The sequence below is a fragment of the Mus caroli genome, unplaced genomic scaffold (genome assembly GCF_978045245.1).
Source record: "Mus caroli unplaced genomic scaffold, Mus_caroli_1 scaffold_11, whole genome shotgun sequence".
Taxonomy (NCBI): domain Eukaryota; kingdom Metazoa; phylum Chordata; class Mammalia; order Rodentia; family Muridae; genus Mus; species Mus caroli.
The window spans coordinates 10,894,721-11,038,899 of NW_028227266.1; the positions used below are offsets into that span (position 1 = coordinate 10,894,721).

A 144,179-nucleotide genomic window follows, 5' to 3' on the forward strand; every position below is an offset into this window, starting at 1 on the left:
GTCGAAAGTCTATCCTGTAATACTGATCTCAGACAAGAAATAACCACATGGCAGAGCACTGAGCACAACTGTATAGAATGAGGCAGCCAGAAAAAGAAAAAAAAAAAAAAAAAAAAAAGGAAAAACAAGACAGGATATGGATGGTTCAAATAGGTATAGATCTCTCAGGTTGCTGGCAGGCACACAGTTCATTCATCCTGGCAGGTAATCCTACTAATTGTAATAGCTGTGGGCTTGCCTTGATGGATATGTGAGAACAGCATTGTCACCTCTCCCTCGTTTCTGTCATCTTATGTTCATCTCTGCATCTCCATGTCTAGTCATGTGTACATTAGCCACCAAAACACTCAAACATTTGGAATTTTAACCTAACATACAAAAAGTATTTTTTTTTTATCCAGAGACTATCTAGTTGCTCTAGTTTAGAGCAACATACCAGTGGGCAAAAACATCTGTCACCAACCATGACTACGTGGATTGATTCCCAGAAGCCGCACGGAAGAAGGTGAGAACCAACTCCTACAAGTTGTCCTCCACAGGTGTGCTGTGGCATGTATGTGCCATAAACATTCACAATAAATAAATAAATAAATAAATAAATAAATAAATAAATAAATGAAATGTTAAATATTTTAAATTAATTTTAAGTTATTAGAATTAGGAATGATGAGTATGTCTTTCAATAGATGTCACAGAAGCAACCAAATACATCTGATGAATGTATGACAGATCTAAGCCAATCCACCTGGCAGGCTAACACAAAGAATTCATTCAAGTAATAGTGACAATAATGACTAACTGAACACAATAATCCAAGGTTAGAATCATATAAGACTTTAAATACAAGTTCAAATCACAGTTCTTCCTTAAAACAACTATGTGACACTCAGTAGACCTTTATCGCTATCTATCATATGCAAAATGATTATAATACAACCAGTTCATTGAGTGTTTACAAATAGTCAAGAGGAGATAGTGTATGCAAATTACTGCATAATGACTGACATGTGGTAAGTTTCCAGCATATGATATTAGTTGCTTTTATTACTATATAGATAATGATTATCAAAACTGTGGTTTTATAAGATTTGCAAAATACAGAGCAGAGGTAGGATTATATCTTCAAGTACATAATAGCCTTAAGGCATATGGGCAGAATAGAAGTGGTGCGTACGTATAACTTGCACATATGGATGGACCATGGCACTGTAATGGAGCAAATGTGAAATAATAAAGTTAAATAAGAGCCTTCCATCAGGACAGGAGGAAAGACGCTGTTGAATGTTTAAGAGGCAGTGCTCTTAGGGAATAACTGGGGAATTCACACCATGTGGCAGTCTGGCTTCTGCAAAGCCATGCCTCGTAGAAGTTTTGTAAATGGAGCTTGAACTCTATGGAGAGAGGAAATGGGAACATTAAGGTGAGAGCTGCATGTGGAAAGGGCTTCCAGATGGGGTACCTAAACACCACTCTTGGAGATGGGAGGAGGCAGTCTGCTACTTACATTTCATTTTACCTAGGAGGCTTAGATCAGGTGACCAAACCCTACTGTCTATTCCCTGCCTGTGTTCTTTCCAGGACCACAGTCAGTACACACTGGTGTTACTTGTTTAAGGTTCAATAGTGTGGGCTCTGTTTTAAATTGTGACTTTTGTGTTCTTCATATTAGGTCTATAATAAAGCAAGTGCCTGCACATGGGAAGCACTGTGCATAAATGCAAGGAAACATTAAGTAACGAACACGGAAGCAGGAAGCAAGCCCATTGCAATACTATGCCGCATCATTCTCTAGTCCTTGGAGGAAATCAATCCTGTCTTCTGGTTGATGTTGTAATTGCATGATTATACAAGAATTTGTGCTCACATGTCCCCAAAGCTTCTGCTGAAGGGTATCTAGTTAGAGGCACAAACGTCTTATAGTTCTCTCTGAGCTCTTTGCGAGTAATCTTTTCCCTGCTACCCTCCATTTTCCACTTCTCCTCTCTAGCAATGCAGGGATGATGCTCAGCCGCATTGTTAGATCATCAACCTGTCCTCTGTCGGTTTATCAGCAGGCCTTACTCTTTGGAAAGGGTTGAGAAAACACGAGTGTGAATAGAGGGATATTTAGACCACATATACTCTGCAACCCGCGCTTCCAGACTTGCAAGCTTCTAGCATTCCGTAAGTTGCTATTGTGGCTTCTAGTTTGCAATTCCTGTTTGTATGCATCACCTTAAAGCCGTGTTATACCTCTGAAGTACTGTGTGGTTGTATCTTTTATTAAAATGTAGAGTATCTCTTTTTTAACAAGGCCAACTTGTAAACTTTATGCTTGCATGAAAAGATATTTACAATTTTAAGTTTTTTTGGGAACTTTTATTAGTAAAATAGTATGTCCACTAGATTTCAGTTAGCAAACTCTGGTGTGTTTCATTGTTTCCATTTGAAGAGCTTTTGAATAGCTCTTATATTTTTAAGTGCTATAAATATGCAGCTGTGTAAGACATTCCTAGGAGATGGATGTCTAGAGTCTAGGTGTGTTGAAGCTACATTCAGAAGCTCTGAAAACTGCAAGTGTAGATCATCATACCCTTCTGGGGTCCCTTTGATTTTTTTTCTCGGATGTGCCAATTCCTGAAAAATCCTTAAACATACAACACTACTCTAAGCTCTCTAAGTCTTCGATGATAGCTGATTTGTTTTTCTATTAACAAGCCCTACTTATAAACTGCCAGTTTTATCCCAGTTACCCACCCATCTTCCTTTTCTAACACTTAGCCAACCAGTGCACTTCATGGTTACCTTTACATAAAAATATAAAAGATTTTTTTGCTGTAGATGGGCATTATGGATGCAATTTGTCACCTATATTGTATTTATTCCTCAAAAGACTTTGGGGCAGTGAATTTGGAGTGACAGGGAGATGAGGAGGATAACAGGAAATGTCCCCAGGATACAAAACAAAACAAAAACCTAACACAATCTCAAAGTATGTTGAGAGGCTAATGAAATCCAGACTTCAGGATTTATCACCAACTCTTATGCTCTCTATGGCCTCCAGAATTTTAAGCCATGTATTAACATAGTTCTATTTTAATTAAATTTGAAAAGTAAGTATTTTATCCACTATTGACAGAGACTAAGGTCTTTCTTGGTTCGAATTAGGCCCTTTCCACTTTCCATGTGCTAGAGGAGTAAGGAGTAAGTAGCTTTGTCTGGCTGGCTAAGAGGGCTGAGATGACAATAATTCTCTAATCTGGACAAGGTGGGCAATCTTCATGGAGATCACAGTCATTTCTGCATATGGTGGTGATGTCTATAATAATTCAATATTATTATTATTTGCAGCATTATGCTTTTCTTAAAGATAGTCCCTTATAGTACATGCTTTAAGTCCTTACAAAACTGGAGTAATCACTGACAGCTCACCCCTGTCAGACTGGAAAGCTGAGGCTTAAATCATATAGCTCATGGTGGTACTGTACTAAGCCCTGTATTTCCTCATTTTTTGTACATTGCTATCTTCTCGACCTCCACATTATCTTACTCTAAAGATGTCAAATGTCATAAAACTCAAAGATCTTCAATGAAAAGCAACTTTAAAAGTATTGTAAAGATGGACTATCACAGTATTTATTATAAGCTAGTGATAACTCTCAAGTGTTTACATAGAACGAGACCATGGTCACACAGTATGTACAAAGCATAACACCCGTCATATGGCTTCAGTAGCTATCCCTGCTATACTGCTCAGATCACTCAGGTGAGTACTACAGGTACAAAAATAACTCCTGAATAATAAATGTTTAAAGCTAAATTAATTTTTTAGAAACATGAAGTCAGCTAGCATTGGGCAGTGAAAGAAACTAGACACGATTTTTGTAGACTTCCACTTGCAATCAGCCTTTAAACAGGGTGTGGGGTCCAAAACCAGTTTGTGGGTTAGAAGAAGGCTAGCAGGACCTGCATCTTAGCGGATAAAGCAGATATTCCTGTTGGTAGATTATTGAGGAGACAAAATGGAACTAAGCCCTGGCCTTTTCAGAGATGATTTTATTTCTCCTTGGAAGTAGTATTGGTCTTGAGTCACAGAGGAAAAAATAGCAGGAATCTAACAGCTGCGGGGGTGGGGGTGGGGGGGGGAGTAATCAATCTACAACCCTGTGAAGTGCAGATTCCTCTGCAAGAAACAAATTACAGAATTTACAAATGTGTAAATACTGCTTGGTATTACAAAGGTGTAAAAATGTTTGGGATAGTAGTAAGAAAGAGAAAAGAAAGAGGAGAGGGAGATAGATAGATAGATAGATAGATAGCCAGGAACGTAATTCTAAAGATGATTTTTGATACTGAATCCTTACTTAGCAACCACATAGGAGATGGTAGCTAGGTCGATGGCATGAGAGTCTCTAGAGAAGTCCAAAATTCACTTCATGTCATTAAGTAGGTGCCTCCTTTCAAAAGAGCTCAACGTATTTCCCTCAGCACACCCTACATGCTTAATTTGTGTCAAGAGCATTAATTTTATAAAAGTAGCCCCAAGCAATAATCATGTTTAGAGCCAAATAAGAGATCATCACAGAAAGATCATCCCAATCTTTCTGCTCCACAGAATTAGTTTTTATGGGCATTCTTTACACAAATATTTACTGGAATCCTTTTGTAAGATCTCATCACTGTTATTAAAGATTAGGAAGACCGTCCCTGAAAGAATGTTTGAAAGTACGGATGCAAACTCATTGGTCTCCAGGATGTTCTGAGCACTTAGCTGGAGCACAGGTAAGACTTAGGGAAGTGTAGAGCTCTACTTATGTCCTCCAGGGGTTCAGTGTAGGAGAGGGAGGGTACTCAGGTGGGTTGAATGTTAATGGGCTGACACTAGAGATGACAGAGCATATCTTTGTATTCAGATACTGCTTCACTGTGGGCTCTTTCAAACCTTTCCACAGAATATGCTCAGCAAGTGTTTAAGTGTCTTCAACTAGGCCTATTCCCCTGTACTCTAAAATTCTCTCCTACCAATGAGAGCTTCGAAGCAAAAACTTATATATGAGGAAGTTTATTACAACATTGGAACACCCAGAAACAATGTGAAAGTTCAGCCATAGAGAAATGGAAAGTAGTTATGGTGTCTCTGAGCCCTAAAACTTCATGCACACCTTGTTAAAAAAAAGAAGTCACATTTGAAGAAAATTTCTAAATCAGCAAATGGTTATGATATGAGTTTCAAATCATGCAAAATATTTAATAAAGTATCACCCTAAGTTTTTAATGGAAATATTCAGTAGAGTGCAGAAAGATGGCCCAGCAGGAGGCTGTATCTGTGGGAACCTCATGGCATAAGTGATTCCTGGAGGGAGGGTAGGAGGAGGGAAGAACCAGCTCTCTCACTGTTCCTCTCACCTTCATGCCTTTGTTCCTGAGTACACACATGTGCACCCAATAGATAAACAAAGCAAAGTAACAAGAAAGGAACTCTTCACCTTGGTAGCAAGTTTCGCCCATATCCTATTTTTTAAGCATCTTCCCTATTTTAGACAGCAGAGGATTGGCGTTTCTTCTCATTTTGAGTAAAGTCAAACAGCTGGCTTTCATCTTTCCCTCCAAGTGATCACTAGAATCTTAAGTTGGTAAGTCACTCTGTAGGTCTCATTCTCTCCAGCCAAGCTGGCTGGTGCAGGAAGGAAGGCCTCAACAGGCAAAGAACTGAAGAGAAAGGCAAGAGAAAACTGGATTCTACCAGGAGAGAGAACACATAATGAAGAAAGCCTGGGTATGAGGACCCAAAATGCCGAGACCAAAAGATGACTCAATGGCCCTGAGCACTTCAGGGAGGACCACACAATCACACATCACAGGTCAATCTAAGAAATGTTACCAAACCCCAAACAACAACAACAACAACAACAACAAAAAACACAAGCCTGGTGTCACACATCTTTATTCCAAAGCAGAGGCAGACACATCTCTGAGTTTGAGGCTAGCCTGGTCTATAGGGCAAATTCTAGGACAACCAGGACTATGAAAAGAAACCCTGTCTCAAAAACAAAACTAAAACCAAAACCAAACAACAAAAAGGAAACGTTACCATGAAGTAGATGATTCATAGCTGAATAAATGGCTCTAAAGACAAGGCTGATCAAAATGGAAGGTGGTAGACAAAAGAAACCTCTCTTTAGTAATCTTAGGTAGAGGATATCAGTTGTGCCAGCATGGACCCTGTGGCCATCATTTCTTGGGATTTATTTATTAAAGAATGTAAAAGACCTCTTTGTAAAAGAGACATTTGCTCTTAGATGGGAAAAAGAGGAAAAGTTATAAAAATATTAGAAAACAATTTGAAATAAAACACTATTTGAGGGAAATTCAATCTTTGGACTAAGTTCACTTCATCCTTCAGCTTCTCCATTGTTTTAATATGGATTCACAGAAAGTCAGCTTTAGAACACAAACCCACCAGGCATGGCAGTAAGACACTTTAATCCCAGTACTTGGGAGACAGAGGTAGTTGAATCTTTATAAGAGTGAGGCCAGCCATAGTGAGCTCCAGGACAGCAAGAGCTACTTAGTAAAACCCCATCTCAGAGAGAGAGGGGGGTGGGGTGGGTGGAAGGAGGAAGAGGCCCAGCCAAGAATATAGATTAAGAAACTCAGCAAAGAAAGGACCTGATATAGTTGTCTCTTGTGAGACTATGCCGGGGCCTAGCAAACACAGAAGTGGATGCTCACAGTCAGCTATTGGTTGGATCACAGGGACCCCAATGGAGGAGCTAGAGAAAGTACCCAAGGAGCTAAAGGGGTCTTCAACCCTATTGGTGGAACAACAATATGAACTAATCAATACCCCCCGGAGCTCGTGTCTCTAGCTGCATATACATCAGAAGATGGCCTAGTCGGCCATCACTGGAAAGAGAGGCCCATTGGACATGCAAACTTTATGTGCCCGAGTACAGGGGAACGTCAGGGACAAGAAGTGGGAGTGGGTGGGTAGGGAGGGGGGGAGAGTATGGGGGACTTTTGGGGTAGCATTGGGAATGTAAATGAAGAAAATACCTAATTAAAATAATAAAAAAAAAGAAACTCAGCAAAAATGGGAACACATATGTGTTTCAATTTTCAGGAAAAAAAAAAACCCAACAAAACTGTCTTGCTGACTTTCTGCCTAGGTTTTTTGGTTCTCTGCAATGAAAGGCACGCAGTATTTTCTTCCTTCATTGAGTTTTCTTACTTTTACCGTTTCTTTTCTTTTCTTTCTTTCTTTTCTTTTTTTGGTTTGTTTTTTTCGAGACAGGGTTTCTCTGTATAGCCCTGGCTGTCCTGGAACTCATTTTGTAGACCAGGCTGGCCTTGAACTCACAAATCTGCCTGCCTCTGCCTCCTGAGTGCTGGGATTAAAAGCGTGTGCCACCGTGCCCGGAAACTTTTACGTTTTCTTTTAACTGAATGTTTAGCAACCTACCCAAATCACTGCTGTTCTAGGCTATGGAGGTCTACCCAGCATCAGACCACACTTTGCTAACTATCACTAGCTAAATGGACCTTCACCTAACCATATCACCTAGATAGACAGACCATTGGGGTTTTTCAGTCTCTTTAAACCTGTGCGGGCAGATTTTCATCTCCTTTGTTCTTTGTGTAGGCTTGTTTAAGGTGTAGGTCTCTAAAGAGACGAAGTGGAGACAGATGTTGAGTATGGAAGAGATTGGTAGTTTGAACAACAGTTTGGTCTAATGGCTTTGTTATGCTAACCGTGCTGGCTTCTCCAACAGGCCTTCCCGATTTTACATCATAGTACACAGGATAGTGTGTTAAATTAAAAACAATACAAGAAATGTAAACCAGTGGGTCGGTTCTTTAAAACCATCTCCACAGATACATTCTGCAAATTGCAGGCCTTCACAATTCCTGACACACTCGAGACCTTTAGAAAACGAGAAGCCGAGAATACAGATTAGGTTCTCAAGAGCGAAAACAGGTGATGTCATAGCACGCAGTGCGGTGTGGTCACCGCCAAGGCCGGCTGGGGAACTGCAGTTCTTGGGAGCTTGGTGCTCTGCGCCAGTAGCAGAAGCACCCTGACATGGGCTCCATGATACCGGTGAGCACCCTGAGCCAATCAGGTGCGCGCTCTGCACCGCCTTTGTTCTCACTGGGGAGCAGGCAGCCAGAGTCTGGTTTGCAGACCGGGGTTGGTGTTTGGCCCCTCGGAGTACCTGGCTTTCTCACTCGCCTGGGTTGGGCATTTGGCCAGCCAGAGATTTCTTCAGTGACTTATGTCTTCTGTCTCCAGAACATAGAAGCTAAACCCTGACTCACCGTTATCAGTTTTGAGAGAGGAAGGTCCAGTCCAATTGTTTTAAATGGCAATTCGTACTCAAAACCTTCCATCCCAGGCAGGGATTGTGCTCTGTAAGTTTTTAACCAGAGGCCTCCCACAGGATTTTAGTGTGTGTGTGTGTGTGTGTGTGTGTGTGTGTATCAATCTCTGACTTGTTCATGATAAACGAACTTTCTTTGCTGTGAGAACGATCGTCAGAGAGAGGGAAAAACCCCTAAACCAAAGATGTGTCGCCGGGTCTCCAACTTCAATAGCTGTGTAGACTTCTAACTCTACAGCCGTAGGTAGTTGGTCTTTCCGCACCAGACTTACAGAGCGCATAAAGAACAAAGTTCTTTGAGATGTGTGGGAGCAAAGTGCTGCAAGACCGCAGTCTTCCTCACAGCTATTAGATTTAGATCGACGGAGAGAAAGCCGAATCTCTGCCCCGGAGGAAGGAACGTTCTAGCGTCCACCCGGCCCACTCCCGAGAGATCAGGAAATGTTTAGCTAGGTCTCAGATCCTCTAGCGAGCTCTAGCTTCCAGCTATTTAATCTCACTCTCCATTCTGCACGGTTTTGCAGAGAGGCGTGGCTTGTCCTGAGGGTGGCGCTAGAGCTCCTGATAATTTGCATACACCACACCTCCATTTCTCATTGGTAGATTGGAGTCCCTCCCACCCCACTACCTAACTAACCCAGGGTCACTCTTCAGCATCGAGCCTCGGAGATAAACTTAACTTGCCCGGAGATTCGTGGTGCTCTCGCCTCCCGCGATTGGCCGGAGCCACTCATTGGATGCGGGCGCAGAAGGGGGCGTTGCCGGTGCCGTCTGGTTGGCGGGAGGGGGCGGTGCCCAACGCGGCTCCCCTGAAGGCGGCGGGCCTCGGGGGCGGGGCCGCACTGAGAAGCTGAGACGGCCGCGGCTGCTCGTCCTGGCTGGCGGGGCGGGGGTCTGGCGATGGGGGCGGGAGGAACAACGGGTCGGTGAGCGCCACGGCCGCCGTCCCCGCCGAGCTCGCGCGGGCAGCCGCTGCGCCGTCGCTGCCGCCCGACCCCCTGAGAAGAGAACGTTGAAGCAGCCCTTCGCTAGCGGCCGCGGTGACAGCCCGGCTCTGGCGCGATGAACCGCGGTGGCAGCAGCGCGTCGGCCTCGGCCAACTACCTGCTCTGCACCAACTGCCGGAAAGTGCTGCGGAAGGTACGGCGCGGCCGCGTCCGGCAGCGAGGCGCTCCCCACGGTCGGGGTCCGGGCGGCGCTTGCGGGGGCGGGGAGGGGACGAAACGCAAAGTGTCCCCCCCGCGGGTCCCTGCGCCCGGCCCCTGGGCTGCCGCCGGGTCTGCCCCGAGGCTGAAGGGATGCTGGGATGCTGGGAGGAACCGGCTCGGCTGGGGATGGAGGCTGGCCTGAAATCACAGCAACCAGTTTGGTCTGCAGGAGGCTGGCTGCCTCTCCCCGGTGGCTGACTCTGGGGGGGTGTTTTCTTTGACTGGGTCGCTTCTGCCAGGCCTACGGTGCCTTGACACCGCCTCTTGACATTCTCTTGATGGGTCCCGAAAGGCACCATGGAGGCATCTTGAACTTTATACCCATAGGGAATGCTGTTCGATCTTCCAGCGCTTTCAGCTTGGGTTGGTGGAGGTGGAGGCTGAAGACGACTTGGGTTCGCCCTCCTTATCATCCCCCACCGCGATGTCGATCGAGAAAATCCGACCCAAGATTGACTTATTGCTTTCCAGAGTGACTGATAGAAAGTTTACTCCAGTATTGTTTAGCTTACTTGGCTTAATCGCCCCGTGGGGGATGGGGATTCAGGGAGAGAAAGGATGACAAAATGTCCCTGTAGACGCAGAAGAGGCTTTAATAAGATCTGAATAGCCTCCTTGACTAATATAATCTGTTTCTTTTTTACACTCTTATTTTTACATTGCATGAAATGAAATCATTAGGTGAGGTGTTTCTGTTTGTCCAGCACCAATGAATTAAAATTGCTGAGCTGTGCATATCTGAGAGCTAAGATGAATATGGTGCCGTTTTTGTCAATTTTCCTATCTACAGTCAATTTAGGATTGCTCTTTATGTCTTAGGAAAAACAAGCAAGCACATAAATAAGCAAGCTCAAATATTTGCGCTCTTTGTCCAAAAACTGTTTTTCTTCCTCTGTGGGTCAGGCCAAGTGCCAATCAAAGTTGTTTTTCAAGCCTCTTTTCCCTGCCGTGGAGCTGGTTCTTCCCCCTCCTTTCTCCTATTTTATTTGAGAGCGTCAGGAAAGCAAAGGAATTGCAGGTTTGAAGTTAATCAAACAATTAAATACGCCTTAAATTGTGTTTATTGGATATGTTTCTCTTAAAAAAGATTTTTATTAAATGTGCATGTTGAGTATGTGCAGTTATTTTTTTCCCCATAAACTCCTGGATCAAATTACAGTTGATACTTGCTCAGCTCATTGTAGGGCAGCTTGTGAGAAATGGAATGGATCAGAAGCTTGCTTGGTTCAGCGATGGTGAATGTTAACTCTTTCACTGCTGGACCACATGGCATCTGAATAGAGGCTTTAAAACTTATTGTTTCTTCATTTTTAAGCTGAAACTGTCTTTGTCAGGAGAAACAGTGCCAGTGAAACCTGTTTAATTCAACTTTCTCCCTGTTAAAATGGAAGGAAGTTTTTGTCCTAATGTGGAGAACGGTGCTGCTATAACTGATTTATTTAAGGGATATGATTCTATTTCAATCGGAGCACATTGATTTGTTTGTTTGTTTGTTTGTTTTTGGTTTTTCGAGACAGGGTTTCTCTGAATAGCCCTGGCTGCCCTGGCACTCACTTTGTAGACCAGGCTGGCCTCGAACTCAGAAACCGGCCTGCCTCTGCCTCCCAAGTGCTGGGATTAAAGGCGTGCACCACCACCGTCTGGCCACATTAAAATTTTTAATAAAAAATTAAAATGAATGGCATTTGTTTGGCTTGAGATAGAGATTCAGCTTTGCACCTTTTTGTTTTTCTTTTGAAAGAGCTTTGATTAGTGTCATGAATGCACTAGAACTACTGACATATTTATGTTTTTCTTCCAGATTTTTAAGAAACTAGTATCTCTGTTTACCTGGGTAGACCATCTTACTTCCAACCATAACTATAAGGAGAAGTATGTGCAAAGTGGGCATTCACAGTTTTCTATTCTATAATTGTGCACACCTCTGCCAGTATCCAGTTTTCAGTAACTACAAGATGTTTAATTTTGACTCATGTAGTGGCATGAAATGAGTTTAGATGAGAAAAGAGTTGTTTGTGCCAGTTTAGACATGATCTGGCAACATTTGAAGCTTTATAAATTGCCATTCTTAAACACTCTAGTAAGAAATCAGTAGCATTAAAGGCTTCATCATTCTAAAAATGCCACATAAAGATTTACTTGTAACTCTAATGTTTTTCTTTTTGATAGAATATGACTAAGGTTAGGTCTACAGCCCTCACGGCTCGATTCTTTACGTTTTCTTGTTTCCGTATACTAGTGTACAGTAATAAGCAAGCACATTGGTTTTGGTGGAGTGAGGATCACAGTGAAGAATGATGACTGTCTCCTGCATCCATATCAATGACCCTTGGCTATCAGAACTGTCATCAATAAGGAGCAAAGGCCTTTACCTTTATATAAGGCAGAAGGCCTTTTCCTGGCTGTGAGCAGTATAGGCACTAGATGATGGCTTCTGGAGAAACTTTAAAAGGAACTCAGTTAATCTTCAAAGGAAATAATTTGTTTTAACTCCGTGTCTGAACAGTGAATTGTGTGTTGTGTGAGAGTCTTGTTTATCCTTAGAAGTGTCTTCACAGTTTTGGTCCAGGTCTTACAAAATAAAGAGAACTGTTAAAGTATTGAAACTATCTGATTTGGTATCTGATTTGGGTCATAGAAGAACAAAGAAGAAAGCAAGGGCATCCAATCTGTAGCACTAGGTCTGTCTGCTCTGTCACGCACTATACAGTTTAATGCACTTTCTAACAAGAGGAAATACTGTTTACTTTTGAGAGCATAACAAGACTTGAAATGTAAAGCTTTTTACTTGAATAAATTCCAGTAACAACCACAGGGATCTAATCTTTAATTTCAAACATGAAATGGCAAAGCATATTAAGGAAATAAGGTTAACTGTCAGCCCATTCACCTGCCATTTCAAAAGTAAGGTGGCGTACTACACATACATGAGTGCTGAACTATTACTACTATAGGAACATAGAATGAAGTATAAATGAAAGGATTTAACATTTTAATCTCTCTCTCTCCCTCCCTCCTTCCCTCTTTCTTTCTTTCTTTCTTTCTTTCTTTCTTTCTTTCTTTCTTTCTTTCTTCCTTCCTTCCTTCCTTCCTTCCTTTCTTCCTTTCTTCCTTTCTTCCTAAACAGGCTCTCATTGTGTAGCCTGGGCTATCTTCAGTATAGTTCAGGCTAGCCTTGAACTCTTGACTCTCCTGCTTTGGCCCTTCAAGTGCAGAGATTACAAGTGTGCAGCATCATGGTGTGAAGTTTCAAATTTTTAGTATAATTCTAAGTAGTTTTAGTGATGCATCTTGCTGTGGCTATAGTATTTTTTGGCTTATGTAATTTGGTATTTTTATAACTTTTTGATGTTTATATAATTAAAGAGACTATCAAATAAAAGGGAAAATGTTAGTTTGACTCTTATGAGCCTTGCTTAATATAATCAAAATGGTCAGTATTAAAAATTTAATATAGTTCACCCAGTGGAATACATTTACTTACATGGTAACCATCTTCTGCCTTTGGCTAGTGAGCTGTCTTGTGTTTTATATTTTTGATTGTGAGATGGTTTTAAAATTAATATTAAATATCCTATGCAGATATTAAGCAGTGAATTTGTAATAGCAAAGTTAGATGCAGTGCTCTTCAAACTGCTCTCTGTGGATCCCTAGGATGGTTCAGGCTATTAAAATGCTTTCTTTGGATTAAATATTTAAGTATATGTTCAAATATTTTAATCTAAAATATAGATATTTGAAAAATATACTCATAATTTCAGTATACCGGAATCTATCATAACTCTTGTTACAAGATGGTGATGATGATGATGTGGGTAAAGATGGCAGTGTGGTTATATAAGTTAGAGCTTTTTATTACCTTATTGGTTAGGAAGATTGTCATTGTTTGGGAAGGCACTGGCCATTATAGAAACAGTCTTCCCTGTACATAGCTATTCATATCATGTATTGGTTTTTGGGACCACAAGCTTGGTAATATAAATAGCTGTTACTTTGTAACAAAATACTTATTAAAATTGTTGCTTTTTGTATTTAATGCTTCATATTCAATGTAAGGTTTAATTTGTGAAGTGGCTTCTGCTACTTCTCATAATTTAGTAGCTGTTTACAGTTCAATCTTTGGCACTGGTCTTTCAGTTTAGCTAACTTCCTTGAGACTTGGGCTCTACCTGTCTTGTGGTGGCTTTTGTGGCTTAGAGAGAGTGTATGCAAGCACTATACAAACCCTCAAATGTCACTATACAAGAATGGAAAGCTCAGTCTATGTGTTTTCCTTTGTGTGTTAGAGGATTATAGCCAATAATACACACTGAGTAATTTGGGTAGTTGTCATTTCTCATAGGAATTTTAATGATGCTAGTAAGAGAGAGGTCATGATGGTATTTTGATTGAGAGTAACCATTATGCAATTTTTGGTTTTCACATGTTCATTTGTATCCTCCTGTCTTAACATACACTCTCCTTTAAAGAGTAATGTGATACAGTGCTTTTGGATTTTCAGATAATTTAATTAAATTGCCTTGACAAGGAAAATTGGTATTTGGTTTGAAAAGACCATGTGGTAAGAGTGACGTGCCGAGTAACAGAAGCTCTAGGATAAAGCAGGTCATCTAGTTACTTCGTTTAGGAGGAGAGTAGTGAAGTCTCCTAATCTTTCCACCCGACTGTCCCCGTTTTCCCTTTGAAGACCTTGCTAGTTTAAAGAGTGCCTTTACATCACCCCAGGTCTCTCTGAAAGCTGGTTTAGGTGACAGTCTAGGCCATCCGACTAATAAGCACCACTCTTAAGCTGGCACTCTGTCTCTGTGATGGGCTTGTCTCCTGCAGTGCTGAGGCTGCCAGGGACTCTCTCTATTCCACACAGCCTCTGTGGAGTACCCCAAGGACACCTAGAACTGGGATTAAGAAAGTCAGCCTATGAATGGGTTGCAAAACTAAAGGAAAAAGAGTGCCAGAGAGCCAGCTGCCCCCCTCAACTCTTGGATGCTGGTAGGCCCATCACCCTTTACTCTGGGCTTTGAACTCTGGGACTATGTCTAGGACTCAGAGGTGCTAGTGTCTGAAAACTGTTATTTTTCCCTTTTGCTGTGTATAGAAGTAGTGTGGGCATAATTGTGCTGACCTGTGCATCAAGCACCGAGGGTGTGGCACCACTCAGCAGGTGGGGGGGGGGGAATGATGCCTTTCATTTAAGAATGCTGTTGAAGAAGCAGTAAGCTTTATGCTTTGTTGAGTCTTTACCTGTGAAGATCCATTTTCATGTGTGAAGCAGTGGGAAGGGCATCAGCACCTCTGTAGGAAGGTGTCTAACTCTATATGCAATAGTTTTAGTACTGAGCTGAACCAGCCAGTTTTTCATGCAACCCACTTTACTCAGAAGAAAATGGACAAACTTTGCTTCCAAACTTTGCTTCCTCAGATCCGAGTATTTAAGTAAACATATATTAAAATTACAAACAAATTTTTGTACAGTTATGTCTGCTTCCATAATATTAGAAAGTTACTCCTATCTCTGCTTTGTTTTTGAGATAGAGGCTCATTATATAATTCTGGCTGGCCTGGAACTTAATATATAGACCAGGTTGGCCTCAAGCCCCATTGAGATTTGCCTGCCTCTGCTTCCTTAGTGCTAGGATTAAAGACATGTTCCACCATTTCTGGTGTAAATTTTTCATTTTTAAAAGTCTCTCCTCTTAAGGTAAAGGATTAATGGGTGTGATTTTTTTTTTTGATAACACAACAGATCGATCCCAGTGAACTAATGTTTTCCTATCGACTAGTATGTGAAAGCTACTACCCCAACCCCTTCTTTCAGCCAAGAACCAAACCATTACATCACAGTGGATATAAGCTTTGGGTTTGACCATTGATTGTTGTAACATTGACAATGAATAGTGGGAGTTCTTTTCTTTGAACTTTCAGGATCATGTTATTAATTTTTAAGGTATTTATTAAGATTACATAAAGATAAAATATCTATGCAAAATGCAAGGATGGTTTTTAATATAGTACAAAATGTTAAGTTGTGGTTTCAAAAGGGGTATTTAGAAGTTTTGATGTGATATCAAACTATTCATAATCATCTCCTTTTTTTCAACCACATATCTGATTTTTTTAAACTATTCTGCAGTCAAAACATCACAGTCAATGAATGCAGAAAACCCAGCTGTCTTATGATAAACAGACATTGAAGAGATTTGCAAAAATGTAAATATGAATCTCACTGTTTTGTTGTGGAAAATAAAGTTCTATAAAGATGAATGATTTATGTTAACATGTAGTAGACTTTTATTTTAGGTGAATTAAATATTTCAACTTTCCCTAACTTTTAATTCCTACTACAACAATTATTATAACCTACATATACACATAAACAAAAGTTCTCTGGCATTTGCAATACTTTTTGATTATGAAAGGCTTCCATGAGTGGGATGTCTGAAAACTGTAGGCTGGAGTTACATAGAGTATAAGTATAAGGAATTCAATGGAGAAAATAAAAGGGAAGCCTGATAGCATTGGCTGGAAACATGGATAAGGCCAACCAGTTCCCTCTGTTCTGTGTGGGGATGCTTGTAGATACTTCCTGGTATCCTTTTCTTGATGCTCTAGAAACCTTTCTCTTACCATGGGAAGACCTTAGTCGATCACAGATGATCTTTCTCTGGTTCTCATGAACATCCCTTTATGAGATAGAAATTATGTGGCAGAACAAAGCTTTGGTTCTGAAGGACTATGCTCTGTTATGTGAAGAAACTAAAGAAATATCTGGTCCAAGGCTATGTGCATGATACTCTAATTGATTGGTATTTGGCTGAAAAGGAAAAGATGGCCCTGAGTAGCAGGGTTAGCTTCAAGACCTGAAAACAGAGGTATGTAGAAGCAGGAGAGGGACCAGGGAGACTCAGACCACAGAGAAGTGCGGTCCCAAGGCACTGATATCATCATTGTGTGACAAAGGGAATAAAGCAAGAGCACTGGTGTAGGTGAGAAATAGCACAGTTCAACAATCCAGGCTCCTGGTGACTTTCCTCACAGGTACAGGGCAGCTTGCTCTCTCTCTCTCTCTCTCTCTCTCTCTCTCTCTCTCTGTGTGTGTGTGTGTGTGTGTGTGTGTGTGTGTGTGTAGGGAGGAAGAGCTGAGGATGTAGATGTGGTGTGTGAGTGCATGGAACTTCAGCAGCCATCAGCGGGCTGCCTGTCTTATGGTCATCAGGGTACAGGACAGGGATCTGTTTACTCTGAGATTAGCCAAGACTTGAGAGTAGCAGCAGCATCTGGCCTATCGTTAGGTATCATTATGATAGGCATGAAGAAGGAAGTATAATTTGCCACTGATCTTCCCAGCCTTTTCTTTCTGCTATTGCCTGGACACCATGCTATCCAGCTACTGCATCAGTTGTCCTTCACATACTTCATTAGAGATAACAAGTTACATGGATTTTTATCTTACCAGATGGTCTCTTATTTGGGCTCTGGCTCATGAAGGTTAAAAAACAAAAAACAAAAAACCAAAAACAAAAAACAAAAAAAACCAAACCTCTTAAACGATGAGACTTTAAACACATAGGTATTGGCAGTATATTCATATTGGATGCAATACAGTAGAGCTGATACAGTATAATTGCACCATTTCCAAAATATATCCTCTGTGTGTGTGTGTGTGTGTGTGTGTGTGCTTGTATGTATGTATATGTATGTGTGGTTGCACTTTATCTGTACATGTGTGTGTGGAGGACAGAGGTTGATATCCATTAAATATCTTCGTAATCGCTGTCCACCTTATTTTTTGAAGCCAGGTATCTCACTGACCCAGTTCACCCATTCAGCTAGAGTCTGGCCAGCAAGGCCTCTGGATCCTCCTTTCTCGCCCCCATCTCCTAGCACTGGGATGATGGTCAGGTGTCTCCATGTCTAGCCTTTTGCATGGGTGCTGGAGAACAGGTTCAGAACCTGAATAGCAAACACTACCTACTGAGCCCAGCCTGCAATTTTTTAATGATAAAGAACTGGAATTCAGAGGGTTTTGGAACTGGCGGTGGGTCATAGTACCAATAAGCAAACAGGATTAGAAACCAATTTGAGATTCAAAGTGTGACACAGTATACAAACATAAATACTATATATTCTACTTTTTCTTAAATGGAAAACTTATCAAGTCTTATAAAGTAAAATTGACTGTATTGAATAGGAACCTAGAGCCTTAAGATATTAACAGGTATGACCTCAAATTTAGATGTATTCTACTCTTTTCATTATTAATGATTTTAAATGAAGTTATTAACAATCTGGGCCATACTCTCTTAATATGAGTAATCATGAGATTGATTAAGACAGATATAGGTTGTTTTGTTTTGTTTTTTTCTCTTGTAGTAGCGGTAGAATCCAGGGCTGTGCACATGGGAGACAGAGTTGAAGTGTTTATAGCAGTTTTCATCTATTTACTTTTTATTCTTATCTTTTTAAATCTCCAATTATGAGACCAGTTTCTCCTGATCTCAGGATGTCTTTTTCTAACTGCCCAGTACACTTTACCTGTCTTCCAGCCAACCGCCAGTGATGACTTAATCACACTGAGTCACCCAGGACTGCTATAGCATGTTTGAAAAAAGATTGTCTAGAAATATTTCAAGTATTTCTTGACGAGGGCCCCCAGGAAATAGCTTGTGTTTTGGTAAATGCCTTTGCAGTGCTTTATGAAGCTAAGCAATAGCATGCCCATTTCTACATGACGCATCAGTTATCTGTAACAAGAAGCACTGCATCAGCAGTGTCCCTGCTTACTGTCCCCACCCCTGGTACCTATATTTGCTGCTGTGCCATGTTCTCAGCACAGTTCCATCCTTTAACTGGCTTTGTTTGGAGAGGCAGCTTCCTGGTGCAGGTCTTCTGTTGTAGATCAGGACTCCAAGAGTTCCCACAGAGATACCTAGGATGGGGCTTTGTGGTGCGCTGCAGATACCGCAGGTCTGCAGAGGTGCTAACTGACAGAGGAGCCTGCAAATCTGGCCACAGTTCAGTGAAAAGAGTCAGTCCTGAGAGTGAAGTTATAGCCTCTCTACAAACTGCCTTTCCTAACTGGCATCTCAGAGGGGTGCTGACTTGAGTACGCACTCAAGAAAAATTATTTTCTCATCAAAACTTTTCTGTATATTACTTGGAATTGGTAGATTCTCAGTTGGGCTGTAGGGTGCCTATTTGTGTTGTGTTTTTTTATTACTTAAATACATTATGTTTGATATATACTATGTTTATGCTAGTACTATATAATACCTTATGTGTATTAAATGTAGCTATAAGATGTAGGTTCTAGTATTATTTAGACTAAGTTGTTGATACTTGGAAGTGAGCATGGCTAGGGTGTGAGTCAGTAGCAGTTACTTGTCCAGCATGTTTGAGGCTCTGGATTCAATCTCCAATAATGCATAAAAGAAAGTATCATAAACTATTAATTTTATTTGATTATACTAGAAAACTATTTAGTAGTTGGACCTCTCTAAAATGAGGGAAGTGTATGTGTAGGTTAATAGAAACACTTTCTTGGTAAAACTGTAGATTTCCATTTTAATAACAGTATGTTTTGTGTCGTATACTATTTCTTTTAAATAGCGCTCACATTCTTAAGTTTGTTAATACCTACAAACTATTAAATATTATGTATCTTCCTTTTTTAAAATCCCTTTATATATTTTTTTAAATCCTTTCTGATAGGTACCAAAAGAACAGAAAATGAAAAGACCATGATTTCTACCTAAGCAATGATATTTTTGTAGTCTCCCTTTGGGTCTTGTGAAGCTCTTCAAGGTCATGGTTAGGCCTCTCATTTTAGAGTACAAAAGATTTGCATTCTTTCTGTGGTGAGCTGGGTAATATTTTAGGCTTCAACTCATACTCACAAACAAAGTATCTTTAGCCACAATAATTAGTACAAAGTGTATGTCTTTTTCTGTTCTTGGCTTAGTTCCTGCCTACCTTCCTTAACCAAACTTGACAAAAGCATCCATGAAGTGTATGTCATGTAAGTATACCACTTCCATGCACCATAGCTGACCCGGGTAGCACATGATACCGGCTGCGTGAGTGTTGGCTTCAGGGATGTTGTGAGGGGGATATCCACTAGAACATAATCCTTCTATGACGTGTCCTGAATACTTCTGATGAAGATGAGCTTTAAAAATGAGGCACTAAGCATTCTACCAGGGACTATAGTATGATACTGTTCATCTGTGTCATGTATATGTAAGAGCATTTGGATGTGAAACTTTTCATGGTAGAAATCTGCAGATGCTTGGAGCAGTGACAAAGGCAATTTTCAGTGTGCATGGATCAAGCCCCTTTGGTCAGAATTCTCACTGAATGCAGAATTGACAACCCTGCACTCAGATCTGGAGGGAGCGGTTTGACAAGCCCTTGCCATGATGCTCACCTGGAACTTAAGTGCACACAGCTCATGTGTTGACATGGGTGACATTTCTTAGCCTTTTTACTCTTGTGAAATATTTACCAATCAATGTGTTGGTTTAAAAAAAAAACTTGATTATATAAAAAAACATATGTAATGGAAAATATTTTAAGTCTAGCTAGCTTTGAACTTTTAAAGGCAAGCACACATATGAAATGTATGTATTTGTACCTTGCTCCCTTTACTGGTTAGTCACCAATATCTATGTGGTTTTATTTTCCTTTCTTTGCCTTTAGGAGAGGTATTGCAGAATACCTCTCTGTGATAGGTGTATGTTACACACTCAGCAGAGGCCTGGAGACCATTTCCTCTTTTTCTTCCTCATGGCCATTTAATGCATCTTAGTGTTGATGTATAATTAACTATTTGGCAAGAGCTGTAAAGACCTGAAAACAAAGGTATACTGTGCAGTCTATTAGAGATCAATCAATTCAAGGTGAAGGAGTTCTCAGATAAAGATGTAAGTGGATCAGGACTTGACAAAAACAGATATCCTTCGTAAACTATTATGATTGAATGCCCCCCAACTGAAACTTGTTTTTCCTTTTAAAAGTTTCTTTTGGAAAGCTTGAAGTATTAGCAGGTAGTAGCCATTCCCAAGGCTACAAATGCTTGTTTACTTTTGGGACAGTGGTTTGGAAGAGTTTCTGAGCAGCCACATGGGCATCACTCCAAAGTTTGAATCTGTTGTCACCACCCTTATAGGCTGACTTGGAACTTTTGAGGGTAAGACCACCTGTTTGTATTCTAACAAATCTTCCACATGATCCCTTTGTACTCTAAGGTGGGGAGCCAGTGGTCTGGATTAGATTTTTAATTTTTAGGCAAATATTCATACGCTAAAAGTTGCTAGACCCAAAGTCTATCTATCTTACTCAATTTCTATTCAGTTAGACTTAGCATTCAAAACAGAAACTATAAAGTTTCACATTAAAGTTTATACTACTTAATGCTTTATCCATCACCAAAACTCTACAGAATTAGCACTAGAAACACAATACCCTTATGTTGTCTTTCATGACTCATGTCTGCCACCTGCATTGAGGCCTTCCTTACCCCCTTATATGTAGCTTTTCTTGTTCTGGTTTCTGCATGTTATACTGTGTCCATATTTCTTCTCATATGTACATACATTAATTGGCTAGATTCTGCAGTTGAGAGAGATCACTTTCTTTGTTTCTGAGATTGCGTGACCTTTTCAAACACAGCACATTCTAAGTTCAATCCAGTTTCCTGCTGCTTTCCTAGCTTCAGTTTTCTTTAACGCTGAGAGTATTCCTTTTCTTAAGCATATTTTTCAAACAATATTTGTCAAATGTGAGGTGGATCTAAACTCATTCTATTCTGTTTGGAAAAGGACATGGTTAATAGTCTAGACCAGTGTGTGTTTTACCTGCGTGTGTATATGTACATATGTGCCAGTGCCCTGCTGGGGGGATCCAGAAGTGGGAGTCAGATCTCCTGGAAGTACAGTTGTAAGCCACTGTGTGCATGCTTGGAATCAGACCCTGGTTCCTCTGCAAGCACAGCAAGTGCTACTTACAATCAGAGTAAATTACAAAGGATGGCTGGCTAGATAAGCAAGCAACTGTTGAGTCAGAAGACTGATATTTAAACTATCACAAGGAGAATAATTTTTCCTGAAAGGAGAAATAGGATTTGTATCCTAAAGACAGACCAAAGATTGATGTTATTTATTTTAGGATTCTTATTGGTCATTCACTTGCCTTGTGTGCCTGTGTATCAGACAGTGACATCAGGAAGATACATACCTGTATCTGAGGTGTGCACGTGTGTGTACACATGCACACGCACACATATACACACAAATGTGTCACTAACTGGAAGCTAGCTCTTTGAAAAGCACAGAGTACTTTAGTCAGTTACAGTCATAGTTACAGAAGCAATCACAACTAATTTTATTCTGCTGGATTGATTCTAATTGAGTGATAATGGGTGTTTTTCTTATGTTATCTCTAGTGCTAAACTTGAGCCTGTTGTTGATCTTAGCAAGCTCATTACATGGTCCCTACCCCACCTGCAGATTCTCTCAGGTGTTGGCTGCTCAAGAAGAAATTTCAGTTACTTAATTCAAAATGATGAAGAGAGATGCTTTTCTATTGACCATGTTTCTGTCTTCTGTGAAGAAAAGACTAATAGAGTGCCTTAAATAGAACTGTCTCCATGGCAATGGACAGTCAGCTTTGGATTTGGAGTCTCATAAAAAAGGAAATTTAAAAGTGTATTTTCATGGTCTGAAATAGCAGTATGGCATCAGTAAGGCATGTGAGTGCTTCCCATCAGCCACTGCACCATTGACTCCACCAGAATAAGGTGCCTTTCGTTGCGGAGCATTTGATCGGAGCATTTTTCGTCTGGACAACTCCACCTATTAGTTAAGGAGTGCTAGTGCTGATTTCCAAATTGACAGTAGTCTTGAGAATCTCTTACAGGCTTAGGACTGGAGCCAGAGCCTGAAAACAAAGAGTTATTTATCTCTGGTTGTATTCTTGCAAAGAATGAAAATACTGACTAAATGATGGGTTAATCTTGATTATATTTAAACAGATTTATCTCTGAAATAGTGGAAGCAATAACAATATTTAAAGTTTAATAAAAAAAATGTATCTTCTAGTCCCTACAATTTGTATTCTTCAGATCACTTACCTTGTTTAAAGGAGAGTTGGCATCCTGCCCCACCCCTACCCTGTTCCTGCTTCTGCCCACACCCAGGTAAGAGAGAGAGCCCTTTAATTAGCTGCTGGGCTACCTCACCATCAGTGAAGGTCAGTAAATGTGCACCCACAGTAGACTCTGGGATGGGAAGGCTTTTAAGTATGTAAAGTTTCAGTGTTTAAGCAGACAGACGGAGAAGGAATTTCCAAACTGATGAGATTATTTGGAGTTGCTGGGATTACAGATTATTTTAACAATGTTTATTATTATTTTTTTATTTTTTGGTTTTTTTCGTGACAGGGTTTCTCTGTATAACCCTGGCTGTCCTGGAACTCACTCTGTAGACCAGGCTGGCCTCGAACTCAGAAATCCGCCTGCCTCTGCCTCCCGAGTGCTGGGATTAAAGGAATGCGCCACCACGCCCGGCTTTAACAATGTTTATTATTCTTGTTTTATAGTTGTTTTTATTGCTATGCATGTGTTCAAAAGCTGTTAGTGCACACATGCAGCAAGCACTCAGCTGAGCTCCAGCATCTCCATCGGGGTTTACAGGTGATTGCTTATTGCTCACAATGGTCATCACTCAAATATATGACTGCATGGAACAGAAGCGTGGCTAATTACGAAATTCTTGTGAACTTCCTACATGTAGTTACCAGAAAAAGCATAGCCTCTAGAGCAAAAGACATTATTATTTCTTACTGGAAATGGTTGCATTGAAATTTTAATGTAACATTTTGAGGTCATGATCTCTTGGGCAGCACTGGAGGTTTTGCACAGCGTATCTTGTTTGTTCTATGTAAGGACTTTATGAAATTGAGATACCATCCCCACTTCATGAAAGAATATCTTCCTGCTGGTCCAACACTGCATTGGAACTATGGTAACATACAACTTTCTTCCTCTAGGAAAATGTAGATCAGGGGGACAATTTCATTTTAAAATTATTATATAACAAAACACAGCTATCTTGTTTTCTAAATTAGAAAAAGCTCATATTTTCTAAGGACAGGACTTGTCCACTTTTGTGCAGAAGAGTCTCATTGCCATATGGCCTTGTGAATTGATAGTTCATGATATGTCCAGTAGAGGAAAAAAAATCTTTTAATTCTGGGCTGATGAAATTGAACTGACCTTCTTCCCATGGCATTCTCACGTGCCATTTGCATGTCTTTCCCTAGGGAATCCAATAGAAGAAGTCTGCCTTTACATACGCTCTTTGACATCCAGATGGCTTAGTGTGTTAAAAGTCTTTGAAAACATTTGCCAACTAAATTTTGCTTATTAAATATATGTGTCTGTCCAAACTATAACTTAAAGTGATTTCACTTACATTATGTGTGAGTGGTAAGTATAATTTGGTAATGGGACTTCTGCTCTCAATCACAAGGTAAGGCTACCATTGGAGTGGTCAGTAAATCCTGTATTGAATGATCTGGAAATGCACTTTGTCCTGTAGAACTGACACTTAAAGTCATTCCCACTGTGGTATATACATTATAGGAAAACGGTAGCCTGTGTTGCACCTTGGAACTCAACTGTTTTGCTTCAGAGAGTAGAATTAGTCTTTGAAGAGACAACAGGAACTGCTCAGGAGGCCCTGTAGCTTCAGCCTTTGCCCATTTGGATGTTTCTTTGGGGAATAAACCCGGTGGTTGTAGAATGTGGAAGCAGTCCTTGCCAGGGAAAAGCAGGACACTGAGCCAGCAGTCGTTCAGGGGACAGCCATTAGCTTGCCACATCCTGACCTATATCAGGCCACCCCTGTGCAATGGAAGGGATAAATGAGCTTGTCACACTTAGAGTCACGTAGTCCAACTTCTGTCAAAGAAAAATGAGCTTTGGGAAGATGTCACTCTTAGGCAAGAATGACTTTACTTTAAAGGTCTGTCGGGATTCTGGGCCCTTCTAAGGGAAGTTGTGAAAAGTTAGAACACAGGGCAGTGCTGGCAAGCTGGCTCAGTTGGAAAGGTTCTCGGTGAAAGCATGAGAACCGGAATTTAATCTGTATAAGCAGATCAAAACCCAAGCATGGGCGGCACACACTCTAATCCCAAGTGTGGAGGACAGCTTGGCCATTTGTTGGGCTCCAGTGCAGTGAGAGACTTTGTCTAAAACAGCAAAGTGGAGGGGCTGGAGAGATGGTGCAGTGGATAAGAACATTTGTTGCTTTTGCAAACGACCTGGGTTTGATTCCCAGCTCACAGCCACCTGTAACTCTAGCTCCAGGGAAATCAGTGCTCTCTTTGACCTCCATGGGCACCAGACACACAGGTATGCACTTATACACTTGCAGACAAACATTCATACACATAAAAACAAATAAATCTTCAAGTAGACGCTCCTGAGGAATGACAACCGAAGTTTACCTTTAGCCTCGTGCACACAAACATTCCACAAACCTACAGTCTATCTTTAATGCGGAAGCTAAAAGTTCATGCTCTATTTTTAATGGAAATATCTGGACAACAGATCCATACGTTGCTTTGTGAGAACTTTAAAAAATCATTCATGCTGGGGGAGGGTATAAGGAACTTTCGGGATAGCATTTGAAATTTGAAATGTATATAAAGAAAATATCTAATAAAAAAATCATTCATAACAATAGATTATTAAAAAGAAAAAACAGCATTTATGTATATTTTTCTTATTATCTCTTGATTTACAGAGAACAATAGAGAGGAAAATTATTAAACACTATAACAGCATATAGATTTAATTTTCTTAAGTACCGTTTGTTCTGTCTGTGTGTGTGTGTGTGTGTGTGCACATGAGAACAACTGGGTGTGCTGTGGCTCACATGTGACTGTCAAAAGAGCAACTCTGTCTAGAGTTGGGCTGGAACTCAGGATCTCAGGCCCTCACACACAAAAGCACCTTATCTGTTCAGCTATCTGAACCAAGAATGTAGAACACTGAAAAGAATCTTTATTATATTTAAAGGCATTCTATAGGGAAAGGGCAAATTATATAGAACATGATTTTGTTTATAGTCTTGGCCTTATAATGTTTTATCAAAAGAATCCAAAACCTAATAGTTTATGAGCTCATTACTTAAGGAAAGTCATCAGTGTTCCATTTCCTTGTATTACATTGTTCATGACAGGAGTCACCTGGGGATCAGAGGCCAGCTTTGAGGAGTCAATCCCTTCTACCAGGTTGACCCTGGAGAGCAAACTCAGGTGGTCAGCCCTAGGGGCAAGCACCTTTACCTTCTGAGCCATCTAGCTACCACAAAATATTCATTGTTAAAACACTAAAACTTATTTAAAATTAGCAACAATAATAGGGAAATTGTTTAGAGTGTTCTTTTGTTTCTGATTGCTGCTGCTGATCCTATACAGTTAGAAAGCAGGGACAAGATCGTGATTTACCTCATGTCTATGGGAAGGGAAACAGAGCGATTGTGACTCCTACAAATAGATCTGCATTCCTAGAAGAGCTTAAAGGTTTGAGCCCCACAGCCCTGGTGTTTCTGAAAACATTCTATCAGCACTCAGACAATATCATAGCTTAAGCATGCCATGTTAATGCAAACAGGCTCTTAGGATTGTTTTATCTCTCATTCCAGATAGGAAGACCCAGGCCTCCTCCAGTAACTAGCTCTCTTGCTGGTTAAAAGAAGCAAGAGCTCAGGTCTTGCAGCTTTTGCTGCAGTGTAGCCTTCACTGATGTCCAGTCACATAGTACTCTGTGATCCTTGTTTACTCTCTGTATCCCTGTCATCAAATAGTGACCTCCTTTCAGGAGAGTTTATACTTTGTATGCGTGTATACTTTCTATAGTCTAGTAGACAGATATGAGTCCAGGATGTCAGAACAATGCTTAAAATGGCTACTGCCCAGAGATGGCTACTCATATTGTAATGGTTAATCTTGACTGTCAGCCACATATTTCTGAGCCAGATTCTCTTTGTGATTTTCAGTCACTGTGACCTATAGCAGCAGATGAGTACCACAGTATACATGAAAATCCAGCTGTGTTTAATTAAGCTAAATATTTACACAGAAGACAAACTCTCCTCAAGTTTTTTTTCTAAATTGTAGTTTCCAAACAATCCCTTTTGTTAATATGTAATGGGTCTATTATTCTTATTTTCACTGTTCCTTTTTTTGGTGGGTGAGAACTGCTAGGGCTTGAATCCAGAGGCTGGCAGAGACTGACCACATCCTGTACCACAGAGCTGCACCACTAGCCTCTCTTCTTACTTTTCAGAGTATTAATAAATTAAGTGGCTTTCATGTTTTCTTTAATTTCTAATGTGGTTATTGATAATTATAATCCATAAGCAAAACCATTTGAGATTCATTCTTTTTAAGATAATAAAGAGGTACTGATATTTAAAAGGTTATGGAGCAGGCCGGGCGTGGTGGCGCACACCTTTAATCCCAGCACTTGGGAGGCAGAGGCAGGCGGATTTCTGACTTCGAGGCCAGCCTGGTCTACAAAGTGAGTTCCAGGACAGCCAGGGCTACACAGAGAAACCCTGTCTCGAAAAACAAAAAAACAAACAAACAAACAAAAAAACAAACCAAAAAACCACCAAAGGTTATGAGCAGTGTTTTAAAGGAGCTTATTTTAGTGTGTGCCCATGTGGAGGCCAGAGGACAACTTGCAGCAGTCAACTCTCTCATGGAATCAAACTTGAACTCAAGTTGTCATGTTGGTGTCAGGTAAGCACTTCATACTATGTCATCTCCTTGGGCTCGGTTCCAGGTTAAACTCAGATTACAACCCATTGTGAGTTTCCTCACATCAGATTAGGGCAGTCTTGTAGTCTGCTATCAGAGGAATTAACACACTTGAACAGAGATTAAGTCCAGGGGCATTTATTGTATGGGCTGTGTTCATTTCTGTTCCAGACAAAAATTAAGAGAGGTTTCCTTAAAGCTAGTAAAATAAATAAATAAATAAATAAATAAATAAATAAATAAAAAGCAAAGGTTAGGGCAGTGTGCTGTAAAGCCAAGCATCTTAGGAACGTGTGCAGCTGTGTTCCCAGGACACTGTAAAATGACTTTTCACTTTCAGTGAAGATGAGCTCTGGCTGCCTCTGACAACTCTGGGCATAAAGGACACTGGTTTTCATTAACTAAATGCTTACACATTTTGTGAATCAACGTGGATCAAATGTGCTTAGTTTGGTGCCCTGATTTCTTTAAGTTAAGTGGTCTGTGTTGTTAAAAACAAATAAATAAAAACCTGAAAATTGTGCTGTTCCCACTAGAGTAACAAAAGCTGTTTGGCTTTGTCTCCATGAGCTGCTCGTAGGTGCTTGGTTCAGAACTCAGAGCTCCCATGCCAAGACTACTTTTGTCTGTGTGTTCTTCAGAAGGCCCAGTTGGCACCTGAGCATTTACTGCATACTAGAATGCTCTGTAGCTATAATCATCGCTTATGGGAATTTTATTTTCTCAAACTCCCAATTTGAAGTTCTCTTAATCTAATTGGAATATGATTTTAATAGGGAAAGCGTTTTAAGATTTAAGGTAAGGTTTTCTTGTTATGGAAGCCTCGCTGTTTTTTTGTAGCAGTCAGGCCTTCCTAATATTCTGTGAAACCAGACTTATAATTAGCAGTAGGACAGTACATTGTCTATGTGTTAGTAGGGAAACAGGGAGTTAAGTGGCTGTCATCGGCTTGCATTATCACAGGTACAAAGACTTATATAAGTTCTCTCCATATTTTCTTGGACTTTAGCCAAGAACGTTAGTAGCATATTCAACAAGTATCTTTGCACCCTTCATCTCTGAATACTACAGGCTTAAGGAGACCTTCCTATCCAAGTCGGTGTCACAGCGGGCAGACTTTTACTGATCTCTATGAACTTAGGGCAGTTTATGGCACACTGCAGGCCCTGATTGTTTTAATGTAAGCAAGTAAGTGAACGAGGATCCAAATGGTACATGGAGACTAGTAAGTTGATGCACAGCCCTGCATTTAATTTATTAGCTTAAGTTACTGATGTTTCCAGAATGTCAGCGTCCTCAAGCTCTTACATTAATACAAGGAGGAGAAGGGGACCGGAAACTCCTCAGGCCGGCCAACTCCCACTGTAATTCAAACCCAGTAAATTAATGAGCAACGTGTTCTTGTGCTGTGATGCTGGGGTTGCTGCTGCTGATCCTAGACAGTTAGAAAGCAGGGACAAGATCGTGATTTACCTCATGTCTATGGGGAAGGGAAACAGCGAGATTGTGACTCCTACAAATAGATCTGCATTCCTAGAAGAGCTTGAAGGTTTGAGCCCCACAGCCCTGGTGTTTCGATGGATCTGGAAGGAAGAGTGGGGCAGACAGTACAGAATAGAGAGAGGAGACATGGAGGCTCAGGAAATACTGTCTCAAGTAGAGGTGAGCAGCACCCTCTGCAATCTGCCCACTGGCTCTCTCGTGTACAGATGAGGCTTCCTCATGAGTGGAACCTGCGGCTTCTCACGTACTGTGGGAAGGAAGTCACCTCCTGTGACTCTCAGCACCAGTGTGATTCTGGGCTTAGTTCTACTGTCAGTAACTAAATGCTGCAGTGCTCATTCTGAAGTTTAAAGGAGAGCTGGCCCAGTGTTGGACTTAATGTTTTTACCTTTGGATGTTTCTATCACTCCAAACGCACCATCAGGGAGTCAGTCTGTTCAGAAGCTTTGATCCAGAGTTGTGGCCAGGCATTTCCTGACCTTTGGGCTACCTTCCAGCAGGCCCATAGTAAGTTCAAAACACTCTAAACCAACAGTGTGATGACTATTCTACTACATAGCCTCACTCTAACTCAAGTTTGCACAGATCCTTAATGTTAGCCTCCAGTTGGGCAAAGTCATATAAAGTCTATATTTTTTAAAAGTGTTGACTGACTAGTGTCACTTAGTGAACAGTGTGTGGATAGCTAATGAGAGCAAAGCAGAGTGGTTTTTAATAAGAATAATGGATATTGGCCATTAGTTAAGATCAAGTACAGTGTCTACTAACTGCATTTCATTTTCAAGCAGAACCATTGTTAAGAATGACCCTATAACTAGAAATACTTACTGAATCTGGGCCTATGTAGCCTATGTTGGCCTTGAACTCAGAGCAGTCCTCCTGCTCAACCTCTGATAGATGGGATTACAGGTATGCATCACCATACCCCAGTTCTGCTCTATGTATGAGTGGGATATAAGGGCTGTAGTTGCTAGACTAGGGAGAGCACATTTAGCTACAGCTCACTTTAGTGTGCATGAAGTTTATTAGCCTCAGTTTAGTCTGTGGCTTTGTTTTGATTCTTCAAACAGCTCTATCCTTTCAGTCCTGGGATAAGGACTGCTAGGGATCTATGGATTGATTCACAACAAGGAGTTCCTCTAATTTTTGTCACATACCAGTGCTTAGAGATGAGCAGAGTACTATCCTGGTCTACAAGGGGACTGGTGGCATAGGGAGAGTGGAGGTAAAGAAATTGTGATATAGTTGATGAATGCAGTGTTCTTGAGTATATGTTTAAGATTTCCACTTAAGAATTGAAATCTGTATATACAGTTAAAGCAGGTTCAATTTTGTCCCTGTAACAGGATTCTTGTGATAAAGCTTTCATGGCCTCAGAGTTGGAACGTGGCCAGGAAATACATGATAGACTTGGCTTCTGTTTTAGTGTTCTGTTGCCGTGAAGACACACCATGACCACAGCAACTCTTATAAAGGAAAGCATTTCACTGGGGCTGGCTTACAGTTTCAGGGGATTGGTACATTGTCAGCATGGTGGAGAGCATGGTGGTGCCCAGGCAGACATGGTGCTAGAGAAGGACATGAGAGTTCTGGATCCAAATGTGCATCATCCTAAGTAGTGCCATTCCCTGATGACTAAGCATTCAAATGTATGAGCCTATGGGGGCCATTTCTTAGTCAACCATCACATTCCACTCCCCAGCCCCATAGGCCTGTAGCCATATGGTAGTGCAAAACAACATTCAATCCAGCTTCAGAAGACCCCATAGTCTATAACAATCTCAACACTGATTTAAAAGTTCAAAGTCTCTTCTGAGACTCATGGCAATCTGTTACTTGTAACCTCCGATAAAGTCAGAATCAAAAAGCAGATTACAAGTTTCCAACACACAATGGCTATATATATATATATATATATATATATATATATATATATAATCATTGTAAAAGGGATCATAATGAAGAAATACTGGACCAAGGCAACACAAAAAACCAGCTAGGCAAACTCTAAACTCAGCATCTCTATGTCTGATGTCAATCTTCAGATCTCCAAAAGCTTTCAGATTTGCTGACACTTTTCTCTCTCGGGCTGGTTCTACACCCTGTTAGCAGCTTTCCTCAGCACGTATCTATCCCATGATTCTGAAATCTCTAACATCCTGGGATCTCCAACAAAATCTAGGCTTCACCTTCACAGCTTCTTTCAGTGACCTCTCTCTGGGCCTCCATGCAGGACTTCCCTGACATATGTCTGCCCACAGCAGCTTTCCTTAGTTGTGGAGAGAAACTCCGAAACCCCTTTCTTACATCCTTGACTGTAAGGGCAGAACCATGTGGCCGAAGCTGCCAAGTTCTTCTTGCTGAGGTGGAACTTGGCCCCTTGCTCAAATACATTCTTGTCACTTTCTGTTTTTTGATGTTTTCTGTCACTGCTTAAGCTTCTCTTTAATTCCTTTTCACAAGTTGGAAGCCTAGCTGGGTGAGGTCTTGCCCTGAGGCCATTACTCCTTTTATTCTATTTAGTACCACCCTTTCCTTTAAACTTTTATCTCCTTGAACACTGCTGGACTTAACTCCAGCACATCCTGGTGCCCCCTTTCTCCTCCAGCTGTTTGCTTTGTATTTTTCTGTACTTGTTTTTATTGTAGATCTGCATGAGGATGGTCACTAATAACTGCATGACAGAATCCATACTAAGTGGCCTTGGAACCTCCTCTGCCAGTGTTATTAATCTAAAACTCTTCAACGTAGCCTCAGGCAGATTTTTCAGAAAGGGCAGAAAGCAGTCTCATTCTCCAAAATACCACTTGTCTGTAGGCCACATGAAACTTCATGAGCTGGGCCCCCACAGTTCAAATTGTCACCAGCACTGTCTTCCGTGCCCCTGGTTGCAGGGCCCATTAAGTCCCAATTTAAGACATTACACTGTTTTCCTAATACAAAGTCCTGAAGTCCACATTTTACCAATGAGCATCATGGTCAAGCCTGTCATAGCAATACCCTGATCCCTTGTACCGTAAAGAGACACCATGACCATGGCAACTCATCCAAATGATGAGCTTATGGGGTGCATTCATATTCAAATCACCACAGCATCTGTAGCTCAGTTGCAAGTGGTATGCTTCTGAGGTTTTCTAGAGCAAGATGTCATTCCTACAGGGAGGAGAGCTTGGATGCTCTTTAGCATATCTGTGAACTTCCAGCACAGTGCCCTGGCCAGCTCCAGATGCTTTGTACTTTCTGGGAACACAAGATCAGAGTTAAGAGGAGAGAGGTCATGTCTGATGCCATGCTCATTCCAGATCTTCCTTAGTAAGTGACTGAATCTCAACATTATAATATTACAAATACAAGTACACATCTGGGAGAGGGACACCTTGGCAAAAGTCTATTTTATTTTCTTCTCAAAATAGTAGGAAGAATTACACACTGAGAGTAGGTAATGAGTTACGCACTGAGAATAGGCAATGGCATTTGTGTGCCAAGTGCTTTAATCACTAAGTTGTCTCCCTAGCCCTGGGTTGAGATTTTAAAGCAGTTCCTATCTGTTTCTCTCTATTTGACCTTTCCTTTTGAAATATACAATGTCACTAGTATCTGCCAAAATCATATAGCTGAAATTACCTACCAAGGAACCAAACAGAGAGCATCTGCATTACTTCCAAGCATAGTGTCAGTGGTCCAGCCCTGATCTTTCTGCAGTGATTCTGCTGAGCTGGAGCATATATGGTCAGTGCAAGGACAGACAACAACTGAAATACAGACAACAACTGAAATAACACTGTTCACATCATCAGGTCCAGCCAGATTTCTTCTATTCACAACAGGACAGTTTGCCTAGGGCACATGTCTCAACATTCAGATGTTGTCTTGTTGTATGCTGAAACTGTTAAACTGTCATCTGAGGCTATCTTTAAATACTGTAGGGTTAGATTTCTCTTTGCTAGTATGGTTTTATACATTAAGCAGATGGTGCTTTAAAAAACACAGTGTGTTTATAAAATCAATCACACATGTTGCTATTCCTATTCTCAGTGGAAGGAGTGCTGGAACAACTCTACTGAGTGGGCAGAAGTGCACATTTTTGCTTTTGCATTTTCTAATGAATGACACAAACTGAAGAAAAAATAAGTAAAAAAATAATTTAATCATTTAAAGCTTTTAGTAACTTAGAATGTAGCAATGAATCCGTGTTAGCAGCTTTTTAGGGGCAAGTAGTTTTCTGATTAATTTTAAAGACACATGATTTTCAGAGTTTCTAACTTGCAAGTGTCTTTTGGGATTAATTTATATACAGTGATCTGGTAAAGTGCTTAGCTCTTAAGTGTCAAAATAACTAATTTTCTAAATTTATCTTAGCTTTAACCTTTTAGGGTTTTGCTTGCCAGCAGGTGATTGCTTACTGGGAACACTCTCAGCTGATTCCTGTCTAGGAGGTCCTGTCTGCAGCACTGTCCACAGGAGACCAGCAGCGTTGTTGTCATGACGTCTCATAAAGCTGGTGGACGTGAAGCAGAGCTCCTATTTTGTGGACAATTTTTTCTTGATTGAAATGACCAATCAATTGTCTTGAAAGAAATGATCTTTGTGAATGAAATGTGAATTAAGTCCATTTTGACTGTTGTCTAAAACATTTGAGAACAAGTCACAAGTTAGAGACCTGCTGTTTGGAGCATTTCACTCCTCCACTCCTTTTTGTTTGCAACAGTGGAATCAGCATTAGATAATTCCCCTTCATTTTCAGTGTTTTCAGAGTTATCAAATGAAGTCTAGGGAGTGGCGTCTTCCGTCTTTTCTACCTAGTTAATTTCTTGGTTGTATGAGTTTCCACAATTACATCTGATTTATTCATTTATTCATTTACTTGTTTCTCTACTTGAACATGTTGTGCTGGGTTCATCCCTGTAAAAACACACATTTCCCAAACTCTCCCTTGTCCCAGAATCAGGCCAGTGCTGTAAAGTACTGCCTTACTATACTTTGGAATCTTTGATGGTAATGGAATGGTCTGGAATCACATGACTTGGAAACTTGCCACATTGCTTTTGAATCCTGGGCATATAGTAGGCGGTTGAGTCTTTAAATCTGTTACTTAGTATTAGTAACTGTAAACTCCAGCAGCCAGTGTGACTGGTGACTGCTGTGCTGGGCTATCTAGCTAAGAAAACCTCCAGGCTGCTTCATTCCTGTGTCTTTTACAAAAGCTAAATCAGATTGATGTAAAGGCCATAGTAAAATTTACTGGAGTGCTAAAAGGCTTGAAATTCCAAGAATAAATCATTAGTTTTATCACATGTAGTTAAAAAAAAAAAGGACCTAGGACATTTCCTCCTCAGAATTAGTACATCTGGCTCGATGAGATGTCTCACACGGTAAAGTGCTTGCGACAAAGTCTGACAACCTAAGTTTGTCTTCAGGACTCAGGTGGTGGGTGAGAACTGATTCCCAAGTACCTCTACTCCATGGCATAGGTCCCTGTCACACATATAAATAATGAATATAATAAAAGCTTGAATTTAGTACAACTGCAGGTTATGTTTAATATATAGAATAACCTGGGTTTCCATGTCTGTGTAGCCCTTTTCCCTCATTGGAGAAAATGGGCAGAGGGAAGCATCAGTGTCTCATTTTGCACAAAGCTTAAACTTATTTAAATCTGGTCAAATATGACCAGTGTCTGTCATCTGGGGCAACTGAGGTTAGGCTCGTTAGAAAGGTTATCAGTAAGGAAATAAGAACCTGGTCCTAAGTTTCCAAGAAAAAGACGAAGAAAAGTGGAAGATAGTACAGCTTGTTTAGACCTCTACCTTATAGTTTAAAGCAAATCTCTTGGGACATTTTGGTTTCTTATTTCTCCTATGCTTGATTATACCTTATATCAGTGGTTCTCAACCTTCCTGATGCTGTGACGCTTTAATACAGTTCCTCATGTTGTGGTGACCCCAACCACAAAATTATTTTTGTTGCTACATCATTACTGTAAGATTGCTACTGTTGTAAATCATAATGTAAATGTCTGTGTTTTCCGATGGTCTCAGGAAGCCCCCATCAAAGGGTCTTTTGACCCCGAAGGGGTTGCAACCTACAGGTTAAGAACCAATGCCTTTAAACATACAGTGATTAAAAGGTGGCTGGTAAATTTTTTTCAGAGTGAAATGAGCTCATAGTAAAATTGAAGATCTGCCTTGACTGGTTTTAAATTGGTTTTCAGCTTTTTAGAAATGTATACAACAGCCATTTAATATCACAGAGAAACACCAGAACGAATGCCTCATGCAGAAGCAGGACAGGATGGTGATTTGAAAAGTAGTACCAGTTAGAGAGTGTAACTGAGGGAGGATGTGATGACGCACACTTGTAATCCAAGACAAGTAAGAGGCTGGAAAGTTGCTAAGATCCAGCTTGCTCTGCATGATTGAGTTCCAGGCTGGTCAGAGCTACATAGCATAAAAGGACCTGTCTCAAAACAAAACCATGCATAGATATATACAGTATATGTGTACGTATATGTTTTGGTTTTACTGCTGTGAACAGACATCATGACTAAAGCAACTCTTATAAGGGCAACATTTAATTAGGACTGGCTTACAGGTTCAGAGGTTCAGCCCATTATCATCTAGGTAGGAGCATGGCAGCATCCAGGCAGACAGGGAGCAGGAGATGCTGAGTGGTCTACATCTTGTTCTGAAGGCAAACAGGAGAAAACTGGCTTCCAGGCAGCTAGGATGAGGGTCTTAAAACCCACCCCCACAGTGACACACTTACTCCTACAAAGCCACACTTACTCCAACAAGGCCACACCTCTAAATAGTGCCACTCCCTGGGCCAAGCATATACAAACCATGACAGTATATTTGTATATATACACATTTTTATATACTACATATGTGTAATAGCAATATAGTGTATAATATGTACTCCTGAGTGTGTGTGTGTGTGAGAGAGAGAGAGAGAGAGAGAGAGAGAGAGAGAGAGAAGACAAAATAAGATGATGTTAGCTCTTGATTCAATTTACTGAAAAAATGGTGCTCTCAAGTCAGTCTGTTCCACCGTTCTCCTGGGCTCTCACCAGAGTTCTGCCATTTTCCTCTTGATGGCCCAGAAGCAGTGCTACTCCCAGAATAACGTGGCAAACACAGCTCTGGTCCTCATCTCTTTTCTCAAATAAACATAAAGTAAAAGAACCCAAGCACATTATCCTTTTGAAATCAGTGGGATGAAAATGAGCATTTCTGCTCTTCTGTAGCAGTTTGCAACTCTTTAAAGGCTAATTATAATTTAAACCCCAGGAAGTCATCTTGCTGCAGAAACTATTCTAAATCTCAGGAGCTATGGCACAGGCCTCTTGTCATACATTATGTTCCCACCAGTATCAGTCATAACCGAAATGCACATCCCTGTGGTTGGAACAGCTAGCTAGCTAGCTGATGGCTGGGAACTCTCTTGTCCTGGCCACAGAGTGTGTGTGCCCACCAGTGTGGGCAAATGATGTACTTAGCTGTGTGTATGTCTGCCTTCTTAGTAGCTGCTTAAAAACTAAAGGATCGATGCTAGATTTATCTGCAAGCAAGAACCTGCAGTTGTGTTACAATGAAAACGCATTTCATATTGAAATGTTGGCTGTTCCAGCATGTCATTTTCTAAGAAAAGTAACAGTTTCAAACTGTAAAGGTGAATTAAGTTGATTAATGTGTTAACTTGGGATTTTTATCAAGTGTAACAGTAGTACCTCAGCCTGTCCCCAGAAACTCCTTGTATGCTTCCACGTAAGAGGATGTGTATTTTAGTCCCCTACATTTTTTCTGCGTTTTGTGCATTTTCTTATTTTGCAGTATTCACTTGTCTGCATGGTTAGCTTTGTCTCTCTGCAGACTTGGTTTCCCCTTTGTAATCAGCCTCTCAGATGATTGTTCATTTGAAGTGATTAGTTTTCCAGCAAGTTGCTGTTCGCGGATAACTAGTTCATGAAGGTCTGCAGACACTAGGGTGCGTTTTGGGTTTTTTGTTTGTTTGTTTGGTTTTGGTTTTGGGTTTTTATCCTTACTTTTATGTTTTTAGAGACAAGATGGCCATGTAGCCCAGTCTAGTCTCAAACTCATGATCTCCCTGCCTGATCCTGCTAAGTGCTGGGATTGCACAATTGTCTTATCATTTCATTTGTTGTCATTGGCAGGTGGAACTAAGGGAATACAGATCTCCTATTCTGAATTCATTTTCTAGATAGACTACAGTTGATGTAGACAAGAAATACCAGTATGAGAAATTCTGAATGACTCCAGTTCACATGCCGCCCTCCAGTGTACTCAGGCAGTCTATTGAGGGTGATTTGTCATCCTTTTGTAATCTAGATGTGTTACTTGTTTGGAAACTTAAGCAGTTTAAAGTGTCATGTGATGCATACATGTTGCTAGAACACTGACAGTTGATGGAGAGTGTGTGCCAGACTCAGAAGGGTTGGGGCTGTGTCTGTTTTCTTACCCCTCTACATGGTCTATCACAATATTCAATTAGGCTCTCAAACAAATCATTGTTGAATACCCAACTGCCTACTTTTGGCAATTTGTTGTAAAACTGCTTCCTAATGAAGTACAGGACTTAAAGGATTTAAATAACTATTTTGTTTTTGGTAGGCTCTTTGATTTGTAAAGGACAAAAAAGACTAAAGTTACCCACTACCAAGGGGAGAGAGGAAGGAAAAGAATGAATTTCAATGACCATGCTTCAGCTCTCCTTTTTCCAGGAATCCATAGCAACGCCTCGGGCTTCTCTGTTGACACCCATCCTGGGCTTTCCTTTTGTTTCCTCTCGCCTCTGCATTTGAGCAGCATTTTGTTTCTCTTGGCTCTGTGATTGCATCATGTTCACATAACTACTGTATAGTCCTGAGAAATTATTAATGTGCGCTAATTAGTCTAACTTGGTTTGGACAGAACTTATATACCTAGGAATCCATGGGTATACCGGTGAGTAGCCAATCCTTTCCATGGGCTACCCAATCAGCTTCTGGTTTGATTGTTGGGGTCTTAGCATAGGCTGTAGCCAAGAGACTGGATCATAGAGAGAAGACTTTGTCACTTTCAGATAAGGAACCACCTGAGTTACTTTCTTACCTTAGAAGTTTCCTCAGAGCTAGAGAAAGGACCCAAAGAGCTGAAGGGGTGTGCAGCCCCATAGGAGGAACAATAATATGAACCAACCAGAACCCCCAGAGCTCCCAGGGACTAAAACACCAACCAAAGAATACACATGGAGGGACTCAAGGCTCCAGCTGCACATGTAGCAGAGGATGGCCTTGTGGGACATCAGTGAGAGGAGGAGCCCTTGGTCTTGTGAAGGCTCGATGCCCCAGTATAGGGGAATGCCAGGGCAGGGAAGCAGGAGTGAGTGGGTTAGTGGGCAGGGGGAGGAGGGATGGGATAGGGGGATTTTTGGAGGGAAAATGAGGAAAGGGGATAAAATATGAAATGTAAATAAAGAAAATATCTAATAATAATAAAGAAGTTTCCTCAGGAGATTTTGAGGCACCTGAAGCTTTTAAACCAAGCTTTTCTAGTAGCCACAAGGTCTCTAATATTTTTCTGATTATTTTATTATATAATATCCTTAATATTCCTATTGAGTCTGTAACCATGCTGCTGTCCATAGTGTTATCTTGTGGTATCAGAGGACTGATTCTTAACTCAGAGTGTTACTTTTATCTGAGAAAATCAAGTGGCCATTTTCCTGCATCTCTTTTCCTGGCTAAGGAGTTCAAGGGGCCTGTTTGGTCTATTTCTGACCTAACCTCACCCATGGAGAAGGAAGCAATCTCATTAACAATTTCATAATTTATATAGAGAGACAGTATGAACAAAAATATTAGTATTCCTCAACAATGTCCTACTGTAGCAGTGTACCAACAGCTATGAATTGATTGTGAAGGTTAAGGGCTTTTCCTCATGTAAAGTGTGAGCTAAGGCCCTGCGGTAAATGATAACTGAGTCTCCCCCGGCAATGAGGTAGAGGCCTGTCCCTTTAGCTCACATAAACACAACTGGTGCTGCTCTGGGTTTTCTTTGATCTGAACCCCAGACTTCTTTGAGTTTTACATAATTATATTGACTTATTTATTTTAGTACGTTGGCTGAAAATATCTACCAATTTAAATTTTCTTGGTAAGTCATCTTAATACATTGAACTTTTCTTTTACAAACAGGACAAAAGAATCCGAGTGTCTCAACCCCTGACAAGAGGACCAAGTGCCTTTATTCCAGAGAAGGAAGTATGTTCATTTGTTTTTAATACATTGTCTAGTCAAAAACTAACTCTAAAGCTGCATCTATTTTTCCATTTAAAAGTAGATGTGCTTTGCTCTTTAGTGTGTTGTTAGTCATGTCAGAAAAACACAGAGTTGTTTTTTCAGATTCATTAAGACAGTCTAAAGGTTTTTAAGGTTCAAAGAGACCAGCATTTCACAGTACTTAAATCACATAATTGGGATAAACAGTGTTTTGAAGTAAAACATGAGTTTGCAACTACACCTTTAAAGGACAGTAGACAGACAGTGCTTTCATTACTGGTAGTTACTCTTCTCATTTACACATTAGATTGACAGGATCCCACAAACGCTCCAACACAACAATTGTGCATCTTTGGTAAGGATTTGGTAACAAGATGTTAACTGTCAGGTATGAAGGTTGTCAGTGGCACAGTAAGGTTTTTGCTTGCTTTGTTGGTGTATATCTTGAGGTATGGGGTCTGTATGCATTCCTAGATGCCCCTTAGCTGTCACCAGGCTGAGGACTATTGTTAAGGACATACTTGTCTGCTTAAGGAGTGCCTGGGACACACGGATGCAGTTGTCTCATAGGTGTGCTCTCTGTGTGTGCACAAACATTTTTATCTTAAATAACTAGGAGCCTTGCTTCACTTTCCTGTCCCTGATTTAGTGGCCTTCGCATTGAACCAGAACTCAAGTGAAAGTGGTGTGTGTCCAGCGGTCAGATGTGGCAGTGTAGTGTACAAGAGGCACTATACTATATTGCACGTGCCTCTTTGCCTTGTGGCTCAGGGTTGCACTTGCAGGTTTATGGCCTAACATATGAGGGGCCTCCTGAGTCATTTTTGTAGCATTTATCTGAAGATAATCTAATTTTTTAGGATCTAATGCAGCATATGAATCTAGTAACGTTTTGTGAAAGTCTTGTGAGAACTAAGAAACATCTGGAAAAAAACAAATCAAACATAGGAAAGAACTCTAGCCCTAATTATATTTGGGCCTGGATCCTTGTTGTTTTTTACCTATCAGCTCAGTCCCCGTGGTTGACAGAACAGGGAGATGGACCAAATGAAAGTCCCCAGAGTCCGATAATGAACTGAGGTGAAGTTTCCTTTTGTGTTTATCCCAGGATAACTAGCATTTCTCACTTTCAGATACACTCCATTTAAGATTAAGTCTTTCTACATAAACAGTTCCTTTGTATAATTTGTACTTCCCTGGGGTAACAGGAACTAGGAAGCCAGCTCTGAGGAGTTTCCCAACGACAGTGTCAGTCTTTAAAGGACCAAACCTTTGGACTTCATGAGATCTGTCAAAACCAGTTTGCTATTAACTAGATGTACCAAGTTGAGCTAAATCCAGTATCTGCTTCCTTATCTCTGAGCTGAGGGGCATGTTCATCCTCCACCCCGAAGTAAACTCTAAAGTGCAAGGGAGACAGAAGCCAGCGATGGGGCCATGCTTCCTGTCCATCCATTCCCGCAGAGCTGGCTCTTGCTTCCCACAGGTGTTAACAGTGTCCTCACACCGACCCACCAACTGTGATGCCAAGCTGGCATGGTGTATAAGGCTACATGTTGTTTTTTCTATTTTGAGAACATTCTTTGGTCCCTAGATGAAGGATGTAAGTCCAGTTTTCATGCCTTATTTTTAGTAATTACTATGGTAGGCTTAAACTTGCAACAGTGGGATCTTGTGTCATTATTAATTTTCATCACAAGTCATCATATATTCCTGTATCTCTAAAGAGATTTCATAAAACTTTCTTAAAATGTTGACTAGCAAAAACAACAAAGAATCAGATATTTGTCAAAAATAATGCAATTAATGTTGTCATTTGATGAGAGTGGCCTGCTAATGCACGTGACCCAGTGCTGCCGGATTCTCCTCACTACACACTTGTGTGACAATGGCCAGGCAAGCCAGCTCTGAAGTCTGCATGCTCGCTACAAAGACAGATGGAGGCTTCTTTCCTCGGCTTCATAGCTGCGTGTTTAATGTTTGATAACTTAACATTTGTTGTTTAATAAATTGTGGTACCAAAGCCAAAACTGAATGGTACTTTCTCTTTTTAAATGTCTGCTTCTAGTATGAGCAACTGCATAATTGCAGTATCTGTTAGCATCAAATGAATATGTATTTCTTCAGTACAGGCAGAGTCCATGTAAACCAAAGCTGTCTTACATCACAGTGTTCACTGCATTCTTTGCTTCTTGGTTGTAAGGTTGTCCAAGCAAATACGGCGGATGAACGAACAAACTTTCTTGTGGAAGAGTACTCTACGTCCGGTCGCCTGGACAACATCACCCAGGTGATGAGCTTGCACGCTCAGTACCTGGAATCTTTCTTACGGAGCCAGTTCTACATGCTGCGTATGGATGGCCCCCTTCCCCTCCCAGACAGGCACTACATTGCCATCATGGTAGGTGCTTACTTCCCATTATTCCCTGCTGTCATGAGCTAGCTTCCACATATTCTGTGTCCCTTCTAAGGTGTGTCTTTAGGAGAGGGTCTGAGTAAGGATGTGAGTTAGAGATGTATGTGTTTTGTGGAGTGTGTGTGTGTGTATATATATATATATATATATATATATATATATATATATGAGAATGTATATATATATATATATATATATATATATATATATATGAGAATGTATAGGGTGTTTGTGTGGGTATGTGTGAGGTGAGTATGCATATACGCTTGTGTGTATGTGTGTGCATGTTTGTGCATATGTGTGTGAATGTGCATATGTATAGAGAGATGTTATGTGTGCATATATATACATATTAGTATATATACATATATATGTATAAGTGAGTGTGTGCATGTGTGTAAAGCTGAGTGTAGTTACAGGAGGCATGAGTAAAGAAACCTCTGGTATCCCATGGGTACATTCAGAGTGCTTTAAGCCACTTCATATGCTGAGTGTCTCTCCTTTAACCTCCAAAAGAATCAATTTTTCATACTAAGTTTTTTTGATTAAAGATGGCTATTGAGTCCAGAATAATCCCCAACCAGTTTTGCTGTTGTTCTTAGGATCTTCTTCTGCATAAGCTACTCGTGACATCTTCTTAGTCATCTTATCCATGAAGGCAGTCCCTGGTGTGGGGTAGAAGAAAAATACCAGTTGTCATTAGTGACAGATCTTCACGAGAGAAGAGCTACTGAGTAGATCACAGTACTGTGAGTGTAGCTCTTGTTACAGGGTGGCTAATTAGTCAGAGTTAGCTGCAAGTAGAGGGCTAGAGAGCAGGCTGTGATGGAGGTGCTAGAGCTGAGCTCTGCTCTACTTAGACAGCTACTGGGGAAGAGGATGAGGGCAGGAGCCCTTGGGGCTGAGTGTTTGGAGATGTAAAGATGGCAGCCTGGCTGCCCAAGCCAGTAGAGCTGCTCTGGACTCAGCCCAAGTTGTGATGTGCACTTGATGAATACAGTGTTTTTAGCAGGCATTTTCAATGACAGGCTGAAAGCAGATGGGGAGTGCTTGCTCACTGAGACAGAGCACTGAGAAAGAGATTTGAAAGAATAAAACTGGATTATTTTACAGAAAGTAGCTAGCCACAGAAGAGAGGGCAAACGTTCTTAACATGATGGTCCCATTGACAGCACCCAGATGACGTTGACTTCATAAGGAAGGATCAGTGATGTCCATGTCTGAGCAGGTCTCTGATGTCAGCTGTGGCTCCTTCATAAGCATGGGTTCTGAATTGTTAGGATACACATTACTAAGGAGCTCCTGTATTTTAAATAGAACATACTGTATCTTCTCCAGAGCGGACTAATGTGGTGCCTGTGTATTCCCTAAACATAGTGAGGCTAGTTCCAGATCTATGTAGACAAACTCAAGAGGAGTCATTGGGTAAGTATGGTAAGTATTTGTCTTTAAAACTGCAAGTCAGTCTCTTGTATCGACTGAGGTTTCCCTAACAATCTGGTAAACATTTTTGAAGAAGGAGAATCTTGTGAGAAAGGAAGTACTGATTACCCATTTGAGGAAAGACCTGCTCATGACTGTTCTCAGGAGTCTTGTTTCTGTGTTTCAGGCTGCAGCCAGACACCAGTGTTCCTACCTAATAAACATGCATGTGGATGAATTTTTAAAGACCGGAGGGATCGCTGAGTGGCTGAATGGCTTGGAATATGTACCACAAAGACTGAGAAATCTTAATGAAATTAACAAGCTGCTGGCACACCGGCCCTGGCTGATCACAAAAGAGCACATTCAGGTACCGGGGATGTCTACACAGGTTCTGAGGGGTAGCTTGAAGCTTGAGAGTTTGTGGGGTTCTGTTTTGTATAATATTTTTAATTTTTATTCTTGAGATTATAATTTCAACCTTCCTCCCTTCCCCCTATCCGTCTGAACCTTCCAATATACCTCCTTCCTTTCTTTCAAATTCATAACCTCTTTTTTCATTAATTGTTATATGCACATATATATGAATATGAGTATATATGTACATATATACTCAATTTTAAATACCTATGTATAGAAACTTGAAAAATAAGAGATGCTATATTACATTTACAAAAGATAATTAGAAAATTGGTGGGTCTCATTTAAGTGCAAATGAAACCTCACCCTCTACAAGGAGTCACTCATTGGCCTGAACTTGTGCTGTGAGGATACTTGGTATCAAGGAGTGGATAGATCAAGTCTACTAGCATCATGGATGCCTGGCTTCTGGCTACTATTGTCAGTAATATGTGCCCTTTAGTTTTAAATTCCATAATGTGTTCTAAGTCCTTTGCTAGTTTTAACATTTCATAATTTAAGATTCATAAAGAGATGGTTTTACAAATAAAAAATGATTTCCAGCTAGTATGGGAATTACTAGTCAGATTAAAAATAGAGCTGTGAATATGACCTTTGACCCTTTGACCCTTTGCCAGGTGTTCCTTTCAGAGGCCAGGGCTGTCCAGCCATGCTCAGTAGCCCCTCTATTCAGCAGGAGCTTTCGTCTCTATGTCAGACACGTAGTTACTTATAAATGCATATGTATTGTGTTAATACATAGAAATGCCCTTTAAAAATTACCTTAGTGCACCACATATTTTACCCAGTTTCTAACCAAGCAGCTTGTGTCTTTTTTGTTTGTTTGTTTGTTTGTTTGTTTAAACATTAGATATTGATGACTTTGAACTGTGAAGCACAGCACTGTTATAGGTCTGTGTTATGATTCCATGGTGTGTTAGTTGATAATTATTCTTATATCATATCATAATTATTTGTACCAGAATCTTTGGTGAGCTGGAAAGATTAAAACCTAGTCTTGAGTATGCTTGGATTTCAGGGGTAGAGAGACATAAGAGGATATAGTGTGGTCATGTGCTTGGGTTTCAGGGGCAGAGAGACATAAGAGGATACAGTGCGGCCACCCATGAGTTGTGGATAAGCAGCCTAGGATCACAGTGTTGGTTTGGAGGGCTCTTTTGTATGTTTGGTTTGGGCTTCTTTGTTTGTTTTTCAAGATAGTTTCTCTGTGTAGTCCTAGCTGGCCCAGAACTCACTATGTAGACTAGGCTGGCCTCGAAGTCAGAGAACCACCTGTGTGAACCAGCCTCCCTAGTGCTGAGATTAAAGGGATGTGCTACCACTGCCTTGGTGCACTGGGCATGCGATTGCAAGTGTTTGCAGGGGCCAGGGAGGCACAGTGGGTATATGAAGTTTTCTTTTAAAATTGCTGTTTGAGCTAGGACTAAGAATAAGGAGAAGTTTTCAAAATGAGATGAGCTGTTTCCTGTCACAGAGCAGTTTCATAGAGAAGAGCTGCAGTCATATGTGTTGAAACAGTAACTATCAACTACAGGAAACCAAAGTGTAGGGATATATGGATGGTGATTGGTGGGATCTGAAAAGAATCAGATTATCTGGTATAAGCCAGAAAAGGCTCCATTACAGAACCTGTATTTTACCTTTAGAAAGCCATGATCTACTAAGTTATGCTACCCCACAGAAGACATGAAATAAGCTCCAAAGCATTTGCATTCTTTTTAAGGTTCTGTATTTGTATATTTTATTAGCATTATACTACATCTGTATATTGTGTCTAAATTTTATTTAATAAGTGTCTTTATGAACACATGCTGTAGACTTGGGCCCAACTGTTACTGTTGGAAGTACATATGGTGTAAGATGGCTTGTGCCAAGTCTTACTATGAGTATATTTCATCACACAGGGTAGATTGATTACAAATGGTGCCGACCAGCAGGACAGTCAGAGCATGGAACTGAAAACTGATCTCTGTGTACACTTTAGGATTGGGAGACCAAGAAGGGAATAAGGATGGTGACAAATGGGTTTGTTCTTCTGGCATGAGTGTCTCGGAAAACAGGGTTATGACTTAAACATGATGGTGCCAGTTACCAAGGGGTAAGGTGTTTCACTCAGGATGAAAAGGAGAGTCAACATTCAACTGGGAAGGCAGGCACAATGGCACTCTTTCTTAATTCCAGCACTTGGAAATGGAGTTGGGAGGGCTAGCAGTTCAAAGTCCTTCTTGACTACATTACAAGGCAGGCCAGCCTGAGCCTAAGAAGAGATGGAGTGAGGGATAGGAGAGAGGAAGGAAATCAGGCAGTACAAATTAGCAAAAGTCAAGTTGAAAGAACAAATCATCCGCCCAGGTCTTCAGACTGTCTGAGGAAAGAGGACAGCGCAGGATAGGACCAGCCCGCATGTCAACGGCAATGGTGATGATGAAGACCCACTTAAGCATTTAAAGGAAGCTATAGCATGCAGAGGCTCCTTATTGTAACAGATACCTGCAGAGGGGTTGGGGTGGAGCCAGGGATGAACAATTCGACATCAGTTCAGAAATGAGGCAGAGTTCTTAGTACAGGGGACGCCAGGGCAAGAAGGGGGAGTGGGAGGGGGAGGGTATGGGGGACTTTCGGGATAGCATTGGAAATGTAAATGAGGAAAATACCTAAATAAAAAAAATAAATTAAAAAAAAAAAGAAATGAGGCAGTTAGGTGCAGTGTACACTATGCCTGTGTTTTACAGTTAGTATAACAGTATATATAACCTCATAAAATATGAAAATGCCAAAGTAACAGATTTGAGCAGAGGAAAAGTATATGTCCACAACTGTGGTGTATGAAGATGATGAGTATTTTTTAAATAGAGAAAAGAACAGCATTACCCATGTGAATGAACACTGAACTGATGGTAGGAGTCTCTGAGGAATGTGTTCATGGAATTTACCCTTGGAAGTGACCCTGCAAAGAAACAGCTATGGGAGAAAGAATTTATTGTAAGCAATTCTAAGTTGCAGTTCATTAGTGATTGCTAGGAAGTCAAGACAGGCGCTTGAATGATTGCCACATCTACACCTCAGGAGCAGAGAGAGGGAGGATACGATACATACATACACGTGAACTTCTCAGCTGGCTTTGTTCTATGCTCGGCCCAAGTTTAAGATGCGTCTTCAGGTAGTCCAAGTAAGAAACCCTCTCTGTGGGTGCACACTGACATGCTGTAGACTTGACTTTAGAGACAGGGAAGTTCACAGACAAGACTGGGCATCACAAAGCATTGTTGTTTTTAATGTGCTTAGTTCCGGCTCTGTCATTCAGCTATAGGACAAATAAAATAGCATAGGAAAAAGTACACTGACATGTCCCAAGTTCTTATTCTGGGATATTGTCATAGTTTGTCCTGTAGCATGGGGAGGCAGCAGTCTCTACCAGAAGCAATCACAAAGCTACCCAGTTAAACTAGATTTTCACGTGACTGTGGGACAGTTTCCAAAATGCCTGAAGATGAATTGCTTTACTAGGAATTATCTAAGTCCCTTTCAGCTTTAATGTTTCTTGATTCTCTTAACATCTTATTAAAATAGTGTTTTAGAAGTGCAAGAATCATTGCATAATACAGTATTTGTTATAGCCAGTGCCACAGCATAATTATGGTGTGAGGCTTTGGTAGCTTGAACACTACATTATGTGATCAAAGGTCTATCTTTAATGGGTGAAGCATTTTCAAAAAATTTTAGTTTGCTATGCTTACAAGTGAACATGTGATACTATGACTTCCATGTTGACTTTGGCTCCTGTTCTCATTTCAGAAACTTGTCAAAACTGGAGAAAATAATTGGTCCCTGCCTGAGCTAGTGCACGCCGTGGTCCTCTTGGCTCACTATCACGCTTTGGCCAGCTTTGTTTTTGGTAGTGGCATCAATCCAGAGAGAGACCCAGGAATCGCCAATGGGTTCAGACTAATCTCTGTGAGCAGCTTCTGTGTGTGTGACCTGGCCAATGACAACAGCATCGAGAACACCTCCCTGGCGGGCAGCAACTTTGGGGTTGGTTTTCCGAACTGTTTCCCTAGAGAGAGCTCACTTGACAAGATAGGATGTGTGCTTGCAAAGTTCCTTTAGAACTGTCAAAGTTTCATCAATACCTAAAGTGCTGACTTGGTTTTTGTTTTTTGGGTTTTTTTTAATTCTAGGATGTTATTGTACAAAACCTTTGCCATCCATCCCTAACTTTTAAGTTGTTACTATCCTGGGATTCCTGGCACCCCACTTGTAGTCTCCGTGTGAACTTTAAAGACATTATAACCAGGGAGATGAGTTTTCTTTTTTAAATAGAGACACCATATTTATAGAGTTCATGTTCCCACTGATGGTGAAAAAATCATGCTGAAATTTATCGGCTGGATTTCTTTGAATTTCTTTCATGTTTCTTGGCACCTTAAGCAAAATGATATTGCTAGAAATAATAAAAAGAGGGCTGTAATGCCAGAGCCTTGAGCAGCAGATCTCAAAGGGGTGCATCCATCTGTGGGCTGCTGTGCATGCAGCTAAGGAGGCAGAAAGGAGAACATTTGAAACTGCTTCAATTTTCAGTAAATTACAACTTGCTATGTACCAAACACTAGAATTCTATGTTTTTACACACATACATATGTATATATACACACTTTATATTTATAACTGAAGCAGTCTAATACATCTGAAAATATTTGAGTATGTCATCTAATTGCTATGGAGTTAATAAAAATTCAGATTTTTCTTTTTTTTTTTTCTTTTTTTTTTTTTTTTTTTTGGTTTTTCCAGACAGGGTTTCTCTGTGTAGCCCTGACTGTCCTGGAACTCACTTTGTAGACCAGGCTGGCCTTGAACTCAGAAATCCGCCTGCCTCTGCCTCCGGAGTGCTGGGATTAAAGGTGTGTGCCACCATGCCCGGCTTCAGAATATTTTTAAAATAGCTTCAATAAAATGTAAATAACCTATGACCCAATTTGCTCATCAAACAGGTATAACCAAATCGTTGTATGATACTGACAACAATAAATTTTAGGATGTTACCACAATATAAAAAGCAACTCCATAGCTTCCCATCCCAGGTCCTCTTCCCTGTGCCTAGCCCCTGAGTCACTCACCTACTTTCTATCTCTGTCTTGTCCACCATAGCCATGTTTAAGATATGCCTGCCAGTTACAGTTCTACCATTTGATCAAAGTCTCATGAACTGTCCTCTGTTCATGCTCAGCGGCATTGCAGAGGGAGGGCTCCTGGGAGTATTTGTAGTGTCAGGCACCAACACTGTCTGCTGTTCCTCCAGATTGTGGATTCCCTAGGTGAGCTGGAAGCCTTAATGGAAAGGATGAAAAGGCTTCAGGAAGACAGGGAAGATGACGAGACCACTCGGGAAGAAATGACCACGCGTTTTGAGAAGGAAAAGAAAGAAAGTCTCTTTGTGGTCCCTGGAGAAACTTTACATGCGTTTCCTCACTCAGGTGTGTTTGTCCTTTCTCTTGGTTAGTTGTTCAGAGACATGAGACACCGCTTTTAGCATTTTCCATATAGACACATAAAGAGGAGTGTGCTCTTGCTTCACCAACAGTGGGGTCCATTCTCAGAAACCTGCAGTTGTGCAAACGCCATGCAGTGCCCCACAGAGACTGGGTGCTGTGGCTTCTGAACAGGAACGGTGTGTGGCCGTGGCCACAGCATGTGGCATGCTAGTGTGCAGTTACTTGCTGGATAAGTGCTGTGCATAGGTAGCAAATACATGAACCTGTAGCTCTGACTTTGTGTTGCATTATAGTATGTGCTGTGTGTCTGGCAGTGCACACTGTCCATCAGCTGTTGATACAAAAGTGAAATGCCTGAGACTGCTATGTGTTGGCCGGAGTGTCATAGGATTTCCTAGACCCAGGATCATTGAGAGGAACCTTCTCCATACCTGCACTCAGTCTTTCCTGAAGTGTTGTTACATGGCACATGGCTACCTCTAGTCCTCTGAGACTGATCTGTAGGCTTGCCCTTGCTCTGTCTTGGACACATAGCTAAAGTGGTTAATTGCTGAGGTCAGCAAAATGTTACTTGCCACTGCACCAGTTTGAGTTTGGCCCTGAGATCCACACTGTAAAAGGCAAGAACTTCCTCCCACGAGTTTTCTGACCCTGGACATATACTTCATGGCATGGACATACCAATACACACACATACAAAAAAGTTATATAAATAAATGTGAAAATGCATTTTCTTATACTCTTAAGGAATTTTGGAGTAGTAAGGCGATATTCCAGTTCTTTCGTCTAAAGGCACCAAGCAGTACATAGTAAATCTTATTAAGCAACATGTAAGCACAGGTGAACCCCTCAGAGATGCCATCTAAGTCACATTGCTCTTGAAACTATACCAGTCAGTCTTACCTTCTGAGAGCTGTTCTCCTGTGTGCTGTGTGCTAATGTGCCAAGGAACGAACACAGAGCTACAGGAAGAGCATCCTGCCCTTTGTCATTCTCTTGAGCATTTGAAATAAAATTTTTAGATTTATTTTAATTCATATGTATGACTGTTTCCCCATGTGTATATATGTAGATGCCTGTGGTCTATGGAGATCAATTGAGGGCATTAATCCCCTGGAACTGTAGTAATAAGTGGTTGGGAGCCATGTGTAAGTGCTGAGAACCAAACCCCAGTCTTCTGCAAGAGCAGCCAGTGCTCTTAACTGTGAGCCATCTCTCCGCCCCTGATCTCTACCCACCCCAGCCGTGCCTGCAGACCAAACACCTTTACACAGTATCCAACAGCACCACAGTAGGAGGTGGTGCTAAGCTTGAGAACACTGTGGGACATTATCAGTGTCTCACTAGGAGCGATGTCAAAACTAAATGAATTGTGTGCATTACAGTTAAATAAAGCCCAGACTTAAACAAAAGCCTTTGGTTGGAAAATCCAGGGACAGCAAATGGAAGTAAAAGCAAGTCATGCAGCAGGTGAGCTCTGCAGGTGTGTGCTGACCCCTCAGCAGGGAGCCATGCAGGTAGGGTGCGGTTTGAAAAAGCCATGATGCCATTAGGATGAATAGCCAAGTACTCTAAACGTTAATTTTTCAGTTTCTTTAGATCACTGGAGCTTGAAAAATGTAAATATTTTATTCCTTTAGGTTGTTTTGAAATAATAGAAATATATTTAAATTCCAAGGAGATTTCCCCTCCCACCCACCTTTACAAGACAAGGTTTCTCTGTGTAGCCCTGGGCATCCTGGAGTTCACTCTGTAGACCAGGCTGGCATCAAACTCAGAGATCCTACATTTGCCTCTAATCCCAAATGTTGGAACTAAAGGTGTGTACCACCATGCCTGGCTCTAAGTAAGCTCCTTGAACCCTTACACAGACATTTGAAAAGAGTTTTTGAAAAGAATTTTTAACAAACCTTGAACTTTAAAAATTATATCCTGATTCAGGATATTTTTTAGATGTATTTTATGTGTATTAGTGTTTTGTCTGGATGTTTATATGTATAGTGTGTGTGCCTGATACTGGAGGAAGTCAGAGGACGACACTGGAACCCCTGGAACATACATAATAGAGAAACCCTGTCTCAAAAAAACAAAACAAAACAAAACTACAACAACAAAAGCCCAGGAAGTCTAAAATGGTGTTTCCTTTTAGTACAAACTTAAATATTTGTTTATTTGATGTTTGATGTTAAATATTAACATCGCCATTAGTTCTAGGTTGCTGATCACCTGAGTAGTAATTTTAACTCTTCAAGATAACTCTAGAAAGAATAGCACCAATCATTTCCCTGTGAGTCTTACAAATACTGAGCCATACAGCTAACACCATGTGATTGGGTGGCCTATTAGACATCAGCCTACGATTGGCTGCCCCATTGCTTTGTGCCTGTGGTAGCACGAATCCAGGAAGACACAGCAAGATCCTGTAGTAACTTTTGAGGGAAGCCTAACCACCTAAACATCTCACAGGAGGCCCCACCTCCTACAGGTCCTTCGGTCCAGCCTTTCCCATATGGACACTGGAGGGACCCAAGTGTAGTAAAATATAAGTGGCTGAGGGAGGCCCCCATATAGCCCTTTATGGGCAGATTACTTAGAAAACAGGCCTTATCTACTACTGCTTCTAAGTTATAAGGTTTTTTCTGGGATACACTTTTATATATTAGTTGCTATTTATTTTGAAATTAAAAGTTTAAAATTATATATGAGCAAAACAAAACTGTTATCAAAGGCAAAGGAAGTAATGTGACAGTCAAGTCCAATGTCAGCATTTGCAAATGAATCCAGGGACACAGGGGTACAGAGACAGGAAAACTTGACAGTTCAGTACCACAGACATCTTAGTTGGATTTTACTTTGCCACTCACAAAACTAGTAGGCTTGTCTGACTGTGATGAATTTTTACACGTTCGGTCATTTGGGTTGTGGTGGATGGAAGCAAGCATGACCTCTTTGAGGTGGGAGCTAAAGCTTCAAAACTACCACAGCTGTGCTCATGGTACCTCGAGTGGAGCCTGCACTGTGGCGATCCAGATAACCCCACAATTTCCCATAGAGGAAAACCACTTAAAAGCACTGCATGGCACTGGGGACTGTGCTCCTGGGTGGAGTACTTGCCTAGGATACACAGGGCCCTGGGATCGATGCCCAGCTCTTGAGAAAGAAAAAAAGAAGAAGAAGAAGGAGAAGGAAAGAAGAAGAAGAAGAAGACGAAGGAAGAAGGAAGGAAGGAGGGAAAGAAGGAAGGAAGGAAGGAAAGGAAAGGAAAGGAAAGGAAAGAAAGAAAGAAAGGAAGGAAGGAAGGAAGGAAGGAAGGAAGGAAGGAAGGAAGGAAGGAAGAAAGAAAGGAAGAAAGCAAGCAAGCAAGCTTCAGATCAAGGCTGACTGACAGGTCCCTATTTCTTAAGTGGATTCTTCTTGCTATAATGAAACAAGGAAACTGTGGATGGTGTGCGTACAGCATCCCTCCCACCTGGCATGCAGGAGTTACTCAGCAGATGTCAGTTTCTTCTCTGCCTGAGTAATGCAGGCTTGGAGTCCACTGCATGTACTTGCTGTGTCACATAGGAGCTTGCTCTCCCTAGCTCGTCCCACGCCGCCCCATCAGTCGATGGCTACAACTTAAAGATTAAACAGGAGACTTCGTCTTATTAGAGTATTCATATATATTCTTTCAGAAGAATTTAAATAATTGTTTGGCAAACCTCTAAAGGTTTTACTCAGATAAGAATTACAATTTTTTATTATACTATAGTATTTTTGCTCACTTTATCCAGTATTTATTACTGATTAAAGACTGAATTAATTTAGCATTAATTAAATTATTTACAAAGAACTTATTCCTTGCATAAGAACTACTTTTTTATTTTGAGAATGATAAGTTCATTTATGGACTAGAGACAAAGCTTGTTTAATCAGTGTTAATGCTTGAAATCAGGGAAGTAATTACAAAGACACATCATCTCTCTAAACACCAAGGAGTACGCTTCTATTTCAAAATTAGTAAATCTGACACGTTGGTCTTTTCCACTGTTGTTTAAATATTTCAATAGAGTCGGGGTTTTCACCTACATAACTATAATTAAATCTTAATACCTGATAAGGAAATTGTATGTAGGTATTCTGTGAGTAAGCCATGTGGTCAACACTGGGGTTCAGGCTCCTGGTCTTAGTGCTGTACATGTCCTGAGTGCCTTTATTGTCCATTAGATTTTGAAGATGATGTGATCGTAACAGCCGATGTATCTCGATACATTGAAGACCCAAGCTTCGGGTACGAAGACTTTGCCAGGCGAGGAGAAGAACATTTGCCAACATTCCGAGCCCAGGTACACAGCACTTTTAACTTAAAAAAACCTGAGAGTTCTTTTCTTCCAAGGGAGAACTGTTAAAACAGAAATAAAGTGTCCTCTAAAGTAGCCAGTAGGCATTTCTACAAAGCACTGTATCTAACTCTTCAATTCATTCTATTTGATATCCTGATAGAAGATGATTGTTTCAACATATTCCCCCTTAGAAGTCGCAAGGAAACTGGATGCTTGGCTTAGTTTGCCTGCATCATTCGGGAGAGTAACATATGCTTGTGCTGTTTTTGGAGGGGCAGGGAAAAAAAATCAAACAGTATGATGACATTTATACTAAGGCCTTTTGAGATAGGACTACGTCAGTCGTTTGTGCTTTCGGACCAGCCTCCCACAGTACAATAACTCTATGGGAAGGGGGTTAAATTTAGACTCCTTCATGCCCATGTAAGTTTGCTGTGTTTGGTGACATAGGAATAGTCAAGAACTTCTGGGTCCTTTCAGATAAAGTATAGTGTGCATAGTGCCTGTCCAGAGGAGGTGGTCAGAGTTTTCACAAACATGCCAAACCTGAGCCCTATAGGCAGCACCCTGGCTCTGCACTCCACAGCCTGACAAGGAGCATCCTTGGGAAAACTGCTGTCCTAGAGACAAGCTAGAAATACCTCCCAATAACTTTCTGTAATAGTTTTATTTTATTCTAAAAGTTAAAAACATTGGGTTTAACAGAGAATGCCCATTTTGTAAGTGCACACATTTTTCTACATCCAGGACTACACCTGGGAAAATCATGGGTTCTCACTGGTGAACAGGCTTTACTCTGACATTGGACATCTCCTGGATGAGAAGTTTCGAATGGTCTACAATCTCACCTACAACACAATGGCCACCCATGAGGATGTTGACACGACCACGCTGCGCAGAGCTTTGTTTAACTATGTTCACTGTATGTTTGGAATCAGGTATGTTCACTGTGCAGACAACTTTATACAGTTCTGAGTGGATATTCAGACATTTGTTTGATTTATAGCCTGTTTGGGGCTACACCTTTCTGCAGTAAATGCTACTTGGTTTATCTTAGATTTTTTTTTTAACTTAAAGTGTTATAAATCTGGGGCTTAGGAAGATGGCTCAGTTGGTAAACACTGGTCGTGTGAACAGTAGGGCCTGAGTTCAGTCCCCAGCACCTACGTAAGTACATACCTATAATCCTAGCTTTGGGAGGTAGGGACAGGATTCCTAGGGCTCACTAGGCAAGACTTACCTAATTGGTAAGCCCCAGGTCCCCTCAAGAGATATCATCTCAAAAATTCAGACAGACAGAATCTGAAGAACAGCGTCGATCTTTGACCTCTGACTTCCACACATGCACACACTACATGGTACATAGCCATGAAAGTGAATGATGATAGATAGATTGATAGATAAATAGATAGATAGATGATCGATAGATAGATGATAGATAGATAGATAGATAGATAGATAGATAGATAGATAGATAGATAGATAGATACATAGATACATAGATACATAGATAGATAGATACATAGATAGATACATAGATAGATAGATATATAGATAGATAGAGTGAGTGAGTGAGTGAGTGAGTGAGTGAGTGAGTGAGTGAGTGAGTGAGTTCCTGGCAGATCAGCTCATAATGCAGCATGGTATATAAAGAATACTACAGAGTTAGCTTCCTAACCTGAAAAGCATCTGGAAGCTGGAGCCGGAATGCTTGCCTTTATGTTCACAGCCTGCATTTGGTCTCCATCATTGCAAAAGAAAAATCAAAAAATGCCTCAAACCCTAAATATGATCACATGGCTCTGAATTTTGGAGTATTCTGAATTTTAATTTTTAAAGATTGTTTTTCTGCTACATCAGTCTGAAGTGTCACCTGACTCATATTGGGGTGTTAGACTCAGATTTTCACCTTCCGTCTGGAACACCCACCTGGAGCCTTTGCAGGCCGGCCTTACTCTTGCTCACTTGCTATCTTCTAGTATTTCCTAAAGTGCTTCTCCCAGAGAACGCCTGCCTGCTCTGTTTAAAAATCACAGACCTGTCCTCCCCAGCTGCAAATGCATTTTTCTTTAAGTAGTATCACCACCTACAAACTATGTTTGCTTTGTAGATCTTTTTTCTCTTTATACCTTAATAGAGTTTAAGCTCTATGAAACTAGGAGCAGATTTTTTCCCTCCTGTTCACTACAGACTTCCAGAGAAGGGTGTGTGAGATACCAGGCCCCCGGTAAATGCTTTCTTATGGCTCACGTAATGAGCTTTGCTTATGACATCATTGAATAGCAACGTCTGAGCAGTGAAGCTTGGGTTTCACCTTATGCTGTCACTCACAGGTATGATGACTATGACTATGGAGAAGTTAACCAGTTACTTGAACGGAGCCTGAAGGTTTACATCAAGACAGTGACCTGCTACCCTGAGAGAACCACGAAGCGCATGTATGACAGCTACTGGCGCCAGTTCACTCACTCAGAGAAGGTCAGTGTCATTACCAAGCAGACCCCAGAGACACACGCTTAACATGACAGCTGTAATCAAGAACCAGTGTGGGCCGTGGTAATAAGTTGGTACCATTGAACTAGCTATTGTTTTTCATGTTTATTAATCTAAGGGTATGGACTGTTCACTGAAGTTTAGATGTGTGCTCGATATAACATGATCTATGTCTTAGTCAACGTTTCAATTGCTGTAATAAAACACTACTACGTGTCTCAGGTCACACACACTTCATCACTGAGGGAGGCCATGGAAAAGGCTGCGTACTAGCTTGCTCAGCCTGCGTTCTTAGAGCACCCAACACCATATGCCCTAGGGTGGCTCACCTACAGTGATTTGGGCTTTCCCTCATCTGTTATCAACTAAGATGCCCTACAGATCTGCACACAGGCCAGTCCTATGGAGACATTTTCTCAGTTAAGATTCCTTCTTTGCAGATGACCCTACTTTATGTTAAGTTGTCATAAAAACTAGCCAGCATAGTGTGTATCATTTGTTTTTGCATCTGCCTTTAAAAGATTGGATCTAAATACCAGTAACTCTACCATCCTATTAGAACCCACTAAGAAAGTGCTGTGTAGAACTGTACCCAGCCTAGAAGGCACTGCCATTTAGAAACTCTTGTTAGCAACCAGGTTACTATTAAAACAAACGTTTCTCATTTAGTTTAGTATTTTGTCATTATAGTGAAGACCTGTGAGACAAATATATTGTTACATAAGATTATCTGTAGATTTCTGTAAAGCAAAGGACACTGTCGATAGGACAAAAGGGCAGCCAACAGCTTAGGAAAAGATCTTTACGAATCCTATACCTGATAGAGGGTTAATATCCAATATATACAAAGAACTCAAGAAGTTAGACTCCAGAGAATCAAATAACACTATTAAAAAATGGGGTACAGAGCTAAACAAAGAATTTTCAACCGAAGAATATCAAATGGCCAAGAAGCACCTAAAGAAATGTTCAACATCCTTAATCATCAGGGAAATGCAAATCAAAACAACCCTGAGATTCCACCTCACACCAGTCAGAATGGCTAAAATCAAAAATTCAGGTGACAGCAGATGCTAGTGAGGATGTGGCGAAAGAAGAACACTGCTCCATTGCTGGTGGGATTGTAAGCTTGTACAACCACTCTGGAAATCAGTCTGGTGGTTCCTCAGAAAATTGGACATAGTACTACCAGAGGATCCAGCTATACCGCTCCTGGGCATATACCCAGAAGATGCTCCAACATGTAATAAGGACACATGCTCCACTATGTTCATAGCAGCCTTATTTATAATATTCAGGAAAGAAACCAGATGTCCTTCAACAGAGGAATGGATACAGAAAATATGGTACATTTACACAATGGAGTACTACCCAGCTATTAAAAATAATGAATTCATGAAATTTGCAGGCAAATGGATAGAACTAGAAAATATCATCCTGAGTGAGATAACCCAATCGCAAAGGAGCACAAATAGGATGCACTCACTGATAAGTAGATATTAGCCCAAAAGCTCCAAATAACCAAGATACAATTCACAGATCACATGAAACTCAAGAAGAAGGAAGACCAAAGTGTGGGTGCTTTTGTGCTTCTTAGAAGAACAAAATACTCACAAGGAGCAAATATGGAGATAAAGTGTAGAGCAGAGTCTGAAGAAAAGGCCATCCAGAGACTGTCCCACCTGGGAATTCATCCCATATACAGTTACCAAACCTAGACACTATTGTGGATGCCAAGAAGTGTATGCTGAAAGGAACCTGATATGGCTGTCTCCTGAGAGGCCCTACCAGAGCCTTACAAATACAGCCAACCATTGGACTGAGCATGGGGTCCCCAATAAGGGAGTTAAAGGACTGAAGGAGTTGAAGGGGATTGCCACCCCATAGGAAGAACAACAATATCAACCAGCCAGACTCCCCAGAGCTCCCAGGAACTAAGCCATCAACAAAGGAGTACACATGGCTCCAGCTGCATATGCTGCAGAGGATGGCCTTTGTCAGGCATCAATGGGACGAGAGATCCTTGGTCTTATGAAGGCTCAATAGATGCCCCAGTGTAGGGGAACTGAGGACAGGGAGATGGGTGTGTGGGTGGAGGAACCCCATCATAGAGGCAGGGGGAGGGAGGATGGGATAGGGGTTTTCTGGGGCCTGGGGGGTGGCAGGGCCAGGAAAGGGGAAAACATATGAAATATAAATAAAGAAAATATCCAATCAAAAAGAAAAAAGACTATCTGTAGATGAACTACATGTAAATTAAATGTTAAAAACTTTTATCAGCTTATAGCATCAGATCTGGCTTAAGGTCCTAGGCCTTTTCAGTATAAACTTAAGAGTTTCCTTTATACTACACTGTCCAAGCTGAAAGTAAGAAACTCATTCTGGGGTTCTGACAGTCCCCAGTGATCTGTATGCCTTTGGTAAAGTATGCTGTGAATCCATTTCTAATAATTTTTACTCTTAAAGTCAGTCATACACCAGGCGGATTATCTACTCCATCTTTAGCCTTGGTGTATCTTTGGGCTGCTTTTATTCACAATAGATTTTCCTTTCTTTCTAGAGATTGTATAGCTCATCAGGAGAAGATGCCCAACAGTGTGTTCCAGTGATAGGAAGATACCAAGATAACTCAGCACTATAACATTTCCTTGAAGTTAGGCTAGAAAGTGTAAACATATTTACATCAGCCATCCAACTATAATGTGCAGTGGTGTGATTTTCCCAAGAGGTGCCCTGTGGTTTTCCCAGAGTCTGTGCACATGGTGGGTGTCTGGAGAGATCAGATAACTCACACAAACCAAATGGCACTTTAGGTTCACTGGAGAGCTTGTTAGAGCTAAGCTGTTTGCAGGTTTTGCATAGTAACTAAGCCAATGCTGTTTGGTTCCCAGGTCCACGTGAATCTGCTTCTGATGGAAGCACGGATGCAGGCCGAGCTGCTTTATGCTCTGAGAGCCATAACTAGGCATCTGACCTGAAGCACCTGCAGGAAGGCGTCCGCATGCATCAAGGCCTCTCGCCCGGGACTCCCATCAGAACTTGTTTGTGACGCACCTCAGCAGTTACTTGGTTCTCTAGTGTCAAAGTATAGCTGTCGGGGTTGTTTTTGTTTTTGATTTTATTTTTGTTTTGTTCTTGTTGTTAGGGTTGCTTTGTTTTGTTTTGTTTTGTTTTGATTTTTTTCTGGCTGTCATGTGCAATGGTGTGTTTTATATTTCTCAATGCTTAACGTTGCTAACAATTGCAAAAGTAACCCTGGCGAGTACTACTTTACGTTGTTAGAGTTGGATTTTCAGATCTGACCATAAATCATGAACTGGTTTGTTAATGCTTCACTTCAATACTTTGAAGTTCATATGTATGTGTATTATTTTTCTTTACTTAAAAAAAAATAAGGAAAATGCGTACAATCCGCTCAAGCAGTTGTTTTTCAGATAGCAACATTCAGCATAGAATGGTGTCCTCTCCCGCTCTAAAATCCCACGCGTGTCCTGAGCCTGGGGAAAGCACGTGTGGCTGAAGCAAGCCCCTCCTCCTCCGGCACTGCTGTGTCCCCAGGAGATCTCAGGCACTGCTCTGGTTTGGTTTATCTGACTTTCTTACACTGCTATTGGCAATAACGTGAAATGTGATAGACGTCATCCACAATTTAATGTGAAATTAATTATGATGAGTCCTATAGCATGCTACTGAAACGCCAAGTTCAGCTACTTTGTCTTCTAAAGCAGAGGTCCCATTTCCCACATGGTTATCTGTGTGGCAGTGGACTGAGGCACAGTCCTGAGTCCTGGGCTGTGGGTCTCCTTCCGCTCTAGTAGCTGGTGCCCACAGTACTGCTTAAAGCTCCCACACTTGGTACACACAAGCTCACACCCACAACTCCGACCAAATGTTTCTTTGCACATTCTCCTTTCCTTAGAGTTGAGGATGGTTAGTTAATAGACCCCTAATTCTTCCTGTTACACTTTGGAAATTATTTTACTTGATTTTCTCTTACAGTAGCTTAAGTAATTTGTTATTCAAAGGTAAAACTTGTGTTTGTGTGCATTAGTGTGATCGAGCAACAACAAAACAGTGCAATGCTGTTTAGAAATTGGCTCAGCTCCCCATCATGTCACTGCAGAAGTGTCCTTCTAAACAGAGCCATAAAGAAATGACCGTCACATTTCTTTACTGTGCTAGGTGTTTTTCAGGTTTACCTTGCTGGGGCTGAACAGTGGTTTCACCAAGCCAAAGCATTCTTTCCCCAGAAAAATCTGTTTGGGCAACTGGGTTAAAACAAAGCAAAATGAGACAAAAACACAGCATTGTCATAGAGGAGAAAAAAAGCAGCCAAAACCTCACATTTTTGCATCAATTTATGTTGTTTGACTAGACTATCTTAAGAGAGCACAACCTTATATGTTTATAGCTTTAATTTGCATTATGTTAATGAACCAGTGAAGTGCCTAGAGAGCTGCCCAGGCACCTGGAGGACTCGGCTGAACACCTTCGCTTGAGGGAAGGTGACTTGTATTCTTCACATCCATGCTAATCTAGACTGTCCCTGTCTGTCACAGTAAGTCATCCAGTAAGTAGAAGGAGCTTCTACAGAGAGCTCCTCTGGGGTTTCCTAGTTATGTGGGTGACTTCTCTTAGGAAAGGCCTGTGGGCCAGTGTTCTGTTAGGCTGTGCTCCCCTCTGTCTGCCACCTTTTTCTGGATGTTAGTTATCTCCTTTTCCTTGAGATTTTGTTCCAGAGAGGGAAACAAAGATGGCTGTAGACCTGTCAGCATAGGTAGTTTTAGACTCCAGGATCTTGCTTAAAATCCTCCATGTGAGGAAAAGGTTTTGAAGACAGGGTGGTTTCTTTAAAGAGACTATTGAGAGAACCTGTGCCAGGTTTCTTGCATTCGGTTGGGTGTGTGGACTGTGTGTTCACCTTCTTTAGATTGTCTGAACTACAAGGGAGTGTTTAGAAGGCTGGGGAAGCACAGGGGTAGTGCCCCATGCTAAGACTTTCATTTAGGATAGAGTTTATTATTGGTTTTTAAAAGTAAGTGTTAGAAACAGTTTCACTTCATAGCCCCATCCATCTCTTGTGCAGGTAAACTGAATGGCGGAGGGAAATAGTTTTTATGTGCTGACTGAGAGAGGAGGAATTCTCACGGGTCCCTGAATAAGCTTTAGACCAAAAGGGAAGACAAGGGTTAAATACAGTGACCACTTACTTTTTGGTTTTGGTTTTGTGTTGCCCCAGAAATGTCAGTAGAGATTGGGCTGTGGAAATCATTAGTGCCTTTAATAGATTTCTCTCCTAGAAAAGCTTCCTTTTAGTTCTTCAGGATCAGTCAATAATCAGGAGAATACGTGCATGAAAACACAGCAATGTACTTACGAACCTAAGTGAACCAGCCTCAAAAAGTTGATTTGTGAAGGCGGCCCCACCTCCATGCTTCAGCGGATACAGCATTCCCGGTGTGCATGCTGCTGTGAGAATTTGCTGTCAACCCTCTTTATCCAGTGCAAACTTGAAATTCTGATGCGGTTTTCCAGGGTGGCATTTTTTTTTCAGAGTATTGAATTTACGATGTAGTAATTTATAGTGTAGCTTTTTATACATAAATGTGATATTTTTTAAAAGGAGCTACCTGACTCAGTCTGTATAAAGCAGAGCCTATTATAAGCTGAGCTGCACTCGGGCTGGGCTCACACTGTGCCAAACATAAGCGTGCAAATGTGTGTGAAAAGCACGTCTGATTGTGAAGCCCTCAACTCCTGCTCCTTGTGTTAAAATCGGCCTGAAGCCCACGATGGTTCATGGTTTGGATGGCTCAGTTTGGAATTTCACATTCGCCAGCATCTATGCTAATTCCTAATTTCTCAGATAACTATCAAGAACATCAAGAAAGTCAGGCTTGGTGACTCATGCCTATAATCCCAGTGCTTGGAAGCCTGAGGCAAGAAGATGGTGGTTTTGAGGCCAGCCTAGGCTACATAGTAAGTTCAAGGCCAGCCTGAGCTACATAGTGATACCCTGTTTCAAAAACTAAAAATGAGAGAGAAAGAAATATGTAAGTACCCTTAAATGTGAAAGTGGGTGTGCCCTCTTGTCTGTGGGAGTGGTCGCAATGCTTGGCTGGGGGTGAGGTGAACCTGCCTGAGAAGTGGTTTCCTCAGGCAGACTCAGAGGGGAAAGCTTTGAGATGAGACTACTTTAACAGATATTCCTTGTCTCAGTCCAAGGAATAACTTGCCACCCCTTAGGGCAGCAAACACAGCATCTTGGCCTCTTGAACCAGTTTTAAACCCAATGATAGCACAGCTGTGCAGGGCTATCTTTAAAAGAGAAAGCTCAAGTGAGATTTATATAAAGGTCATGTAAAAGTTGAACCAGAGCCCTATTTTGTTTTGTGTTATGTCTCTTAAAGATTTTAATAATTCTAAGATCTAATGGATATCATCCAGGGAAACTCTTTCTCCCCCACCTTAGAAGGTTTCGCTATTCCAAAATCCTAGACTTTATGCCACACCAAAGTAAAATTGTGAGGAAACAATTATAGATTACTACTCAAAAGTCATCACTTCCAGTGGCAAGTGCATGCCTCTAAGATAGTAAGACTTCTTTAAACTCAAAGACAAGGAAAAAGGAACAAATCCTGTGTGTCCCATAAAAATGGTGTGTGCTGCAACAGGCAAATGAGGTTTTTACTTCGTGTTGTGTTTTAAGGACAAGTCTAAATCATTGCTCTCATTCTCTATGAAAAGGACTGTCTTGTGAAGAATGAAAAAAAAAAAAAAAAACTTTCAAGATGATCCAAATAAGCATTCTTAGTGGTACCTCACCAGCAAGCAGGAAGCCAACTCCTCCTAGAGAGGGCACAGTAAGCTGTGTGCCCATGCAGCTAGAGCCAGTTCTGGGTGGCTGTCACTGCACTGCTCTCAGTGGAGACTCGGATGCAGACTCAAGGCAGGCCATTAAGTTAATGTATCCTGTCAGTCTACAGAGCTGTAACCCCATGCATCTAAATGCAGCTTCTCTCACTCCCAATTTAACCCTGTCCAAAACACCACCTGCTTAGGTAAGACCAAGAACAGAACAAGCTGCTGTGCGGTGGCCTGGAGCGGAGCTGTGCATCCAGGCTGAGTGTGAGGAAGGACACTTGAGGCCCAGAGCTGAGACTCTGGCTGTCCTTGGCAAATGCATCTGCTGTAAAGGTGGAAGCTCCTACGGCCTGTGTCCACCCTGCCCTGCCTTCCTCTTCCTCCAAGTGCCTCAGCCACTGCTCCCACCCCTCCCTCCCAAGTCTGCCTGGATCTTAATGCCTTTCACAATTGCACATCACCAGCCTCCTGCTAATCATCACCAGTATGCTGTGTCTTTTTCTGAGTACATTCTCCCCCATCATTAAAACATGTCTTTCCTCAACACCCTTCAAGTCTCTCCACCGTCCATCTCTGTTACCAAATATATTACAGCATCAAATGTGTCCTGTCCACCCCCTGCTGTTTATACCATCTTCCTGGCTGCCAAAATATCTTGCTGTCCTCTACCTCATCCCTAAAGAGCCTATAAACTCAGCCTTCTCCTGGGTTCATCCTCTGCTGGTCAGTAATGCTAGTCCATATTTTAAATAAATAATAAAACCTTTGCCTTCTATCTATCAAAGAAGAAACCTTTATATTTATACACGAGACAGAAATTGAACTATTTCTACCATGAAGAATTTAACATTTAGCAGGAACTCAGTGATTGAATTGCTAGCCTAACTTGGTCTATGTTAGATGGTGAATACTGGTGATAGACCCAGTGGCTTGAATGTAGAGTAAGAATTCCCCAACCGTCCAGATTAACCTATAACTCTTCAGTGGGACAGGAGATTCCTGGCAGACAAATGAGGTAGTGTTTTAGACAACAGTTTGACTGGTGGTGTTTGGGCCTTAAAACACATATCTCATAGAGGACAACTAATGAAAGGTGTTTAGAAGGTCAGATTGGATCATATCAGCCTATTTGATAAAATCCAAAAAAACTGGATACATCTGAATTTGACTTGATGAAGCTTCTAACCCCAACCCTCCCTGTTCCCAATGGGAAAAAACTTACCTTGTGATGGCTTTTGTCTCAGTTCCCCCTGGCTGTTCTTTGTGTATGTCCAGATAGTGTCATTAAGGAAGAGAATGTTGTACTGAGGCAGGAATACAGTTTCTCCCCTCCAGCCAGGCTCCTAACAGGAGGTACACATTCACATGTAGATGGTGGCTGACCTGCCCTGCTTGGGAGTGTAGATCTGAGGTCTCTAATGGTCTTCAGATGTGTCCATCCTGGGCATGAACATGCCAACCTGACAATGCCCAATTAACACATTTAAAGACCCAAGAGTAAAGCAAGGGCCTAACTAGGCAGTGGATTGGCAGCTGAGAGGGACACATCATGAGGTGTTGGTTTAGCTTTAACTAAATTAGTAGAGCCCTGCCATGAAGGCCAGAGCTGAAAGGGTAAAGGAGTGTCTGCTTCTGAATGTGTGTGGAAAGCCGTGGGGTAACCAGCCTGGGCTGTAAAGTAGCCTATAGAAAGAGCATCCCCCTTTATAGTTCATAGGACCCCAAACATTAGAAATGGAAATATGACAAATATAATTTTGGTATGTAAAATTTTGCTAAAACTGTCTATTTCTTACTCAAAGTAACCTCTTAAGATGAATGTATCATTTTTACAGAAAGAATGTTAGAGAGAGTCTATGGTCTTTAGTATTAAAATGTTGCTTACAGGTACCACTGAGTTAAATGTATACATTATATCCAGAAGAAACCAGATTTCTTAATTGATCTTTACAAACTTTAACTGGCTCTCCCAGTCTGTAAAAGGACAAAAGGTACAATGAAAGAAATGTATCAGCTGGGTGGCAGAAGATCTTTCCTTTATAAAGCAGAGACTATCTATCGCTTTCCTTATTCTCACTGGTGTCCCTAAATACAGCCTGAGTTTAATGGCACCCTGACCCCCAGGGATGGTGACCCGATGATTTTACATCTCCTGCAGACATTTTGTTTGCATTTGAATGTCTCTGCAGGAGAGGAAGTAGGATTTTTCCTTCCTCTTTCTCTTCACATTTACTCTTTTACCCAAAACAAGATGGACATTGGAAGCAAATCTCAGGCCACTTGGGCATCTTCTTTATACTAATTGAATAGACATGCGTACAGTCTGGTCAAGGTAAATGAGAACCTGTCAGGTCACCTTGGGAACATGGCCTTGCCACTTGGCTTCACTCCTGCAAACCTGAAAGAAACGTTCCTCATCATGGAAGAACTGGATGTAGCTTTTAACTTATGAAATAGGAGTTGAACTTGAAAGCCCCTCTGAATCCTGATTGTGCAGAGCAGCTGCATAATGAATGTACACATGAAGACTGTAGCTGAACTGCACGAGTCAGATGCCAACTTCATGACTTTCCATGTAGACATTGTCTCCTTAAGTTGTGAGTGATGTATGTAGCATGCTGTGAAGCACCTGTTCTAGTTCTTAACTCATCAGTATTACGGAGTTGCCCTTGCGTCCCTTGGTACTTTATATTCAATGTAATCAGAAGCTGTGATGTACCCCCCTTCCTAGTCCCATGCTTTGTTGCTGTAAATTTCCTTATGAAGCACGTGACTTTGGACTCATGTAAGGTGGATGATCTTGAAGACTGCCACACACATACACACACACACATACACACACACACACACACACACACACCAGTCTCTTATTGTGTATGGTTTAAAGTTAGCATAAGCTTTTCTCCAGTAGACTATTGATGCAGTTTAGGGTCCACAAGTTCACTGTCAGGTGGCAGACTCCTTTTTATAGGTTCAACTCTGAAAATAGCAAGCTTTGTCAACAGCCACTTCACCCTTGTTCTAGCAAAGCAGACCCTGCTGTAAGTGTAGGCTATCGTGGTTACCCATAATGCCCTCCACATGCGTCGGCAGTTATGAAGATGACAGAACCCATGAGAGCTTCTTGTATGTATAAGTAGGCTTGATTTGTGTTGTTATGTTGCTGGTTTGGCAGTTTGACTAAGGCTAACCCAAATGGGCCAGCTCGTGTAATACTCTAGTGGTTTAATGCCTCTCTTCTCGTTCTGCTGCTGTCGTTTTGGTTTTTGAGGGATGGGTAATATTATTTGAACAGATAAAGAAGGAACTGTTACTGAATCAAGACAAACACACCTGAAGTAAAGGAGCTGTGTATTAACCTGTTAACAATTCATAACTGCACTTTCTATGACATTTTGAAAATCTATTTATAGGTACAGAACAATGGGTTTTGTTAAACTGTATCACGTTTATACCTGCAGAATTTATTTCATTGTTATTAGTAGGAATTTTATTGGTTCAATAAAATTGACAAAACTGATCCTGCTTTCTTTCTTTAATGACTTACAGTTAAGAGTATTCTCACCTCAGTTTGCCTCTGCCTGGTGACTGAAACATGTGCTCTGGGAGCTGTGAAGGTCATGGGAATATAGTCTTACCCTGGTAGTTTTGAGCCATACTTTTTTTTCTCTTGATCTTTAGTAGCACTAGTTCAGAATGTAGAACAACTGTTACTTTTAAAGAGTGATCTCAGAAAAGGCAAGTTCATGTTACTAGTGTGTCTTATTGCCAATATCATAATTAGAATGGGGCAGGGGTGCTGCACAGAATCAGGACTGAGTTTAAAACCCAGTTTTTGGTCATTTTCTGGTATCTTTGGGGCACTGGGAGTATTGTAACCTGTGGATTCTGAGTTTCACCCACAGTGTGATAGTACCTATCTGAAATGTTTTTGGCAAATTGGGTGATGTGCATTGGTTTCTTCACATACCTAGCTCAGAAGTGAACTTGAGTGCATAGTTAAAAAAAGCGCAGGGAAGGAAGATGGATAGGAAGGAGAAGATGATGACTGTGCTATGTTGAGTGGTGATGAGGCTCCATACAGAGAAGAATGAGAGGGGCATGTAGGATCCTCCATGAAAGCTTTGCATTGAGAATCCTAAGAATCCACCCCAAAGACAAATGCCTCCTTGCCTCCATAGACTGACTGTGGTAGGGGTCAACAGAACCAGTTTCTTGCTAGTTGGAGTCTTTTCTGTAATATGCAACCTCTGGGTAGAGAAAGGGCAGCAACTGAGAGCAGCCCTCTCAAAGGATTATCTGTAATGTGTCGCCACATCCTTCAGGCTTCCTGAATAGTCTCATTCAGTCCTCACAGTAACTTGTAAAGAGAAGAGCTGACACATTGGCACACAGGGACTTTCTGGCCTTTTTAATCTGAAGTTCACTATACAATTCAGCCTGGTTTCTTGATCAGAGATACAAATGACTACGGCTCCTAAGCTCAGGAGCTCTGTGGCTGGCCATCTTGCTTTTGCTTCTCCATCACTGTCCCCTCCACCATAAATATGCACTATGGGCTACTAAGATGTAAAAGTGTGTATGTGTTCAGGAATATGAGAGAACTTTCTTCTCTGGTTAATTGGATATTTTTAATTTTATAAAAATATTTGTTTCTAGTCCTAAATAGGTGACATGATCTAATAGAAGGTACCTAAGATAGTCCATTGATCCACTTTCACCTAAGAATATGGACTACAAGATTCAGAAAAACTGCAAATTGCTGCATTTCGTTGGAGATGGGGTCTTTCCTTCTATATAATAATGTTATAAATCAAGCTGACACTTGTAATGTAAGGTTCCCATTCTGTGGTGAGAAAGTCCATCTCAGAAAAACTCTGCCACCAGAATCTCTCCAATTTGACATGACTCAAGAGTATGGGGATTCCATAAAGTGGCACTTGTCTTGATATCTGGGGATCTGAGATGGCTTTACAACACTGAAGCAGACAGCAAGTAGACTAATGGAACCTCTGTATATGAGTAAGATGGCTTAGGGAAACGGGGTGAAGGAGGGTTGGGGAGTGCCCAAGAGGTACAGGTCAGGCCAGTGGAAACAGCCAAGGAACAGGAGGACCAGTGGTGCAGAGAAAAAAGCCCCTAACTCCCATCCTCATGCTGGCTGCAAGAAGGGATGGAGCAGATGTGGTCCTCACATGGAGCTTACTCATGGTGGTGATGGGGGCGGGGTGGGGGTGGGGGATAGGGATGAAGAGGAAAGACAAGAAGGCCAAACAGCTACCTAACTACATGTTGGAACAAAGGGAAAGACAAGCAATAAAAGTAAGTGTTGAGGTAGATCAGCCAGTTCAGGCTGGCATGCTAGTGAGCGGCAGATGCCCTGTGATATGTATTACAGGCTCTGTGGTAGTGTCTCAGATCCTGGCATCGAGGAGTGATGGAGGTGGGAATTCCCTCCACCTGTGGCCTGCTTGGTCACTGCCAGCCAAGTCTTCCCTCCCCAGTTACTTTCCCAGGAGGGTCTTGGCCAGTGGGTGTTTCCCCCGCAAAATCAGAACAGCTGAAGAATCCACTCAGAACAACAAAAGACTGTTAGGTGGAGGAGCCATCGCAGGCCCTAGCCCAGGTGTGAAACAGATGGGAGTACCTGGCACATTCTGGGCACCTGGTGAGGTGTGGAAGCGTGGCTAAAATGTCTTGAAGCTGTTGTCAGTGGTTCTTACGTTCATAGCAAGTACAAGCTGCTCATGAGCCCATTGGTAAGCAATGGTGTTGGGGAGGGGGCAGTTGGACTCTAGTCAGCAGGTGTTGGGTTCTCACTTCATTCCTGGGATGGCTAAACTAAAGGCCTACTGTAATGTGTGCTGGTCAGTGCTGCCACTCTTACAACCAACACCAGCTAACCAACTCTCCATGACCTCTTCAAACCATCTGTTTGAAACAGTTTGTGTCTGCCTTTCTGTAACTGCAACCCTAGATGAACCATTTCCTCCTTGGTCAAAGAGGCAGCACTTCCCAGAGTGAAGGGACAAAGGCGATTGGTGCTAAGGAGCAAAGCTGTGATTGGTCAAAAACACAAGCATTAATGACTGTGATTGGTGCTAAGAGGATGGTTGATCCAAACAAGTGATAGGTCCAAACACCCCTTGGGAAACATTCTCTCATGCTGTTTGCTTATAACACGAGGCCCAGTGAAGGATGGAAGCTTGCTGGCTCGCCCCCCTCTTCTCCCTCCACCCTTCCTTCACCTCTTTCCTCTACCTTCTTATGCAGGGTAGGCCTGTAGTGGAGACAGTACAGATGGGGCAACTGTGGACTTGACAGCTTATAAAGAGGTAGACTCAGCAGCTGGGACCATTACTGCTCAGTTTTTAGTCCCCATCACTGTGCTTCCAAACAGTAGCCGCTGCTTGAGAGCTGAAAGTCCCGCAGTAGGTGGCTCTCCTGCTGTGTACCCTGCCTGTCCACTGGAGACCCTGTCTGCTTTCCTGAATCCCCCCTGATGGCCAACAATGTCACTAACAGCAGATGCTGATGCCCACTTCCTAAGCAGTCAGCTGGCTGTTCCAGTTCCCAAGGAGTAACATGTACCTGACTCCCATGCACAGTCCCAGGGATTAGCCAGCTTCTCTGCTAGTCCAGGTAGCAGATACAGAAGGGGTCAGGATGCCTTGTTAATAACAATTCCAGAGCAACCAGGGTAGAAAATGAAGTGTGTGTGTGTGTGTGTGTGTGTGTGTGTGTGTAGAGAGAGAGAAAAAGAGAGAGAGAGAGAGAGAGAGAGAGAGCTGAGGAGCCAGATAGGAGAACCTGCAGGCCTTGCTTACCAGCAGAGCTGCAGAGAGCTGGCCACTATAACACTGGCCACTGCCAGGAGTCTAGGGTTCTGATCCTGAGGCCTGCAAAGGCACTACAATGTTTGTAGGACTAAGGATCCTAGTGTCCAAGCTGACACAGGGACTGTTAACCATGCTCCCCCGCTGGCTGCCACCATTCCTGTCAGACCAGCATTTAACAACCATCTTGCTCACCCTGGATTCTACCCAGATAGAGCAGAGCTCTCATCCTGCTGACTCTTGGAACTTGGACTCTTCCTCAGGCCTGGAGCCCACACAAAGCGCTACATGATGGGCCCTGAAGGGAACAAAGCCCTTGGTGAAAGCAAAAATTACCCAGCCAGTGTGGGGTATATCTTAGCCATGCCAAGCCAACACCAATGCAAAGATAACAGTGTTTGCCATGGTGATTTTTATGCTCAGAGGACTAGGCAGTCATATGCTCACAGTTACTGGGGTCCAGGCCATCTGGATACAGCCTAACCAGTTTGTTAGTTGTCTGAAACATACCCCAGACTAAATCTTGATACCGATTCAGCAAGGTCAGTGTCAGCTGCACTTTAGTTCTTGAGAAGTGTGGTCTTATGTGCACAGTCCCATCTAACTGGGCATGTGGGCAGCAAGGCCTCAAGGTAGTAAGCTTGTGCCATGTGACAAAGCTGCAGAGCCCAAGCCCACCTCAAATGCCAGCTCTGCCAACTGGTTCAGTGACCTTGGGGAGACTGAGTTCATTACATTAATTCCTTAGAGCTCTTACCTTCCTTCTTCAGCTTGTGGGAGCAAGAAAATGTCACAGTGTGGAGTGATGATCCAGCCCATGAGTTCAAGGCCCCCCTAAACTATATGGCCCCAGTGCAGACCTTCAAGGTCCCCCTAAGCTCTGTGGCCCCAGTGCAGACCTTCACTCCTCCACCCTGCAAGTACCTGTCCTCAGCCACAGCTGCACAATCTTCTTTCTGCCTCTGACCACACACCCAGCACCTCAGCTTCTCTTGAAGCTGCCATGTCTACTGAACTCCTACTTGTTTTTCAGGGTGCAAAGCAAATGTCACCTCTTCTTTGAAGCCCCTACGCCCCCACCTTCTCCAAGAAGCTGCTCTTTTCTCTGCACCCCCACTCTTCCTCTACCTCCCATGTGTGAATAATAAATAACACCAGGCACTGAGGGTCCACCAGGAACTTAGAGAACAGGCTTTGAAGTGAGCCCAATCTTGGAATAGAAAACACAAGATAGAGTGACCCACTCGCTCGAGGGCACACAGCCCATTACTGGCCAAGCCAGGCCCTCTGACACCAAGTGAGTGCTCTAGACCACTGTGCTGAGCTGCCACTGCACGCAGGCCCATCCCATCCACTGGAGGCAGGGGGGACAGCCAGGGGTTGGATTTTAGCCACTTCCACAGTTCCTAGCACCTGGCACACGACTGTATACCAGGTCCTGCCTGGTAGACACTAAAGCAGGAGGACTGAAAGAAAACTCCCAGCCCAGGAGAAGCCTTCCCCGACCACATGCCAGTCTCCTCTCTGACCATGATTTCCAGTCTCTTCACTGCAGTCCTGTCCACTGGGCCGGGTATTGTCTCTTTGAAGGTGGGCTTTTAAAAGCACTACTTCCATTCTATCTGGTTGAGAACCCCACTGCCAGGTTTATCCTGTGGAGCTCTGAGCTCAATGCTACAACAAAGGCTATATTTCTGTGGAATGTAGAATGGCTATGTAAAGAGAAGAAACGGGGCAGGATTTAGACAGCACCAGACTCGCAGAGGAGCCCAGACTGGCCACAGAGTTCCCAGAGGCAGCTGTGATATCTGGAGAGGAGAAAGCCTTGAAGAGGGAGTTCTTTGAAGGCACAGCTGGCTGCACACCAGTCTTGGAGCTGGCAGCCTGCCTTGCTCAGACCAGCCAAAATGTCGCTGGGAGGGTCAACAAATCAGAGGGTGTTACTTTAAAAAACCTTCAGAGCTGGGTTCTAATCAGTTTTACATGAAACATCATTTAAGCCAACACTTAAATGATCTGGGTGAAAACGCTGATTTGGAAGCTGCTGGAAACCACAGTTGGGAGGGGACAACTGCTGCCAGGAAGGGTTGGGATGGAGGCATCCCTGGTCTGATGCTTTGTCACCACTCTGCAGCTGATGAGCTTGTGAGTGTTCAGACCCCTGGTAAATATACACTAAGCCCGATATGGACAACAATGTTTCAAGTGGCATTTAAAAATGCACAAGATAGGGTCCTGACCCTTACCTAACTCTGTCACTAAGGAGATAGAAGACAGAGGGTGTGGGGCATGGTCAAGTCCCTTAGGGCTGCTCCTCTTAGGACTGCTGGAGAGAAAGACTCAAGGACCATCAAAGCTGCCCCTAGACAGACAGGGCACTCTGACCACAGAAAGGGAGGGTGCAGGGAGGGGCATGGATGGCCTGCATAGCAGGAGCACTACCATGGGAGCAAGATGGCTGTGAGGGGTGAACATGGTCAGTGGGTAGAGAAAAGCTAGGGCAGGGCAGGGTCCATGTTGGACAGTAGTGAGAGGAAAGGAGGAAAGAGCCCAGACAAGAGTCTCCAAGCACAATCCAAGTAACTTGGCTTAGCCCAGGCTTCTGACAAGTGTGGGGGTGGGGTAGGGGGAAGGTGGGAGGGATAAGTATGTGGGGGTGGCAGTGTGTGTATGTGGGGGTCTGAGGTGTGGGGTGTAAGTATATGGGTTGGCAGTGTGTATGGGGGGGTGAGGTGTGTGTGGTTAAGTATGTGAGGGTGGCAGTGTGTGTATGTGGGGGGCTGAGGTGGGGGGGTTAGTACGTAGAGGTGGCAGTGTGTGTGTGTGTGTGTGTGTGTGTGTGTGTGTGTGTGAATGTCTGGGATGGGGAAATGGTTGTTCTGTGTCTACCATTCCTTCAAAAATACACTGTATCTTTTGTTAACTACCTACAAGGTTCTGCGTTCCTGGCTCCAGCTACAGAGGCAACAGGGACCACTGGAAGAATTCATAATGATAGAAATGGAGTTTTAGAATGGTTGTCTGCATAGGAGGTTCCCAGGTATAAATACAGGACACCCAGGGACAGGTGAACTCCATATGAGGTGAATTCCATTTTTGATTTTAAAAATATACGTAAGTATGGGCCATACAATACTTTTCCCCCCTAAAGTCTTAATTTAAGGGAGCACCTATTTCCCCTTTTACCAACCCTTGCCCATGTAGGACATGGCAAACAAATGGGAATGAATCAAGGAAGAAGTCCAATGGAGTGGCGTTGAGAGGTTGGCTCCGTCTGCCGTGGAGCAGGCAGGTGGGGTGCTGTGAGCAGTTCTGAAGGCAGCTGACTAGGGTTCTGTGGCACAGGCCAAGCAGTAGCCCTAGACAGAGATGCAACTCCTGAATTAGACAAGGGACTTCTGTCCCCCCATGACTACCATTAGTCGATCAGGAGGAGTACAGAGATGGCACACCCATCTCTCACATACTATCTGTGAGCGTAACAGTGAGCCCTGGCCACGCTACCTGCCATGCCCGTGCTGGGAAAGCCATGTTCCTTCCTTACTGCCTGCCTGGTTATTTTGAGCAAAGGGTGATAGAATACCGATTTTGCCAGCACTGCCCCTTGGCCTACATGGCTTGGGCTTGGACAATCCCAGTTTCTCTACATACTGATGGCTCTGGGTTAGACTACCCAGGCTTTTTCCCCAAACAGAAGGCAGTTTGTGATTTGCCCTTCTAATGCATGAATGTTTCTACATGTCAGTTTTAGGAGTGATGCTTCCACGATGTCTAAACAGTGCCTTCTGAACCACAAATACTGGCTGTGTAAACCAAGTCTAGGGCAGAGGTTCTCAGCCTGCTGAATGCTGGGCGCTTTAACACAGTTCCAATGTAGTGACCCCCGACCATGAAATTATTTCATTGCCACTTCAGAACTGTAACTTTGCTACTGTTGTGAACTGTAATGTAAATATCTGATAGGCAGGATGTCCAATCCAACTCCCAAAGGGGTGAAGAGCCACAGACTGGGAACCACTGCACTAGAGCTTGGGTTTCCTCAGGTTCCCCGTCAATCACTGTGGTCTTGAAAGTCCTTCCAGCCCCATGTAAGTATCCTGACAAACTACTTCCCACTTCCAGCCAGCCCCTCTGCAGGCAGCTAAGTGCTTTATCAAGGGTTTTAGCTGCTTTTCATAAGTCTCCCAGGTTAAACCCCTCACTCTCCTTTTCAAAGTTTTTTAATCTTGGTCAGGGCCACCACATCCTTCTCAAAGACATTCTCGATACACATGCTCATCCTGGGACAGGAGATCTTTTGTTTTTGGTTTTTGGTTTTTTCGAGACAGGGTTTCTCTGTGTAGCCCTGGCTGTCCTGGAACTCACTTTGTAGACCAGGCTAGCCTCAAACTCAGAAATCTGCCTGCCTCTGCCTCCCAAGTGCCGGGATTAAAAGCATGCACCACCACTGCATGGCTCAGATCTTTTATATCTAGCATTGTTCTCATGGTTCAAATCCCTTCTCTGTCTCTGTCTCTGTCTCTGTCTCTGTCTCTGTCTCTGTCTCTCTCTCTCTCACACACACACACACACACACACACACATATCACTACTCAGGCCTTCAGCTTTTTCCATCTGCTCCTCAAATACCCAAGAAAGGCTCTGTGCTACTCACACATTAACCCTACCATCCATCATGCCCATATCTCACATTAAACCTACTGTCCACCATGCCTGTATCATACATTAAACCGTCCCACGCCTGAGGAGCCCTAGACAACTGCATCTTTCCAGCAGTTTGACACTCAGTATCTGACCATAGGCCCAATGGTGTATCCTTAACTGGAACATAGTAGGTTCCACTCTGCACACTGGAAGTCACTCTCACGTGCAAAACACACACACATGCACACACACACACAGATGCACACATGTACTACATACAGATTTTCTCTGTTCCTCTTGTTGGAGACTTTTTAGCTACTTAAAACATTAACACTTCTTAAAGGTAAGGAGGGACAGAAGAACAGTCCCCTCCACACAGGCAGTTTGCACCAGGTCTGCTAGTGAGTGACAAGGACAGTAACTTCCTTTTGAAGACCATCACCTGTTACAACCACTGAAGGATGCCCCATGCTGACCTGAGAAGGGGAGGAAAGAGAAACCACGTAGAAAAGATGGAGATGGAGCTTAACCTGGAAGATGCCCAAGTCCCACCTCACCAAGGGGACTGGTGAGGGGAAGAGAGATGCCCAGGTACACACTTAGAAACTTGGAACAAGCATGCCCTCTGCAGGCAAGCCTAGGAAATGCACTCACTGTTCAAGGGTGTAGAGAACAACCCTATGGTCTAGGGCTCCCTGGTGGCACAGGATTGCTCATGCTTCACAGTAAAAAGGACACTGTGGCATTCCAAGTGATGTCTGGTCACCTTGGAAGAAACTAGCAGGCTGCCAAACTGTTCTTTTGCTACAAAGAATGTAACTGCACCTTCGCTACACCTAACTTTTGGGCTGAGAGAACTGCCTTCCTGCTTCTTTCCCCCAGGGCTTGCCACCAGGCAGACCTGTGGACCAACAACGCTAGAGGCACTTTCTAAATGCAAATTTGCAAGAAGCCTTTGATGTGGTTCCCACCACCAGCCTTCTTAGCCTGCCAAGGTGAGGACCCTCAGGGTGGGCAGGCATACACTGGGCTGAGCAGAAAGGCACCCTGGGACGCAGCATGGCTCTCCACAGGCTGGAATCTGGGAGCCCAGAGGATCCTGAAGAACTAGGGTTGTGGGTTTCTTCTGGGAACTCTGGGAGTTCCCTCTACGCTCCAAGGCTCTGACCCAAAGAAAAGGAAAACAAAAGAGTAAAGAGTTTGTGCTAGCTGTCCTACCTGCCTTGCTTAGCCTTTCAATCTCACACTCCTGCCACCTATCTCCAGAGCTGCAAGCAGGCAGGGAGGACAGAGGACACTGGGACTCACATATTTGCCCTCCTAGGACACACCAGGAGCCAGCCTGGCCACTCATCACAGCTGGGCACAAATACTTTGGCCTAGATCTGCAGTGCCTTGTGGGTGTCCAGGGGAACCCAGCAGCAGGGAAGAACCCAGAAAGACTGGGGGCTAGAGTGCAGTTCCCAGCAGGGGTGCTCTCTCCACCAAGGCCTGCTGGGATCCAGGGTTTTTTACTCAAGCATCTCCGAGCTTCCAGGCGGGTGTATGTGTGGATACATAAGCAGTCTGTGTGTATATTCAGCAGCTGCAGGCCTCCAGAACCTAACACTGCTCACTCTGAGCTCCTGCACAGGGTGCAGAAACACATCCAGGAGTGTGCTTGTGTGTGCCAGCCTGCCAGAGGATTTCCATCCTTCTCATCTCTGGCCTCTGAATCTGCAGGTTTTTACATCTCCACTGTGTGTAAACAAACAATTCAGTGCCTACTCCTGAGGAAAATGAACTGTTGCTGCCATTTTTTTTTTTTTTTTTTTTTTTTTTTTTAGCTGGAGGCTCTATTTGACAAAGATATTATTTGGGGACAGGCATAAGTCAGGCCCTGCAATCTCTGCCTTCAAGAAAGACAATATTCCTCTGTGGCCACCCCGTGGCTGACCCCATCCTCTGCACCCCGAGCTCCCACCTCTTCCAGGATGTCACAGACGGCAAGGCAAGCCCCTCTCTTTGGGGGAGATTTCTGCCTGGAGGGAAAAGAGAGCGCCTTCCTTGTCACACCAGGGAAGGTGGGTGGGGCTTTGCCTGCACTGTGAGTAGGTGCCAGCCCTTGACTCTTGGCTGACAGCACTAGCCAGAGCAACTGAGCCCCAAGGCAGGCTCTGAACTCTGTGCAAAGTCTGCTGCCAATAACAGCAGAGGAGTCTCAAACACAGCACTGCCTGGCTTGAAGAAATTAGCTAGGAACAACAACAACAACAAAAGAATAGATAAATGCAGCTAATACTGAAATAGATACTCAGCCTATATATGCAGATGTAGATGAGAGATACAGATGTGTAGATAATATACAGCCATAGCTATAGAAATATGAACACACATTTTCCCACATGCCCAGAGTTGAGGTGGGAAGCCACCAAGACACTATTCCCTTTCCATCCCAGACCTCCAAAAGTCCTGGCAGGCGTTCCTAACTCCAGTTCTATGCCCCAGCGAATGGCATCAGCCTCTGCCTATCACCGGTAACCTCAGTCTCTGTGTGTTTCCTATACTGATTCTTTGCTCCACATAAAATTATCTTGCTTCTCTAGCAAATCTGTGTGGTGTCTTACTCTTCAACTCTTTGCACGAGAGACCGAGAACTGCACGGCCAAAACATGACTACCAGGAACAGTATGCCAGCCTCGGGATCTCAGGCTTTCAGAGATGACAGGGAGGCAGAGTGGGGACCAATGACAGAGGAGTCAAGGGAGTCGGGTGCAGATGGAGGGATAGGTAGGTGTTCTGGGAACATTTTAGAACGTGTTGCCACCCTTTCCTGATAAATGTGCCCCCCCCTCCTTCTCCTTTCCTTCTCTTTCCCATTTCTACCAGAGTAGATACTTAGAACTATAGATAGCTGAGTTACACCCATACACAAGAATTTACAGTGGCCTAGGGGGAAGGTGGACTATACAATAGACTAGAATAGGAACTATGGGAAGGGCATGAAGCCCTTGCCCCTGACTTCTAAGATTAAGTGGACCTTAGGTGGGGCTGCTTTTTTTTTTTAAGATTTATTTATTTATTTATTTATTTTATGTGAGTACACTGTAGCTTTCTTCAGACACACCAGAAGAGGGCATCTGATCCCATTACTGGCTGAGAGCCACCATGTGGTTGCTGGGAATTGAACTCGGGACCTCTGGAAGAGCAGAGGGTGCTCTTAACCACTGAGCCATCTCTCCAGCTCAGGTGGGGCTGCTTTTGATTCCCAGTTGTTAACATTGAATTTTATCCCAGTTAACATTGAATTTTATCCCAGTTGGTTCCTGCCAGTCTGTGTTTGCATTCCTCTGTTTTATGTAAGAATCCGGTAACCTCATTGTACCTTGCCAGTGTGTCACCTAACTTCCCTATTTTCTTCTGTATAAAAAGTTTGATGCTTGATTTGACAAATTACATTCAGATCCACACTCCCTAGTGTTGCGTCTGTTTGTCACCCCTCCTTCTCGCCGACTCCTTTGCCCACCTGCAACCAGAAACCCATTCCGTGCAGATAGGAGACCCAGAAGGGGTTAGTCTGCGGCAATGAACAATCTGAAGCACCCTCATATCCCATACCTTGGGATTAAAACAAAATCATATTCTTACTATATTTCTGTGTTTTTTTTAAAGAAACCAAAATTCCAAAATTATCAAGCTCTGAACTGTCACGTGGGTGCTGGGAGTAGAATAGTCCCTTGGAAGAGCAGTCAGTACTCTTTAACCACCGAGCACTTTCTACAGCCCCATAGCTCTGCTTTATAAAGGCTTTTAATGTACCATGTGTATGTGTTCATGCACAGCATCCCTGAAGAAAACGGCTTCTTGGTTACTGAGGTTTGAGAGCTCCTCCTTGCATAACATTGCAGCAGTCAGAAGAGCAGAGGGAGTACAGATTTAGTAGACTTAAGTCATCAAACCTGGATACCTCAGCCTGAAGCTTCCTTACCTGCTAAATGAGACATTAATGATGACTTCCTGTGGCCGATCCAATTCTCCAGGACTCTACTCCATCCCTAGCTGCTTTACAGAAAGGATGGTGCCAATCATCCATGGATAGAGGCTGCTCCCACTTCACTCCGCTGCACCGAGCACAGTATTCTGGGATCTCCAAACATGGTAAGCCATGTTCCTGGATCTTTTAGAATGTTCTCTTTGGTAACCTAGACTGAAGCTGAGAAACTCATACTCTTGGAGATGCTGTGTGGATGCTGCGGTGAACCGTGCCAAAGGGCAGCCTCTACCACTCTGGCCTCCAGATGAGTACAGCCCCAGCCACCATCTGATTGCAATTTCATAAGACCCCCCCTCCCAACAGAATAGCCCCGTTGAACCCAGAAACTGACAAACCAAGATCTGCAACATGTAATTTTTAGCTACTAAGGCAAAGTTTGTTACACAATGCTGCCTCCTGGGGGTGTTATAAAAATTAAATGAGATAGTTCATGCAAATGGAATAACAAGGTTCTCTGTCAGTAAAAACTAACCTTTAAAAAAGCAATCTACTTACAAGGTACAAGTTGCTCAGCACCCACCGGGCATCTCCCAGTCCATACTTAGTGGACACCTATCCAAACATGCTTTCTGTGTAGTCAAAGATTTTCTAAACAGAAAAAAGTTTTGGAGTATCTCCCTGCAGTCAGTGATAGGTTGCTTCTTGACTATTTTCATAATATTAAGCCCTATCTACTCCAGGAAGAGTGGCCAATGACAAGGTCAGGAGTTAGAATACAAAAGTTACTAAGACAAGCCAGTGCAAACATGTGGGCAGTTTCTGCATGGTTCCACACGTGCAGAGAGAAGGGCACAGAGAGTAGGTGTTCTGAGAGTAGGTTACTTCACTCCAAAGTAGCTCTCGCCGAGCAGCTCGCCTGCACTCGCAAGCCTGCTGCCCAGGTGTCTGTGTACAACTCATATACTCAGCTGGTAAGCTTGTGCTGTGAGTGGCTGTGTGACTTCTTGATGCAGTTCCTGAGGCTGGCTTCTTGCACACCCACTGCCCCTCCTGATCTTGTCAAGGAAGGGAGGGAGGAAGAAGAAGGAAGAAAGTGTGGGAGACAGGGAGGAGGGGCCTGCCTAACCCTGGAACACCAGCCAGCAGAGGTCCTTCAAGGCATTGCTTGGGTCTTGTTAACTCCACATTAAGCCCCAGATCCCAGAACAACCAAAACAAGAAAAAAGATCACACACACACACACACACACACACACACACACACACACACACACACACACACACACACTATTGTGTGAAGTTCAGAAAAATGCCAGCGATTCCTTGGAAACAAGTCTGTTTCAAAAGCAACATCAGAGAAACTCAACAGCAGCCTCCTTGGGTTTCCAGCTGACACCATGTTTTTAACAGGCTAGGGATCTCAGAAGCAGGTGAGACCAGTTATTACAAAAGCCTCCCAAGTTCATGCTGCGGTCACAGAAGCCGTGTCTGCAGCAGCTGCTGAGGTTGCCAGGCTATCAGTTCCACACAAAGAGCTGAGTTTCATAGTTTCTTTAAATTATCTTTAAAAAAATCTCATAGATGGTATCAAACAAACATCGGGGTTAAAAACTTTTTGTATTGTTTTATTTTATGTGCATTAGAGAGTGTTTTGTGTGCATGGATAGGAGCACCATGTGTGCAGTTCTTCTGGAGACCAGAAGAGGGCGCCAGATCCCAAAAACTGATGTCATGGACAGGCGGAGCTGCCTTATGGGTGCTGGGTCTCTAACTCGGGTCCTCAGGAAGAATAGCACATGTCTCAACAACTGAGACATCTCTTTAGCCTAAATTAGAATTTCTAATTTTAAATGGCAATCATACATATCTGTGACATATTTAGATTTATTGTTTTGTTTGGATTTTTATTTTGAGTTGCAGAGAGTAAGCAGAGCACACGCCATGTGAGTCTGGGCCCTTCACCACCTCCCTGAGTCACCTAGAACTAGCTCAAGGTTCTTGCTTAGTAGCGTCTCTCTGATCACAAAGCAGAGCTCTTCTCCTCTACCTCTCTATTTGAAAGTGTTTTATCACTGCTTTTATTAATATCTCTAGGGAAGACTGCAATTATAGTTAGCACAAAACAGACTCTTTTTTAACCATCGTGCTACAATTTATGTAATTAACAATGTATTTGTATTATGAGGGGGACTCAATCTGTTTAATCATCTTCAAAGAGTACATTGCCCTATACATTACCAAACCTTTTACTAGGCAGGAAGACAGGAAAGTTAGCATTATAAAAAAAAATGTTCTTATAGAGAAAGAGTAAAGTATTTCTTCTGGAATGTAGGGGAGAGTTCTAAGAATTTAGAGGTGAGCGGGTGCCTTAGAGATGCCTGGAACTCCGCCTTGGGGAGACTGGGAGCATATGTGCTTTGCTTTAAAGAAGACAGGATGGGATATGACAATCCCAGAAGCTGTAGGACAAGCCCTAGACACCAGGGGCTTCTGTGGTTTGCGTGCGGAGGGTGAATACAGAGCTGGGCACTGAGATGAACAAACGCGTATAGAATCTGCCTCAGAGGCTGGAAGTAGATCCCAGTTAGAGATGGACTGTAGGTGCTAGGACATCGAGGACTTGCATAAGCAACAGCGTTGGCAGGAAGCTCAGGAGGTAAGCATTGCCTGCCAGAGCAGTAGAAAGTTCACCAAGGCCCTGGCCAAAGGGGAACGCTGTGCTTCCATCAGAGAGAGTAATCCTTCATGACTGCAAGTGGTTCCTCCTTTTAAAGCAGAAGTGGGGGAACCCTGTGCTTTGTCTAAAGCTCGTCTTCTCAGCCTCTGCTCAGCCCCTTGAAGGCAATGCTTGTAGGTTCCCTGGCCATCCATAACACTTACACAGCTGGCCAGGGGCTGAGCCCTCCCATCCTCCACACAGAAAACAGCTTCCCATGGTACCCTTATCCACTTCTAATGGAAGTGGGAGAGACAGGGCTCTGCAGTGCATCTCCAGATTTCTATAGTTCCTTGTTTTATAGCCCATGGATCAGATTATCCATCTATCCCTTCATCTTCAACTTGACTCTGTCCGGGACCCAATAGCTTGACTCTGGAATGGTTTTGTTTGGGTTGTCTTTTCTTCTTCCTTTGCTTCACTAAGGGGAACTTTGGTCTACCATGCTTCCTTATCTCAATTCCCACATTGATCTTGAGACTCTCAAGAACATCATTGGTTTTGAAAACCCCATCACAATCTACTCTTCAAACAGAAATAAAAATAAAGAACTGAAATCTAAGTCTGGATTCATAGCAGCACCCTGACCTTGGGATTGAGTAAAAATGTCTGCAGTTGGCATTGAATAATTTATTAAAATACTGAATGGAGAGACATTCCTTGGTGAGAGAATGCAGTGTGAGTTCTGGCGTGGATGGGTTCGTCAAGACCCAAGTCCACTTCCTTCCTGTGTGGCTGTGGATGAAGTATGTGAGCTCACTAAGGACACAAGCCCGGCGTCTTTATAGAAGCCAAGTACAGTGGGCACACACGCTCCTGACACTAAGTGCATAATGTCTAGGACCAGATGCCATGTTGGTGGAAACTATGCTATGATTGCTGAAGAGAGCAAAATGCAGTCTCTAGAGAAGCAGATCGGTATTTCCCCACTTAGGAAATACATTATGCCCTCTCACTGTTCACAAAGAGCCGAGATACCACCGACATCTACTCCCTTCCACTGTGCCAACTGTAAAGCATCTGCAAGGAGATTTGGCGCCTGCTTAGTGTATTCGCTTCATGGAGGCAGATCAGCAAAGAAAGTCAGGTATGGACAGAGAGACTGAAACAGACTAGGAAAGAGGGGTTAGATGATTGGGTTTTTAGTGGCACTGGGCTAAGGCTGCAGAATTGTAAATACTCAAAGCAAACTGCAGACTTCCCCTTTCTCTCCATCCTACAGCATCCACACTTGTACATCTCAGTGATTGTCTTACCTTGGCCTCACCATAGCTTTTTAACTCTTTTTCTGCTGGACCATGTCTATATAGCTTGGTCTGTGTATCGTATGATCACACTTGGAGTACAGCATAGCAGTGTGGGGAGCCAGCTCATCAGTAGAAGCTGGGGTTGAGGGGGACCCTTGCCCAAGGCTGTTTTCAAAGGATCACACTAGCAGCAAAAAGCCACTGAAATGAGCAAACCTCACAAGTCACGGGACACCCTGCCCCCCTCAGAAGGCCATCTAAGCAGCGTGTACCCACACAGCACTGGGTGTGGCTACAGCGGCTCTGTCCACTTGCCTCTCTCCGGTCACCCATACAGAGTGTTCTTATTCACCGAGTTTTCTCACGTTTAAGGAACAATTTCCTGCTCTTAGGAGGCCCCAGCACTCATAACCCAGGGCTTTCCTTGAGTCAGAAGCATTCTGGGTTAAAGGGTGGTGACAGCCTATGGTAGGAACCGCCCGACTCTCAGTAAAGAATCCCAGAACAGCACTTACCTACTGAGGAGTATCTCCTGTGTGGGAAAACAGTTTCCAGCCCAGGGGAAGATTTCATGAGACCACCGATGGTCTGGACACACTGTTTTAACACTCCTCAGACTGTGCAATCTACAGGAAGAGCCAAGAGGTGAGATGTCCTGCAGTGCTTCAGGCTGCTGGGCTGGGCGGGGTACTATCTGGGAGCAAGGAACATGAGCAGTTTCTTAAATGCCTTCTGGCTAACTACACCAGTAACCCATATTGCACAAGTCTGCGAAGAAAGAATAATAGTGTGTCTAAGGAGCCCTCCTGCTTAGTGTCTCTTCTTCCTTACAAATGCAGCAGTAGCTTTCCTTTACTCACAAGGAAACTCAATCTCTGGGGTTCCAGGCTGCTCCCCATCCTGCTTCATTGCTGGATGAAGTGAACAGGAGACACCTGGAGAATCTACAACCTGCAAATAAGTTAGGGAGACCATGTCCTTACTTGCGACCTCCATGCCCTTGCTTGCGACCTCCATGCCCTTGCTTGCAACCTCCATGCCCTTGCTTACGACCTCCATGCCCTTGCTTGCGACCTCCAGCAGAGTCACCAGGAGCTGCTGTCTGGTGCTGGGAACTGGCCAGGCTGCCCCAGGGTTTGCCAGCTTGCCAGACATGAGACATTGTTGTGGTTTAAATATGCTTGGCCCAGTGAATAGCACTATTAGGAGGTGTGGCCTTGCTGCCACCTACCAAGCAAGGTGAATGAATTCATCTGTGGGTGCCTTATCTAAGAGGCTGATGAACACAGCTTGTTTGTTTATAGTGAGGACCACCACTTTCTGGTAGCTAAGATGTGGCCACCTGCATGGTTCCTCTTACCTAAGTCAAAGTCCAGAGAAGCCACAGCTGTCATAAAATTCTAGATTCCATGAGACAAGAAGCCTGAAGGGAAACTGCCTGTCAAAGCCAGATACCAGAAAGCCTCTTGCCTCCCTTCCTAAACATGGCTGCAAATGCAGGTCTCTGTTTTCTTAGTTGTCTATTCGGACTCCACCTGCTCTTTCACAGACACCAGTGAGGCACTCTAGCCTCTGCTTTCTGTTTCATGTTGACTCCTGTGCTATACTTTAACTTGACCCTTTCAGCTTTGATCTAGAAACATCATGATCTTTACAGAAACTCCAAGTCAAAGTCAGATGTCTGTCTGTCTTTCAGGTAAGAAGCAGAGCTGAGCAACTTTGCACATAGTGAGCCAGGCTGACTGTCATCTGCACTACAGAGCAGGATTGTCCTCCAGGAATGACCTCCTTCCCTCCAGGGAGCATCTCACGTTGAAACCCTGAACGGACACAAGTGGTCACGAGCAGGTTGCTGGTTTGCAGTGTGTCCTTTAGAGATAAAATGATGGTCTTAGGAAAAGAGGAACATAGATAGCCAGTGAGAACTCAGAACACGGACGAATAATTCCATTTATAGTGTAGCACTGTGTAAAACATGTGTGATGTGTTAAATAGGGTACTCAACACATGTCACACATAGTTCATGGCTTTACTCTAAGGGGCACCTCACGACAGGCCACAGGGGATCACCATGTCCTCCACAGGCTGCCTGTTCCGAACTGTATGAGTTTCCTCATGATAAACAAATAGGAACATTTCTGTAATTGTCTATGTGATTCAGATGCCATGAGGCAAATAGACCTTTGTTCATATTTATGAAGAATACGAACAGTAGTTCTAAATCCCACTCACTGACCAGAGCTTCTATTTCCTCACATATAGCTCAGGAAATTTTAATAAACAATAGCAAATCGGAAATTTCAGGTGATTTGAATCAAAAAGAAAATAAATGGGCCAGGGAGATGGCATAGTGGGTAAGGAAGGGCTTACTCCACAAGCTTGAAGACATGAGTTCAGATCTCCAGCATGGTCCCTGTACACACACACACACACAGAGACACACACACACACACCTGTAATGTCAGAGCTAGGGAAGTGGAGACAAGCAGATCCCCAGAACTCAGTGGCAGTGCTAATCAGTTGGTGGGCTCCTGGTTCAATAAAATACCCTGTATCAAAAAAACAAGGTGGAGTTCAACAGAGGAAGATAGCTGGCCTCAACCTCTGGCCTCCATGCAGACACACGAATGTATGCATACCCACAAGCAGAGAGAGAGGAGGAGAAATGGACATGGTATGTAACTCAGTAGTAGGGGCCTCTCCTAGCATTCACTAGGTTTACTCTCCAGCTTCACAAAGAAAAACAAAGAAAGGAAGAGGGAGGTAGTCACAGATATCCCCAAACCTCATTTCAAGCATTCACATGCCCCCTACCAGCCCCCCATATATCCCACAGAACCAGTGACTGTCAGCAGCGACTTTATTGAGCATCTGCAAGGTGCACAGCACTGTACATAGTTATGGTGAACATGGTTTTGTCTCACGCTCATTAAAGTGTTCATCTTCCTGATCTTGCAGGTTTTCTTCCTGTGCTGCAGGAAACGGGTCAAACACTCTCAGTGTGGTGCTTGCTATGATACATCAAAGCACGGATTGTGCCATGTTTTTCCTACCATACTGGAAACTCCTTAGAGATGGAGCATTTTCCACCTCTGCAACCTTGATGAGCAAATACATGTTGCTAGGTAAATGGATGAAGGAAGAGCAGAGGATGCTTCCTTGGGGTTCCTTCCATTCCCTAGTTTGCACTGGGTGGAAAAGGCACTAAGGGGGAGCAGCGTGTCTGAGAACATGGCTGGCACAGGCTAGAAAAGCAGCTTCACAAATGACAAAGTTGGCCAACGTCCCCAAGGGCCTGAGAACAGAATGAAGCCACAGCAAAAACTCCAAGCTGAAGACAGGGTTCAACTTCCTAAACCTCCATGTCAGCAGCCTAAGTAGCCTTTTGGGAATGGGCCATCAGCCCAGAGAACTGGAAGGACTTTAAAAACAAATACAGCTAGTTCCAGTGAACCAGAGGCACTGCCAACAAGAAACTCCAGAATGAAGGGTCTCAGCCCTCTAACCTGAAGGATATATTTTTGTCTGTTTGTTTTGTTTTGTTTTTTTGAAACATTTGTCTTATTATCATTTCCCATATTAAAAAAAAAGTCACACAAAAATAAATAACCAGACAGCTGAATATGGCAGCAGGGGGATGGGTGGAGTGTTTCCAAATGATTCCTTATAAGGGGTTTGTGCACTATGAGTGCCCTCGTAGGGCCTCTCAGAATGCAAATTATTCACTGAAAGGGGAAGGGGGCTTCACTGAGATGCAGTCAGCACAATATCTCCTGTGAATACCTGGCATTTCGTTAACCATGCCACATCCAGTTGATACAGAGCCAGGAAAATGCTAGTTACAGCCAGGGAGGCACACCCTGGTGTGATGGGGTGTCCTAGCTCACCATGACTGGCTTCCACTAGCCTGCAAGCAAGGTCAATACAGCCTCCTTGTGCCTCTGGGTGGGACTCATCAGTGCCAGGGTAAACCTCACCCTCCCATTGACAGAGGAAAGTCATGGAAGGTGCTGCCAGGAGCCTTGATAAAGGGTGTGCATCTCCTGAGCAAGGGCTCGTCTGCTGTCCAGACCAGTGGCTGTCATGGCCGCATGGAAGCTTGCTGGCTGCTGCTAGTCCTCTCTGGTGCTATTCGAATCTTTTCCTGCAGAATTTAATTCCGGCTCCACACACATTCGTTCCCCGGGAACAGCTGGTGTTCTGCCCCCTCTGTGGTTTCTTTCTAGACTCCAAGTCTTTACAACTAATTTGCAGACAACCATGGGCCACGTCCCCAAGTTAAGTGGACACTTGGCCCCTCTCTCCTTCGTAGCAACTCTTTGGAATGCTAAGAAGAAGATACGAGAAAATCCATTCTCACCGTGGGAATATTTGGTTCCCACAAAGCAAGTTTGGCTCCTTTTGTTATAATTTCTAGTGCAAGATTTAAAATAATAAGTGATTGATCAAAACTGGAAATAAGCTCTCAAATTTAACTTGCATTAATGAAGGACTGATAGATTTTTAGCCTCAAACACACTATAAAAATAACGATCTAAGAGATAATAATTCTTAAATATGTACATACATATACTTCTACCCAAGTGGACCAGAATGTTTTTCATTTTTTTTTCTATTACCTAGATATTTATAACAAATAATTGTTTCAGGAGAGAAATCAGACTGTTTTATGGTCCTGAATACTCACTTGATGGATTAGATGCTGCAAAATATGAAGTTTCACATTAGATTAACATGCAGATCTTTGTGTTTCATGTCGCCAACCAGTGATGTAATCTAAGTTGGCCAAAGCCTCCCTAGGCATGCCCGTGGACACACAGCACTGCTTCATGCTGCTTCCGCTACACCTGGAGGGACCAGCTCTACTCCAACTGGGGCTGTATTCAAATTTTATCGTAATATATTTGGCATAAAATGTTTATTGTGACCCAGCAAAATTGACTTTGGGAGAAAATTAAACTCAACCAAGCTCTGGAGACCTAAGTAAAGGTCAGAGCCACAATAGATGCTATCTCCATGAGGGAGAAATTTCAACAGAGCAGTCACTGGCTCATTGCTAGAGTAAGCTGGGTAGGAGAGGAAGAAAAGGAGATGCTGAGACTGGACAACAATACTCAGATCTAGTTTGCCTTAACTCTCCAAGAGTATTGGGAGACACAAGATACCATTTCTCTCAGCATTTAATGTCATCCTCGTCTTCCTTATTTATAATCTTCATAAGAAGCCTGGGTCATGCCAGGTGTTTCCCTCTGAGTCGGAGCGCACTGCTAAAGTTAGCAGACGCAGGGAAGCACAACTGTATAGTTGCAGACGCACATGGAGCACGGCATTAAGCCTGCCCTGAACATTCCTTTTAGATCAAATTTAAAGCGTGTCATACTCTTTTGCAGAAAAATGCACACCTGCTGGGTAAACATAACATAATAGCTGACAAGGAACAGAAACCTACTGTTTAAAAAAAAAATCAAAATTCACCACAGTGGACATTACTAGGTTTTTAAGTTCTATGGCTCCCCGGAATTGTCTAAAGTAACCTTGTAGCCAATCCGCTTGAAGACACTAAAAACAATCTGAAACAAGCCACCTACGGTGCCAAAAGCAGTGTCAAAGAGGAGTGAGAGGGTGCCACCCAGGCCCACAGCAATGTCCTTGCACACAATGGGAATGGCCCCCACAGTATACACAGGGAAAGTGGCTACATCCACAAGGACTCGGAGAGGGATGCTCAGAGCTCGGCAGACAGCCTTCAGCAGACAGCAGAGGATCCGGAGGAAAGCCCTGATGACTTTGGCCACAACCTTGAGCACTTTCCAGGGAATGCTCACCAGCTCTTGTCCAATGGCCACGAGGTATGAGACAGTGGCTTCGCCTAGATGGTATAGGCAACTCTCAACAGCGTTTATTGCCTGCTTGGCAACCAACCAAAGGAGATGGACTATATTCCTTAAGACCGCTGTAACAAGGTAATAAATTAACTGGAAAAGCATAATGAATGGGGTAGCAAGGAAACCCAGGACTTGTCCCAGAAAACTGCTCCCTCCCTCTGGTGGTGCTTCTGGGGACAGCAGGGCAGACCTCTGGCTTTGGGTGCTGGCGAGGGGACTCATGCTCTCTTGAGACTGCAGAGACCGCTCCTCATCTTGGACTTGGTTGACCACTTCCAGAATCTTCTTCATCTTCTCTGTATCTTGCTCCATCTCACCACAGTTGTCCTGGAACAGTTGAGGCTTATGAGGAAGTAGCTTCTCAAGGTCTCTCAGCATCACATCTTCTATGACATCAATGTCCTGGGTGTGCTTGATGAAGCCCATGGCCCAGCCTCCTCCAGGGGCTGCACAGCAAGCTGCCAGCCAGACGAATTCAGGGATAGTCACTTTGCCCTTAACGCTGTGCTCTGAGGGAACAGCCCCCGTGAGGATATACAGGTCTTTGCCTTCACTGCAGTGTGGCATCAAGGCTCGGTCCATGAGGCTGATGAGATTCATGTGCCATCGTTCCTGGAAAGACTGGGTCATCGGAACTGAATTTGTGAGTGGGAATGTGGCCACCTGGAGGTCACTGTTAAGAGGAAATGGGTACAGCTGTCCGATTTCATAGTCAGAGTCGACGTAGTCTGCATTCAAGGCCTGCTTGCTTCCCAGATTGTCCACTGAGGTGACAGCGTTGGCCTCATCAATGACCTCCTCGAGGTTGCTGTCAGGGTCATCAATCTGAAGGAAAGAAGGCAGAGCTGAGATTAGCTCACAGAGGTGGGAGAATCACCCTAACCACCTGCCCAAGCTCCAGGGGCATCCTGCCCTTCCATCACATCTTACCCTTGGCTTCTCAAGACAAGTTTCTTAGACCTATGCGTGCGTGCGCGCACACACACACCATTCTAGTATCCCTCAATGCTGGTATTTGAAGTCCTCAAATAGGATGCATCCTGCTTCATGTTCTATGCCTTCCCCACCTTTTACAGTCCTGATGACTCTTCCCAATGTATGTATATACATGCAGGTACATGTAGGGTATATGTGCATATAAGCACATGCATGTGATATCAGAAGATAACCTTGAGTGCCATTCCTGAAGAGCAAAAATCCACCTTTAAAAAAATTAACTTACAACAAATTAGGTTTCTTTTTTTTTTTTTAAATGGTTTGTTGTTCCTCTTCTAGGCCTTGGTTTTGTTTGTTTGTTCATTTGTTTGTTTTAAATTTAAAAAGTTTCATTTTTATGCTATGTATTTCTGAGCAGTTATATGCAGTGTGTACAGATGCACACAAAAGCCAAAAGAGATCATCATCATATCTCCTGCAACTGTGTTTACAGGAGGTCATACACTGCTGGTTATGGTGCTGGAAACAGCGTGGGTCCTCTGGAAGAGCCACCCTTCTATCGTGCCAACCTTGTTTATTGAGACCAAGTTTCTCATTCACCTGGGGTTCACTAACCAGGCTGACTGGCCATCAAGCCTCAGGAATTTGCCTGTCTCTATCTCCCTTGCACTGGAATTACAAGTCCACGCCATCACATCTGGCCTCTTTAATGTGGCTTTTGGGGACCGAGATTGTGTCCTCAGGCTTATTCTGAAAGCACATCACTGGCTGAGCCATCCTCCAGGCCTGACATGTCTAAGACTGAACCCAAAAGGGCATGGGCCTTCCCAACTCCTATCCTGTGATATTCTTTTAAACTTTCTTCCACTTTTATATTAACTGATGTTTGACTTAATCTCTCCATGATGCTTACTATGATTAACAAGCCAATAAATATATATACTATATGTCAATTATACTATATAGATATATCTTTTCTTCTTTCTGTAAAGGTACTTTTGTAGTTCAACAGTATAATATAGACATAGATGTACACACACTTATAGATAGATGGTAGGTAGGTAGGTAGATAGATAAATAGATAGATACTTAGATACATACATAGATACATACATAGATAGAGAGACAGAGAAAGAGAGAAAGAGAGACAGAGAGAGACAGAGAAAGATTGATAGATTGTTAGATAGATATAGTCACTTTGCTAACTAAAGGGCATAAGAACTCTGAGTTAAAGACTATGTTTTTCTTTCCCAAACTAGACTGTAAACTCCTTGGTATCAGTGACTGCAGTTTTGCTAGAGGATCCTGTCTAAGGCCTGTGGACTTACTGTTCACTTTTAGGCCCAGAGATCATAGTGACAGCATTTTTAACAACAAGGGCTATAACAAAATCTAAAATGTGAAGTAGATGATAATATATTCCCTAAACATCTTGAACCCTTTAAAAAGCACTTGCAATTCTGGGTAGTGTGTGATTTGAAAGTATGTGCTATAATATGAAAAGCAAAGGCAAGATACAGAACTAAATGGTCGGGGCTAGAAAGATTGTTAAGTGATTAGCTCTGGCTACTCTTGACAGACTCAGTTCCCAGCACCCATATATTGGCTCATGTCCATCTGTAACTCCACTTTCAGGGGGATCTGATGCCTTCTTCTGCTGTCTGAGTGCACCGGGTTCACACGTGGTACAAACAGACACATGCAGGCAAACACTCATACACACAAAATAAAATAAACAAAAATTTTAAATGATCATAATTTTGCTTAAAAGCCCCAAGCTATCCCCTCTTTAAAAAAACAAAAACAAACAAACAAAAAAACCCAACACTTTTAGAAGGATGCATGTGCAAACACTGGTTGGTTGATTCCTGGATTGCTAATATTTCCTTCTATTTTTTGGTCCCTGTACTACCCCTACTTACAAATCAAAACAAATCTCTTCTTGCTAACTGACTCCCTAATATTGGAGCTAACACAACTCCCTAGATCACCCTTCAAACCTCCAGTAAATCCAGGGCCATAGGGTTTTGTCACCAGCCTAGGGCAGGCTGACTGAGTTTGCCTGGCTCTGCTGCGGCCTTTCCTAGTGTAAATATGGAGCAAGTGAGTGTGAGGACCCTGCAGGCATGAAGCAGGTATGTCTGCCGGAGCTTCCCACAGTCCTCTCAGTAGGCTCATTCCACTTTGTTACTCCATCCTCCCTGGCCTAAGAAGCAATGTGTCTAGATGTTCCCCGCACCCATCCCATCCCTCATAGGAAAAAGATAAGAAGCTCATTCATTTTGCAAGTCTTTTGTCTCCACTTTCTTACAGCTGAAAGATATACCCTAGGAAACAGTAGCTTTGCTACTGAGTGGGGAGACCAAGACACAGCATGGTCAGGATCTCTGGGTGAGCATAAATCCCAAGCTTTAAGATGTTGCTTTTGTATTCATTTACTAGAGTAGTTCGTTTGCACGGAAGCTGCTTAGCTCTTCTAGAATTCTGCATATGGCTTCTGGTCACTGTTAGCAGAGCACAGACACCCTACTGAAGTGTCTTCAACGCCAAGGGCCACCGAGGGATAGATTACAGGCCTAGGATGTGACCAGAGAATCGGGGTTCTTAGATGATGAAGGAGATAAAGGCTAAGAGAGGGGAGAGGAGAACGGAGAACAATGAGAGTCAGAGGTCATAAACATCCTGGCATTGGGGAGAAACTAGGACTGGACTGACTCACGGCAAACTGCAAGCTAGCCTTGCTGCCACCAGTCACAAAACTCGCAGTCACGGGGATCCACAGAGGACACTGAGCAGGGTTCAGAGCACGGGGACACTCTGTTTGTGTTCTGACCACACGGGGCTCGCTGGGCCCCACAATTCCTGGATCTTTGTGGAGCCTGATAATTTTAGCTTTTGGGGGGGCTCCATGTGTTTTATCCTTCCAAGGACCTGCCCATCATTTCAGGAGGAAACAGGAGGCTTCAGTGACTCTGGACTAGCTTCAGAATTTCTGGACTAGCTTCCTCAGTTCAGAGTTTCTCATGCAGAAGGGAGGACAGAGCTGATGCTGAAAAGGACAGGGGCTAGCTCTAAGCCACTCCCACAGGGTCCACTCCACACTCCTAGGCAACTCCTCACAGTGTGGCCTGCAAACCAGGGCATCTTGCTGGACTTACCAGGACTGCAACCCTTTCTCAGCTCAGCTCCCAGCTGCTTTTGTTGAGTTTCCATGCCACAAGCATGCAGGTGGCCTTTACTTCCTGACCCTGGGCATGTCAATGGTCCCACTGGCTCCCTATAGATCCCGTTCACCACTTATTACATAGTTTCTATACCTAAGAATTTCATTTCCTTTTTGCTCAAATATGAATTTAATTTTTTAAATTATACATATGCGGTGGCAGTCGGAGAACTTCTCCAGTGCTCTGGCTTCTGACCAGTGCTCGGGTCTAAACAGCATCTCTTCCGCTGACCTTTGACCTTATCCATTTTGTTGGACATTCATCATCCCCAAGTGTATCTGAGCTGGCTGTCAGGGTGCACACTTTTAGTCCTAGCATGTGGAGGCAGATGCCCACAGATCTCTGACTTCAAGACTAGTCTGGTCTACATAATGAATTCCAGGACAGCAAGAGTTACATAGAGAGACCCCGTCATTAAAAGATGAAAAGAACTTACTTTGCTTAAATCTCTCTTCTCAGACTGGCTGCTTAGGGGGCTAGAATGAGCATGTTTTAGCACCTTCAGTGAAGGTGCCAAGAGTTTAACAGAAACCCCACAGGTTCTAATTTGCTTTCTGTTGCTGTCACAAACACCATGGCCTAAAGCAACTTATAGGGGAAGAAAAGGCTTATTTCACCTAATGCTGCCATGTCACAGACTCTCATGGATGAAAGTCAGGGCAGAAATTTTAAGGCAGGAGCCTGAGACAGAAGCAAGGAAGGATGGTTGTTTGCTAGTTTAAACTCAGATTTGTTCAGCTGGCTTCCATATATAGCGGAGGAATGGGGCTGCCCGCAGTGGGCCCGGCCCTCCTAGAGCAGCTAGTCATCAAGACATTCCTGAGCCAACTGTGTAGGCAGTTCCTCAAGTGAGGCTTCACTCAGCTGACTGTAGGCTGGGTCAAGTGACAACCATCATCATCACAGGGGTATGGGGACTCCCAGACTGTCCCCAAGTCACATAGGGCAACTTTTGAAACACAGGATTCTATTACTCAAACTGAAAAATAGTTGAGTGTGGGCAATTCAAACAGTCTTAATGTACTCTCTGGCCTGCTGTCACCTGGAGGGCAGATGTATTTTCCGCACCCTAGAGATCCAGCTTAACGATCTGCTTACTGCAACTGCAGTAAATTAATGACAACAGAGATCCCTGAAGACGACACGATACCTACGACAGAAGAGGCAACTTCAGCTTAAGTATAGTCTCCAGGTTACACCGCCCGCTGGCAGCCCTAGATTTGCTGGTTCCCCAGGGGCATCTCTGTAGGGAGAGAATATACAGAGCCTAGTCTGCCTCCCAGCTGACACCATCCCTCTGGACTGATGATGTAATTTGATGTAGTACCTGTATTTAATGGAATGTTTTGCTCTAAGAGCGACATGTTAAATAGGTTTTAGAAGAAGCAGCTGTCTGTATTACTAGTCTACAACCTCACAAATAACCTTAAATAAATTCCTTTTCAAATTTAGTACCAAGAGTGTTTCTCAACAAGCTTGTTTCTTCCTTAACAGATATTTAAACCCATGATTTTTAAACCCATGGCATATCTTTCATGTTAGGTTCAGTTTAAATAGTATGCCAAATTTGTGATTGTATTGTTAGAAAAGTGAAGGGTTGATACTTTAAAAAGATTATGAGAGGGGCAATATCTGTCCATTAAACAACACATATTAGGGCGGTGTATTGTGTGCGACCTACTGAAGGAATACTGCAATGGGATAATGATGACAGCCACGACTTACTGACCTATAAGAGTATTATTCTAGGTCTATTATAAGAGCAGGAATCGGTAAGTTCCTCAACTGAGCTCAGCACTGTGTGTTTGTCCCCACAGGAATAGGACATTGGGCAGAGAGGGTTGGGACTGCCGGAAGGAAGGCAACAGTTTTTAGTGTTACTAAGGCCAGCTTCAGAGAGCATGGACACTACCTACACATGTATACATACATAGTGCACACACATACTATATGCTCATTCCTATGCCACATACACCAGGGTCATGAACATACATGTACACCAGCATATTTGAAAGCCAAGAAGAAAGTCAGTTCAACAGACTGAAGGTTTAGTCTACTCTTAACCTTTGTCTGCCTGCATCATAATGAAGAGTCAGCCTGTATAGCAGGCTCAAGGTAGCAGGAGATCATATGGGACTGCGGGAGCACATGGGAAGTGCCAGCTCCTGCGGGAAGGCTCTCCTGAGAGGAGGGAGGAGGGGGGCTGATGAGGATGGTTCCTGGGGGATGTCGAAGTTAGCACTGACATCACAACATCCAGGACAGAGCACAGGGAGAACTCAGAAGGTCAATGCACTGAAGAACCAACAAAGGGGAAAGAAAGGTGTAAGGGTCAAGCTAAGCATGCTGATGGGCAGCTGACCAACATGGAGGCGGAGCCTGGGCCGCCGGCAGACATGGAGGCGGAGCCTGGGCCTCGGGCAGACATGGAGGCGGAGCCTGGGGAGGCTGAGGAGTTTTAGCAAGATAACTACTATGAATGAAAAGAAGCTGTGTCCGGCTACACACAAAACCTCCTGGAAGGTTTCTGTGTTTGCAGAGATTGATGGACAAACTGGAATTTCAGTACTGTGGAAAAGCTGAAATTTCGTAGGTTCAGAGGCTTTATCTTGGGTTGATTTTAGCCTTCTGGGACAGACATTCTTTTCCAACTCTGTATCTAAACAAAACCCTCTTAGACGCTATTAACTTAATTCCATCAAAGAGCTAAATGTGTTATCAGACAGCATCTTACATCTGTACAAAAGTTCCCTTCACTTCCATGAACCTGCCTCTCTGCCACACCCAGCAATGTATTTTAAACTTGCCTTGATTCAGGATTCTTTTTATTCTGTAAAACTATATAAAAAAAAAAAAACCTTGTGAGACTACTTCCATATTGGAACATGAACTTTTGAGTAACCTAAATGTGTCTTTCAGGGCCACAGTCACTCAAAATGGCACCAGAATAAGCTATCTCTTACTCCGTTTAAGGCACAGTGTCACATGACTTTTATTTCCAGCAGTAGGGAGGCAGAGGCAGACAGAGTTCTGAGTTCAAAGCCAGCATGCTCTACAGAGAAGGTTCAAGGACAACCAGAGCTATATAGAAACACCTTGCCCTGAAAAAACAAAAACAAACAAAACAAAAAAACAAAAACAGAAACAAAAGAAAAGAAAAGAAAAAAAGAAAGAAAATGAAAATGAAAGAAGGATGACAGCCGTGGATCTTACATTTCCAGTCAGTCCCTGCCAAGTGCGTTCACCCATCTGTCTGAGCCGCTGAACTGAAGGGTCAAGGCTAGTGTCCAACGGTCTCTGCTACACACCTGGAAAGACAGCCTACCCACAGGATGCACGCAGGATTCATCGCAGTTTACAAGAGAGACTGGGAAGAGAGCAGATTGTCCTTTCTCTGTTGCTGCCTCACCAACTTCCACTAGGAAAAGGCAGTGCTGAAGAAGAGCCATCAAAGTGGATTCTAAGCTTGGATGGGCTGCCTTGGCAAGGGGGGAGTTTCCTTCCCCTTGGAGAATTTAAAGCTGCAACCAGATAAGCACTCATAGGGGAGCCGACCCAGTGAACACCAGTTTAACTGGGGACAGAGTCTTCCTACAACCTTGCTTTATTTTTATTTTTTAATAAGTCTTGAATAATAGAGCAGGCTGAATGGTGTGTGTTCTGCTGAATGAGGATGATGAGCAAGTGTGCGCATGCGCATGCGCGTGCGCGCGCGCGCGCGCGCGCGCGCGCACACACTCCCTGTCCGTCACCACTGGGTAGAAGAAATCCCTCCTTACCAGGAAGGGCAAGAACCTTGAACTAGAATCATCAATCAATAGGCTAGATGATCTTACCAGAACTGTCTAGAGCAGAAAGGCTCCCTGTGATCCAACACTGGATTTAACGGTCTTTGGGGCCAGAAGGCTTCCATCCAAACATCTCACTATGGATAATAAGGAACTGCCTTTCAACAACAACAACAAAGATCCAGGGAGCCTCAAATAGCAGCCTTGCTGCAATGGATGGAGGAGGGACAGAGAGGAAGCCTTCCAGCTCCCAGGAAAAAGGAAGTACTGACCCACGCATAAAGAAATAAGCCTGCCTAACTCCCTATTAGGAGGCATCTGTAATTCCGAATCCCCTGAGAACAGAGGCAGCTGCAGAGGATTTAGATGGATGCTAATGTTCTTTCTTCTGCTTTTTTTAGACCCAGAAATCAAGAGGTTTCCATTTCCTGTGCTGAGTGTCTGGTACTATAAAGGGCCTACTGGCCTTCTTCCTGGTGAATCACCTTCCTCTGGGCTCCCTGACCACACACACCTTCCTGCTTTGGCTTCCAGCAGCCAGCCTGGCTGGGCACACCCATGAGTTAAGTGCTGTATGACCTGCAAGGATACTCAGACCACCTTCTCATCAACTGACTCAGAATCACTGGGGCAAAAGAAACCCTTTCCACTTCAGACTTTTTTCTTGAAAAGAAATTAAAATAGAACACACCAATTCCAAACTGGCCAGTCAGTGTTGGAAAGGAGGCCCCAAGAGGAGGCCTGCACCAGGGCAAGCCAGCTCTCTGGGGACTGCTCTGGCTGCCCCTGCTCTTGCTGAGGTCCCCATTCAATCTCCTGGGAGCGTAAGAAAGAGACTGGTTCCTCTCAGGCCTTTCCAGCTTGCAGAGTTCTCTCAGGTTCCAAGCCCCCTTGTCTTGGGTTCCTTCCCTATGACACAGTCTCTTTTGCACTGGACATTGTTTGCCTTTCCAGAGCAACTACTTTGACAGTCACTGTGGCGCTGAATTCCGGGTGCCAGGTAAAGTTAGGAGTCCCCATTCCTAACATCTGAAATCGCTAAGTCTCCCAAGTCGGTTCATCTGCAAGCACATCAATCCCCGTTAGAATGCAGATTCCTGTGTTCGATTCATGGAACCCATGAAGAAGAGAACTGTTGCCCCCAAAGCTCTCTGAGTGCCACAGGCATGCCGTGTTCTGCACACACGTGGCACGTGCACCTGCACCTACCCCCACCAGGCAGAAACACAAACACACATATATTATTTAACTTGGGAGAGAAAACAAAACTTTAAGGATCACAGTCATCTTGTTTCCTGAAATTTCTCAGCCTGGTTCCTTTGAGACCTGAGTAATTTGTCTCCTTTCCTGTGTCTGAGAATCCTCTAGTGTATTCTCATGTCAGACCCACCCAACCCCATGTACCTGTGCATGTGATTAAAAGTAGTTGAGTCTACAGTTCTTGCATCAGTGAGGCTAAATATCAGGGACCCTGTTATTAGAGAATCCAGTAACCTGGAATGGATAAAGGGCAGGGGCCTTGTAGACAATGCAAACTTGTAGATGACAGGATAAAACTGGCAAAGCAAGCGCAGAGGCAACTTGTCCTGGTCCTTGCAGCTGGGAGATGAGAAGAGCACTTCAGAAGAGAACAGCAAAGGACCTGGCCAACAATGTGCATGGGCACAGGACTCCACCTGAGGGACCAATGTCAGTGCCATCCGAAAACTCAGAACATGTTTATGGACAGCATCTCCATATCAGATTATCACTATAATGGAGCGCCAAAGCCAACAAGACCTTGCCTGACACATATTGTCTTAGTCAGGGTTTCTATTCCTGCACAATCATCATGACCAAGAAGCAAGTTGGGGAGGAAAGGGTTTATTTGGCTTACACTTCCATACTGCTGTTCATCACCAAGGATGTCAGGACTGGAACTCAAGCAGGTCAGAAAGCAGGAGCTGAAGCAGAGGCCATGGAGGGATGTTCTTTACTGGCTTGCTTAGCCTGCTCTCTTATAGAACCAAGACTACCAGCCCAGAGATGGTTCCACCCACAAGGGGCCTGCCCCCTTGATGACTAATTGAGAAAATGCCTTACAGTTGGATCTCATGGAGGCATTTTGTCAACTGAAGCTCCTTTCTCTGTGATAACTCCAGCTGTGTCAAGTTGACACAAAACTAGCCAGTACACATATGAAGCACTGGCTTCCATGCTAACACTGAGATAAAGGAAAAGGAGATGGGATGGAAGTGGAATGAGGAAGAAATAGGGAAAATGTGGACATCTACCTTACAGACTGCAGGGCTTTGAGCAATAGTGACTCCTGATCCTATCTCCTGTTCTATACAATGAAAAGACAATAGTTCTCTTTGTTGCAGAGACATAGGAAAGGGAAGGAGGGTGGGGCTGTTTCTAGTCATCTGTGAGTCATTTATTTTTCTGAAAGAAAGGCAGGATAGAGTAGACTGCATTTGAAGCCCTTAGCTCTTCTATGTCTAAGTTAAGATATGCAGTAAATTGTTTCTGCTTATCTACAAATTTGCTCACTGATAGGGCCCATACAGCCTCTTCCTGGGGCACAATGATTGCTTGAGAGGCATCTTTTTTGAGGCATCATAGAACCTTGATTACTAAGATGACGAGTATGAAATGGTGCGTGTATTTCTAAATACAATGGAAATTTCTGGACAGTTGCACACACATATCTACACATACACAATCTATGGTTATCTTTGAGACATGAGATCTGTTTTTTATATGCTTTGAAAATCTCAAAATAAAATTTGATCATAAGCATATGTTACTTTTGTATACACTGAAAGATCTAAATAGTATAAATAATGACTACAGGGCCACCATCAGCCAAAGGCTTGGCTGAAAAATTCTCAGATCCACCTTTGGCTGCTGGGCCCTACAGGAGTTAGGACAGCACTGCTTTCAAACAGCACTGACACAGCTCAAAGCACAGGTGCTAAGTGCTCAGCAATCAGTGACATTTGTTATCCACAAATATACTGAGTATTGGTGTTGCACTAGATCAGGGGCTAGAAATTTACATGCCATGAGCCAATCCAACCTGCACATTTTCATAAATAGGGTATTTCTATATTGCCTGTGGCTGCTTTCTTAAAATAAAAATAGTTGAATAATTGCATCAGAGTCATCTGACCTCTGCCACCCAAGGCCACTACCCCCAGAGTCAGACAGTGATGTCTAATGAGGGGCTTCGATAGCTCTGGCCTGTCTCAGTATGACCTGGGGTCAAGTCATTTGGTACTCAGTCACAGAAATCACTGTGTGGTTGTGATATGCTGGCAAAGACAAGTGTAGGGGTGACATTATAGAGTATTTTGATGTGGTGGTTTGAATGAGAATGGCCATAGGCTCATATGGTTGAATGCTTGGGCCTCAGTTGGTGGAACTGTTTGGCAAGGATTAGGAGGTGTGGTCTTTGTTGGGGGAAGTGTGACAGTTGGGTTTTGAAGTTTCAAAATACTTATGCCATTCCCAGTATGCCCCCTCTGTCTCCTCTTATGGATCAATATGTGAGCTCTCAGCTGCTGCTCCAGCCCTCTGTCATTGTGTCTTCACTCTGCCATCATGGACTCTAGCTCTCCAGAATCATAAGCTCAATTAAACTCTTCTTTTCCAAGCTGCTTCCCTTGGTCATGATGTTTAAACATAGCAATAGAAATGCTAGCTAAGACATATGGGCACTTGACTTTGCTAGGAATATTACAGAACGCCAAAAGCAATACACAGAGATTGAAGTGTACACCAAAGCCATGTGAAGGGACATATGAAAGACATAGAAGTAATAACCAGAATGAAGTCCTGGTCTCCAGAGCTGAGAGCATGGCAAAGCATGTGAGTCCAGATAAGGTGGGAGGAGGGCAGTGGCAGGCAGGACAACTCTGTGGGCTGTGATAAGGAGCTGTGTCTTTATCAAACAGAAATGGGGCACCCTGAAGAAAGGAGGAGAATGTTCTGAGGACTTCTCTAGCTTTAAGGTAGGGCAGAGAAGGGCCAGTGGGGCCAGGAGGGATGGGCTGACTTTAACCTTCAGGAAGCTGAGTTGCAGCTTTCAAAAGCTGGGTGTATGAATCTCAGAATTGAGATGGCAAAGGTCATAGGAGTGAAATTAGTGCAACTCAGGTGCAAAAAGAAATGCCACTGGCTGTCTCAAACTGCCCTCATCATTTTAATAGGTATGTTTGATGCTGTTTCCATGACAGCAGATACAACACAAATACCCAAGAATGAGGACAAGACATGAGTACATAAACTCGGCTTCCTTTCCCCATGCTTTCATTTCTGTTGACACAACGGTGGATGTTCAGTCTTACAAGAACACACATGCTGTAAAGGTTAGCTTTAGCTAACAACACAACCTAGAATCACCTGGGAAGAGAGTCTCAATGGGGAATTATCTACACTGGGTTAAACTGTGGATATCTGTGGAAGATTGTTCTAAGTTAATTAATGTGGAAAGACCAAGCCCATTATAGGTGGCACTATTCCCTAGGCAGAGGGTTCTGCGCTATATAAAAAGTGGAGAAATAGAGCTGAGCACAAGCGAGCGAGCAAGCATGAATGTATTCATGTCTCTCCAGTCTTGACTGTGGATGTGCTATGACTTGCTGTCTGAAGTTTCTGACTTAATTCCCACACAATGATAGACTGTGATATGGAATTATGAACTCAAATTAACCTATTTCTTCCCTAAATTGCTTCTTTTCAGGGCAACAGAAATGAAACAGGTGGGGGCCATTTTCTTAGAAGGTCCTGTTCAGTCATGTATACTGGCCCATTCAATCAGCAATTGGATTTGGCTCTATTCCTTTCCTCTGTTAAGATAATGACCTGCAGGGTTCCTGAGGCCCCACTGCCCTCTCAGAATTCTACAGGACAGCATATCTGCCACGTTGAAGTGTGGATTAGGATCAAGACGGGCTCCTGAAAGATGCAAGCTGTCAGTATGCTTCCTACAGTCATACAGGGATGTCGGCACTTTGGTAGAGGTGGGAATGGCCTGTGTTGAAGTCAACTTAACTCTTATATAGGAAGAGGCCACCACAAGGGGACAAGAGACAAATAGACCCCTGACCCTTAACGTGCCACCTGTTAAAAGCATGCATTCAACATCTTTATTATAAAACTCTAGGCCACAAAGTAGAGTATTTACTGACCCAAAGAATCCCCTTCCAAGTCAACTAAGTTAAAATTCAGGCACCCCAAAATAAGAAAGAAAAGGGGAAATAAAAACAAACTCAACTAACTCGGCTTCCCTTGCTTGGTGTTAGCTGATAGCAAAAAGACTAATCACTAGCCTTGGGTTGGAGCTGACACGAAAGGCATGGTTAACTTGGTCTGCTAACCATGAATGCCACCTTTTCCTCTTCCTTGTGCTTTCTTGCCTGCTTAAGCACTAACCTTATCAGACCAAACCACAGGGCCGGGGTCCTACAGAAAATGGATCGTCAGTTCCTAGATGAAGTCATGAGCCATGAGCCCACCATATACAAAGCCAGAATGGAAACATCCCTGAAAGCCGTGCCCTTGCCTGAGGAACAGTCACCAAGCTTCAGGCTTCCTCACCTCGAGTCGAGCAGCCTGGTGATAACTTTGGCCACAACCTATTCCCTTCACCTCTCAAGCTGAACTGCCCATTAGTACTTAGCCTGCCTTGTATGTAGTATGTGGCTCCATCTCCTTTCTTTCTTCCACATTGCAAGGCAGTTCTGCTCTGTGTATCACTTCTTCTGGTCCTTGAGCTAAGCTCACTCCATTACTTAGTAAGTGTCAGAATATGCTAGGCTGGCATGGGTTTACTTCCCTGAAAAGCGAGACATCCTGCAGGGATGAAGAGACAGCAATCTTCACTGAAACCTTGAAGGTGTCTCATATTTGAAATGTCTGAACCACCACACACACACACACACACACACACACACACACACACACAGAGAGAGAGAGAGATGACTAATATAGAAGCAACAAACGTATGTAATATGTACAATTTTGAGGAGTTTTGGTGCACATGCACACCTTGGTGTCGACGTGCAAAGGTGGCAAGCACGTGTAACACTGTTCAAGGATTCTTTGTGTCTATGTGGATTTTGCTGCAGTGAAGGACATGAGATCTATCTTCTTTAGATGACTAGTTATAGCGACAACTTTGGAGTTTGGTTTCTTTGATAAACACAGACACATTATAAGAATATGTTTTAATTTAATCCCAGGTGTGGGGTATGGGGCTGCTTCAGACTGTCCACAGTAGCTGACTATGATTTGCCTTGTGCTCTAGCAGGGGTACAGTTTTGCCAGCTGTAGATAGTTCTGAGATTGTGTGATGTTTGGAATTCTGGGGACTTTTCAGAGGGTATATAAATGCTAGAGCCCCAAGAGGTGGTGGGTTGCTGGTTGCTGTTGGTTGCAATTAAGTAGTTGTGTGCAAAGAAGAAACAAGAAGAAATTAGATATCCTGCCAGCAAAGATCAAACTTGTCCCAAGGAACTCAATGCCCCTAATCAGCAGGAAGTAGTCTAACAATAATGCCACCTCTTTTCTGACCCCAGGCTTTATTTAAGGATCTCTTCTCTTTCCTTTTTCTCTCTTATCTACAGTTAGGGGGTTAAAAGGATGGAGAAGAGTGGAAGAAGGAAGGATGCACAAAGTAGAAAAGACTAGCTACAGTTAATATTAATTATAAACTTGAAAAAATTAGAATTACTTGAAACATGGGCCTCTGAGAATTGTCTGTGGGGGATTATTTTAATTAGGTTAAGGTAGGAAGACGCACCCATTGTGGATGGTACCATTCCCTAGGCAGTGGATTTCAGTATGCATGAGAGTAGAGAAAGCAAGCTGAGTGACACCTTGACTTCCCCGCAATGATAGATTGTAACCTGGAATTGTAAACCAAATAAGCTCTTTATCCTTTATGGCTTTCAGCAGAGCAACTATGAAACAAAGAAAGACTATTAACCGCTCTTTCTGTGTGATGAACAGCATCACCAACTGTAGGCTCACACTGTACAGACTTCTAGGAAAGTTCCATCCAGTGTCATTAAACTGTACTCATCAAATGGCAGCCCATCCCATGTCCCCCACCTCTAGTAGCCACGATAGTGTCCTTGCCCTTTCAGGCAAAACCAGCTCTTGATATGCTCCTGAACTGGCTCTTCCAGGACTGTTTCCTCAGTCACAGGAATCCCACTGCATCATCCACAGTTCCACCCATCCTCCTACCCCAAGATCCCTAGTCCTTTCTTCAAAACACATTGCGAACCACATTGTTGTGTCACAGCCCTCCAGACTCTGACCTAGCAAGTCTCTTGCTGAAAGACAGACAGTCCTAACTAGTCTCCATTTCTACTCTTAATCCTTTAAGACTGTTACGGCAACACTGAAACCATTCTAGTAAACATGAGTTGAATCCCAGTGTCAGCCTCTGCTCGGAGCCATGCACGAGGACTTTCCATTTCACATGGTGGAAAAGCCTGCTCCTTGCAGCAGCCCACGGGGCCTGAGTGATGCAGCACCCTCCCCACCTCCAGAACTCATCTCTTGCTAAGCTTCCCACAGGCAAGCTGGCCTCTGGGTTCCTCCTCATGCAAGGATCACACATACCAGACAGCCTTTGCACTTACAAAGCCCTTTGCCTGGGATGTTCTTGCCCTAGATATCTACTCAAATGGCTTCCTCTCTCCCTTACCAAAGTTATATTCTCAATGACATCTTTGCAAGAAAACCCCTTCAATGCTTCACCTTTTCCTGATATGTTAATTTATTTTTCTCCTCAATATTTAAAACTACTGGTATGTTAACTGTTTTTAACTTACTCATTTTACTTCCCTCTGTATCCTTTATCAGATAATGGCTGCAGACAGCAGGTAATGCTGCCTGTTTGGGTCACTGATCTAATCTCAGCAATGATGTATAGCAGGTGCTCAGTGAACTTGAGTAAAGGGGCTTGGTGGAAATGATGTGTGACTCTGCTAACAGTGGGGCAATCTCCACTCAGAACAATCTGAAATCAATGTATAAGCTAACTCAAACATAATGTTTAGTTTATATGTTTAAATAATGCCTTCAGAATGATTCCTTTAGGGTAAGCTACACTCCATCACGGTACAGAGTCAGTAAAAGCTCAGCAGGAGAGCTGAGTGGCCCGTCCACACACGGCTCAGCGTAAGGGTCAGTTTTCTCTGCCCATCACTCCTTCCTTTTGTTTTTTGTTTGTTTGTTTGTTTTTGTTTTTGTTTTTTTTCTTCAGACAGGAGCTCATGTAGCCCAAGATGGTCACAAGTTTACTATGTAGCTCAGGATGACCTTGTACGAAGTTGATGCTCCTGCCTAGGCCTCCTGACAGCTAGGATTACAGGCAAGCACCACAAGCCCACATTTCTCTTCCCTTTCCATGAACAAACAGACACAGCACCAAGAGAATGGCTGCTGTGACTCATGCCAAATTTTGTGGAATGAAAAGGAAGGAGCCAGCATAGTGAATAGGAAATGCATCTCCTATGAGGAAAATTCCAGTTTCCCTTGATGGAAAACTCCCCAGAGGCAAGAGCTGTACTGCCTCAGTGAGAAGCCCAGATATTAAAATGTTCGTGTCTCATAAAAAGCTCTATCCAATCATTGTGAGCCAAAAACTAAGCCATCAGCAATCTGAAGCAGTGATTGTGAGAGCCACCTGTTTGTGGTAAAGCCAGAAGCTAACAAACAAACAAATAAACAAAAACCCAAACAAACAAGCAAAACCAAACTGGTTCAATTCAATAAAGCAGCAGATATAATCAGACAGCTTGAACTCTGAAGAAAATTTGAAAATATTTTAAGTGGGAAAAAAAAAACCCTAATACTATATATGCTAATTATACTTTTCCCTGACCTTTCCCCACCCACTCAACTCCACACCCGTTCTTTCGCTCTTTAAAAAAACCAAACAAACAAATATTTGGGGTGGGGGTGGCATGGGTAAATGTCATAGGCCAAGGCAGTGGGGTTAGTTCTCTCCTCCCACTCTGTGCGTTCCAAGGATTGAACTCAGCAAGTGCCCTTAGCTCCTGAGCCATCTTGTCAGCCCAATTGGCAGTTTATGGCAGTGGCATGACAGAGAAGAAATGGAGCTAAAAGGTTCGATCACTCAGCACCAGAGCAGGGCAGCCTAGGCTGAGTGACCCCGGATAACATAATTAGCCACGCCGAACATGAGTTTCTTAAACTATAAAAATTGGGTCATTGGGGCCAAGAGTTATTACATCATTAAAAAGAAAAGTGTGATGGTAAAGACCTTTTCTTTTTTTTTTTTTTTTACATTACAAGAGAATTTGATTGGCATACAGGACACTGTCTGGATAATTTAACAATGGCTGTCTTAAGACCTTTTCAAGAAGTAAAGGATCAAGCATGGAGAGTTACCACTAGGTTATAGAGGGCAAGCAAGCCCTCAGTCTGATCCTAAGAATGGCCTGTAGATTAAGTCCCACGAATGATCCAATGTAGGAAAGGGCTCTGCTCTCTGAGGAAGCACAGGTGATTTTTCCTGGAGTCCTCCCCAAGTCCTGTATGTCCAGCCTCACCCAGGCTCTTAAATGCTCTTGCTCATTGTTTATTTGTGACACGACACTTCTTGGTTGCTCAGCACCAGAGAGAGTGGAGGAATCCCAGGTGCCTGTCTGTGTTGTAGGTTTCTATCACTGTATTCCACCCATGTATGCACCCATGCATCCATTCATGCACACATCCGTCCATGCGCACATCCATCCATGCACACATCCATCCATGCACACATCCATCCATGCACACATCCATCCACGCACACACCCATCCATGCACACACCCATCCATGCACACACCCATCCATGCACACATCCATCCATGCACACATCCATCCATGCACACATCCGTCCATGCACACATCCATCCATGCACACATCCGTCCATGCGCACACCCATCTATGCACAATCCATGCACACATCCATCCATGCACACATCCATCCATGCACATATCCATCCATGCACACATCCATCCATGCACACATCCATCCATGCACACATCCATGCAATTTTTCACTCCTTCAGGCTCTCCCCATACACGCACTGAGCACTGACATGATGTAGGATGTACAGTCTTTGAGATTACTCATAGTTCTTTGTGGGAATGCAAAAAGCACCCACCTAGTCCAGTATGTGTACAATTGTGATTACCCAGAACCCTTTAGGCCTTGACAAAGTACATACATTAGTACTTACTATAAGTTTCTACAGTTCCAGTGCTACACTGCATGCTTACTACACGGGCTTGTGTATTGCCTCCGGGGAACCCTACACTACAGGGGGCGCCTCTATTGCCTCGAATAAACAAACAGGAAAAACAGGGGTGGCAAACACAGGTCCCACATCTTGCACACGGCAGGCCAGGAATCTGAACTAAACCTTTTATCAAGAAGTAAGGCCCATGTCTTTTGCACCCTCTACACAGAGACTTAAATGTGTGTCGGATTCTACAATTTGATCTCTGATGCAATGAAGAGGGGGCTGAAACTGCACTACATTAAATGTTGTGGCCAACTGTTTCCAGGTGTGTAGGCGGGAAGCAACTGTCAGAAACTAAAGACAGAGTACTTGAGGTTCTAAGTGAGACGACTTCATTTGCATTTGCAAAGATATGAAATTCAACTTTCCAAGGCCCTCCAGAAACGTCCCATCACTGCAGAGCCAGCGGAGGTTGAACAGCATTTTCACATCTGCATGCATGTTCTCACTTGCTTGTGACAGTGGAAAAGAGGAAGAGGGGATATTAAGATTCTCATGGAAAAGAGACAGGAGAATTTCCAGGTATAAAAAAAAAGAGCACCAGACTATAAGGAACGGGTCCTGTGTTCAGATACAACCTGTATGGCCCCAGACTGCAATTAGACATGCGCCAATTCCTTCATGTCAATAATGAGGAGACAGTGACAAATCTATCTTTGTGTATCTTTTTAAGATCAATAGTGTACACTGTCATCACTGATGGTGAGGCCAGTCCCTTCAGTGTTTGTTTATAAGACAGGGTCTTTCATATTGGATTTGGGCACAAGTATTCTTTTGAAAACACTAGTATCAGATACAAAAGCAATTTTATCTGTCATCAAGGTGTTGACCTTGTTCCTAAAATCTAACACTGCTCTCAGATTCTAGAGTCTTGGGTGTCCACAAACACGAGGAGGTTTTTCCCATCTGCTGCTCTCCAGCAGACCTTGGAGTTTTCTCTGTTTCCCTCTCCATTGTCCTTCAAAGCTTTCTATCAATAGACTGTAAGGCTGGGGACCCTGAGGCCTGTGAGCTCAGATGGGAACCAAATCATTGCTCAGATTCAAGGCCCAGGGCTGGTGCTGGATAGGAGGCCACAGAGAAAGGTTCTGGGCTCTATCCATATACATGTGTTGACAGCAGGGCTCCTTGCCAGCAATCAGGACAAGTTCCTGAGCCAGAGAAGCATACCACCAAAACCATCCAAGCAGAGCCACTGACAACTGTGCCTGAGTGACCCACCAAGCTCAGGGTTATTAGATCCATCACTGATTAGGTTCTTTCTATTTGCTAAGTAAGCTCTATGTATGCAAGAATGAGTAACCTAATGTCCAACATCCTCAGCCAGAATTCTAGGGCTCAAGCAGGGGAGACAGACAGACAGACAGAGCAAGCAATTACAAAACATTGCAGTAAATACAAAAATGAAGAAATCAAAGCTGGGCATGGTGACATCCCAGCATTCAAGAGACTGAGACAGGATGATCCTTTAGTTTGAGGCCTGTCTGGTCTACACAGAGTTCCAGGACAGTCAGGGCTATGCAGAAAAACCCTGTCTCAGAAGGAGAGGGAAGAGAAGAAGAAATCAGCCATGGTGTCTCACCATCCCCATACTAGAGGTGGAGGCAGGAGGATGGTGAACTTGAGGACAGCCTGGGCTACATGGCAAGACCCTGTGGAGATGGAGATTAGCAGAGGAGAGCCTAGGAATGTGGTCCTAGCTTAGGGGAAGGGTCTATTCTGTTGGAGAGTACTTTGGGGAGAAGTTATTCCAACAAAGATGTAAGGAAGGAATGGGAGAAGGTGAAAGGTCAGGGTTCATGGGAACTGTGTAAGAACGGCATTCCAGCAGACCACAGGTAATGCCAGCCTTGCAACATTCTCATGAAGTATGGTGACAAGACAGATAGAGTCTGGCCAGGAACTAGAATTCCCAACACCCAAAGGCTCTTGTAAATCAAAGTGCTGGGCCTGCTGCTTGAACTTTGTCCCCAAGGTGTTGCTATTCAACACCTTAAAGGTTTTAAACACATTTCTGCATCTTCCATTCAGAAGCCTTCTTCAGGGGAAACTGCAGGCTGCCCAAGAGCTGCCCAGCTGGGCTGGGTGCCATCCTGCCTGACGCATTGTCCAATGCTGAACTCACTGTCTGCCTCCTGGACCTCTTGATCATGCTGACCTCATAAGGTGATATGGGCACAAATGGATTGGCAATAGAAGCTACTTGGAAGCATCTAGAAGCATACAGAGCCCTGAGCAGGACTTACAGTTAGGCATTGGCTCAGAGGCTGGTGTTGGAACAGAAGTAGGAACAGCTCCAGAAACCACCTGCATTTCTGTCTCCTCCCCTTCCCTCCCCTTCCCTCCCCTTCCCTTCAGTGTTCTTTGGATCCCCTTGTTGACTTCAAGGTAGGGTACTGTGGAGCCCACCATGATGCAGAGAAAAGCAGCCTCAGTTCTCAGCCTTGGCAACTCTCGAAGGGCATGGCGTGCTCAACTTGTCTGTTCTAAGACAGTCTCATGTAGCCCAGGCTGGCCTAGAACTCACGATGCAGCCTGAGGATGACCTTCACAATCTGAGCTGAGTGCTGGAACTATATGGGTGACCACATTTTATGCAGTATTGGGGGTAAAAAAAAATATATGGCTAAGTGCATGCTGGGCAAACACTCTTCCCTCTGAGCCACAGCCCAGGCCTCCAGGACTGTTCGGAAGTCAGGACATCTCACAGTTCCAGCTGCCCTTAGGAACTATTCCCTTTAGCTCTCCTCCCCCGGCCCCTTACTCCACCCAGGGTGCCCACAGCCTCCTTGCCAAACACTGTTCCTTATGACTCTCTTAATAACAGGTCCAAGTCTCTGCCTAAGTCTCCTTGGGTGACTCCTTCACCTGCTCCTCCCTCCCATGATTGCTCTTTGAGTCCTTGGGTTCCGGGGCTCATGATCCAGTATTAGTTTACCTGCTCCACTCATTCCCAAGCAATGATCCAAGAATCTGCCACACCCATCACATACAATACCAGTCTGAAATTCCTTCTTCCTCTCTCCTGAACCCTGCTAATCCTTCCACACTCAGCACAAATGCCAACCAGACCCTAAGCTTTCCCCTATCACCTTACCAACAGATTAAATCTAACAGGACTCTGTTTACCTTGGTGAAATTGTGTGTCTTCTGAGCATCACAACAGCAGCTAGTATTATGGGTCTCTGGAGAACTTGGAGACCACACCAGTCAACAGCTATTTTTGAGGAAGCAGGATTTGAATGTACACAGGGAGGCAGCAGGTGGTCACTGGGTATATTCAGTATTCGCAGGACTTCACCCCGTTATGTTTGTCCCCTCTAGCCACTAATGAACTTAATGAGAATGGACTGGGTTGCTGCTTTCTTCCCAGACCAGGGGTATATAAAGAACTTCTAGGGGTACACTGAGGGAAAGTAAGTTTAGATTGGCACATATCTTCCCTATATGCACAAGCTAAGAACTCTTTCTACTGGCCTGAGCTCAGAGATCCTTACAGCAGGATGCTGGACACAGGAGGATGTAAGAAGGTAATATTGGTGCAGACTGCCTGAATCCTGCCTGGCCAATGGTAGCTGAAAATATGACCAAGGTACAATCCATACTTTCAGGTGGAGACACCTGAAAGCCAGAAGCTTTGTATTGGTGGCCGGCAGGAACCAAGGGCTCTGGGGCACACAGGGCTGGAAGGCTGGGGAGAAGTCAAAGAGAGGCAGGACAGGGTGTCATACTGAGGAGACCTGGCAGAGCAGAGCCAGTCAGCAGTTTCTGTATGGCCCATAGAAGGCTTTCTCCGTGTTTGATCCCTGCCACCAGACAGACCCAACACTGTGAAAGGTCACTTGATTGCAATGGTCTGATAATCTACAGATACAAAGAGTCAGGAAAAACTGGTTTGTCCTTTCTGCGTGGATACTACCCCCACTGAGCTTCCCAAAGTCCTTGCACTGTCAGAAGCTTTCCCCTAGCAGAAAGGGCAGTGATTTTCTAGCCTCAAGACCAGCTCACTCATCTCACTAGCTGGGTGGTCTTTTGCAAGCTCCTTCACCCTCCTTGACTGGAGCTGCTTCCTGTAAAGTGGGGTGAACTTGCCCACCGCCCAAATGTTGCTGAGGGGATGTGGGCGGGCCTGGGAAGCTTAAGCTTCCCGCGGATCTGCCTGGTCTTGGCCACCAAGGGCTGTCTCCCAGTCCATGTTCTCTACTACCCAGGAAACCAACCAGACACTGCAGACGTCTGAGCCCAAGAGGAGGGAGGGCCATCTCCCCGGGGAACCTCCCGCCCCTGCGGCTTAAGTGGAGACTCCCACCCAGGCAAGGCAGGCTGAGTTTGGGGATGGGGAGACGCAACTTCAGATCCCGGTTCTCCCGAGTCTTGCTTACCTGCGGCTCCAGCAGCCCGCGCTGCTCGGCACTGCGGGACGCGGGGCGCGCAGCGCGAAACGCGGAGAACACGGGGATGCGGTGGCCAGGACTGTACAGAGTGGCGAAGCGCTCGGAGCCCGCGAAGCGTTGACAGATCCTCACGTGCGCTTCGGTCGCCAGCCCGGCGGGCGGTGTCCCCTTGTAGAAGAAACGGTCGCATTCACCGAAGCCCGCTTGCTGCGGGAGCAGCAGCCGGGCCTGCAACAGCCCTGCCAGGGCCAGGAGGCCGCCCAGCGCCAGCCAGCGCGCACAGCCCATGGCGGCCTCTGCGCGGCCGGGCGCCGCCAGAGCAGGGAAGTCCGCGGTGAGCTTCTCTGGCGGGGCGGCTCTGGGCCAAGGCCGCGCCCCTTCTCCGCCTCCACCCCGAAGATGGCTGCAGTGCTCGGCCGCGGCTTTCTGCGGCTGCACCCACCCCTGGAGACCGGACACCTGCCGCGGCGCTGCTGTGTGCCAGAGCTCCCCCTCCGCGCTGGACCGGCTTAGCCCAAGGGACTGTCCCCAGGGCTGGCGCTGAAAAGTCGGACCTTGCATGCACCAGGTTCCTCCGGGATGGGGAAATATCCGCAGAGGAGACCATGCCTACCCTTCTGTATCAGACCCCAGTTAAGAAAGCCTGTGAAAGACGGGTTTTTGGTAGAGGCAGGGGGATCCGTAAGACCCTGCTTCAAATATAAATGAATAAATAAATAAATAAATAAATACTGATAAAGGAAGTTCTTAGGTAAACAGCACAGCCTGGCTGTGGTTTACTTGGTATGAGCATTAGATATCAAACCGAAACTCAGAAGGGAACAAGACAGCCAACACCCTGTATTCATCCCACTGCTCACATGCCTCTGCACACCCCCACCTTGAATTAGTAGAGTGATAACCGACAAGAGCAGGATCTCTGTTTAGTGAGCCTAGTAGTAATTCAAAACAAAACAAAACAAAACAAAAAACACAACATGCTGTTTACGGAATCACTGAAAACCCAGTGTTAATCCACTGCGTGACTCCTACAGGATTTTAGGATACAGTGAAGGAAGTTGGCCTGAAAAGATGATATCTGAACTGATACCCTGAGGAAGGCAGCCTCAAGCTGGACTTTCCCAGAAGGGAAAGAATGTGGGAGGAACTTGAGACAGGCTGGTGGAATAAAGAGCAGAGGAATCTGCCTGGGATGTGAGCAGAGTGATTGACTAGGACATAAGAAGCCCCGGGTCCCACTCCCACTACGGTAAATAACTAGCTGTGGTGGTGTGCACGGGGACCAGGAGTTCAAAGGCAGAATGGGCTTCTTGGACCCTGCCTCAAACTGAAGTAATTAATTTAGTTTAAAAATAAATAATGACTTATATGTTTTCTCTGAGCCACTAATGGACTGTAAACTGAGGTCTGGAAGCAACAGTATACATTAGGTTAGGGAACCGAGAAGGGCGACTTAGGCTTGTAATTCCAGAACAGAGGTTAAGACCAGCCTGGACTACAAATCAAGACCGTCTCAACAAACAAACAAACAAATGAATAAGTAAAACATATCTCTGAAAGCTTGGATCTTTCTACCATATATCCAAGCAGAGACTGATGTCCTGGAGTGGTCCAGAAGGAATGAGCAGCAGAACCAGGTTGGGGAGATGGCTTCATGGTCACAGTGACCGCCATGTAAACTTGGCAGTGGGGGTCCAGATATAAGCAAGAGGATCTGTTTGCGTTTGATGCACAGAACCTGAGTTTAAAAAGAAAAGCAGGGCAAGGTGGCACAGACTTGTGATCTCATGTTGGGGGCACAGAAACAGTTAAGTTCTTGGGGCTTGAAGATCAGCTTAGCCTACTGTCGACTTGACTTCCTTGTGCTCATAGCAAAAGACACTGTTTTTGATTTTGCTTTTGATTGCTCACATGTTTACTTTCCAAGGATAAAATTATATATATATTTTGAATTTTATTTAAAAAAAAATTAAAAATTTCCTTATCTCAAGATTCCAGAGGAAAAACTATTACAGGGTGGGAAGGCTTAGAGCTAATTCAGATATTTGCTGATGGCTCATTCCAGGGGAAGGCTGTCTTAGAAGCATCAAGAATGTTCAGGAATGCTTCCCAGTCTGTCCCTGCTGTCTGCCTGGTCACCCTGAGGGGCTCCCTTTCCACAGACTCTGCTCACAGCCAGGCAGCCCTCATAGTCCAGAGTTTCTGACTCAGGCCTGAGGAAGAGACAGTAGCTGATGCCAAAAACAATGACATTAACATACACGTCTGTGGTTTCAGTTTCTAGCCCGGGTTATTGGCAAAGATGAGCTTCCCTTGTCCCCATACCCTGACATTGCACCCTACCACCACACTGAATGAGCTCTTAGGGCTTGCCCTTATCTCTCAAATGTGGATTTTATTCCATCTTCCCTCCTACTCTATGTTGCAGATGGGAAGACTGTCACTCTACTCTCACTCTCCAATCACTCTTCCTGTGCCTCTGAATAAAGCCAGCCCCATGCTGATCATAGGACCACCGAAGCCCGCCCCTCTCTTTCAGCTCTCCTCTCTGACCACTCCCACCTTGCCTCATGCCCTAAGAGCTATTGAGTTTCTTGCAACCCTACAAACATGACACATTGCACTGGACCTTGAGCCTTTACATCAGGAAGTTCTTCTCTTCCCTTGGCTAGCTTTTCTCTGCAGTCTGCCCCAGCTACCCTCACACCCTCAAGCCCTTCACCTTCCTAATAAGCTCATACTCACTCTGCGCCCAACTTGAGGTTAAAATTCCCTTCCACTTGTACCTACTAAGCACAGCATTTCCTCCTCCACCTAAGTCATAATTACCTTCACCCTTAGGTACTGTGGTGATTTAAATAGGTATGGCCCCGTAGACTCATGTGTTTGAATGCTTGGCCCATAGAGAGTGGCACTATTAGTGGGTGTGGCCTTGTTGGAGGAAGTGTGTCACTGTGGAGGCAGACTTTGAGGTTATATATGCTCAAGCAACTCCCACTGCCTGGAACACAGTCTTCTGCTGCCTGCTGATCAAGATGTAGCACTCAGCTCCTCCAACATCACTTCTGTCTGCACGCTGTCATGCTTCTTGCTATGATGGTAATGAACTAGACTTCTCAAACTGTAAAAGTTTTCCTTTATAAGAGTTTCTGTGGTTATGGTGTCTCTTTACAGCAATGAACCCTTAACTAAGACAGATATGAATGGTGTGCTTGTTTTAAAGTCAAATTCCATGTAGTGAGAAAGAGGAGAGGGGGGAAGGAGGGAAGAAGAAAGGAAGGGGATAAGGAAAGGGAGGGAAGAAGAAAGACTTTTTCTTACAGTGCTTCCTTTAGGCTTTATTGCTCTAGTCCATTTGTTCTCAGAATGCCTCTTTTCCTGTTTATGTGTACAAGTGTTTGCCTGCATGTGGTATATGAACCATCTGTGAACCTGGTGCCAGAAGAGATCATCAGAGGCTATTGAATCCCCTAGAACTGGAGTTGTAGACAAGTGGGAGATTTCATGGGGGTACAGCTGGGCCTCATTTTTAGAAAATTGGGGCTTGACTCATGAAAGGTGCACTTTTGTCAAGAATCTACCAACCAGCAATCGCAGACAAAGTTACGTGACCACAAAACTTTTGGCCACACAGCTCAGAACACTCCAGGAATCTTGTCTGTTCTACCAGCCCAAGCAGAGCAAGATCACTTAGTTTAGTTGCTGGGCTCTTGCGAAGCAGTTCTCTTTGGAGTTAGACTTCACTCTTTTTCTACCTGATAATGACAGACAGATGAGGTAATGGGAGAATGGAAGTCATTGGTAGGGTCACCCTGTAGGTGAAAGGCAAGACTGAACAAGACTGTTAGCTTCAACGTAGAAGAGGACATAGGGACTTGGTGACCTGTGGGGTAGAGGTCTATTTTCTATAAAGTTGACCTTTGAATAATGTTCAAAAGTAATACTGGGTAGTATTCAGCTGGGTACAGAGACTCAGGCTTATAAGATGAAAATGTTATTGATATCTGTTTCACAACAATGTACTCTTCATACTTGGAAATAGCTAAGATGGCAAATTCTATATTTTTGTCACACTAAGAAAGTTAAAATATAGTAGTATTAGGGAACTTCAGATCTCAGAAGAAGAGCATGCATGTGCACACAGCCCCTTCTGTTGGGAATTGGTTCTAATGCTTTGTGATATTTTGGCTCCCAAAAGCTGCACTTCTAGACCTCAGTGTCCCTGCCTTCAGGGAGGGACTTTTAGAATGCTTGGCCCGATGGAGGGGAGAAAAAGGAGAATCCTTATGACTCAGAGGAAGAAGGATAGGATTCAAGAGTTACAGGAGAGAAAGCATCCAGCAATGTAGGTGGAAAGGGAATTGGCCCTATGTGGGCGGGGCGGGGCGGGGCGGGGCGGGGCGGGGGCGGGGGCGGGGGCGGGGGCGGGGGCTGTCCGGAAGATAACAGGGCAGCAAAGATAAAATATAGATTTACAAGGTGTTAAGCCAGAAATATGGGAGGGAACTGTGTGCTAGCCGCGGGGAGGTTTAAAAGTACCGAACCATTGAACTAGTCAAGGCATATCAAGATTAGCTGTCCTATGTGTCTTCAGCTCTGTGTGTACCCAGCTTTTGGGTTGGTGTGAACAGCAACCCACCAGGAGCCATAGTGGTTTAAGTAATTCACCCCTACACCTTTCTCTTCTCACCGCCCTTCCCATAAGCCTCCAGCAAGAAAAATCATCAGGAAATGGCTGAGCACTTCAGGGGTGTTCAGCTGGCTTTTAGTTTTAAAAGTGGGGGACTGGGAGATCAAAAAATTGCTTGCCTCACAAGTAGGAAAACCTAAATTCAATTTCTAGAATTCATACAAGCGTGATTGTGCGGTGGCATGCTTGTAATTCCAGTGACATAAGGTAAGACGAAGGATCCCAAGGGTTTGCTGGTCAGGCAATCTGGACTAGTTAGGAAACCCAGGCGAGCAGAGATTCCATGTCAAAGGCTACAATGCCTGAGTGCAGTTCAGGGTCTCCTGCAGCCTTCTCATGCACCTTCAACATAAGCACACACACTCATAGGGATGAACATTAAGTAACATTTAACACTCCTGAAGTTTGTAACTCACAGCAAATATTATAAGAAAACCCTCAATATCATTTTCTTCCCGCTGTCATGGTGGCTCCAATGCCCTTGATCACTTCTCCTGTACAGAACACGATGGAAGCTTGGATGCAGCATTAAGACCAGAAGCCATGTCTCCAGATTAGGATAAATGGCTTGCTTTCCTCTACCTGAAGGCTGTTAATATCATGCAGTCCCTGGAAGCCATCTGCTCAGAGGAATAAGAGGCTGGTATCCTACCTGAGCATCCTTCCACCCCCGTTAAATGAAGCCAGGGCCTTTCCCTCTGAACACCACTGGGAACATGGGAAAAAATCTATTCATCCAATGCCAGGCTCAGTGCTCACCACTGGGAACATGGGAAAAATCTATTCATCCAATGCCAGGCTCAGTGCTCACCACTGGGAACATGGGAAAAATCTATTCATCCAATGCCAGGCTCAGTGCTCACCACTGGGAACATGGGAAAAATCTATTCATCCAATGCCAGGCTCAGTGCTCATCACCGTGGACATGGTGAATAAGGAAATTGTCTAGGGCTTTCATTTAATTTCAGAAAGTCTAAACTCCATTTAAAAGATGTCTGACTAGAGGATTTACACTGATTACTTAATTTCAAATCAGTATAGAACCATTGATGGTGCTGGAGAAACACTAGCTGTTCTTTCAGAGGACCTGGGTTCAAGTCCTAATACCCAAATGGCCAATGACAAACATCTGTAACTTCAGTCCTGGAGTCTCTGATGCCCTCTTCTGGTCTCCAAGGATACTGCACTGCACACTCATGGTGTACAGACGTGCAGTTAAAACACCCATACACATAAAAATAAACAAATACTTTTTAAAGATGTGAGGGTGTGTATTTATGATTCCAGCACTCAAAGAAGTCAGGAATAAGAGCTGGAGGACGACGCTGCCTCAGGAGAGTCAAGGGCGGACCCCCTTCCAACACTGCCCCCACACACAGAGCAGCACTGCAGTCCACTTGTTTTGATCACATATTGGGCAGCACTGCACTGGCACTTGGATCATGTGGACAAAAAATAGCCACAGTTTTAACACCACCAGCAAGTGGCTGTCTGTGGGAGGCCACAGATACAATGCATCTCCAGTCACAGCTACAGGGAGAGGTTCTCCTCCAGAGTGATCAGGGTTAATGCCCACACTTGCCAGGCAAGTACAGTTTCAATGGAGAAAAGACATTTGGAGATGTTAAAGTACACTTTTAGATTGCCTCAAAGAGGGAGATAAAAGCATTGTGAGGACCCGACAGGAGCTGTTCATACCTAGACCTCAAAGGCTCATAGCTGGCAACCTCCTCTGACATATTGAGGTGGGCCTTGTCATCAGAAATGAAAGGATGACAGAGAGAGTCAGCACAGGAGCCAAGCCCAGTGAAGTGTCTAGCCTTGCTTCCTGATTCCTCTGGATCCAGTGGTGACAAGATACTGTCATTTCCACCACAGACCTATGTACTACTGAATGTGTTCACATAAACTTCTCAACTATTGGTTATTCCTGGTCCCTTCTCCCAAGCATTCCACCCACTTCTAATAACGTCCACACTACAAACTCAATTCCCCAGTTTTACTGGAGTCTGCCACCTCCCCTTGCCCAGTACAGCATGAACCCTGGTCCTAGCAGTAAGAGCTGTTGTTAACATTGCCAGGCATCTGAACCCTTTGTCTTTGGGTTTTTAATTTGCACTGCATGTACCCAGCACCAACAATGAGGGCATCTGTTACAAATCTATTATTAGCAACAAATGCCGGTCACATCATCGTGTACAAAGAGAATATTGAGAGAGAAACATTTGGTCACTCGCAGACACATGGTAGCCTAAAACAAGGAGCTTTGTCTAGATGACACAGGGGCAGGGAGGTCTGGGATTTGGGGGAAGAACTATACAGAAGAGAGAGCAATGTAACTTCCCATATTTCCTTCTGCTTTGCCAGGCCTGGGAAATGAATACATTCTGTACACCTACAAAGTCTGGCTGCTTGTCAGGGAGAGAGGACAAAATGGACTCTTGAAGAACACTCAGGGAACTTGGCTGGGGTACTGAGTCAGATGCACATGCTTGGGGCTTGACTCTTGAAAGGTGCACTTTTGTCAAGAATCTACCAACCAGCAATCACAGACAAAGTTACGTGACCACAAAACTTTTGGCCACACAGCTCAGAACACTCCAGGAATCTTGTCTGTTCTACTAGCCCAAGCAGAGCAAGGTCACTTAGTTGCTGGGCTCTGGGGGGAATTTTTTCCAACCTGAATAGACTACGTGTAGAACACCCAGTATTTTGGGGTCAATGGACCAACTTTGACCTCTGAAAATGTGTGGGGCTTTTAAATGTTTTAATTAGCTGCTGACATTGAAAACCCCGAATATTTTTCATAAACTTCCAAGTTTCTAACTTCTTCTAAAATTCAGCTACATAGCCATCATTCTCTGAAAACACCTGTCAGAGGCCTCTCTCTGGGCCCTTGGACAAGCGGGCAGGGACAGAAGCAACAGAAGACACTTAGTTGAGAAAATATTTACTTCCATCAATGAACAATGAAGGTCAACACAACAGGCAGATTTGAGTGTGTGTGTGTATGTGTGTGTGTGTGTGTGTGTGAGAGAGAGAGAGAGAGAGAGAGAGAGAGAGAGAGAGAGAACGAGAATCAGTGTCTAGCTGGCTGGAATGTGTGGGTGGAGAGAAGAATGTGTCCTCCAGTGTCCTGCTGTTCTTCTCTCTTTGGGGCTTTAACAAGCAGCAAACCAAACTAGAATCTCAAGCACAGTTGAAGAAAAGAAACTCCCATGTAGCCCTGAGGCTGAACTCCTCATAGATCACAAGCTAAATGGAGGATCTTAGCTGTGACCAAGAATTTACAAGACAGTGCCATGAAGGTTTTAAACTTTTGTACTCCAGCTAATTAAAACACTTGGAGTTGGGACACGGAACCAGAGATCCAAGGTGGAGTTCAAATGCAATTCCAATGGGGACCACTAGGGGACTCCACCCTAGCTGAAGACCTAGCACTCACAAGGGCAGCAACTCTCACATTTGAGCTCACCCTGACTCACATGGGAATATAGGTAGACAGACAGATTATGAAAGGCTGTATTTCCACAGGGTTTGGAAGGGAACTGGAGAGAGGGTGTAGTGCCGGAGCCTTTGTGTGCTCAAGGCACCGGGCTTGATCCTTAGCAAAACAAGAAATAAACAGGGAAAGCAGAGCCCACACCTTTAAGTATCAAAAGTTTCAGTCTCCCTTTTGTCAAGTGTGTCAGTACAGAATGGTGTATCAAGTCTGCTGCAAACCCATGTCTTGAAATAATAAAAGAGCACTAACAGGAATGGCAAGATGGCCCAGAGGGTAAACACATTAGCCATGAAAGCCTATCTGAATTCAGTCACTAGAACCCATAGTGGAAGAAGAGACTCCCCATACTTGTCTGGTGTCCACATGCCTGTACACACACACACACACACACACACACACACACACACAAATAGTAAATAATGAAAGCAGCAATTATCAACAAGATGAAACCAGAGATAATAGAGGGATGGGGCATGCTGATGCACACCTTTAATCCCATCACTTGGAGGCAGAAGCAATTGCCTCTGTGAGTTCCAGGTCTGCCATAGCTACATAGTAATGATAATGACAGCAACAACAACAATGATAATTAATAATAAGAGTTAATGTCTGGAAAGGGGATTCCATGATGGAGTGTCTATGTGTTTATTGACTATCACAAGGTAGAACTCTTAGGTGACAGAAGTCTTTGAGGGTCTTCTATATGCCTGTAAGTAAGCTCAATAAACTCGTTGGTTTAAGCTGAGCCTGAGTAGAACCCTTACTTGTTCTGGTATCGGTGGCCTCAATGGAGTGAGCAGACAGGCATAAGGTAGCAAAATCCACCTTGTAGAGACCTGAACATAGAGGACCAAGAGGGCCTGGAGCCAAGATGTACTCATCAAAGCCATGTAGGCCTCATCTCTGAATGGCCCACTAAGCTGTGACCTCATCAATGGATTAGGTCATCTGTTGCTAGCTGTGTAGCCCCTCAATACTGCTGAACACCGCTGCCAAGAATCAATGCCTGAGCCCGTACATGGCGCTTGTGTTAGCTCCCTAATCCCCACAGGGCCCGCGTTGCTGTGAATGATGCAGCTCATTTCAGTTTAGGGAAGAAGAAGACACCAAGGCTGCTTCGTCCATAAGCACAGACAAGCTGTTTAAATGTCCTGTGCACACTGGGCGCACAGTGCTTCATCTTCCCTGGAGTTATAGTCTCCACTGGCCTTGCTATACGGACCGAGCTCCTGGGAGAGGGAAAGAATGACAGATGTTGTCTTCATCAGAGTTCCATTGCTGTGAAGAGACAACAATCAGGGCAGCCCTTATAAAGGACAACATGTAATCAGGTCTGGCTTACAGTTCAGAGGTGTAATCCAGTATCAGCAAGGCAGAAAGCATGGTGACCTGGAGGCAGACATAGTACAAGAGAGGGAGCTGAGAGTCCTACATACCAATCAGCAGGCAGCAGGAAGTGACCGAAACATACTTCCTCTGACAAGGCCTCATCTACTCCAATAAGGCCACACCTGCTACTAGTGCTACTCTCTATGGTGTCAGGAGCCATTTGCCCACTTCTCTGAAGCAGAAAAGAGAGAGGTAGAGAAAAGTCTACCTGTCAGGCAGAGTCAAGGCAGGTCAGGGTCTGTTGGCAGATTTCCCAGCCTGTTGAGACATAGAACGATAAGAGGAGGTGCACTTGAGGCTCAAGGCAAGGAGCTGAAGATTCTGTTGACCTTGGTGGAAGGGATAGAAAGGTTTTGGGATGAGAACAAATGTCTTGTGTATGTTTAGGCAATATTGTTTAGACAATATTGTTTCTGTTAGCTTGTGGCTTTGCTTCCCATGATACTGTAATATAAAAAGGCTATGAGAAATACACTCACTGCTGGTGTGGTAATGACCTGCAGCCCTCCCATATCTGTCTCTTGCATCTTTTTTCTATCTTTCCTATAATCAGCCTTGCTCCTCCTCAGAGGACTGTTCAACTTCGAACTGGCCGGACCAGTACACTATGAACCAATGGGGGCCATTTTCTTTTAAACCACCACAGATACAAAACAGCACTGTGCCCTGCCCCTTTTCTCTCATCTTATCTTCCCCGCGAGTACCCAGTATTAACTTTAGATGAGTAGTTTGCTAAGTATCTCAACTAACATCAATAATAAAGTATTGTTGTCCTGATAGCATAAGCCATAACCACTGGCATCTCAGCTCTGGAGGCTGGGAAGCCCTCCACTGAGGTACCAGCATGGCCCATGTCTTGGTGAAAGCAATTAACAGTACAGTTCCCTCCCTCCCTCCTTCCTTTCTCTCCCTCCCTCCCTCCCCCTCCCTTCTTTCCAAATGTTTGTCTTGATTTTTATTTTATTCTGAAATAATTTAAGTTTACAAAGAATTGCAATAACAATACAAGTCATCTATGTGTGTTACTACCGGGGTTTATCTGTTTATTTTTGAGACAATGTTTCACTATGAAGTCTTAGTTGGCCTGGAATTCATTGTGTAGAGCAGACTTGAACTCCCTGAGATCTATTTGTCTCCACCTCTAGAGCATTGGGATTAAAGGTGTGTACCACCATGCCTGGCCTGAAGACCCATTTCTTTAAGGTCTTAAACCCAGCAGCTTGGGGAGACCCCAGGAATCACAGTGACCTTTTAGGAGTGGTTGTAGTCATAGTAAAACTACTTACATCCTTGTCTGTGTTTTTACCTAAGCCACAGGCAGAGTGACCGGCATGTAAGGAGGAATTAATAACATGGCAGGTACAGTACTGAAACAAGAGAAATGGTTGTTATAACTCTTCAAGCTATTTCAGTCTTCTGGTTAAGACTGTCATGTCTTTTCTTTTCATGTACCTGGATACTGTGCTTGCACGTTGTTCACTCTTAGCTTCCTGAGCCACCACCTCAGCCCCCACCCCAGGTGTTTGATTTTAAAAGATACTTCATGTGACACATTTAGCTTGGCTGTGTCTTATGATGATGCTGGCCTTGTTCTCATTTGTTTGAATAGTTTCCAGTGGTTGGTTCCATCCACTATATTCATTGAGTCTTCAATATACAGAATAAAAAGTGAAAAAGATAATAATCTGCTATGTTAATCATATTTGAGAAGTGAGGTAAACTTTGAAAACGATAGGGCAGTGGTTCTCAGCTTTCCTAATGCTGCAACCCTTTAATACAGTTCCTCATGTTGTGGTGACCCCAACTGTAAATCCATTTTTGTTGTTCTTCATAACTATAATTTTGCTACTGTTATGAATCATAATCTGTGTTTTCTTAGGTGACCACTATTAAAGGGTAGGTCAACTGCCTTAAAGGTGTCACAACCCACAATTTGAGAACCACTACAATAGGATAACTCGATGGCCATTTGTAAGAATAGTCAAGATGATGTCATCCCAGAAGGCCAGGTGAGGGCACTTGCATTTAAGAGATTTCTCAAGTGGAGAATCGAATGCAGTAGACCCTTCCTGTCTACACGATTGGATCCTGAGATCTTTGCAAAGTCTTCATTCTAGAGCTTTCCTAAATATCCTGAGTATCTTCACAGCAAGAGAGAGGAAATGGAAGCTTTTTGAGGGCCAGTGCAGAGAGGAGAGAAGGCAGTTTTACTGGAATAGTGGTACAGAGATAGGTTGCAGAGAGAAAGCAAGCTAGACACAGGTGAAGACAAAATTAACCAGAAATTAACAAGGAACCAAAAGATTATAACAGATTGTCAAAATTTAGGATGAAGCCAAGCAAAGCAATCCAGGAAAACCAAAAGAAGATGGATTGAGTCAGTCAGCATGGAGAGGAGTTTTGAGCCAGAACAGTTGAGTTAACCAGCCAGCTAGAGATCAGAAACAAAAATGGTGAGTCTCAGAGTAAAGTCTCAGAGGCAAAAAACATTATAGGCCTGGATCAGATTGTATGGAGGCTAGAAGCTTCCTGAAATAGGACTAGGTTAGCAGACAGAGGCAGTGAACTCCAAGACTGCAATTATACCAAGTGAATAAAAGTCTCTTTAACATGTTTGGCTCATTTGAAGATTACATCCAAAAAGACATCCTGCAAATACAGCAGCGTCTCTCGGCCTCAAACCTGAGCCTGCGTTGTTTTCACATAGCCCTCAGGATGGCTCAGAGTGTCTTCTTATATCACTTCAAACAGGCTTCAGCCCCAAGACAGTTAAGATTGTCCACATTGCCATTGTGTCCTTGAATCTAAGAACATCACCTGGTACACAGCAGGCTGTCAATAGACATTTGTTGGATGGGTGGATGGATGGATTAATATTTCATGCATGAAATATTGATGTCTACAAGTAAAGATGCCCTCTGGGGTTTACAGAACCAGATGTTGAGCAGAGGACCCTGAATAATTATGATGCAAAGACACTGTTAGGTCCAAAGAAAACACCATTTCCCAGACTTCAAAAGGCAGTCCAAATATCCAAAAATGTGTTCAACCTGGACTATAGGAGGATTTCTAGAAATTAGATAAAAGCCAGCATTCCTCAGGAACTTTTGAATTTGGTTCCCCTCTAGCAAAAGGAGCCATTCATTTCCCTTGCCTCTACAAAAGGGACACTTACCCATGATGCCAGCATCACAAATACATGTTACACATTCCAAAGTCTCTGCTATAGTCTTCTACCCTCCCTTGGCTCTAGTTCATAGCTTCCCTCTCCCAGCTGTTCACTCTCCATAGAGATCTGCTGTTTCATCTGTGTGCTCTGGATGCTCCCACTTCTCTCACCACATTGTCTCTATTCTTTACTCTTTATCCCCTGCTGTTCTTCTCACTGTGACAGATAACCCAGGCAATGTTTAGTCTGCTTCTTTTATTCTTGCTCTGTACTCTGCTAGATGTCTCCATCTCTCTTTCTCTCTGTTTCTCTGTGTGTGTGTCTCTGTTCTCTCTCGCTTATCTACAATAAAAACCTTCTCCTTGACCATGCCTTGGAGCTGTCATGTCATCAGTTTACACAGGCATTGGTTTCCAGGTTACTAGAGAGAAGATTTTTAAAATGCAGAAAGTCAGCCACCCCAGCCATGTCTCTCTGCAGCACAGATCATTTGCTGAGGGTTAGTGAGGAGGGCTCAGAGCATCACCCTGGAGTCTCTGCAGCAATGAGGACTAGCAAGAGAGGCAGGTGTTTGAGTGTGAGGCTGGTGAGCAGAGTGAGAGGCCCAGGACCACTACAGCAGGTACAGCTTCTCATCGGGGTGCTGTCAGCTCAGATGTTTTCCTTACCACCAATCTCTGCGGCAAGTTCCTGGCAATTGTTTGTGGGTTTCTATTTAAAGCAGGTAAAAAAAAACACTGGGGAAGAAAAACACTTCTGAATCCATATATGGCTGCAATCCAATGTAGTATAATTATCTCTAAGTATCTGGAAATAGCTGCTTACAACATATATACAAAACAAAGTTAGATAGCATCATAGTCAATCATGATACATAATTCAGTATGCCAGGTAGGTGAAACCTACAGCTGAAAAGTTTTAATAAATCTTAAAGAAGTCTCAAAACATGAACGCCAACCTCTACAAACAGGTATAATTGCTAATGTAACAAGTTTGATTAGAAGTAATAATAACAGCAGCTGATATTTATTAAACCAAATTGTATGTCCTGGTCTAAACCTGTCTGCCAATTCCAGCTCAGGTGTACTGCAACCAGGAGCTCACCGTGTCCAAAGAAGGAAGCAGAGAGCCAGAGGGCAGAGCCAGATTATTGAAAGATTACTCAATAATAAGTCCATATAAGGTGTTATAAAGAAAGGTTAGGTCTTTTGGCTCCTACATGCTTATGAAATCCTGACCTTGCCCTGGTAACATCGCAACCAGGCCAAGTATGACAAGGAATGGAATTTGCAAATAAGCTCATATGACCCTTTGTATAAATAAATATCCGATTAGATCATGTGGAAAAATAACAGTAAAAGTAATGGAGGGAAAATTGTTGGGCAGCTTTTGGTTTTCTTTTGGTTTTAATAAAGATAATCATGTCTTCTTTGAGTAACTGAATTCCTTGATAGTTTGACAAATAAACTGAAAGCTTTCCTCCACACAAAATATTACGTATGGATGTTTGTAGCATTTATATTAATAATTACCCGAACTCAGAAGCCACCAGGTCATTCTTCAGTAATGTGAACAGACAAACAATGCCATATCCATACAGTGGAATAGTATTCTGTAATAAAAATCAATGAACTAACAAATTGCAAGATATGGAGTAAACGCTGTTGGATATTACCATGTGCAAGAAGCTAGCCTAGAAAATCTGCACACTGCTGGAAAGTGGTGGCATACATCTTTAATCCCAGCACTCAGGGGCAGAGGGGAACAGGGCAGGGGCAGGGGCAGAAGGATTTCTATGAGTTCAAGGCCAGCCTGGTTTACAGAGCAATTTCCAGGAGAGCCCTATCTCAAAAAACCGAGAGAGAGAGAAAGAGAGAGAGAGAGAGGATAAATGCAAGAAAATCTGCATACTGCATGGCTCCAGCTATAGGATATTCTAGAAAAAGCAAAACTATGTGAAGCCAAAAGGTCAAAGCCCATGGTCAGGAAGGGATGGATAGGTGGAATAAAGGGCAGTTGCAGGCAACAGAACTGTTGTGCATGATAAAATATCCAAGCCCATAGACTACACAGCACCAAGAGTGAAACCTAATATGAACTAAAGCCTTGGCCAACAATAGAGGGAGTATCAATGTAAGTGTAAAACGGCATGCCCTGGTAGGGGTTGCTGATAATAGGAACATCTGTCGGGGGTAACTGACAGATGATAACTGTTGATAACTAAAACTTACTTTCTCTAAACTGTTAGGAACTGCACAAAAGTATAAAGCTCATTAGTTGTTTGTGTAAAGGAAGAACTAGATAAACCTGTGCGAGGTGGTACCCTGAAACCACAGAAGGGAAAACACAGCAGTGTGTCCTTGGCCTTGAGCTTGACCTAGAGTACACAGATACATCAAAGCCATTCCTTTTCAAACTACAGACTGCCTCCCCTTGCCTGTCCCATTCACACCATACAGAATCTATTTTATGAGTAGGAGTGTTTGTCTCTATGTGTATACATGGGCCGTGTGCATGCCTGGTGCCTATTAGATAAAGTGTTCAGAGAAAGGCATCAGAACACTTGGAACTACACTTATGGACAGGTGGGAGGTACCAGGTGGGCTCTGGAAACCAAACCCAATTCATCTGCACATGCAACAAGTGCTCTTCACCACAGCTCCTCAGGCAAAGTCTTGCACTGTAATTTTGACTCAGGGGAAATGAAAGGATTTTTCTTTACTGAAAGACATGTCTAGAAAGAGGCAAAGCCCGGGATGAAGGACTCTGTGCTGACCCTAACCCTGTGTCCTCTCCAACTGCTGGGAAAGGTTTGATTTCCGGAACACAGTGCACTTCAGGTGTGTGCCACGTAGGGTTCCTAGCAGGCATGAGGAAGCCCTCAGTGTAGGCAGAGGGAAAGCACACACCACATTAGCAGTACCAGTATGTACCTACTTCACTATTAAAAGAAAACAATGGGTTGTGGGAGGTGGCCATGAAGAACCACAGAACCATTATTGCTTCAGAGTAACTGGCTTCTGGGAACTTCTCATCCCAGGCTGTTGGGTGTTTGCAGTGCCCAAGCAGAGGCAGACTTTCCTGGGAGTCACCCTCCTAGATGAAGAGGTGGAAAACCCTTTAGCTCCGAAGCCATGCCAGGAAAGGTTGCTTCACAACTGGCAACAATGCAGGGTGCAGCTTACACTCCCAGGAATTGGCCAAGAGCTCTCTGCAGCCACCACTCTGTTCACTCTTGGGAGCCAGAGACAACAAGAAAGCTCAGGATGCAGAGGGAGAAGCAAACTGTGAAAAAGTTCAACTCAGCACAGACAGCTGGATGCTTCAGGACCACCAGACCATGAATGTGTGAATAGATCTATGGCTACACCCAGTGCTGGTGTCTCACACACACAACCTCTCAAGGTGACAAGCACCTTACTCATTATGGGTCATTCTTCATGCATCTGAGCTATCACCTTAGGTGGGTTTTTACACAGGACACTGTTCTGTCTTGTGATAATATCACTCTAAGACTAGGAGAATAGAAAAGATGGAACTTCCTTAGGAACTTGATAGCCAGTGTGTGCAACAGAAGAGGAAAGAGAAGACTTCAGACAGGCTCTCACTCCATAAAGCTCTTTTAATGCAGTGGGGCTGGCTTCCACTGGGTAGATATCCAAAGCAGAAACTTTAAAGTCAAGGATAAATGGATGAATTCTGGGGCTGTAGATACCAACAAAGAGATATTCATCTTCATGGGCCTCTTTTGAATTTGGAGATAACACATTCCATTTTCCATGTGACTCAAAGAGCAAGAAGGGTTTACCACTAGGTCAAGAGAGTAGCAGAACCAGATTGGACCATGTTCCTTAAAAACCAGGTGATCCGATTGTGTCAAAGTCTATGTGATAGGTTAAGTGCCTTGTGGCAAGGACTCTCAATCTCGATGGCACACTGGGAGTATTTAAGGCCATTGCACCTGGGATCTTCACAAGGCAATGCTAGTGCTTAGGTCCAGTTCCAGAGGCTCTGCTTTAATTGGCTGAGAACCCTCTAGAGACCAGCCATTGCCCAAGTTGAATGTCCATTAGCATCACCTGGAGGGCTTCTTAAACTAGATTTCTGGGACCAGCAAGATGGCTCAGTGGGTAAAGGTGCTTGTTACAAAAGCCTAGCAATACAAGTTCATTCCCTGGAACCCACTTAAAGGCAAAAAGAGGGAACTCTACAAAGTTATCTTCTGACCTCCACACCAATGTTGTGGCACAAGCACACACACACACACACACACACACACACACACACACAAACAGTAGTAGTAGTAAATGAAATTAAGAAAAACAGACTTCTAAGGATACTCTAGAGTTTTAAATTCAGTAGGTTTATGACGTTAGAATTTGCATGAGTAACTCATTAAGCAAATCCCCTGATAATACTAATCACAGGGGGGAGGACACCACACCCTTGAGAGTCACTGATGTTGGCCCCATTGAGCCCTTAGAAAAGAACCTGGTGGTCTCTCCATCTTGGCTACTCAAAAAAACATATTGTGACCAACACCGGTAATGACATCTGTATCACTGAGTTTGCATAATCTCGACTCCAGTCTAAGCTCATGAAAGTGAGTTGTCTCTTCCAGTCAGAAAAGCACCTGGGCAGCTAGGGCGCAGGGTCGGCTGACACTCGCCAGCTACCCACAACACCCGCCACAGGATCTTAAGACTTCTGGTGAGTGGAACACAGCTTCTGCTCCAATCCAATTGCACGCGGGACCAGAGACTGCATTAGTTAGGGAAGCAGAAAACCGGCCTGAGTAGGACCACAGGCCTCTTCCGGCTGGACCAGCACCGGGGTACCGCCAGCTACCCACGACACCCGCCACAGGATTTTGAGACTGCTGGTGAGTGGAACACAGCTTCTGCTCCAATCTTTAAACAGTGACAACGATAACAACTAACCCCAGAGATTACCAGATGGCGAAAGGTAAACGTAATAATCTTACTAACAGAAACCAAGACCACTCACCATCATCAGAACCCAGCACCCAAACTTCGCCCAGTCCAGGGCACCCCAACACACCGGAAAAGCTAGACACAGATCTAAAAGCATATCTCATGATGATGGTAGAGGACATCAAGAAGGACTTTAATAACTCACTTAAAGAATTACAGGAGAACATGGCTAAAGAGTTACAAGTCCTTAAAGAAAAACAGGATAACACGATCAAACAGGTAGAAGTCCTTAAAGAAAAACAGGATAACACAATCAAACAGGTAGAAGTCCTTAAAGAAAAACAGGAAAACACATCCAAACAGATGATGGAAATGAACAAAACCATACTAGACCTAAAAAGGGAAGTAGACACAATAAAGAAAACCCAAAATGAGGCAACACTGGAGATAGAAACCCTAGGAAAGAAATCTGGAACCATAGATACGAGCATCAGCAACAGAATACAAGAGATGGAAGAGAGAATCTCAGGTGCAGAAGATTCCATAGAGAACATCGGCACAACAATCAAGGAAAATGGAAAATGCAAAAAGATCCTAACTCAAAACATCCAAGAAATACAGGACACAATGAGAAGACCAAACCTACGGATAATAGGAGTGGATGAGAATGAAGATTTTCAACTCAAAGGACCAGCAAACATCTTCAACAAAATTATAGAAGAAAACTTCCCAAATCTAAAGAAAGAGATGCCCATGAACATACAAGAAGCCTACAGAACTCCAAATAGACTGGACCAGAAAAGAAATACCTCCTGACACATTATAATCAGAACAACAAATGCTCTAAATAAAGATAGATTACTAAAAGCAGTAAGAGAAAAAGGCCAAGTAACATATAAAGGCAAGCCTATCAGAATTACACCAGATTTTTCACCAGAGACTATGAAAGCCAGAAGATCCTGGACGGATGTTATACAGACACTAAAAGAACACAAATTCCAGCCCAGGCTACTATACCCAGCCAAACTCTCAATTAACATAGATGGAGAAACCAAAGTATTCCACGACAAAACCAAATTCACACATTATCTCTCCACGAATCCAGCCCTTCAAAGGATAATAACAGAAAAAAACCAATACAAGGACAGGAACCACGCCCTAGAAACAACAAGAAGGTAATCCCTCAACAAACCTAAAAGAAGACAGCCACAAGAACAGAATGCCAACTTTAACAACAAAAATAACAGGAAACAACAATTACTTTTCCTTAATATCTCTTAATATCAATGGACTCAACTCCCCGATAAAAAGACATAGACTAACAAACTGGCTACACAAACAAGACCCAACGTTTTGCTGCTTACAGGAAACTCATCTCAGAGAAAAAGATAGACACTACTTCAGAATGAAAGGCTGGAAAACAATTTTCCAAGCAAATGGTATGAAGAAACAAGCTGGAGTAGCCATTCTAATATCTGATAAGATTGACTTCCAACCCAAAGTCATTAAAAAAGACAGGGAGGGACACTTCATAGTCATCAAAGGTAAAATCCTCCAAGAGGAACTATCAATCCTGAATATCTATGCTCCAAATACAAAGGCAGCCACATTCATTAAAGAAACTTTAGTAAATCTCAAAGCACACATTGCACCTCATACAATAATAGTGGGAGACTTCAACACACCACTTTCACCAATGGACAGATCGTGGAAACAGAAACTAAACAGGGACACAGTGAAACTAACAGAAGTTATGAATCAAATGGATCTGGCAGATATCTACAGAACATTCTATCCTAAAACAAAAGGATATACCTTCTTCTCAGCACCTCATGGTACTTTCTCCAAAATTGACCACATAATTGGTCACAAAACAGGCCTCAACAGATACAAAAATATTGAAATTGTCCCATGCATCCTATCAGATCACCATGGACTAAGGCTGATCTTCAATAACAAAATAAATAATAGAAAGCCAACCTTCACGTGGAAACTGAACAACACTCTTCTCAATGATACCTTGGTCAAGGAAGGAATAAAGAAAGAAATTAAGGACTTTTTAGAGTTCAATGAAAATGAAGCCACAACATACCCAAACTTATGGGACGCAATGAAAGCATTTCTAAGAGGAAAACTCATAGCTCTGAGTGCCTCCAAAAGGAAACTAGAGAGAGCACACATTAGCAGCTTGACAACACACCTAAAAGCACTAGAACAAAAGGAAGCAAATTCACCCAAGAGGAGTAGACGGCAGGAAATAATCAAACTCAGGGGTGAAATCAACCAAGTGGAAACAAGAAAAACTATTCAAAGAATCAACCAATCAAGGAGCTGGTTCTTTGAGAAAATCAACAAGATAGATAAACCCTTAGCCAGACTCACTAGAGGGCACAGGGAAAGCATCCTAATTAACAAAATCAGAAATGAAAAAGGAGACATAACAACAGATCCTGAAGACATCCAAAATACCATCAGATCCTTCTACCAAAGGCTATACTCAACAAAACTGGAGAACCTGGATGAAATGGAGAAGTTCCTAGACAGATACCAGGTACCAAAGTTGAATCAAGATCAGGTTAATGATCTAAACAGCCCTATATCCCCCAAAGAAATAGAAGCAGTCATTAATAGTCTCCCAACTAAAAAAAGCCCAGGACCAGATGGGTTTAGTGCAGAGTTCTATCAGACCTTCAAAGAAGATCTAATCCCAGTTCTTCACAAACTATTCCACAAAATAGAAACAGAAGGTACTCTACCCAACTCATTCCATGAAGCCACAATTACTCTGATACCTAAACCACAAAAAGACCCAACAAAGATAGAAAACTTCAGACCAATATCCCTTATGAATATTGATGCAAAAATCCTCAATAAAGTTCTTGCTAACCGAATCCAAGAACACATCAAAACAATCATCCATCCTGACCAAGTAGGTTTCATCCCAGGGATGCAGGGATGGTTCAATATACGGAAATCCATCAACGTAATCCAGTATATAAACAAACTCAAAGACAAAACCACATGGTCATCTCGTTAGATGCGGAAAAAGCATTTGACAAGATCCAACACCCATTCATGATAAAAGTCTTGGAAAGATCAGGAATTCAAGGCCCATACCTAAACATGATAAAAGCAATCTACAGCAAACCAGTAGCCAACATCAAAGTAAATGGTGAGAAGCTTGAAGCAATCCCTCTAAAATCAGGGACTAGACAAGGCTGTCCACTTTCTCCATACCTATTCAACATTGTACTGGAAGTCCTAGCCAGAGCAATTCGACAACAAAAGGAGATCAAAGGGATACAAATTGGAAAAGATGAAGTCAAAATATCACTTTTTGCAGATGATATGATAGTATATATAAGTGACCCTAAAAATTCCACCAGAGAACTCCTAAGCCTGATAAACAGCTTCGGTGAAGTAGCTGGATATAAAATTAACTCAAACAAATCAATGGCCTTTCTCTACACAAAGAATAAACAGGCTGAGAAAGAAATTAGGGAAACAACACCCTTCTCAATAGTCACAAATAATATAAAATATCTTGGCGTGACTCTAACTAAGGAAGTGAAAGATCTGTATAATAAAAACTTCAAGTCTCTGAAGAAAGAAATTATAGAAGATCTCAGAAGATGGAAAGATCTCCCATGCTCATGGATTGGCAGGATCAACATTGTAAAAATGGCTATCCTGCCAAAAGCAATCTACAGATTCAATGCAATCCCCATCAAAATTCCAAATCAATTCTTCAACGAATTAGAAAGTGCAATCTGCAAATTCATCTGGAATAACAAAAAACCTAGGATAGCAAAAACTCTTCTCAAGGATAAAAGAACCTCTGGTGGAATCACCATGCCGGACCTAAAGCTCTACTACAGAGCAATTGTGATAAAAACTGCATGGTACTGGTATAGTGACAGACAAATAGACCAATGGAATAGAATTGAAGACCCAGAAATGAACCCACACACTTATGGTCACTTGATCTTCGACAAGGGAGCTAAAAACATCCAGTGGAAGAAAGACAGCATTTTCAACAAATGGTGCTGGCACAACTGGTTGTTAACATGTAGAAGAATGCGAATCGATCCATTCCTATCTCCTTGTACTAAGGTCAAGTCTAAGTGGATCAAGGAACTTCACATAAAACCAGAGACACTGAAACTTATAGAGGAGAAAGTGGGGAAAAGCCTTGAAGATATGGGCACAGGGGAAAAATTCCTGAATAGAACAGTAATGGCTTGTGCTGTAAGATCGAGAATTGACAAGTGGGACCTCATGAAACTACAAAGCTTCTGCAAGGCTAAAGACACCATCAATAAGACAAAAAAACCACCAACAGATTGGGAAAGGATCTTCACCTATCCTAAATCAGATAAGGGACTAATATCCAATATATATAAAGAACTCAAGAAGGTGGACTCCAGAAAGTCAAATAACCCCATTAAAAAATGGGGCTCAGAACTGAACAAAGAATTCTCACCTGAGGAATACCGAATGGCAGAGAAACACCTGAAAAAATGTTCAACATCCTTAATCATCAGGGAAATGCAAATCAAAACAACCCTGAGATTCCACCTCACACCAGTCAGAATGGCTAAGATCAAAAATTCAGGTGACAGCAGATGCTGGCGAGGATGTGGAGAAAGAGGAATACTCCTCCATTGTTGGTGGGATTGCAAGCTTGTACAACCACTCTGGAAATCAGTCTGGCGGTTCCTCAGAAAATTGGACATAGTACTACCGGAGGATCCAGCAATACCTCTCCTGGGCATATATCCAGAAGATGTCCCAACCGGTAAAAAGGACACATGCTCCACTATGTTCATAGCAGCCCTATTTATAATAGCCAGAAGCTGGAAAGAACCCAGATGTCCCTCAACAGAGGAATGGATACAGAAATTATGGTACATTTACACAATGGAGTACTACTCAGCTATTAAAAAGAATGAATTTATGAAATTCCTAGCCAAATGGATGGACCTGGAGGGCATCATCTTGAGTGAAGTAACACAATCACAAAAGAACTCACACAATATGTATTCACTGATAAGTGGATATTAGCCCAAAACTTAGGATACCCAAGATATAAGATACAATTTGATAAACGCATGAAACTCAAGAAGAATGAAGACCAAAGTGTGGACACTGTGCACCTTCTTAGAATTGGGAACAAAACACCCAGGGAAGGAGTTACAGAGACAAAGTTCGTAGCTGTGATGAAAGGATGGACCATTTAGAGACTGCCGTATCCAGGGATCCATCCCATAATCAGCTTCTAAACGCTGACACCATTGCATACACTAGCAAGATTTTGCTGAAAGGACCCAAATATAGCTGTCTCTTGTGAGACAATGCCGGGGCCTAGCAAACACAGGAGTGGATGTTCACAGTCAGCTATTGGATGTATCACAGGGCTCCCAATGGAGAAGCTAGAGAAAGTACCCAAGGAGCTAAAGGGATCTGCAACCCTATTGTTGGAACAACATGATGTACTAACCAGAACCCCGGAGCTCTTGTCTCTAGCTGCATATGTATCGAAAGATGGCCTAGTTGGCCATCAATGGAAAGAGAGGCCCATTGGACTTGCAAACTTTATATGCCCCAATATAGGGGAATGCCAGGGCCAAAAGAATGGGAATGGGTGGGTAGGGAAGTGGGGGGCGCTATGGGGGACTTTTGGGATAGCATTGGAAATATAATTGAGGAAAATATGTAATAAAAATATTAAAAATCAAAAAAAAAGAAAAAAAAAAAGAAAGTGAGTTGTATTGTAACACGCCTGATTCACTTCAAGTCTGAGAAGCCCTGATCTGGGCATATGAAGCAAATCACTGCTGTGTTTGATATGGAACCCTTCCCCTTTACAGAAGATGCCAATTCTCCACTGTAAGTGCTTGCCTTGCTACTGGGCGCTGACAAAGCAGATCCCAGCATAGTAGGCAAACACACAGACTGAACCTCCCATAATAAACTGATAACTAAGCCATCAAACCATATCCATTGTCTTTTAGTCATCAAGCAGAAACTAGATGAAAATGACCAGGGTATAGGTCAAAGAGATGGTTCAGTATAATATTTCAAATCTACTAATGTGATTTTTTAAAAAAATGACCAGGACATGAAAAGTGTTTAAAGCACAAGTAAATCTCACATTCAATCCAACTTCCTCTAACTCCTCACTTAGAGCCTTCTCGAGAATCCTGTGGTGAGCCCGCCCCAGAAGGAGAAAAAAGAGCAATCACAACAGCAGACAGCTTTGACAACCAGCTAAAATATTAGAGCCTCCCATGTTCTTATCATTGACCTCCGGGAGAAAACAGTAAGGCCATGACTAAGGCCATCTTGATGAAAGGGGAGCAAGGCTCCTGGAGGCCAAGAGAGATTACAAAGCTGAAGGGGTTAGGACACCTGTGATGGTTTGTATATGCTTGGCCCAGGGAGGGGCACTATTTGGAAGTGTGGCCTTGTTGGAGTAGGTGTGTCTCTGTGGGCGTGGGCTTTAAGATCCTCATCCTAGCTGCCTGGAAGTCAGTCTTCCATTAGCAGCCTTCATATGAAGATGTAGAATTCTCAGCTCTACCTACACCACGCCTGCCTGGATGCTACAATGCTCCTGCCTTGATGATAATGAACTGAACCTCTGAACCTGTAAGCCAGCCCCAGTTAAATGTTATCCTTTATAAGAGTTGTCTTGGTCATGGTGTCTGTTCTCAGCAGTAAAACCCTAACTAAGACAATACTAGATATGAAAACACGTCAATGGTGGTAAATAGTGAATTGGGAGTAAACTTCCTCTCTTGGAAGCAAATGGGCACTGGAGCAGCACATTGAGCAGAGAGAGAGAGAGCATTTCCACTCACTGCCTAGACTGGCCTAGAACTTGCTATAATGATGGAATCTGAGAATCACCACACACACCACTCAAACACAATCTCAGTCAGATAGGGATGGTTTATTGAATGCCACACCCCAAGACTGATCGATCCCTGAGACTATTCAGGTTCAGAAGCTAAACCATGACATTGAATTACGATCCTAAGGAGTATTTAAGCCTGAGATCTACAAACATCTGTGCCAAGTTATTTCACCAATCAGTATTTAGGGATAGGGATTTCCTTGGAAATATGTCTTTGTTGTACACTTATCCTGCTCCCATTGGCTGGGGTATTCAACTGTGGCAGGGGACTTGCTTGTCTAACATTCATATCTTAACTTGTTAACCAGGATGAGACATTGTAGAGAGAATATCTTATGTGTTTTATGAATGCTTCACTTGTCAATTAAAAAACAAAACCCTATGGCCTATGACTTAAGCAAGAAATAGAAGGTGGGACATCCTAGAAAAGAAAGAATCCTGGGATAGAGCCAGATACAAAAATTGGCCCCAGGAAGGTGTGAGGAGATGGACGAATGGTACCTGAGCACAGGTAACTAGCCACATTGTCAGAATGTAGGTTAAAGTTATTGTGTTATTTTAGTTATGATCTAGTCAGAGTAGAGCCTAGCTATACGACCAAGGTGTTTGTAAATATATTTTGAATCTGAGTCTTATTTCTGGAAGCATGCGGCTAGAAGGAAGAACCAGGCATAATGGCTACAGGACTTGTCTAACATTCATGTCTTAACTTGCCAACCAGAATGTCTGCTACCCACATACATGTCTCTCTCTGCCAAGCAGATGTCAGTTCCCAGGGAGGTTCTTTGGAACTTAAACTTTATTTGACCCCTATTCAAAAAGGAAGTCTTATTCCAAATAGCTTTTTATATTGGTGCTGTGTCTCTTATGCTGGGAATCTATCCCAGAGGCAGCTTATAAAAGTGGATACCATAAAAGCTTATACACAGGTACAGGAAGTGATATTGGGTGGTTGGTTTTGGTCCAAGTTTATTGTGGGTAACTATACAAAGCAGTTCTACTGACTTCTATCATGATTGGTTTCCAAGGGCACAGAACATAACAGAATATGTAATCAACGTGGGCATGAGAAAGTTCCTATTAACAGTAGAAACAACATATGGGAAAGTTTCCTTATAATGGCAGGCTAGCCAGGTAACAGTTATCTAGGACTTAACATTTTACCTAGGCTTTAACAATATAGCTAAGGCCTGGTCTTGAACTTCTTCTGCCTCTGCCTCCCAAGTTCTGGGATTATAGGTATGTGTCACCACACCTGGTAACCCTAGAATGTCTTTGCTTAATCAAGGTATCACTTTTATTTAATAACTGTACAACCTTTCTGTGAATAAATATATGTATATGTTATATATATATGGATATATGAATTCAAAATTAATTAATCAAGCCATGGGATCCTCAGAACAGCACAAATTTATGAGAATATAATAAGAAGCAGTGGAAAAATTAAATGGACATTCTTTTTTTAAAAAATGTATATGTATGTGTATGTTTGTGTCTTCGTGTATATACATATGTTTGGGGTATCCATAAAGGCCAGAAGAAGGTGTTTAATCTCCTGGAACTTCAGTTAAAGGCAGTTATAAGCAGTCTAATAGAAGAAGGTGTTTGATCTCCTGGAACTTGAGTTAAAGGCAGTTATAAGCAGTCTAATATGGGTGCTATGAATCAGCTCATGTCCTCTGCAAAGGCATCAACTTCTCTTAACTGCTGATCCATTTCTCTAGCCCCTAAATAGGCATTCTTGATTTGGAAACAAAATTATACAATCTAGACTTTGAAGGAGATTTCAGGTCACAGCAGCTGGGTTTATCTACACAAAACCTGCACAAAGTCAGGCCAATCAAAACTCCATCACAAGTTCAGGAGGGGCCACTGTGATCTCCAACCCTGCCCTGCCCCCATTACGGGAGCTATTGGTAGGTGATGGCTGCTTAGGCAGGAAGAGCCACTCTCCTTTTGGGATTATTAACCCAGGGAAGCTGTTACTAACAGTTTTAAAAGGAGGACTTGGAGCTGAGAGGGAAACAGAGGCACTGGGAAGACTTTGGGGGAGTAGTGGTGGATATATATATATATATATATATATATATATATATATATATATATACATATACATACATATATATATGAGAAATGTTCAAAGAATAAAATATTAATTATACTTAAAAATCAAACCTTATCAGGTGAGGAGGATACAACATCTGCCCCAACACCTGGAGTAACTGGGACCAGTGGGACCCAGGCACCCAGGAACTTCATCCAACCAGTGACACAGACTCCTTCCTGTCTAGGCTGGTGCCCTGAGCAGACCTTGGATGTGAACTCTGCAGCCAGTCTCACAACATCCAGACTTGTTGTGTCTGGCCAGTAGATCACAACCTGGGTTTTAGCCTGGAAAGGCATTTTGGAAACCTGGAAGAGAAGAGGGGCTGGGCTGCGCGAGATAAGGAAGGAACCAAGACAAAGGTCTCTGCTCAAGGTTCAATTTTTACTATTTCGGCACTCCGTTATGAAGGAAGGGGGAGGGGCCAAATTCCCGCCAAATAATCTTGGGGTCCAGTAGCAGGGTGATCACGTGATGGCTTCCGGAACAGCAAAGCGGCAGGTTCCAGCAGTGGGCGTGGCAGAAAGATTGAGCGGGAAGCTCTACCCCTGAGCAAGCAGATTTCAGGCTGGGGGAGGGGAGACTACACAGAATAAAATCTACTCCCAGGAGCTTTTTTTTTTTTTTTTTTTTCCGAGACAGGGTTTCTCTGTGTAGCCCTGGCTGTCCTGGCACTCACTTTGTAGACCAGGCTGGCCTCGAACTCAGAAATCCGCCTGCCTCTGCCTCCCGAGTGCTGGGATTAAAGGCGTGCGCCACCACGCCCGGCAATTAACACATCCAGGATTATAGGCTCAGAGGTGCCCTAAGCAGACCTTGGGTGCTAACTCTGCAGTCAGTCCCATAACACCCAGAAGAAGCTCCACTCCCAGGTGCTCTAACACACACAAGACCACAGGATCTCAGGATCCCAGGATCCCAGGAGCTTGGTCACACTAGGATCTCAGTGTCCCAAAAGCTGCTGACTCCCAGGAGCTCTGACACACCCAGGATCTCAGGATCTCAGGATCACAGAGACAGCTGAACTCTGAGGAGTTTTGACACAACCAGGATCACAAGGACAGGCTCCAGTGTGATGGATACACCATCACACCGGAAAAGCAAGATTTGCATATAAAATCACTTCTCATGAAGGTGATAAAGGATTTTAAGAAGGACATAAATAACTCCCTTAAAGAATTACAGGAAAACACAATCAAACAGGTGAAGGAAATAAACAAAACCATCCAAGACTAAAAATGGAAATTGAAACAATAAAGAAATCACAAAGGGAGACAACCCTGGAGTTAGAAAACCTAGGAAAGAGATCAGGAGTCATAGACACAAGCATCAGCAACAGAATACAAGAGATAGAAGAGAGAATCTCATGTGCAGAAGATTCCATAGAAAACATGGACACAACAGTCAAAGAAAATGCAAAAAGCAAAAAGCTCCTAACTCAAAACATCCAGGAAATCCAGGACACAATGAGAAGAACAAACCTAAGGACAATAGGTATAGAAGAGAGAGAAGATTCCCAAATTAAAGGGCCAGTAAATATCTTCAACAAAATTATAGATGAAAATTTTCCCTAATCTAAAGAACAAGAAGCCCATAACATACAAGAAGCCTGCAGAACTCCAAATAGATTGGACCAGAAAAGACATTCCTCTGATCACATAATAATCAAAACACCAGATGCACAAAACAAAGAAAGAATATTAAGAGCAGTAAGGGAAAAAGGCCAAGTAGCATGTAAAGGCAAGCCTATCAGAATTACACCAGACTTCTTCTCACCAGAGACTACGAAAGCTAGAAGATCCTGGGCAGATGTCATATAGACCCTAAGAGAACACAAATGCCAGCTCAGGCTACGATACCCAACAAAACTTTCAATTATCATAGATGGAGAAACCAAGATATTCCATAACAAAACCAAATTTACACAATACATTTTTATAAAGCCAGCCCTACAAAGGATAACAGATGGGAAACACCAACACAAGGAGGGAAACTACACCCTAGAAAAAGCAAGGAAGTAATCTTTCAACAAAGCCAAAAGAAGTTAGCCACACAAACATAGTTCCACCTCTAACAACAAAAATAACAGAAAGTCACCACCACTTTTCCTTAATATCTCTTAATATCAGTGGACTCAATTCCCCAATAAAAAGACATAGACTAGCAGACTGGATACATAAACAAGACCCAGCATCTTGCTGCATACAGGAAATGCACCTCAATGAAATTTACCTCAGAGTAAAAGGTTGGAAAACAATTTTCCAAGAAAATGGTCCCAAGAAACAAGCTGGAGATATTTGATATTCTAATATCAAATAAATTCAACTTTCAATCAAAAGTTATTTTAAAAGATAAGGAAGGACACTTCATACTATTTGAAGGAAAAATCTACCAAGATGAACTCTCAGTTCTGAACCTCTATGCTCCAAATGCAAGGGTACCCACATTCATAAAAGAAACTTTACTAAAGCTCAAAGCACACATTGCACCCCACAGTGGGAGACTTCAACAACCTGCTCTCAGCAATGGACAGATCATGGAAATATAAACTAAATAGAGACACAATGAAACTAACACAAGTTATGAACCAGATGGAATGGATCTAACAGATGTTTACAGAACATTTCATCCTAAAGCAAAAGAATATAACTTCTTCTCAGCCCCTCACAGTGCCTTCTCCAAAACTGACCATATGACTGGTCACAAAACAGGCCTCAACAGATACAAGATTGAAATAATCCCATGCACCCTATCAGATCACCACGACTAAGGCTGGTTTTAAATACTAACAAAAACAACAGAAAGCACACATATGCCGGGCGTGGTGGCACACGCCTTTAATCCCAACACTTAGGAGGCAGAGGCAGGCGGATTTCTGAGTTCGAGGCCAGCCTGGTCTACAGAGTGAGTTCTAGGATGGCCTGGGCTACACAGAGAAACCCTGTCTTGAAAAACAAAACAAAACAAAAAATAAACAAACAAAAAAGAAAGCACACATATACAAGGAAGCTGAACAATGTTCTATTCAATGATAACTCGGTCAAGGGAAAAATAAGAAAGAAATAAAAGGCTTTTTAAAATTTAATGAAAATGAAGACACATCATATCAAAACTTGTGGAACACAATGAAAGCAGTGCTAAGAGGAAATCTCATAGCTCTAAGTGCCTCCAAAAAGAAACTGGAGAGAGCTTACACTAGCAGCTTGACAGCAAACCTGAAAGCCCTCAAACAAAAAGCTCTTTCTTTCTCTTTCTTTCTTTCTTTCTTTCTTTCTTTCTTTCTTTCTTTCTTTCTTTCTTTCTTTCTTTCTTTCTTTCTTTCTTTCTGTTGTTGTTGTTGTAAAATGTGTCCTTCTGACCTATCTCAATAACTACTGTCAGTTCCTCAGGCAAATGACTAAGGAGTTGTGGATTTCTGTTCTATTGTTTTACATGGGGTCTTTTAGATGCCAGACTGGCTTTGAACTTGCCAAGAGGGATGATGATTGAACACCAGATCCTTCCCACTTAACTTCTACCTGACTTTTTGGGATTACAGGTGTGAGCCACCAACCCCCTGTTTATGCAGTGCTGGGAACCAAACTTTTAGACATGCTAGGTAGGCACTCTGCAGGCTGAGCCCAAGACATTCTTAGTTTTATTCTTTCATTTAACCCAAGCCACTATCCCATCTTTTTGCATCTATCACCACCTGTATTTCCTGAATATATACATATAATTCACTCTTTAATGCCAGTAGCTGTGTTAATTCTTGTTGAGGTCTACCCCCTCCCCAGCAGTAGCTATAGCCATTTTCTTCCATGCCCACCAGCTATATTGCTGCTGTAATATGCCTGCCAGTCGTTGACACAGAAAAATAACTTGACTCAGAGCATGGTCATGCTGACCACATACCCTGTTTTGCTATGAGGTTTGTTAATCTTTTGGGTTTTTTGTTTGTTTGTTTGTTTGTTTGTTTGTTTTGTTTTTTGTTTTTTTCGACACAGGGTTTCTCTGTATAGTCCTGGCTGTCCTGGAACTCACTCTGTAGACCAGGCTGGCCTCGAACTCAGAAATCTGCCTGCCTCTGCCTCCCTAGTGCTGGAATTAAAGGCGTGCGCCACCACGCCTGGCTTCAGGTTTGTTAATCTTAGGAAATTCCACAACTATAACCTTCAAGTAGGACCCATCAAATTAAAGGCCAGTAAGAGCCATTATGTCTAAATGGCTCAAGTCAGGGCCAACCACTGGGCAGCACTTCCAGCACTTGCATATGAGCTCATTGTGGATTGCTGTTTTATCCTTTATAAGCTGACATAGAACTGTCTGGGGCCATAGACTCATCCTCCAGATTCTGAGCTACAGCGCCCATCAATCAGTCTTTGGGTGAGTTTAATAAACCATTCCTGTCTGAGTTCAGTATTCGTGTGATTTGTGGAGTGACTCTGGAACCCCAAAATTTGGTGCATTGGACAGGAAGACCCCTATTCTCAAGCACCCCTCAGTTACTGACAGAGAATGCCACCAAGCCAGCTGGACCTTCCATGAGGAGGCAAGGTTTTTTTATGCCTGTGAAGTTTTGGTTTTTCTTGGTTTGGTCTTGTTTCTGGTACCTTTTGGTGACTCAAGGGGAGGCAGCTGGACCTAGTAACGCTCTTGGGTGAGGGAGGGGACAGAGGATGCTCCGATTTTCCTCATGGCCAGGGAGTTGGAGTACAATCCAACCCTTGGCACTGAGCTTCGACATGAAGTGCTAGCTTTAAAACCTGGTTTTGTTTCTTTCATTTTTGTTTTGTTTTGCTTTGCTTTGTTTTGTTTTGGCATCTCTCTTCTCTATCTCTAACTCCTGCATTATGGACTATCTGGGTCCCTTTGGTGGGACATTTGGGTCCCTTTCCTCTCCTCCTCAACTTTAATGAGTCCTTGGCGCATCAGTCTGTCCATAACTGCCAGTTTATGCCTGTAATTTCATTTAGTTGATTGATTGTTGCTCTGTGTTTCATATTCAGAGGAAAAATGGTTAAAACTTCATCTGCTGGATGCTTGTCCCTTGACTTAGCTTTAACTCACTTCAAGGATTTTTTTTTTTGGGGGGGCAGCTGAATGGGAACAACAAAAACTGATAAACTAACTGCTCTTTGAGTCCTGTGCCTGCAGCTAGAGTCTAGCACTGCTGGAGAAGCCCTGCCAAGGGCAGCTTGAGCTGCACAAGCCATTCTTAGAGGGGACCAGCAGCTTCTTGAGTTCTCTGGTAAAAAAGCAGGTGGCTAGTCCTGCTACAAAACCTCTGTACCCGTGAGAATTAAACTCAGCAGGTGGCAAGGTGTGCGTCCCTTGAAACTGCACATAAAAAGAATAAGAAAAATTTTGTCTGTCTGTTCTAAGTGTATAAGTGTATGTGGACACTACATCTTTGTTTCAGACTGGTCTTAAATATATAAGTTTACTATGTTCTGCATGTCTTGCTTATAGATTATTGATTTATAAGTTATTGGGTATGATTAAAAATCTGTAACATCAGTAAAAAAAAAATGTTAGCTCAAACCTCATTATGGACGGTCGTGAGCCACCCTGTGGTTGCTGGGAATTGAACTCAGGACCTCTGGAAGAGCAGTCAGTGCTCTTAACCTCTGAGCCATCTCAAATAACCCTATTTAAAAATGGGATACAGAACTAAACAGAGAATTCTCAACTGAGGAATATCGAGTGGTGGAGAACTAACTAAAGAAATGTTCAACATCCTTAGTCATCAGGGAAATGCAAATCAAAACGACTCTGAGATTCCACCTCACACTGGTCAGAATGGTTAAGATCAAAAATTCAGGTGACAGCAGATGCTGGCGAGGATGTGGAGAAAGAGGAACACTACTCCATTGCTGGTGAGATTGCAAGCTGGTACAACCACTCTGGAAATCACTCTGGCAGTTCCTCAGAAAATTGGACATAGTACTATCTGAGGACCCAGTTATATCACTCCTGGGCATATACCCAAAAGATGCTCCAACATATAACAAGGACACATGCTCCACTGTGTCCATAGCAGCCTTATTCATAATAGCCAGAAGGTGGAAAGAAACCAGATGTCCCTCAACAGAGGAATGGATACAGAAAATGTGATACATTTACACAATGAAGTACTAGTCAGCTATTGAAAACAATGACTTGATGAAATTCGCAGGCAAATAGAAAATATCGTCCTGAGTGAGGTAACCCAATCACAGAAGAACACACATGGTATGTGCTCTCTGATAAGTGGATATTAGACAAAAAGCTCAGAATAACCACAATACAACTCACGGACCACATGAAGCTCGAGAAGAAGTAAGACGAAAGTGTGGATGCTTCAGTCCCACTTAGAAGGAGGAACAAAATGAGAGGTAGAGGGTGAGAGGGACTTGGGTTGAAGAGAGGGGGAGGGGATAAAAAGGGGGGCAGGATCAGGTATGGGAGGAGACAGGGGACAAGAAGTACAAAGGGTCAGGAAATTGAACAGAGGTATGTAGCAATTGGGACTGGGAATAATCAACAGAAAGTCCCAGAAGCAAGTCCTAGGAAAGCAAGATGCTCCCAGGACCCCACAGGGATGACATTAGCTGAAATACCCAACAAAGGGGAAAGAGACCCTGTAGAGATCATATCCAGAGGTTAGGCACAGCTCCTGGTTGAGGGATGGGGCCACTCACCCATTTCAAAAAATTTAACCCGGAATTGCCCCTGTCTAAAGGAAATACAGGGACAAAGAGTGGAACAGAGTCTGAAGGAAAGGCCATCCAGAGACTGCCCCACCTGGGGGTCCATCCCACATGTAGACAACAAACCCACACACTATTGTGGATGCCAAGAAGTGTTTGCTGACAGGAGCCTGATACAGCTGTCTCCTGAGAGGCTCTGTCAGACCCTGCTCAATACAGATGCAGATGCTTGCTTCCAG

General features: G+C 43.3%; 2 protein-coding genes across 2 annotated transcripts; one reads left to right on the forward strand and one right to left on the reverse strand.

Annotated features, from left to right (window-relative positions):
• The first annotated feature begins 9,215 nt into the window (after window positions 1-9,215).
• Window positions 9,216-66,122, forward strand: Sesn3 (sestrin 3). The gene is made up of 10 exons (XM_021172724.2): window positions 9,216-9,500; window positions 39,093-39,158; window positions 41,380-41,577; window positions 43,202-43,384; window positions 47,230-47,466; window positions 48,731-48,905; window positions 53,130-53,248; window positions 53,993-54,183; window positions 55,579-55,723; window positions 58,630-66,122. Exons 1-10 carry the CDS (start codon window positions 9,423-9,425, stop codon window positions 58,714-58,716), a joined length of 1,479 nt encoding a protein of 492 aa, XP_021028383.1. The 5' UTR covers window positions 9,216-9,422; the 3' UTR covers window positions 58,717-66,122.
• Window positions 66,123-84,842: 18,720 nt separating this feature from the next.
• Endod1 (endonuclease domain containing 1) lies at window positions 84,843-111,068 on the reverse strand. The gene is made up of 2 exons (XM_021172921.2): window positions 110,545-111,068; window positions 84,843-88,727 (listed from the first exon to the last, which is right to left on the reverse strand). The coding sequence occupies exons 1-2, from the start codon at window positions 110,842-110,844 to the stop codon at window positions 87,522-87,524; spliced, it is 1,506 nt and encodes a 501-aa protein (XP_021028580.1). The 5' UTR covers window positions 110,845-111,068; the 3' UTR covers window positions 84,843-87,521.
• Window positions 111,069-144,179: the final 33,111 nt, after the last annotated feature.

Coding starts and splice junctions, on each gene's coding strand:
- Sesn3 (XM_021172724.2), top strand. CDS start 9,423: ATGAACCGCGGTGGCAGCAGCGCGTCGGCCTCGGCCAACTACCTGCTC. Junction 39,159..41,379: donor CCTTTATTCCAGAGAAGGAA/GTATGTTCATTT, acceptor CTTGGTTGTAAG/GTTGTCCAAGCAAATACGGC. Junction 48,906..53,129: donor ACATGCGTTTCCTCACTCAG/GTGTGTTTGTCC, acceptor ATTGTCCATTAG/ATTTTGAAGATGATGTGATC.
- Endod1 (XM_021172921.2), bottom strand. CDS start 110,844: ATGGGCTGTGCGCGCTGGCTGGCGCTGGGCGGCCTCCTGGCCCTGGCA. Junction 88,728..110,544: donor GCGGGCTGCTGGAGCCGCAG/GTAAGCAAGACT, acceptor TCTTTCCTTCAG/ATTGATGACCCTGACAGCAA.